The sequence below is a fragment of the Ahaetulla prasina genome, chromosome 6 (genome assembly GCF_028640845.1).
Source record: "Ahaetulla prasina isolate Xishuangbanna chromosome 6, ASM2864084v1, whole genome shotgun sequence".
Classification (NCBI taxonomy): domain Eukaryota; kingdom Metazoa; phylum Chordata; class Lepidosauria; order Squamata; family Colubridae; genus Ahaetulla; species Ahaetulla prasina.
Genome location: NC_080544.1, coordinates 38216226 through 38335131, shown reverse-complemented (window position 1 = coordinate 38335131; position 118906 = coordinate 38216226). Strand labels below are relative to the sequence as shown.

Below are 118906 nucleotides of genomic sequence, written 5' to 3'. Positions count from 1 at the left end.
AGTTAGTTTCTGGTGTTCATTTATTTTAATTCATGAGTTATTACATTTACATTTGATAATGCAATATTAGTATGGCATTTTGGCTGTATTGGAATAAATTGTTTCATTTTGGTCATTAATTGAAAAAGGGGAAAAAACTGAACAAGTCATGATGTTGCATTGATTTATTATTTATTCAAACTTCTGCTGAATTTTAAACCCTCTGTAGAAGTCCTTGGGAGAACAAATGCACAAATAAGATATCCCTAAAATGGGTAATACAAAATAATCCAGTAAAAATAGCAACAGTAGAAATGAAAAAAAAAGAAGAAGAAGAAGAAGAGTGCTAATTGCTAGTAGTTCAGAGAAGATAAATGAGTTTATTTGGCCTGACTTCAGTGATAATAGAGATAATGCCAGTTAATGCAAAGGTGCTGCATAGTTTTAAAATCAGAATGCTTCAGCATTCTGAAATAGAATGCTTCTGTTTCAAATATTCTGTTTCAGAATTTTGCAGTAAGCTTTGTTCCCTTCTCAATTCTTTTCTGTTTGAATCACTCCAGGGGCTCTGGGGCCACAAGAATCCTTTACTATTACATATTTATTTGTTTTATTTATTTATTTATTTTGTCACACAGTATATATAAGCATAAGCATGAAATAACTATACAATATAAAAGCATATATATATTCTTGCCAAAGTTAGTAGAACAAAGTTGGTCACAAAAGTCCAAAAGAAGTAGCAATTACCAATAATTTTTGTTGCTCAATAGATTCAGATAATTCTACCAAAGGTCCCGGTTGTCAAGATTGAACTGCTTTTGACACTTTCAAATCTTATCACTACTCAACTTGCCAAAGAACTGGGGGGGAGAAAGGGTGAGATAGAATGTAAATGCCCCAGGATAGACCATGAAAACTACGATCCCACTAAGGTCACTGATACAGGTGACCAACAAAGAAGTGAGATGTTCTCAAAACAAAAAGATGACTCATAATTGGAAAATGTGAACATCCATGGGTGGAGAGAAGGCAGAGTTATTGTTTAACCATGCAAGGATTGCACAGGAAAAACCAGAGCTGGTTTTGATTCTTCAGTACCGAAATGGTATGTCCAATAAAGTTTTGCTTTTGAGATTCAAAGTTTCTGAGAGTGCTTTTGGGGGGTTCGCTAGTTGGACAATTGACATTAGGACTCTCACTATAATTGAGGAAAATTGTTTAGGGTTTGGTGGTGAAAGCCAACCCATTGAAATGTGCCTTGAATTGATTAAGGAACTATCACTAGTCTTCCATTATGGTAATTAAAATTGGCCTTTTAGCAAACTTATTCTGAATCAGTTGAAATTTCCAAACAGTTCTCACAGGCAGTGCCACACATATCGCACTGTAGACATAGAGAAGAGATATTCCACCTGTCTACAGTGCGATACGTGTGGCACTGCCTGTGAGAACTGTTTGGAAATTTCAACTGATTCAGAATAAGGTGATCTTTCAAGCACTTTAATTCCCAAACTTTTTCATAAGTAAAACCAATACTTTTAGCTAAGGGCCCAAAACAGAACAATCCCATGCACAAATAAATCATTTGTCATCCTATTAATATATTATTGGATAATATTAATGACTCAGCCAATCCAAGCAAATTATTTTGACCAGTTGCTATTTCTAGTTCACTATGAAACAAATAATAAATGAAACAAATGCAGACCTATATATAACATATTGTAACAGTCAAAATGGGAATGTACCAAAACATAATTAAAACAATTTAAAGTTTGCAAAGTTTGCAAAGTCTGCTTCTTCAATAGGCACGTGACCTACAGAAACTAAATTGGACATTGACTGAACAGGAACTTCACCACTGACAATGTTAACTTCACACTGACAATGTTATTTCCATCTAGCTTAAAATGTTTTATTTATTCACTCTCATTTGGTCCATTGATTACACAATGGTTAGAATGCAGTACTGCAGGCTACTTCTGTTGATTGCCCGCTGCCAGGAGTTCGATTCTCACGAGCTCAAGGTTGACTCAGCCTTCCATCTTTCCAAGGTCAGTGAAATGAGAACCCAGTTTATTGGGGGCAACATGCTGACTCTATAAACTGCTTAGAGAGGGCAGTAAAGTGTTGAGAAGTGGTAAATAAGTCTAAGTGCTATTGCTATTGCAACATCCAACAACAGCCCCAGAAAGTTTCAGTTTTACCTCCATAATGTTGGGTGCCAACTATATATTCGTGTTAACAAAAACCAAATCTCCAGATATGTTATTTTAGTGAATTCATGTGGACAGTAAACAGCATTGAGGGTGGGGAACTGGGGAATACAGCAGGTGTTGAATGAGTCGTACACATCTGTGCTTATGCATAATAATTATTTGTATTATATTATTACTACATGTATATTCCCTTTTCAAAGAGGACACATTGTTAATTTGCTGGCCTAGGAAATGGACTGACCATGGCAGTGTAAATGTACTAAGTGACATTCAGTCAATTAATATTTTCAAACCCAACCCAATGTCACAGGGTCATCGTCGTGAGGATAAACTTAAAAACGAGAGTATCGTACCATTATTCTCTTTTGGCATTTTCAGTAGCTCCCCAGAAGCATCAGAAAATACTTTTGTCAGTTGTGGGCCACTAATCCTGAAAGAATGCCAATGCCAATGTTAAAAGTATAGCAAACTGAGTGTGTCATAGTGCATACTGCAGGTCTGGGTTTCTGTGGGAAGAATAAGATGTATACTGAATTCAAAATTCTATATTCTAACACAAATCTTTTTCCAGAAATAGATCTTCTAGAAGAAATTATTTCCAAAGTTCACGAAATCTGGATCAGTACATTCTAGAAGAAAAATGAAACGTTCAGAGAGAAAATCACATATTCTATTAGTGTTTTGCACATTTATAGACCTAACAGGCACCAACTAATCAGCAACAGCGGACTGGGAAGGGGTCAAAGCCATCTAAGGAATAAGTAAACACACAATCTGCTCTCTTTAGCAAGCAGGCCAGTCTTATAAATCCTGATATTTCTTAAATCATCTGAATCATTTGGGTGCTTGACTGCCTGATGATTGTATTTTTACTTGATGCCTTCAGACTGGTGGAAGAACCAGTAGTTAACAAGAGTTATTCTGCTTGCTTACTCTTCTGTGGTGGTCTGATTTTCATATTGCCTATTGGAACAGTTTGACCATCCTTCTTTGGCCAATAGAATACGTAATGACCTTAGCCTATGTGTTACTGAAGATAAACTTCATGTTTTGCCAAGTCCTTATATAATCCAAACAACACATCCACTGACAGCAGAAACAAGGGAAATCACAAGTTTTTCAGCAGTACAATTTTGGGGAGAGAAGATGTGATATCCTGATGATTAAATATGTCTAGAATGTGGGGGGAAAGGTTGTGGAGAAGGGAAAGAGAAACAGAATAGAATATCTTAGAATCTAAAGTTACATTCTACCCTACATTTTGCTCATGTCCTGTTCAGTAGTGAGTTTCAATTTAGTTTGCTATCGGTTCGCTTGTGTGCTCGCATGTGCTACTCAAAATTTCCACTACCGGTTCTCTGAACTGCTCAAAATTTCCGCTACCAATTCTCCAGAACTTGTCAGAATCTGCTGGATTTCACCCTTGGGGAAAACCATTGGTATTTTATTTCACACATTTAAACTTTGAAAAACAGCTGCGAATTTGTTTTTTCTTTATTTTCCCTTTGGGCAGTCCAATTGTTGAATTTTCTTTTTTTAATTTTTTTTTAAATTCCACTTTTATTATTTTCATAAATAATTCTAGGTGTCAAACTTATCCAATACTCCTGCTTCCTCCTATTTTCCTCAAAACAACTCTGTAAAGTGGGCTGGGCTGAAATAGAGTTACTGGCCCACAGTCATCCAGCCAGCTTTTATGCCTAAGGCAGGACTAGAACTCACAGTTTCCTAGTTTCTAGCCTGAACTGCAAGACTCAACTGGCTGTTCCCCCCCCCCCTCCTTTTTTTGGCAAGCAAATTTCCCTTTGTGAGCAAAGTCAAGCAATACTTAGCAATGACTTTTCTTTTACTTTTATTGAATAAGCTCAGTCTTTTAATAACCTGGTCCCAGGTGGGCTCAGCATGAGGATTTCTCCCCAACGTGCATGTCATCACTCCTGGGTTGAGGCAACCTCCAAAGGGGCTGTTGAGCATCCCAGTATCAGCATCCCTCCAACCTGCGTATGTGGTTGGCAGCAGGAAAGAGGGAGGGGGGGGAAAAAGAGAGATCTTGGTAGCCTTGGCAACGCCCAGAGTGAAAGCAAGAATTCACACCCTGCCCAGATTGCTTGAAAAGAATAATGCTGCCTTTTTCTAAGCAAACCATCCAGGGAACAACTGCGTGGTTGCCGAGAGCTTGTTGCTCAGTGCGCAATGCCCTCCTTAAAAGTGGCGTTTTGCTCCCAAAAGGGAGGGCCGACTTTTCAAAGTGAGCTCCTCCGATGACGTGCCTAGAGGCTGATGCCTAGCTGCAGTGTCACTGCAATGGCTGAGGGGCTGGGGCTTGGATGCTTACAATGAGCTCATTTTCCCAGGAGGAAGAAAAGCAAGGATGGGGGCATCACCGGGCTACTGCAACCTTCTTGTGAAAATTCCCTTCTAGCTCCTTCCTTAGTTCACCTGGCCTGGTTCTTCCTTGTAAGACTGTGTTTGCAGGGTGAGCAGATTTTTCTTTTAAAAAAAAACCAAACAGGAAAAAAAAAAGAAAAGAAAATCCTGCACAGTTGATTCTCAGCCCTTTCTCATCTCTCCTCCTTTTCTTCTCTCCTCCTCTCAATGCTTTCTCAGACTGGCTTGCCGAATCACCCTCTCAACTATTTGGAGGATAAAAAATATAGCATCTGGAGCAGTCAGGGATGGAGTGGACCTTTTGAATTGATTTTTCAAAATGACAAAATGAGGTAAATGGCAAAACGTCCCAACCAAAAACCCAAAACCCAACAACTCCAAATTGCAATCTGTCTGCTACAAACAGCCGACAGGTTCTAGGATGAAGCATACCGCAAATGCATGGACTGATACTATCTCCAGGTAAAGCAAACAAGGAAAGCTGGAGCATGCCTGTAAGGTTAGTTTCCATACTGATTTGTGTCTCTCTTTCTTTCGATCTGAGTGGAATTGGTCTCTCGGCACATGTGTTATATAAAACCTTTTCTTGTGTGGGTTTTTTTTTCCAGGCAAGCGGTTGCCAGTCCTGTTTTGCATGTACTGCTAGCAAAATATGTCTATGTAGCAAGTAAAGTAACCTAAAGAGCCCCTATTAAATACAGAAAGCTTCTCTTGCCATTGAAGATAATCAGGATGGTGTGGAACTAGAGAAAATCAGGCCTTTCCAATTCCGTGTTATATGTTATTGCATAAGGCAGCTTTATTCCAATACTTCCGACTTAAGGAGTGGGTTGAGCATAACTGCCTGTGCAAGATGTTGCATATACTTTTTTTCAGATTAGCATCGATGTCATTATCAGCCTCTGGCAGATTCCAGAGATATCCTTTTCCTGGGAACATGACACAGGCAATTCCCTGACACACAGCTGACATTCCATTTATGGCCAATGAAACCCACTGGGATTCATTCCTAGATCAAAGTGGAATTTCTTATTTCACAGCCTCTTCTCAATGAAACCCGCTGGGATCGAATCCTAGATTAAGGTGGAAATTCTTGTTTTATGGCCAGCTTTTCCCTTGTCGCTTATAAATAGCACTTTGACCTATTAAGTGTTGTATCTTTCAAGCGATAGAGCTAAAAATGCTGTGCTTAGTTTATAGGCAGTCACAGGGTAAAAAAATGATGCCTTTTATCTGTGCTACTGTTTTTCTTTAATCTCTGAACATCCAGATGTATGAATTATTCTCTCGGAGAAGACCTGAACTCTGCTGAGCCTAGGTGATGTGTGGAAAGCCATGTGTTTCTGAACCAGGTTCTGCTATGCCTTAAAAAAATATTTGCAGGAACTTTTGTGTGCATGTGAAATAATGCAAAGGGCTGGAAATAAGAGGCAGAACTTACTTCAAAGTTCAATAACTCTCTCGTGCCTGTGTTAAAACAAGAAAGATGATACTAATGAGAAAGGGAAAGGATGGTCCATCTGGAAAAATTAGAAGAGCAATTTCAGAAAGATGCTGATGGTAAAATTCTGGGTATCTATACTTGGTAGCCTTCATTGATATCAATATGATTTACTTATTTCTACATGATAAGGCTGTGATATTTTGGAAAGAAAGAATAGCTGTACAGATCAAACATATAATTATCAAAAGAAAAAATGTTAGCTTTCTTTTTCCACTTAGCTGCAATTTAAGCTTATCTACCTCGAGGGGGAAGCACAATATTGGATTGCACAATATTATCGGAACGATGTTACTTTTGATTTTTTAAAGTTTTCCTTCAATTCTTTGAATTTTTGTTACGTATATTGGTGCTGTACTTCCGTAGATTTACTGTTTACTCAACTCATTACGTTTTGTTGCTTCAAAGAAAATTTGTGGAAGTTTTCAAAACCTTATCTTGGTATTTATGAATAACATTTCCTTAGGGAAATCGAGACATTTATCTTTCAGAAAGACCTAGCAAGAAGCAAATGGATTTTTAACAGCAACAGCACTCACTGAGCCATACTCGAAGTTCCTGCAGTATATAGAGTCCAAAAGCATATTAGCGTGCCATTTTTTAATCTATTCTGGTGGTTGTTTCTTCCTGCAACATGCATGATCAGCCCCTAATAACGGTGAAATAAATACATATGGGTGGTCAGTTAATTTGACCTGTTAGTGCAACACAGATGGCATGGCATGGCATATTGTGTTGTTCAAAAACCATAATGCATAATAGAATGATTTATATAGTACGTTCTTTTAAAAAGCTATTAGAAAATATTGCTTAGAGAACTCACAGTAAAATTACAATGTGCAGCATAGACTTCCACATGATAGATCAATATTATCTAAATGTTGGTGTTCATTGCTTCAGGGGATTACAAATATCAGTGTTCGTTCACTGCATAATATGCCATTTAAGATTATTTCTCCATTCATGCTCATTTGTAAATGCATTCTTTTTGTGTTATGTCCGCTTTTCAGAAAGTTTTGTTGGATGTTATTGAAAATGTACAAAATCTGGCATGCTTTGCTGAAATTCTTCACCTAAATCGCTAATTTTTCTCCTCTCACAAGCGTTACTTTTACTGTTGCAGATATCTATATTTATAACAGAGATACAGAGGTAAAATACAGAGATAAAATTTATTCACTCCATGTGACTAGTGCATTGGGCTGCTGCTAGGCAGCTGCAACTGCCTCATGTTAGTGCAGAGATGTGGAAAATATTTCTCATCTCTCATTTCTCTTCAGATATCTCTGAACTACTATTCCTCAAAATGTTTTTGAACGATTATTCCCTGAATCCTTATCTTTTATGGCCGTGCTATTTGTGTCTGATATGAGTTATATTTCAGCAAAATCTCAAAGACTCATTTTGATTTAGTTGTACTAGAACTTACAGAAGCAGTCGATAAATGCATCTAATTTGGCATATGACATCTCCAAATGGACTTGTCCTGCTACTCATGGTCATTATGTTTTATGTGTTTAATGTAACAGAGACTTTTACTGCTTTATGTTTTATTTCATGTTAGATGGCCTAAAATGCATTTTAATTAACTTGACCTCTGTCATAACTAAAAGAGAACATAAAAATATATTAAAGGAATAATGATGAAAGAGTTTTTGTTCATTTCCTTGGCTTCTCGACTTCTTTAAGAGATATAATTTACTTTTATATATTGGACAAACTATATTTCTTTATATGACTTGGCATAGATATAAGCTCCTTTTAAGGATTTGTAATGTCAGAAATGTTCTTAAATGATATCATTCTTTTCTTTCCATTTTAAATTTTCATTTCCTTGCTTATATTGACTTTTTCTGGAAGATAAGGGCAGATAATGGAAGAAAATTTAAACCCATTTGCCATGCTTTCATAAATTTCTTTTCTTTTATACTTAAACCTCAAATCTTAACCATGCATTGTTGACTTCAACAAACTTTCTTTTCATTAAATATGATTAGGATTGCGCTATTACAATACAATACAATTCTTACTGATTTGGATATAAACATTCTTGAGTTCCAGAGCTTCAAGAAACATGTTATGATGAATGGTTAAGCTTTTGTTGCTGATTATTATAATATATAAATGAATGAGTTCTGGGATGTTGTAGTGCAGGGGTGTCAAACTCAATTTCACTTTGGGCAGCATCAGAGCTGTGGTTGACCTTGGGGGGGCAGGGGGGCATGACCAACTGGGTGGGTGTGGCCAACTGGATGGGTGTGGCCAGTTTGCTGCCACTCCCCAAACTGCTGGCATGTTTCCTCTTCGCACTGGGTAGAACGGGCTGAAGCCACACAAGCCGGCCCCTTACATTTTCTAGGACGAGCACACAGGCTGGATCTGACCACATTGTGGGCCAGATCTGACCAGCAGCACTTGAGTTTGACACTCCTGTTGTAGTGCATTGGCATAGTATATGTGTGGATCCAAGCCATGTGGCCTTTTGTACTGACATATGAAAATTTTGACAATATGCAGATTTTCTACATTTTGTTCAATAACTATCATGTCCAGTTTATCTCATAAATCTTTGATTTCTATTCCATCCCCTAGTGTTGACACATCAATTAACTTTCACACTTTCTTCTTTTCAAAGTTAAATCTTGTGTGTTATGCACCAAGATTTATCTGTCTGAATTTGGAAATCCGACAATATTTTAACCTGCTCATTTTCAACTACTTCAACGCTAAGTTCCCATCAATTTTTCAATACTGGCACATGATAATTTTTAAGATGTTCCAGTTAATTATTTTGTGACTGGGTTTTATCATTGTTTATAGTCAATTTTTGCAATCTTCCTGCCTGAAATGAGTATATGATCTTACTTTTTCTTCTGCTTCTTTACACGATCTGTACTTTGAATCATGTGATTCAATGTTGGCCTTGATTGCATTAGTTCAAATAGCTTGCTCATGAGCAGCCAAAAACATTTCTTAATGTTCCAGTTGTAACCCATTGCTAGATTTTATCTTTATCCACTTTCCCTTCAATCTTTTATAGAAAATGATCATACAATTCTTTTACTTGCCACCATTCTGTTCATGATTTTAATTATATTATTTTGATGTTCATGTAAGTTCTCATTTTTAATTTGCATTATTGCTTGTCCTTGATTGGCTTTTACATAATCAGGCAATACATTATTTTCTTCTTCAACAGTTTGACTTGAAGTACATCTCTGCCTCCATTTCTTCAGGTCAGATATAATCTGTCAATTTCAACTATTGGGATGTAATACTGAATTGCCATTTTTTTTTCTTTTAGTCCAAATTATCTAGTTCAGTTTGGGTCCAGTTAATAATTCAAGCAATGTATCATGTCACTGGTATAGCCCAGACATTGATGGCTTTCATAGTACTTCAACCATTTAATTTTGTCTTTAACAATTTTCTCATTCTTTGGATGTACTCTTTACATTTTTAATTTTTTCATGCTTAATGTTATCCAACTGTAAAATGCTCAGATAATTGTAGTCTTCATCCTTATGGCTCCTGGTGGTTTGACTATCCAATATTTCAATTCCTATACTGTTCATGATTCTGCCCAGATTTATTACTACCGTAGCATACTTCTCTAGATCAAATTCCATTGCTACATCTAAAATGCTAAAAATACTTACAGTGTTTGTCCATTGTTGGATTTCAATGACTGGTTTTCCATAAAGTTTCAGATAATCTATGTAAAGCAAATATGAGATTTTGTTAGTATTTTTTGCTGTTTGATAACCAAGATTTATTTTCTTCAAAATCACTGAAAGTGGATCATAGCAATGACAAATAATAAGGACAATAATGGGTTGCCCTGGAAGATGCCTCTTCTAATGTTGACAAGCCCATATTTTTCATTTCCAACCACCAGTTTTGTCTTCCACTGCTTCATTATTTTTTCCATAAACATTCTAATATTTTTACTGACCAATAAAAATACCAGTTGTTTCCAAACATTTAATGATCAAATTTTGTGGCAATGAATCAACTTTTTATAATCAATCCAGACCTATTATTATGATGTATTTATTATGATATTTTGGCCGTTATATTTCTCCATAAAAAACATATCATTTGGGAGTTGGATCAAATTCCTTACTTTCAATGAGTATGTTCCCAGTGAGTGAACATGTTCTAATATTGAGATAAAGTAAATAATGAATCCTTTTGATCTTTTTTTTATTTTTTTATTTTATTTATTTGTCACAACAATATATATAGGCATCACACAAAAAGATTACACAGTATATAAACATATATATGAGGAAATATAAGGAAGTATAAGCATATATATATATAAGAAGAAAAAGAAAAACAATAGGACAGGAACGGTAGGCACGTTTGTGCTCTTATGCACACCCCTTATGGTCCTCTTCGGAATGGGGTGAGGTCAATAGTAGAAAGTTTTTGGTTAAAGCTTTTGGGATTATGGGAAGAGACCACAGAGTCAGGTAATGTGTTCCAAGCACTGATGATCATCTAAGTTTGTTACAACTGAGATCATCTTGAGATGATCTCAGTTGTAACATGTGCATTTGAAAGCATTTGAGTTCTCACAATTTATAGGTTGGGTCCAGTGGTCAGTTGCTACTTGTTCGTCCCAGATCAGGCAAACCAGTAGTGGTGGTGGTGGCGGGAGGCTCCGCCCATCCGCCCAGACATCTCTGCGCATGTGAACCACAAGCAAACCAGTAGCGACGGGATTTGAAACCCACTACTGGTTGGGTCCCACATTCTCCCCCCCACCCGAAATTCCTTCTTTTCAATTGCTAAGCCTAATACATCCTTTTGTATTATTATTCAGTCACAAATTAAGCCATCTCATTAAAAAAAAGTGAAAATCTCTAGTAATAATCACTCTCTACCAGGGATGAAATGCTACCAATGGTAGCGATCGTGGCTGGTAATTCGGCTATCCAGTAGTGATGGCAGAGCAAAGCTCCACCCACCCGCCTGGGTGTCATTCCTTCCTGGTTTTAGCCAGGAAGTAATGTGTTTTTTACCTTCTGCACAAAACCCAACAAACAAAACCCAAATTTAGGAAGAACAATAAACACTATTCAAGACTTATTTCACCTTGCTGGTCTGTTAGTGGCAAACTTAGAAATAAGTTTGCTTGATGAATACATAATTCAATATAATTCATCTGCTGAAAGCTACTTGGCATATTGGTCATTTATTCATTTGTTAAAATATTTCATAAAATGAAACTTTTTTAAAAATATGATTCATTAAATATGATATCACAACAACTTTAGCTTAATTCTGCTTTATTATGAAGCTAAAAGTTTGTGAAAACTCATAAATAGTATTAATACAACAGCTGCTGCTGCTGGGGATCATTGAGGATTTGAATTCAGCAAGAGATTTTGTCAACGGATGTGGTCCAGTTCATATACAGAGTACTGAAAGAATATTGAAAATTAGGAGTCTGGTTGCACCTTTCTAGACTAACAAACAATATTTAAAGCATCTCCTAATTTTTGGCTTCCATAGACTATGACAGTTCACTTCCTGCATAAAAGAAAAGGACAAAACTAATTAAATTGGAAAGAATAGGCTCGTAATACAGTTGTCTTGGATGCAGAGCTTAGTATTAGACCAGCTATCATTGAATGCTAACAGATGGTCCTTATATTTGAAATGTATTTATTCAATTTATGAAATCAATTTATTAAGAAATTGATTAGGACAGACAAGCCTACCTAAGGCATGTTGACAAAGAGAGAAGCAGGGAGGAATTTTCCTTTTATCACTTAAGCACAGAGATTTATTTAATCCAGATAAGAAACAAATACAGAAATGATAGTTGCTTCTTCTCATCTATCTCCACCATTCACCCTAGTGGTCAAAGGTGTAAAGAGCTGATGCCGTCTTCAACATTTTTATTATGATTATTATTAACTTATTAATTTGTACAATTATATATTTGTTCCAATTAATATACAATTTGTACAATTATATATTTGAAAAGAGCATGACTTTGAATCTTCGCTGTAGCATGTTTAAGCATGCTTTATGTTTCCTTGTTCTTTATGTTTCCTTGTTCTTCTCTAAACCCCAACAAAACTAAAAATTGTCTAATTTTATACACAAAGTACAGAAACAAGATTGAGGAGCGTATTCTTAAAATTCTGATTTTAATTGAATATAGCGATGGCTCTTTGTCTTCTCTATCCTAAATTGGTTTATATTATATTATAACCGTTCACAGACATTTGGTTGAATTGGATGGCTATAGAAATTGAATAAGTGACTGACTGAATGAATAAGTGAATAAGTGAATGAATGAATGAATGAATATAAGTGACTGATTTTTTTAAAAAAATACAATGAATAAGACCTTGAGTAATGTATGCCTATATATTGCCAAAAGGGATACCATGATTTCCCTGAAATGTCATATATTGGATTGTGAGCGTTGACCTAAATGTATAACTTGATATAATTGGAATAGAAAATGCATTATTACATGTGACTAACTTAACTAATGAACTAGCCATCCAGAGGCAGCATCAGAGCACCTCTCCTTTCTTAACAGCTTTCAAAATTATCCATGTTTTCCCCAAAATAAAACCCTGTCTTATTTTTTTTAACCCTGAAATATGCGCTTGGCCTTAGTTTTGGGGAGGTCTTATTATTTTGGGGCATGTGGACGGGGCTCCTCTTGCCATCTTACTTGATTTCCAGCTCTGTCTTCCTAATCCAGAGGAAATGGTGGGGATCGGCTGCGCATGCGTTTAAATATTTTCAGGGAGGGCTTATTTTCAGGGGGGCTTATTTTAGTGCATGCACTCAAAGACCTGATTGGGCTTATTATCCAGGGAGGTCTTATTTTCAGGGAAAGAGGGTATTATTGTTATTGTTGTTATTGGATCAATGAATAATACAATTGGATTAACTCATAAATATAATGATGGCAGCATTATCTAGATTATGAATGTAATTACAAATCAGAAAAATATTTATCAACTACATACAAGATTTGTAGTTCTACTAGGAAATTCACTATGTGTTCACTGCACTAAATTATATAATAATGAAGTTTCTGTTTATTATGATTGTGCACACATTGATAACTATGTGGAATGATTACAGGTCATAAGCACACCAAATGTATCAGAATTAAAACACAGTAAAATAAGAAAATGAACAGAATTCATACGAACCAGATACAGTAGAATAAGAGCAGTGGGGCACACTGAAATCCTACACAATACCCGATCTACATTATCTAACCTAAAATTAACCCAAAATTAACTTGCTATTAATAAAGCATGAATTTAGCAGGCTGCAAATGCAAACTTAGCAATGCCTTGAGTTGTCTTGAGACCTTGGCCTACCTAAAGGAGTTTTACATATGGTCATCCAGGGAATGGCTGAATGGATGTTAAGAGCTGCCTAGGCTTATCTCTACAGCCCAGAAACATATGGCCCAGAGATTCAAAGTTCCTAGACTGAGAGTGACAAATCCTTTTAGCACAGCCATTCTTCTAAAACTTGCACTCAAATGTAGTTGACAACCGGGTGCCAAAGCACAGAAGAGTAAAGGCCCCATGAGGTTTATTAACTATAAGCTGGTTAAGATACGAGACTGCTTTTAAGTGGAACTTGCTGTGTTCCAATTGTATTCCAGCTGCCACTTTCTTATGTTTGGTTTGCTATTGTACAGCCAGCCTCTTTTGACTCAAAATTGCCATTATCTGTTTTTGTCTCAGTAGCAACAGTGCCTTTGGTGCAAAGCCCATTTTCTGAACTCTTGTCTCCCGTTTGATGTTTCTAGGTGGATTGAAGTCTGACTAGCAAGATAAAAAATGTTAAACCTTGGATTGAAGGTTAATTTTTACCCAGTATTGGAAGTTGTTTAGCCATGCCCTTGTCTCAATCATCAGCAGCCCTGCCCCCCAAAAGTAAAACTACATTACGGACAAGCTGATTGGGGAATTCTGGAATTTGAAATCCAACCATGCTAAGGTTGAAAAACATTGATGTAACTGATAACTGGATTTAGCAGAGCCCTATTTAGAAGCTGGCCAACATTTGACCATGCAGTGGAATTGGGATAAACTCTAGGAAATAATTGATTCTGAGCTTCTCAAGACATCCAATGAAATTTGGATAATGTGGGCATTTCACTTCCTGTGTTGTTGCAGCACAGCTCCCAAACTGAAAAACAAAAGGAAAAAAAAACTGTCTGATTAGATTCCTATTAAGTCACCAAAGCAATTTTTTAATAAACCTTTCCAAGTTAACTCATGATTGATTTGCTGTAAATGAACCTTGCAGAAACCAGATAATCCCCCATGGCTCTTCTTATCAAAATAAGTGCGATGATAAAATGAATATGTCATCTATATATAGAAGTACAGCTATTGATATATTTGCCAACTTTGGAGGGTGATGCTCTTCTTTAATACCCCACTATTGCATTAAGGTAATAATTAAATAAAAATTGTTTAATAAAGCCAGAATACACCATTGCTTATTTTCCTGGTTGGTTACCTCTAAAAGATGACTCATAGTATTTCAGCTTCCCTTTAGTTTGGTGTTGCAATGAAGTGCATATAAAAGGGTAAGAAACCATCTATTGGAGGAGAGTCAAACATTATGTTATACATTTCTCCTGGCAATTGATCAATTAACCATGGTGGTGCAGTGGTCAGAATGAAGTACTGCAGGCTAACTCATTGCTCACTCCAGGAGTTCGATTCTGAGTGGCTCAAGGTTGATTCAGCCTTCCATCCATTGGTGGGTTGCCCCCGGTTCGGACCGGTTCTATAGAACTGGTAGTAAAACTGGTGGGAGGCTCCGCCCACTGACTCAAACATCATCCAAAGTGATCTGTGCATGCTCAGCGAGTGCCCGCGCGCGGGCATGATGTGAACCAGTACTAAAGGTAAGTAGAACCCACCCTTGCTTCCATCCTTCCAAGGTCGGTAAAATGAGCACAATATGCTGACTCTGTAAACCGCTTAGAGAGGACTGTAAAATGCTGTGAAGCAGTATACAAGTCTCAGTACTATTGCTACTTGAGACTTCCAAGAAGAATGAGTAGAACTGATTAAGGAGCCTGAGCAAAATGATATCAAAGCCTGATCTAGTAGAGAGTGACCCACTCTGAACCATTTCTGCTCCTTACCTATCAGTTTTGCATCCTCTAGCCATTCCAGAAGTTTCCAATAAATATGTCTAATATAGACCTTACTAATTATATTAAAAGGCACACTTTACTGAATACAGCAGACGTGGCTGCTTTAAAGACACAACTTTGCTACTTTCTTCATTCAGCTACAACTTTTTTGCCTGTATGCCTTCTCCGTTACCAAAGGAGCTTGAGAGTTAAAACAGCTTGTATGAAATCAGTGCTTTAATGAAGAGCAGAGAGATATTGTCCATACTTAAAGTCCAAAATATTTCTTCCAACTTATTTTCAGACCATGAACAGCCCTACTATTTATATCTGTAGAACGTTCACACAAATGATTATATCTTACATAGCAATATTGCTTTGTGTGTTTCATTAATGGACCTTAACCCAGTATAGATTTAAAAGTAAAAAACCTCAAAAATAGAATAGGATTTTCAAATAGGATAAATATGCACATTTGTTTTACATCATTTGAATCCAATTAAGTTATGGAAAGCTGGATAACTTCATGTGAACGTTAATAAAATAAAATGCATTTTCAAATCCAGCGCACACAATTGCTTTGAACAGAAAAAAAAATCTATCCATCTTAATTGTTTTTCTTATTGATCATTCTAAGAGTCTGGAGGTAACTATTGCAAATTGATATTTCTTTCAAGTAGACCCATCAGTGGGAACAGTAGATTCATTTTTCTTGACCAGTTGGGTACAGATAACTCCCAGGCAATCTGATACTGCACAGTTTGGGGTTTTTTGTTATTGTTGTTGTTGTTATATACCCATTTACATACTTTATATTGATTAATGCTTTATATTTCACAGTTTTGGTATAATACTGAATCATAGTAGATTTTCTCTGATCTGTATTTTTGCTCTGATATGTATCTTTGCTAAATTGATACAGTTACAGACACACTTGATATGTAATCTAATGAAAGATTGTCTCTTGGAAGTCAAAATATATAAATATCCAGATTGACAGTTGTTCTGTTAGTTGGTTTTCTGGGGATAAGTGATTGGCACTGTGGTATTAGAAATGTTGAACTAGCTGAACATTTGATTTCACCCAGAAAAGTTCTTCTTATATACTTAGCATTTTTATTATGGGCTCCTCAAGTAGTGGTGCTAATAGTAGTAACACCAGGAAAATAATCATAATAGGTTGGTTTCTGACATTATTATTACCAGCAGTCCATATGAAACAGGTACTTTTAAATGCAAAGGATGCTCAGTTACACACAATTTGGTAATTTGTTAGGATATCTATTTTATATGTGCAGAAGGAAAAAATGGACCATATCACTAGCCCTTGCTAATCTTCTACCCTTCATACTACCCAATATGTATTAGTACTAATTCAAATGTTTGGCTGCAACCAGGGGTGAAATGCTACCGGTTGGCTCTGGTTCAGGTGAACCAGAAGCGGCAGCGGTGCATTTCCAGTGAACTGGTAGCGGCGGCAGCACAAGGCTCTGCCCACCCACCCGGACATCATCTTTTTTTTGGACCCACCTAGACATCAACCTGTTTTTGACCCTCTGCACATGCGCAGAAGGCTTTGCGTATGCTCAGAAGGTTTGAAATCGGACCTGACGATGGCGCGCGCGCACTTCCAAACCAATAGGGAAAGTAAGTAGATTTCACCCCTGGCTGCAACAAACTATGAAATGTATCGTAATAAGTAAGAAAAGTACTGTTGAACCATCCCTTCGCTCCTCTGCAGGCATCCAGATCCCTCCAGCAGATTAGAAGCAGAGCTAAGGCATAAGACTTTTCCGTACAAAATCTCTTATGGTTAGAGCCAAACTCTGTAATATTCCTTTGTGATCATGAGTCCAAAAACTATTGGACTTGAACCCTCAATATTTGGGACCACATCAGGTTGAAAAATGGACTATAAATGCCTGTGTGTGTGTGTGTGTGTGTGTGTGTGTGTTGATTAGCCTATAGGCCATATCAACGTACAGGTTCAAATACATATTACCAATAAAATTCTAAACATACAATTTAAAATGAGAGTATGGTATAAATAGTTATAGAATAAAATACAATAATTTAATACATAAATATGTAAAATAGAATAAAATCACATTAAATTATATTTCTTTATCACCCCTGAAAATCTACCCCAATCAGACCCACATATGCCGATCTCAGTTGGACCATTTTAGTCAGAAATCGTGCTACATTAAATGTCATTTTCAGATTCTGGCCACAAATGAGGTATGTTGTTTTAATATGGGCCTCCCACTGGGCTTAATATGTGGCTCAAGGTACTTATCTCTCACCCCTTTATATAAACAGCAATCAAATAATATGTGAGTCAGATCTTCTACCTCTTCAACTCCACAGAAAAATGTACGTTCATTGTATGGGATAGAATGGAATCTCCCAAATCTGACCCTTGTATCAAGCTATTCAAATCTTGCTCAGGTAAATGTCTCCCTGACATTTGGCAGTTGTAATTTTAAATAGTTGTCCATTTGGAAGGTGGATTTATATTTCCTCAGCTGTTTCAGTGTGGCTATGTCGTTTTGAGCTTCTTCTCTTTTTTTTGGTTTAAATAAAATAAATAAATAAATAAATAAAATACACAGTATTAGTATTTGTATCATTACAATTACCACCAGCAGCATCGTTCTTATGCATATAACAGTTTGTTTAATTATATTAATATGATATATGTAACATCAAAAGTCATTTCTAAATTTAATAACAAAACAAAAAAAGCCCCCAAGTGTTTTGAAAGTTGACAACAGCAAGTTGGTTACACTTTTTCACCTTGACCTTCTTTCACTTAAATTTACATTTGAGCATGAGCTTTAATCTGTGACATGGCTGCATTAAGAATTTAGAAATCAATCTCTATCCAAATTGAATTTGCAATAGTGGCAAATAGTGGCAAATTGAATTTTCTGCATATGTTCCAGTTTTATGGGTGACCCACCATAAAGTCCTCTTTAGGTATCTTTTCAATGAAGACCAACCTATAGTAAGCCATTTGGTGTCATTTTAAAAACTAATTAGTGCATAAGACCAGTTTAAAGGGCAGGTGAAACAAGCATTCGTTCTGCTATTTCTTGGAAGGGAGAGAGAGAATGTACCTGTATGTGTGTGTTTATGCATGCTATGGGTCCTTAATATGTATGTGTATATGAATACATATAGTTAGAACAGAATAGAATTCTTTATTGGCCAAGTGTGATTGGACACACAAGGAATTCGTCTTAGGTGTATATGCTCTCAGTGCACATAAGGAGAATAAAATACATTTATCAAGAATAAAAAGATACAACACTTAGTGATAGTCAAGGTTATTAATCAGCTATCAAATCATACTAGAAAACAAATAAAAACAATATAATTGAAACATGCAAGCAACGTGGTTATAGTAATAAGTGGGAAGAGATAGGTACTAGTCAGGAAGAGAAAAATAATAATAATACAGCCTTAGTAAATTATTTAACAGTGTTGTGGGAATTAGTTGTTAAGCAGAGTGATGGCATTTGGGGAAAAACTGTCCTTGTGTCTAGTTGTTTTGGTGTGCAGTGCCAAAATCTGGCAGTGGTGAAATCTGAACCGGTTTACTACCAGTTCGCTGGTGAGTGCCAAATGTGAGGTGCACATGTGCTCAGTGTACACCAAAAAGAGGCATGGGGTAAGTAGAACAGTGTGCGAGGGGGCTGATCAGCCATGGCACGCAATCTTTTTTTTTACTTTTAAAAGCATTTTTTTTACCTCTTTGGCCGAATAGGCTGTAAAAAAAATGCTTTTAAAAGTAAAAAAAAAGGCTCTGACGATCATGTGGCTCAGCTGGGCATGTGGGTGGGGGGAGGGATTTTTGCTACCAGTTATCCGAACCACCTGCCACCATCGCTACTGGATCGGTCGATCCAGTCCGAACTGGGAGCATTTCACCCCTGCCCTATAGCATCTTTCTGAGGGTAGAAGTTGAAACAATTTATGTCCAGGATCTGAGGGGACTGTAGATATTTTCACGGCCCTCTTTTTGACTCGTGCAGTATACAGATCCTCAATGGAAGGCAGGTTGGTAGCAATTATTTTTTCTGCAGTTCTAATTATCCATTGAAGTCTGTGTCTGTTTTGTTTGGTTGCAGAATGAAACCAAACAGTTATGGATGTGCAGATGACAGACTCCGTAATTCCTCTGTAGAATTCCTCTGTTTTAAATAAACTAAGTAGCTATTTTTTAACAGTACAGCGGTACCTTGGTACTCAACTGCTTGAAACTCATCGAATTTAGTACTCAACGCATTTTGACACATTTTTCTTCCCCAAAGTACACATACTTTGTTTGGTACCCAACGCACAAGCTAGAACTTGTCGGTGTCTGCTGCCTTGTGACTTACTACATTATTCCTTATGGGAAAAAATTGTTTGGTACTCATTGTTTTTCACACCTTACAGAACCAATCAACAATGAGTACTGAAGTCCTACCGTATCTACTTGGGTAGACAAACCACGATCGATACAACTACCTCTAAATGTCCTCCCCATGTCAGGTTTTTGCTTGGATCTCTGAGGATCTGTATGCAATGAAATAGGCATGGATATAATTAGAATGCACCAAGTATGCATTTCATATAGTATATTATGTACAATACAATAAATCTAGACGGTCTTTGCATAACTTTGCATTCTAACTATATCCAGGAACTCTGAGAGCTTTAACTGCTTTCACATTTTTATTCAAATATTCTATGGATGATACTTCTAATTCCTGCAAGAATGATCAATGGAAGCCTTAAAATCAATGCAATTCAATTTAGTGTATTAAAGAATTATGGCTCTTGTACCATATATCTAGGATAACTCTATGCATTACCTAAAAAAGGAGACAAAGGACTATAGAGATCTGCACATCACTATATGCTAAACTCTACAAATTTGCAAATTCAGCAATAAATTACTGCAATAACTGCACACCATATCGTATCAGACAGACCAAGCAAATGAGTTGTGTGCTGTGCATTTGCCAAATTCCAAAGTTTTTTGGGAACTGTGGATCACATGAATGGATATGGATATATGTCAGGACTCAGCCTTTCATTCTTCTAAGGTTGGTTAAATGATGACCGAGCCTGTTGGGGACAATATGCTGACTCTGTAAACCGCTTAGAGAGGGCTGTAAAACACTGTAAAGCAGTATATCAGTCTAAATACTGATACTAAATGCTGTTGCTATTATATCTGCCCACTTGGTATTTTCAACCAGGTCTCTTCAATTAAATGTTGCCATCTTATAGGACCAAGGAAGGATACCTTCTGTGTTGCAGTCCCTGCCCTGTGGAACAGCATCTTCTACAGAAATATTGGAAACATCTATAAGAGTATCTCTCAGAATTTCCTTAAGGCATGGTTCTGCTCAGAGGCTCGGTTTAACACGATATAATTTACTAGTGGGCACTGTTGTATTTTTATTTTTGTTGTTTTTTTAGTATCCTCTGTGTGTGTGTGTGTGTGTGTGTGTGTGTGTGTGTGTGTGCAGCTTCCATGCTTTTCTATAACTACAGAATGAGAGGAGCTGTGGAGGAATCATCTTCGTATACTGAACTCAACTCGAGGGAAGAATAGCAGCCCTAGGCCAAGTCAATTTATAGAATGGAATAAAGAGGAATTAACTACACACACACACACACACACACACACACACACAAACACACACTCACTCACTCACTCACTCACTCCGGTGGTTTCATTGAATTTGAGACTGGGAACATAAGTGAAGCTCTCTGGATCCTCAGGCAAACCTCTCAGATGCCTCTCTGCTGCCTTCGCCTCCAACATTAGTCATTAGAGCTAATGGCTATATTTGAGGAGACCTGTTCTGGTGCCTGGGGCTTGTATATGTAAACCACTCTCAGGAAAGAGACAAGTACTATGTGGTTCAGAGGGCTCTTGCGGGGGTGAAGTGAAAGCAGCAGGCTTGTTTCAATACAGCAAAAACCTGGACAACCATTAGCATTTCTGAATGCTTTTGCATTCAGTAGCTAGTAGCCACCCTAATTGGTTATGGTGAACTGTAACCAATTTCTTTCTGCCATTTCATCCATCATACAGTCTTAAACAAATTCCAGGAAGTTGACAGCAGGATTCATCTTATCTTATTTGGCTTCTTCCATACTCCAAGGAATGTTACCTCTGAAATTTCATTATATATCTCTATCAATCTCCATCTCCATCTCCAACATCTGTCATTATCTCTAGCGCTCTCTCTCTCTCTCTCCCTCCCTCCCTCCCTCCCCATCTCCATCTCTAATCTCTATCATTATCTCTCTATCTCTATCTTTCTCCCTCTCCACCTCTATCATCTGTCATTATCTCTAACTCCATCTTCAACTCCATCATCTCTGTCATTATCTCTATCTCTCTATCTCTCTATTTATCTATCTATCTATCATCTATCTATCTATCATCTAGCTAGCTAGGTAGCTAGCTAAAATTGTAAGCCACCCAGAGTTAGAGAGAGAGAGAGAGAGAGAGAGAGAGAGAGAGAGAGGGAGGGAGGGAACGAGGGAGGGAGAAAGAGAGAGCTATCTCACACATACATACATACACATATATATATATTCTGACACGGAAAAGAAACAGAGATAAGTGCCATGCCCTAAAATCAGACACAACTGACAAGGAAATCTTTACCTTCTTTTACATAACAGATATAAATTAATACAAAACACTTTGTGTAATGTATCTTTAAAAGTTTTGGCGGGAAAATAGCACGTTGCTGATTGGTTGAAGCCTCCGGCTAAACTGTATATAAAGAGAGGTTTTTCCCAGCACTGGCTGCTGGGTTCACCATATAGTAAAGAGCTGTTGTCACTATCCTGGTCTCCTGCCTCGTTATTGCCCGAATCTAACACTGGCGACGAGGATGGGATCTCGAGGCTAAGAGCGCCAGGAAAAGAGCTGAACTCACCAGGAAGATGCGAACCCAGCAAACAAGGGGCGGAAAGCAGCGATGTCCGGCTACACACCGCCAGCGCCATTCGACCCAGCTAAGGAAAAATGGGGGTCATACATGGCTCGTTTCGAGTGTTTCCTCGAGGCGAACGAACTTCAAGGAGTTTCAGACAACAGGAAACGAGCGTATTTCCTGAGCCACTGCGGTCCAGAAGTTTTCGACACCGCAGAATCCCTGGCGGAGCCAACGCCGGTACAGTCGGTACCGTGGCAAACTCTGCAGACTTTATTGAAAGCCCACTATGCACCAACACCGTCCAAGTATGTGCAACGGTTTGAATTCGGGGAGCGCAGACAGCAAGAGGGCGAGTCCATCAGCACATACATGGCCGCCCTGAGGAAAGCCTCAAAACATTGCGAGTACCGAGACTTGGACGAGGCATTGCTGGAGCAACTCATCCGCGGGGTCAGGGACATCCGTTTGCGGAGGCGGCTGCTGTCTAAAAGCAACCTAACGCTGGCAAACGCCCTGGACGAAGCGAGATGTCTACCCAAGCGGCGGAAACCCTACAAAAGCAGGGCGCACCAACGGCTGGTGCGGAATCAACCCCCGGCCACAATGAAGAGGTCCAGGCCGAACCGGAGGGTGAGGAGGAGGAAGGAGTCTTCCACACCGGGAGGCCGGAGAAAGACCAGGGTGACTGCGCGAGTTGCGGAGGGCAACACCAACGACAACAATGCAGATTTAAGGATGCAACTTGTCGGCGGTGCGAAAGGAAGGGGCACCTAGCACAGGTCTGTCGAGCACCCCAACCTTCCCGCCAAAATTCAAACTGACCAATCAGAGCGCGGAACGCGAAGCGGCCCGCGATTGGTCAATTCAAAAAGGCGCGGTTGAATCAGACTGTCGTGAGAGTGGGTCACGCATCAACACGCCTAGAAAAAAAATCTTTACAAAGGCAAAGATTGAGGGGTGCCGTGCCGATTGGAGGTGGACACAGGCTCAGCGATCACGATCATGTCCTGGGACACTCGTGAAAGCCTTACCCGCCATCGCAAAGCGCAAGCTGCAACCACAGAAATTAAAGGTACAAGACTACCAAGGGAATCGCATCCCTGTTCGAGGGTAACGTCCGTCCACGCCGAGTATGGACAATACAAGAAAACTCTGCCCATCACCATAGTCGATGGGACCCTGCCAAGCTTGTTGGGACTGGACTGGTTCCGAGCATTGGGCATGGGAGTGACTGGAATCTTCAGAAACGAAGTCAACCTCAAAGACGCACTCGTGAAAGAATTTGGGGACGTTTTCAGAGACTGCCTGGGCAAGTACACGGGGACCCCTATCTCTTTTAACTTAGACCCCAAGTTGCCCTATCCGTCTAAAGGCTAGGAGGGTCCCGTTAGCCCTTAAGCCCAGGATTGACCGGGAACTGGACAAGCTAGTAAACCAGGGAATTCTAGTGCCAGTTGACCATGCTAAGTGGGAGACCCCTATAGTCACCCCAGTCAAACCGGACGGGTCGGTCCGGATTTGCGCTGACTACAAGGCAACGCTTAACAAAGCGTTGCAAAAGAGTGCTTACCCGTCCGGTGGTACAGCACTTACTGCACTCAATGGGGCAAGGGCAAGTTTTGCCAAGCTAGACTTGGCCCAAGCCTATCAACAGCTGCCCGTAGATAGCAGCACAGCCGAAGCGCAGACAATTGTGACTCACAGAGGGGCTTTTAAGTGTACCCGGTTACAGTTTGGGGTTAGTGTGGCTCCAGGGTTATTTCAGAACCTAATGGAGCGGCTATTGCAGGGCCTACCAGGGGTGGTACCATACTTTGACGATGTATTGGTATCCGCTGAGAATCTAGAGGAATTAGGGTAAGGCTGCGAAAAGTTTTGGGCATTTTCCGGTCTGCCGGTCTCACAGTTAAACTGAACAAATGCCAGATCGGGGTTGAGTCTGTGGAATTCCTGGGCTACCGGATAGACAGGGAAGGATTCACCCACTGAGAGCAAGGTACGGGCCATCAGGAAGGCCCCGGTTCCAAAGAACAAAACGGAGTTACAGGCATTCTTAGGTCTGGTCAACTTCTACGCGGTATTCTTAAGAATAAGGCAACAGTAGCCGAGCCGCTGCATAAATTACTAGCAAAGACGGCTGCATGGTCTTGGGGAAAGGCGGAAGCTAGGGCATTCGAAGGGTAAAGAATCTCCTATCGAGTGATAGCCTCCTTATCCAATACAATGGCACGCTGCCATTAGTGTTAAGCTGCGATGCATCTCCCTATGGGGTGGGGGCTGTGCTCAGCCACAGGTTGCCAAATGGCACAGAAGCCCCTATTGCATACTACTCCCGAACCATGTCATCAACTGAAAGGAATTATAGCCAGCTTGATAAGGAAGCCTTGGCTATAGTCTCAGGAGTAAAGAAATTCCATGAATATGTATTTGGTCGTGATTTTGAAATCATCACGGACCATAGACCTTTGCTAGGTCTGCTGGCAGGCGACCGCCCAACGCCCGTGGCACTTTCGCCCAGACTGACCCGATGGACTATCTTCCTGGCAGCGTATTCTTACAAATTACTACACCGGCCAGGAAAGGAATTAGGGCATGCAGATGCCCTGAGCAGATGCCCGTTACCAGAGACTATCGAAGACCCCACTCCGGGGATACCAGTTTTGCTAATTGACTCTTTGGACTCTGGCCCAGTCACATCCAAAGAGGTGGCTCGGGCTTCGTATAAGGACATTACAATACGAACTGTAATTGGTTGGGTACAAAGAGGTTGGCCCGCTGTGCCGGGCGAGCGTTTTAAAGAGTTTGTAAAAAAACGTGGGGAACTCTCAGCTCAAGGGGGGTGCCTGCTATGGGGGGATCGAGTGGTGATCCCGGAAAAATTAAGGAAAAAGGTATTGGATCTCCTTCACGAAGGCCACCCAGGGATCGTGAGAATGAAGGGTCTAGCGAGAAGCTATGTGTGGTGGCCCTTAATGGACTCAGAAATTGCTGAAAGGGTAGGGAAATGCCAGGCCTGTCAGGAGTCCAGACCGCTACCCCCAATGGCCCCATTCGGGAATGGGAGAGACCCCAGGGCCCTGGTCTAGGATCCATATCGATTTTGCCGGCCCCTTCCACGGCCAAACTTTTCTGGTAGTAGTCAATGCCTACTCCAAATGGCTGGAAATCATTCTCATGAGATCCATGATAGCCAAGGCCGTGATTTCAGTCCTACGGCACCTATTCGTAACCCACGGGTTGCCAGACACGTTAGTCTCCGATAACGGCCCGCAATTCACGGCAACCCAGTTTGAGGGGTACTTGGCAGAGGAGGGCATCCGGCATGTCCTCTCGGCGCCTTTCCACCCTGCGACGAATGGCCTTGCAGAACGTTCCGTTCGGAGCGCAAAAGAAGCATTGTCCAGAATCAGGCCAGGCGACTGGCAAACAAAAATCGATACCTTCCTGGCCGTCCAACACAGAACCCCCTGTGTCACAACTGGCAGAAGCCCGGCAGAGCTATTAATGGGTCGGAAGCTCAGGTGCCCACTAGACCGTTTAAACCCAAACTACACACCAGACGGTTACAAAGGGGTACAGGGTAAAACAAGAGGGATGGCAGTAGGCGACCTAGTGTGGGCACACAACTACAGCGAGGTCCGACCTGGGTAACAGGAAAATCCTAGAGATAACAGGACCAAAATCATATCTAGTAGAGATAGAGGATGGCCGGGTATGGAAGCGCCACATAGACCAAATAAGGAAACGACAACCGTAAATCAGAAACAGACGAAACAGACCCTGACTACCCAACGAATGAATCCACAACTGACTCAAACCCGAGGCAAACGCGAGACTTATCTGGGTTCCAGGAGGTCCAGCGACGCCAACCGGTTCCTCCTGAAGACAGCAGGGACGACTCTGCAAATAATCCAGGGCCGGATGGCCTAGAGGAAGAGCTGAGAGGAACAAACAGTCCCTCCGGTCAGCTCGACTCACTCCCAGAGAATGAATTGCGCAGGTCCGAAAGAGTCAGGAGACGCCCAGGCTACTTGCGTGATTATGTTGAAAAATAAGATGCTAATTTTATGCAAATATTGGTAAAGTGTTTTCTGGGAGGGAAGGAGTGTAATGTATCTTTAAAAGTTTTGGCGGGAAAATAGCACGTTGCTGATTGGTTGAAGCCTCCGGCTAAACTGTATATAAAGAGAGGTTTTTCCCAGCACTGGCTGCTGGGTTCACCATATAGTAAAGAGCTGTTGTCACTATCCTGGTCTCCTGCCTCGTTATTGCCCGAATCTAACACTTTGTATTCATTTACTATTTATTAATTAACAAAACATTCTGCACAAAGATATCACAGTGAACAAAGCACCAAACCGGGATCTGGTGCAAGTAACAGGAAGTATCTGTGACTCATGTTCTCTCTACTGAAGTAAGTTTAATAGAAAGCCAGAAGGGGGCAGGGGAAACAAGGGTCCTCCTAACAACAACCCCCAAATGCCCGGGTCCTCCTGGCTGTGACCATCCTTTTTGCTTTCTTTCACACTGTTGTTTAGCCTGAAGGGAAGGAGACAGAAAACATGGTTGAAATTACCTATCTCCTAAATTCACTTCCTCCCTTTTTTCTAGAGCAGAGGTCTCCAACCTTGGCCACTTTAAGATTTGTGGACTTCAACTTCCAGAGTTCCTCAGCCAGCTTTGCTGGCTAAGGAATTCTGGGAATTGAAGTCCACAAGTCTTAAAGTGACCAAGGTTGGAGACCCCGTTCTAGAGAATCAAAGCCAGATTCACTTAATAATCTTGTTACTAACTAAACTACAGTGATTCATTTAATAACTGTGGCAAGAGTGGTCGTAAAATGGGGCAAAATTCATTTAACAATTGTCACTTAGCAACAGAAATTTTGGGCTCAGTTGTAGTCATAAGTCAAGGATTACATATATTATATTTCTTTGTACTCACCATACACACCGCTTTACCCATTGAAATCTTCCTCCTCTATCCAGTTTCACACCATGCAAATCATATGTAGTACTAAATTGTTGATTTACAGCTCAGTCTTTCCATCAAATATGTGCAAAGATCTTCTCATTGGAAAACACAATACAGTACAAGAAGGAATATTTCGGCACATGAGGTCCATGTTTCCTAGCAACTGCAACCATTCAGATGTAGAGGGCTTTAAATATTCAGGAAAGTATTTTTTCTCTCTCATTATGTTGACAAAATGATCTTTCTATATTTCCTGTGCAGTTTCTTTCTTACTTTTCTTTAAAAAGGAAGGTGGGGAAAGGGAAAAGGAAAAGGAAAGGAAAAGAGGAGGGGAGGGGAGGGGAAGGGGAAGGGGAAGGGGAGGAGAGGAGGAGAGGAAAGGAAAGGAAAGGAAAGGAAAGGAAAGGAAAGGAAAGGAAAGGAAAGGAAAAGAAAGAAGGAAAGGAAAATAATTTTTGGAGGATGGGAATAGGAATAAGCTGATTGCACTCTTTCAAATATCAAGGCTCTTTGGTCTAAGAAATAAGAATATAAGCATTCAAAAAATTTTAAATGTGTTATAGAACCCCTGCAAACAATATCATGGGAATTAGCCTATACTAAAAAAAATTAGTACAAATTTATAGTACTGTGCCTAAAAACATACTTGAAAGTAGAAGCTCTGCCATTAAATAAACTCATTAATTTTCAAAATAATTAAGGCTGTAATTGTATGGACGCTTAGTTGAGGCTGTCCATCACTGAAATAATTGGGATTCTATTTTAAATCAACACACACTGCATTTATTTATTGGACTATGACATTTTAACATTTAAACCTAGACTACGGTGTTGCCAAAGCACTATGTGTTGAATAATCAAACATGCTATTAATACATTTAATCTAAGGTGAGGCATATATCAATTCCAAAAATGCATTTTATACTTCAAAGCTGTCATAGCTAAGCTAAAGAAATTGCATTGCATTTTAAAGAGAATAGCCATAAATTTTCTGGCTTTGGGGAAACAATATTGAAACAGTATTTCAACTTGTCTCTGGCCTGATTGTTTTATGATAGTCATCTGAACAGAATATTTTAAGAGTTATGACAGTGGTTAGAAATTTGTTTTGCTTATTTCCTATTATTTATTCCTAACATTTCTGTTGATCATTCCTTCTTTTTTTCTCCAAGTCAGTATGATTCTAACATAATCCAAACCAGGGGTGGATTCTAAACTTTTTTACTACCGGTTCTGTGGGTGTGGCTTATTTTGTGGATGTGGCTTGATGGTCATGTGACAGTGGGCGTAGCTTGATGGTCATGTGACTGGGTAGGCATGGCCAACTCAATGTCACTCACGTCAAGGGGTGCCTCGCCTGGTCCATCCCTTCCCAGCCATCCCTTGTCACACCCAGCCTCAATGTATCTATAGTTCTGCAAAAGCGTTGTTCACCTTTTTTCAACTTTATTATCTACATATTATAGATGCACTTTCATGGACCACTGAAAGGAGGAAATGGCTCACATGCTTTGCCCAAGAGTGTGATAGGCAACAGGCTTTTAAGGGGCTGCCAGAAAGAAGTGGGGAAGGGGGAGAATGTATTTTCCAAAGCACCAGAAGGCAAAACAAGAAGCAATGGATGGAAACTGAACAAAGAGAGAAGCAACCTAAGGAGAAACTAAGGAGAAACTTCCTGACAGTGAGAACCAATATAGGTTTCAGTCATAATTTCACACATAAAATAGCCATTCGAACAACCAAGAACATAGTCATTCAAAAACATAGAACCATATAAGAATTCCTCCTCTTATACAATTTGTTGTTCAGCTGACCCAGAAAGGAGCTGCTTCTGCAAGTAGCCTTCTCCTTGCAGCAGCTGTGTCAATTTAAAGCGACAGCGTCTTTTTTTCCCCTGTTCTTCTTTGCCAAGAAATCTCCTGGCTGAGAAGCGAGTCCTGATTTTTTCATTCTAGCCGATCAGTTGGGAGGCTTCTTGGCTTCTCAGTTTAAAGCAATGGTGTCTTGGGGTATTTTTCCCTTTTCTTGTCAGGTGAGCCCTGAGTTTTTTCCTTCTAGCCGATCAGCTGGGACTCGAGAGGCAGCAATAGATTGGGGGCGGGGCCAGGCAGAGGTGGCATTTACCAGTTCTCCGAACTACTCAAAATGTTTACTACCGGTTCTTACGAACCGGGAAGAACCAGTAGCAACCCACTACTGATCCAAACCCAATTCTCTGTGGTACTTCCTTGTTCTTTCTATTGTAAAGTCTTAGTCGTCATTGGTCTGTCTCCCTATTTATGCATTTGCTTATTCGCTTATCTTTTAACCTTTTAAACTCATTCAACCATGAATTCATAATGTTATGAACTTAGATTTAAGTTAAGAGGTTTCTGCTTTGATCTCTACATATTTCTCTAGTCTGTAATTACTCTAATGGAGCAAAGTCAATGGGGAATCCAGATTCACTTAACAACCATGTTAGTAACTTAACAAATGCAATGATTCACTTAACAACTGTGACAAGAAAGGTTACAAAATGGGGCAAAATTCACTTAACAAATGTTTCACTTAGCAACAGAAATTATGAGCTCGATTGTGGTAAGTTGAGGGCTACCATATGGATAGATAAGCAAGGAGTTACTAAACAGTTGGTAAATAAGCATTCACCCATCAGCAAACTAGGTGCATTTTTTAAATTCCTAGCTGATATTTTTGTATGGGGAAGGATGAAGGGTGAGCAGTAATGCTCCTTCATGGGCTGATGATGCGATGAGCATTTTCTAGGGATTGCTCACATTAATAACACAACAGAACGACACAGTTCATTTCTGCACTGGGGAGAATCAGTTGGTTCCTAGGAAATTTTGAAGGAAGTATTTTTGCAGTTGTAGCAATGCAACCAAAGAAAGGGGAGGGGGGAACCAAGCCACAATAAGAACAAGAATGAATTTAGTCAGGTCCATTAGCATGCAATGACCGGGCTTCTGATTTCTATCTTTCAAAGAGGCTTCTGGATAATTGCTGCTCAATCTCTACTTAGCTCAATATCCCCACACACACAATCAAAGGACTTTTTCAGTGCCCTGGGCCTATTTTCAAAGTCCTGCAGCTCTAGCTTCTCATCTCTGCCACTCAATCCTGATATGGGTCGTCAAGAAGAAGGGCTGACTTTGAAAAATGCTAATGCTTTGCAGTGGGAGAGACAGGTAGCCTCCAGACAAGCGGGGACTTGAAGCAACACCTGAACACTTTATTTATGTTCTCTTTTATGTGCAGAAGAGACACAGATTGTCTCCTCCTTCACCTCCTCCTTCTCTCCCCTTCATCTTTTTCTTCTTTTTTTCTCCATAAAGGCTTGAAATTTATATTCTTGGCACTGCTTATGCTATGTTACTGATTAGACCGAGAAAGGTAAGGATTTCTAAAAGTCCATTTGCCTGCTACAGGTAGTCATTGATTTATGATCACAATTGAGACCCAAAACTTCTGTTGCTAAGCAAGACAGCTGTTAAGTGAGTTTTGCCCCATTCTACCACCTTTCTTGCCACTGTCGTTAAGTGAATCACTGCAGTTGTTAAGTCAGTAACACTGACCAACTTTCTGGTTTTCCCATTGACTTCAGCTTGTCAGAAGGTCACAAAAGGTGATCACATTTATTTATTTTATTTTATTTATTTATTAATTAAACTTTTATACCGCCCTTCTCCCGAAGGACTCAGGGCGGTGTACAGCCTTCATTTAAAACAATTAATATACATATTAAAATAACAATTAAAAAGCTTATTCAATAAAAGGCCGAAATTAAAACCATCCAATTGACCATATAAATACCCAGTAAAATTACAATTAAAAATTTAAAATTTAAAATTTAGAATTTAAAAATCAGGCCAGTCCCGCTTGGATAAATAAATAAGTTTTCAGTTCCCGGCGAAAGGTCCGAAGGTCAGGCAATTGGCGTAAACCGGGGGGAAGTTCGTTCCAGAGGGTAGGTGCTCCCACAGAGAAGGACCTTCCCCTGGGGGCCGCCAGCCGACACTGCTTGGCGGACAGCACCCTGAGAAGACCCCCTCTGTGAGAGCGTACGGGTTGGTGGGAGGCATGTGGAAACAGCAGGCGGTCCCGTAAATACCCGGGCCCTAAGCCATGGAGCACTTTGAAGGTGGTAACCAAAACCTTGAAGCGCACCCGGAGGACCACAGGTAGCCAGTGCAGACTGCGCAGGAGTGGTGTTACCCAGGAGCAACGTGGTGCTCCCTCAATCACCCGCGCAGCTGCATTCTGGACTAACTGAAGTCTCCGAGTACACTTCAGGGGTAGCCCCATGTAGAGAGCATTGCAATAATCCAGTCGAGAAGTGACGAGAGCATGAGTGACCATGCATAAGGCATCCCGGTCGAGAAAGGGGCGCAACTGGCTGACCAGGCGAACCTGGTAAAAAGCTCTCCTGGAGACGGCCGTCAAGTGATCTTCAAGCGACAGCCATCCATTCAGGAGAACACCCAAGTTGCGCACCCTTTCCGTTGACACTGCAACAGTCATAAATGTGAGTAAATTGCCAAGAATCTGAATTTTGATCACATGATCATGGGGCTGCTGTGGTGGTCATTAAGTGTGAAACATGGTCATAAGTCATTTTTTTCCAATGCTGTTATAACTAAATGAACTGTTGTAAGTTGAGAACTACCTATATAGTTAAAAAACCCAAGGAGTCTTAAATAAGTTAAGCAATTGCTTTTTTAGGACTCATATCCAAAGTATTTATTTAATTTATTTATTTATTTATTTTGTCACAACAGTATATATAAGCATAAGCATGAAAGTAACTATATAATATATAAGCATATATATATATATAAGCATAAGTATGTAATAACTATATTAATTGGATATAATGAAAGAAAACAATAGGACAGGAACGGTAGACATGTTTGTGCTCTTATGCACACCCCTTACGGACCTCTTAGGAATGGGGTGAGGTCAATAGTAGACAGTTTTTGGTTAAAGCTTTGGGGATTTTGAGAAGAGACCACAGAGTCAGGTAGTGCGTTCCAAGCATTAACAACTCTGTTACAGAAGTCATATTTGAAAGAACAATGATAAAATTGAACATGAGGCCTTGGGATGCTATTTCATTGTTCCGGAGTATAGTGCCCATCTCCTGCAATCTTCCACCTAAACTTCCTAACCATAAGAGCAGTTCAGCATTCAGAAGTGGAGTCACAGACAGAATACCATCCTCTAAAGCAGGGGTCTCCAACCTTGGTCCCTTTAAGACTTGTGGACTTCAACTCCCAGAGTTCCTCAGCCAGCTTTGCTGGCTGAGGGACTCTGGGAGTTGAAGTCCACAAGTCTTAAAGGGACCAAGGTTGGAGACCCCTGCTCTAAAGATAGGCTGTCAAAAAAGGCAAGATGCTATTTGCACAATGCAGCCTAAGACTTGCCTCTTTGGGTGTGTTTTCAACATCAATGCACATTCAAAAGTGGCAGAGTTTGTATTGTGCTGCATTGTGCTGCCACAACATCATATTGACTTTTTGAACCCTTCCTTGCTTAAACCAATTGTGCACAGTTGTGCCAGGGGTGAAATCTACTTACCTTCCCTACCAGTTTGGAAGTGCGCACACCTCACTATCATCATGTCCAATTTTTGACCCTCTGAGCATGTGCAAAGCCTTCTGCGCATGCGCAGAGGGTCAAAAATGGGTTACTTCCTGGTTAAAACCAGGAAGTAACGATGTCCGGGCAGGTGGGCGGAGCCTCGCACTGCTGCTGCTACCGGTTCACCGAACCACATACCAATGGCTCTACCGGCTCACACAAGCCAGACAGAACCGGCAGGATTTCACCACTGAATTGTGCCCATTTCTAGGTCAGGGGTTTTGCTCACAGTTTTCATGCCCTAATCATCTCTTGATTGGACTATAAGGCATTCTTCATGAGGCTGCTACTGAAGACTGTCTGGAAGCTTCAGCTGGTGCAATTATGAGCTAGAACTGTGCCTGTGTTACATCTCTGCTCTGAGAATTGCAATAGCTGCCAGTTTGCTTCTGGGTCTAATTCAAGATGCCGGTTTAAAGCCCTTTGAAGCCCTTCATAGCATGTGACTGAGTTATCTGAGGGATCATCTCTCCTCAGTTACATCAGCCTATCCAAGTGTCGGCAAACCTATGGCACACATGCCGGAAGCAGCACACAAAACCATACAGCGAAGAATGCGCTGCCTTGCTGGCTCCTATTCCACATTCCTGTGATACCATGTCAGCTGGCCGTTGCGCACGCGTGAACGGCGGAACCCCGAAGAGCGACGTTCCATCACAAATGCACAGGCCAGCACCTGGCCTTCCAGGTTGACATTGCGTGCATGCACGATGGCCAGCTCTTTGTCGGGTATGCTTCCATGCCGGTATCTGGATGTTCAGGTGGTGGCTCACACATGCGCAATGGACTGCCACTCTTCCGGGTATCGGCGCTCCCATGCACGCGAAGGCCAGCGGGGCCACGCATACATCACAGGATGGTTTCACGTGCCACTTCTGGCATGCAGGCCAGCACATGGGCACGTCAAAGGTTTGCCATCACGGGCTTATCCCATCAGGTCTGGTAGAGAAAACCTGCTGTGGATCTGGGTCCTATCCTCTCGGGATCTCCGCTCCTCTTGGGTGGCTTCCAAAAGGTGGGCCTTCTCTGCCATGGCACCCATTTTATGGAATCCCCATCTTCCCCATCTCAAAGGTAGGTTGGCTCTATCCCTGCTAATGTTCAGAAAGTTCTTCAAGATCTGACTTTGTCATCCCAGGGAACTGATGAAATCTTATGATGGTTCCATCACTGTGGATGATGTTCCATCTCATTTGCAGCTTTATTTGTTTTAATAATGACTATTTAATATTTTTAATAATAATAGTTTGATCTATTTGTTGTTTTAATTCATTGTTGTACGCTGCTAGGAGTTACTTTTCGTAAGATGGAAAGTCATATATATTTCATAAATAAATTTATCAAATTTATATGACTGCCCATCACACAAAAGTGATTTTAATTTGGATTGCTATATAAGCAGCAATCTAAATGTCCTTTCCAACTCAGTGACACAACAGATCCATGATGGCGAACCTGTGACACACATGCCAGAGCCCTCTCTGCGGGCACACAAGCCATTGCCCAGCTCAGCTCCACCCCACATGTGCGCACCCCCACCCCCACAGCCTGTTTTGGGCCTAGCAGGTCTCCCTGCAGCCTCCTGGGACCAAAAACAGGCCATGGCCCATTTTTTGTCCCAGGAGGCTGCAGGGAGGCCTGCTAGGCCCAAAATGGGGCAGGGGGAGTCGTACATGCATGCACAGGGGGTGGGGCACGGGTGGCACTTTTGGCATGCGACAACAAAAAGGCTAGCCATCACTGCAATAGATGGATCTATTTTTGGCTTGTCATAAATTGCTTTTCACTCAGAGTCAAAAAAAAAATATTATACTTTGTGCCAAACTTATTTTGCGCCTAAGTTAGGCCAGGCAAAAAACAAAAGTTGGTTTTGTTTCTGAGACAAATGTTCTTTCTGCCCTTGTCAAGATTCAGCAAAGTAATTGTAATCATTTCAAAGTACACAAGGGTTGAAGGACGTTAGACCTAAGTCTGTATGAACCCACAGGGAGAACTATTCTGTCATTTCTCTTTTCATTTCTGAACATTCACAGTGAAAGGATTGTGTGAGTGACAAAGCCTTTATCAAAAGATTTGAACTTTGTCTGGCAATCAGAAAGTACCGTTCCACGGCTTGCCTTTGAGAAATGTCCCATCAATATATCAGACTATTAGAAGATCCCAACCTGGTTCCTTTCAATTTTCTTGGGTAAACAATTCACATTACCCTCAGGCAACAATTTCCCCAACTCATATACCTGAGTCCATACCATTTCCATTATCACTTCTATAGAATATAAAACGTGTATATTAGACAGGTGGATCAAATATATTCTATTTAAAAAGAGAATGGGGAGATTAGAAGATTCAGGGAAATTTAACAGCATTCCAGTTAAAGTGCCAGTATAATAGATGAAAAACAAATTTTAATACTTTATTAAACCCCTTTCCTTAGTTTTTCTTATTATGACTGGAGATCTACCAAAATAATTTTGCTTATCATTAAAAACAGTAGCCTTCATTCATTATTCAAGATACGTGATATTCAAATAGTCCACACATGCTTGTCGGAAGGTTTGGCCAAATACCTGATCTTTGCATTTTTAAAATAATAATTTCACATTAACAAATAAACATATGTGGTTATCTATGGAGATTCTCATTCCTCCAGATCATGGTTGTCCCAAAGGTGGTTTTTTCAAGAGGCAACTGGACTTCCTTTGTTTTTCCTTGAAGATTTTTTGCTTTTCATCCAAGAAGCTTCTTCAGTTCTTCAGTCAGCACCTTTGGGTCATATGTAGACAGTATACTATTTTTTAATGTTTTTTCTCACCAGGTATGTGAGAATGATATGTTCACATAACACATTGATACAAAACCAAAATAAGCCACCCTATGACTGAATATAATGCGCAAACACAGCCATGTCATCTAAGCTTTTCCAACCACTGATTCCTCCAAATATCTAGAGTTCCACAATTTTCAACCCAGATCATGTTCTGGGAGCTAGGTAACTCCATAGCTCATCTCAAGATCAAAAATCTGGACCAGATTTGAATCATAATATCAAACTATGATTTAATGCTGTGAGATCAAGCCAAGATAAGCCTTTGACTCTCAAACATTCCATAGTTTAACGACCTCAATCATAGCCACGAAAAGATCGTCAGCATCCACAATTTCAATTTCTCCTTTAATCACAATTTAGTATGAACCTCAACTCTGCTGAGTTTGTTGAAACAAAGCAGACTTTAAACTAGGGCTCCTTTTAACTAGCTGTAATTTAGAATAAAGGCATTTGCTGAATTCTTCCAAAAGCTTTTTGAGAAGTGAGGGCCACAGTAAGGATACCCATGGGATTAGTGTGGAAAGAGTACAGATCAGTAGTGGGTTTCACTTACCTTCACTACAGGTTTGGAACTGGGAACGCGCATGCGTGCTCGCTTTGCTCGTGCGTGGCGCTTCTGCGCAAGCACAGAGTGTCCATGATGAGTGTCCATCTGGGTGGGTGGCGGAGCATCCTGCCGCCGCTGCTACTGGTTCGCCCAACCAGGGCGAACCGGTAGAAACCCACCACTGGTCCAGATGTTTTCTGGATAAAGAATTTGGGGAGGATTCTTTAAGATTCTTATTTCCCTATATTAAGTCTAATTTAGAGAGCTACTTTGGTGTAGGACTTAAGGCATCAAGCTAGAAACCAGAAGACTGTGAGTTCTAGTTCTGCTTTAGACACAAAGCTAGCTAGGTGACCTTAGCAAACTGTATGAATCAGGTTAGTTTGTCATGTTTAAATAATAAAGCAAAAGTTCAGTAAAAATTAAAACCCCTTCTAGGTTTGATACCCTGTTTTAACCAGTTTTCTATTTTTGGAATACCCTCAAAGGGGAATAGATGGCTACTTTCAGCTAGTTTACAAACACCCCACTTCCAGGTTTTTTGAGCCTTACTTTCCTCTGCCCATCCAATTTCCTCTTTGTTTCTTTCCTTTTCCAGATCCACAGCATGTTATGTGGGGGAAAAAATGGTAATTTCTAAATGACATTCTGTGTGAATTGTCTTTCCCTGCTCGTTGCTGGATGAAAACCAACATTCCCTGTTTTCATAGCATAGGAAGAGATGGGGGAGAAGCACCCGGCATTGCTTCAGAGATATCGTTCAGCTCTGGATGGTGACAGCCGAACCTCCCCTTAATGCCTTATCGTGTTGGTAAGTTCCATCTGAAAAATAAAATCAGATCTCTTTGCTGAGTCATAGACGCTTCTGAGCTGCATTTTAGAAAGCCAGGAAATGGTTACTGTGAGGTGAGGAGAGTGTCTTCCGAATGTGTTGTGGTGGTTGTTGTGTTCACAGAGTTGTGCAGGTTTTAAAATTGCAATCCCTGCTTTAAATATTAATTCAGTCGGCTCTCTCCTTTCTATTAGCGCTTTATAGAAATTGCAACGCATGCTGTTTCTTTTTCTTTTTTTTAAGGTACAGTCTTTAAGAAATGCTGCTTTCTAAGTCTAACCCCACCCACCCCTACCTCCGTGGGGGGAAAGCAAAGGATGCCCCTGCAACATGACATTTTAGGCACGAGATGCTTGCACATTTACTTGGATGCAGGCTCCACTGTGCAAAGGATTTCAGCCATATTTAATGGCCATCGGAGGCTCTTCTCATCTCACAGTGAACCTGCCTGGTTCGTAGAATGCTTGCTTAAAGAATAAGTTCCACCCAAGAGCAGTAGGGCTTATGCTCAAATAGATACAGAGTCTAGGAATGTACACTTGGTGCATTTTACCATCCAGATGACTTGTGTGTACAAAGTAGCTGGGATGCCTGTGAACAGATAAATCTGCTTAGCAGGGAAGGGCAGATGAGAAGTAATTAGGAGAAATGGGTAGAATATGTTCTATTAATCTGCTTTCAAAAGTCATGGAAAATGGGGCAAAAGCCTATAATCTCAAAAATAAACATTAATTGCTTTTGCAGAATTGAATGTGCATTTTAATGATAAATTTGAACGTGCATTTTTTTTAAAAAAAATCTCCTCTTGAAGGGCTGAAATTATGATCACTCTCATGGGGAAAGATTTATACCCTTTCCACGGTTGTGTTGTCAACTTGTTTGCCTGCCTTTCTAAAAATGGCTTCATTTAGTTCAAGTTTTGGGCCCAAAGGAGATCTGGTACCATATGAATAATGTGCATTAAAAAAAAAAACCTTTGGGGAATGTAGCTGATAAACCAACTTTGAGAAGAACAATTGTCCAAGAGAGAAATGAATTAAATGCTCACGCCATACTTGTACTCAAACTTCCATACTTCCATACTTACTCTTCCATTTTCTCTACTTGACTCATGCGTCCCAACTAGCATGGTGTTAAGGGTAGGACAAGGATGGAGGAGAATTTATCTTCAGCCATAGAAGTTCACTGGATGATTTGGGACCAATTATTGTCTCTGAGTCTAATGTGTTTTCTTGTTGGAAAAAAATGGAGTAGGGAATATTAGTAATGAAATACTTTATGATTGAAAGAGTGCAGAGAAGAGCAACAAAGATGATTAGAGGACTGGAGGCTAAAACATATGAAGAACGGTTGCAGGAACTGGGTATGTCTAGTTTAATAAAAAGAAGGACTAGGGGAGACATGATAGCTGTGTTCCAATATCTCAGGGGTTGCCACAAAGAAGAGGGAGTCGGGCTGTTCTCCAAAGCTGAGGGTAGAACAAGAAGCAATGGGTGGAAACTGATCAAAGAAAGAAGCAACTTAGAACTAAGGAGAAATTTCCTGACAGTTAGAACAATTAATAAGTGGAACGACTTGCCTGCAGAAGTTGTGAATGCTCCAACACTGGAAATTTTTAAGAAAATGTTGGATAACCATCTGACTGAGATGGTGTAGGGTTCCTGCCTAGGCAGGGGGTTGGACTAGAGGGCCTCCAAGGTCCCTTCCAACTCTGTTGTTATGTTATGTTATGTTATGTTAGTTATGTTATGTTATGTTATGTTATGTTATGTTATGTTATGTTATGTTATGTTATGTTATGTTATGTTATGTTATGTTATGTATTTTATTTTATTTTATTTTATTTTATTTTATTTTATTTTATTTTATTGTTCTGTTGATTTTTTGAGGCCACTCAATTTTTTAAAAAAAGGCTCTTGGCAGTTTGCAATATTTCAAATATGTGAAACATTGAAAAAATATGACTTCCTGAACAAAATAACATCAATAACTGTCAGGAATGATTTGACCCACAAATACACTAACCCAAAGTTTGGGAACAGTGCCAGGTTTTCAGGGATTTCCAGAACATTTAGAGAATGGAAGTCATATATATCTCCCATGGGATGCTGTTCTACTGGGGAGGGGCAGTCTCAATCCTACAAGATGACAACATTTAATTGAAGGGTCCTGGAGTGGACCCACTCTGCCTAAAGTGTACCAGACGGGCAGGAACAACTGGTATTTCCTGAGATGACCAAATTTTATGCTCTGAAGGACATTGCAGATGAAGACCAGCACCCAGAAGCTGAATGGTTACCAGTGCAGCTCACACAGCAACAATATCGCATGGACATAGTAAGGAATGCCCACTACTGCCTGCATTGTTTGTATTTTGAACTTCTTATAGCTTCCAAATCATCTTCAAAGGCAACCACATCTAGAGTGACTTTCAGTAATCCAACTATGAGATTGTAGAGCATTGTAACCATCTATATGGCCTCATAAATGAGAAAAGGCCCTCCTGGCCATAGCTGCCACCTGCCCTTCAAACAATAACTGTGAGTCCAAGCTACACACTAATCTTACCAGGGAAAATACAGCCCCATTTAAAACCAAAAAGAAATGTGTCCGAAGAGCCATAGCTAGCCTTGTCAAGATTGAGCTAATCTGTTGCTCCGCATCTAGACCCAACTAGCCTCCAGATACTGGGTCAATTTACTAAATGAATAGCTTTACCTGCCCAATCCTGGTTGTGATGTACAATTAGGTATCATCAGTGTACTGGTACCAAATCCTAAACTGAATGATGACTTCACCCAATAGTTTTATACCATAGATATTAAAAATAGGGAGTAACAGCGTTAAACATTGAAGTACTCTACAAGTGTGGATATAATCTTTTCCCTCCTGGGGAATCAACCACTGGAATCAACCACTGAGGAAGAAGGTGAACCACTGCAGCACAGTGCCCCCCCACTCCCAAGCCTTGAAGTCAGTCCACTCCTCAATGGCCAATGCTCAAAGCTGCTAAGAGGTCAAGAAGCACAAGGATGAATGCCCCCATCCCAGGTCGACCACAGCTTATCCACAAGCATTACCAATGCTGTCTCTGTACTATACCTTGGTCTTAAATTTGGCTGAAACAGATCCAGATCATCAACCTCCTCCAAGTCCTTCTACAACTGCTATCCAGCAAACTTCTCAAACAACCTTCCACACAAGGGGACAGCTTCCTAGAATAGAGGAACCTAGTGATAGCTCCTTAAGAAGAAACCACACTAATGCTAGGAGTGAATGCAGACTCCACTACAACTTTTGTCTTGTTTCTCCAATTCTTGTGTAGAAAATTATCACTAGAGGGATAAATAATTAAAAGATGGAAAAAAACTAAATATTTCCTGGAAATTATTATATTAATATATGAAAAATATCTATGTTCTGCACCTATAGTTTAAATGTCTCTAACATGGGTTGAGTCAATTTTCCACTTACTTTAACTTAAATTGTTCTCAGGCTTTTAAAAGCCTTCATATTAAAATCAGACCCATACAGCTAACTGAGAAGTTAGTTATCCTCCATTGCTCGTACCTTGATGGCAAGGCATTGATTAAAACTGCATGTGAAAATACAACTCTACTCCTAGTTCCAGTAAACTGGAAGGAAGACTCATTGAATTTGGTGGAATATCTGTCTGTCTGTCTGTCTGTCTGTCTGTCTGTCTGTCTGTCTGTCTGTCTATCTATCTATCTATCTATCTATCTATCTATCTATCTATCTATCTATCTATATCTTTTAAACTCCTGTGCTGTCTATCCCATTGATACAGCGACCACAGAAAAAGTTCATCTTTATAGTTAACGACATGCTAGCTAAATATGCCTTTATCAGATAAGTTGAGGTGTGAGGTAGCCAGTGGTGGGTTTCAAATTTTTTTACTACCAGTTCTATTGTGTGGCTTGGTGGGCGTGACATGGCTTGGTGGGCGTGGCTTGCTGGGCATGGCAGGGGAAGGATACTGTAAAATCTCCATTCCCTCCCCAATTCAGGGCAAGGTTACTGCAAAATCCCCATTTCCTCCCGATCAGCTGGGACGCAGGAGGCAGAGAATAGATGGGGTGGGGCCAGTCAGATTTTTTACTATCTGTTCTCTGAACTACTCAAAATTTCCGCTACTGGTTCTCCAGAACTGGTCAGAACCTGCTGAAACCCACCTCTAGAGGTAGCTATTGCCTTCCAGAATATCTTCTAAACAAGATGATGGTAAAGAATTCTTAAATGCTCCTCTGAAGAAAATTTTAGTATGTTATGGGATTCATCACTTTGCCACAGCTATTGTATAGAGCTTCCACTTATCCTAAAAAAATGAACTCTGGAGATACTATAGTTTATAGCTAGAAATGCCCATTGGTATATAGACATTTTGCCTGATATTGTACCCCTCTTCAGGGGTACAGTGGATCATCCCATTGTAACATTCAGGCTGCCTTATTACCATAAATTTATCTAACAAAAGGGAGTTATGAATAAGAGGGTACAGGAAAGTTTTAAAAAGCAGGAGACAGGAAAAATTACTTTAAGGTGGGCGATCACATTAGGATATCTAGACTGAAGTGCAAGTTTGAAGAAGGCTATCAATAAATCTACAGGTGAAATATTTCATCTATTTATTTATTAAACAAACTTATAATGCCACCCAACTCTCACACAGGTGACTCTAGGCGGCTTACAACATTAAAAACCCATAACGGAAAAACCCATAACCTCCCCCACCCTGTGGCAGCATCAACATAATCAAATCAAACTTGATCAGCTTTCTGACCTCCATTTCTGGTGCCCAGGCCTGCTGACAAATTCACATGTTCAGGGCCTTTTAGAAAAGCAGCAGGCAGGGTGGGTGTGTGTGTGTGTGTGTGTGTGTGTGTGTGTGTGTGCAATTGTATCTCAGTGTTTCATAGAAAAGGGGCCACCACTAAGAAGTGGTGCTCTGGGGACAAAGAGTGGTGTATAGATTAAAAGATTACCCCAACAAGCCTGTAAAGAGGTCTCTCGTCCTCCGGGAGCTACAAAAAGTTCCTGTTGAGCAACATTATGACTACAGAATTGAAAAAGTGATCAGAAAAATTCTAACCAAATTAATTGGCTGGCCCGAAGAGTTCAACACTTGTCTTAATGAGGCTGGAATACATGACCTTTAATATGATAGGGTTTTATATCTCTCTTCCCTTATAACACGTTTTTTCTTTTCTTTTTTTTTCTAGTGTCCTCAGAGTACAACTTTAAAATATTTTTTATAAACCAAATGACTGATTCTGTAATGGAAAATGCAGTGCTGTTCATAGGTTACTATCTAGGGGTGTTGCAGTTAAAGTTGATGAAATGTGTGTACACATACATGTGTATGCACATGTCCAGACATATCACAACTCTGACATGTCTGGACATATGCAGGTTCTACCCAGACATGCCTGAACACCCCCCTCCCCTTTTTATAGTCACATGACTGATTTGTGTATGTGCCTAGAACCATGGTTCTGACATTTATAGACATATATTGATAATAAATATCATTGTTGGATACCCACTTCTTTGTTGGTTGCTGTGTGTATTTATGTGAGTATTTTCTTCCCAGTTAAAATTTTCCTGGCTTTGCTGGAGGAAGGTGGAATAAAGCTTTAAAAAGGCCATGCTTCAAAATGTTTATATACATTTGTGTAATCAGCTAAATTTCAAAACATATGTGTGTGGGTGTACTGCGGTGTATGTATTGCAATGGGTATATTTTCAAGCAGGTTTAAAAATGATGTTTCTTTAACTTTTACAAAAGGTAAAGCTGACTATGATTTTCACTTCACTTAGACTTTATTTGAATCCAAATAGGATTAGAGTTGGGATTAGGATTAAATTAATCACTCTGGGGCTCCTGGTTTAATTTTTTTTCTGCTTTTGAAAAAATGATTTCAAAACTACATAGAAATAAAAGCTTTTAGAAAAAGGGGGCAAATCCAGATTGTGGCTGCAATTTAGGGAATTCCTTTTCTTACATTCCAGGAATTGATTTTGTAACTCCACAAAAATTAGGTTATTATTTGTTTCATAATGCACAAAGTAGGGTTTGCTTTCCAATACAGTGATGCTTAGGGTTCTGATAATTAGTCACTTACCCTATTTCCCCAAAAGTTAGACCCAATTGGAAAATAAGTCCTAGCAAAAATCATCCTATGATTTTTCAGGATGCTCGTAATATAAGCCCTACCACCAGAATAAGCCCCAGTTAAGATTGTCAGCCAGATGGGTGCATTTAATACCATATTTCCCCCCAAAATAAGACCTAACCAGAAAAGAAGCCCTATTGTGTCTTTTGGAGCAAAAATTAATATAAGACCCGGTCTTATTTTCGGGGAAACACAGTAGTTTTGGTTTGAATCCACATAGGAGTAAGGGCTAGATTTGGGGTTAACCTAATTGTGTATTCTAGCATTGACTATCACATTTTGGTTAATGGGATGAGGTTCAAGATGTTATGTGCAGTAGACATAGACCCTGTGACTCAATATCATGTAGGAAGTGGTTATACATATCATACATGATTAGGGTCATGACCTGCTGATGCATCATGTTGGGTTTGTTTTGCTTGATGACATCACTAATTAAACAAACAGATAAGTTATCATTAAAATTAGTACACTACTAGTAGTAGTAGTACTACTACTACTACTACTACTACTACGATCTATTATCTTCATCAAATGCAAGTAGTCCTCAAGTTATGACTACAGTTGAGCTCCAAATTTCTGTTGTGAGTTTTGTCCTATTTTATGATCTTTCTGGCCACAGCTGTTAGGTGAATCCCTGCAGTTGTTAAGTTAGTAACACAGCTGTTAGGTGAATCCGGTTTCACCATTGTCTTTGCTTGTCAGAAGGTCACAAAAAGTGATCACATGAGCCTGGGACCCTGCAACTGTCATAAATACAAGTCAGTTGCCAAGCATTTGAATTCTGATCATGTGCCCATGGGGGTGCTGCAATGATCTTAAGTGAGAAAAATTAATATCCCAAACCTGAAATAGTAAGATTATCCTTCTTCTTCTATAGTAGCATTATCATGTGCTCCAGGGCCTTATTTTCTCTCACAAATGTAGCACTGCACAGCAGTTTGTTAAATGTCCACATGATACATTAAACACACATAAACACACATTAGCATAGCAATATCCCTCAAATGAAGGGGATATAGACTGTATGGTAGATAACTGCTAACTTCTTAAGAAACCATTCTTTGACACTCCTCATGATACTTTGTCATCTTGAATGATATTTGCATTCTCTCCAATCGAGACCAAAAACATAATTTGAAAACTATGGCATATTTTGTTAGGTCATCTGGTAAGAGATCATTTGCTATTGCTCACAACAGGGGTTCCATTGTGGTTAATTACTAATACTTTTTTATGGTTCTATATGCATTAGGAAGCTTGGCTTGAGTAATGGGATGGTTTGTGATTGGTTTCTATCAGGATATTTTTGAAAACCACATCAGTTTTTCATTTGATCTGAAGTAGGTTGCTTCCTGGTTTCCAAATGTAATATTTCCTATCTGGTTAAAGACCGGATATAATCCATCATCTCACTAATGGTTAATAATAGATAAAATGGATGTAATGTTTTGATTTAGGGCAATAGCACATCCTGACTGATGAAACTAGCCTGGAGATCAGACATTACATTTTTTTCCCTCTTCTATTTTGAGCTTGTTGTATGTACTTCTTTTTATCACAACAGTGTCATATAATTGATGCTGCATCTGGATGGACTGAATGACTGGTTATGTGCTTTCTTAAGGACTACGAAGTTAAATCTTCTCAAGGATAATTTGTTCCCAATTATACAAAGACTGAAAAGAAAGACCACTTGAATACTACTGACATCGACAAAATCTTTCTCAGTCAATTGCAAAAGGCAGCTTTACTTTGAACAGCTTACATCCTGCAATAATACCACCATCAATCAACATCTCCCTATCTCAGTTCTTCAGGAAAGACTCGTTAGGTGGGTTAAATGACAAATTCAGTTTAAACATCTGACTGACTGTGCAAACAATCAAACTAAAGATAAAATAATCATAAAATAAAAACACAGGTAGTCCTTGATTTTATGACCACAATTGAGCCCTAAATTTCTGTTGCTAAGTGAGACATTTGTTACATGAGGTTTGCTTCATTTTACGACCTTTCTTGCCACAGTTGTTAAATGTATCACTGCAGTTGTTAAATTAGTAACACAGTTGTTAAGTGAATCTGGCTTTCCACACTGACTGTGCTTGTCAGAAGGTTGCAAAAGATGAACGCATGACCCCAAGACACTGCAACCATCATCAATATGAGTCAGTTGCCAATCATCTTAATTTTGATCATGTACCATGGGAATGCTGCCATAGTTGTAAGTGTGAAAAATGGTCCAAAGTCACTTTTTTCAGTGCCGTTGTAACTTCAAACGGGCACTAAACAAATGGTTGTAAGTCGATGACTCCCTGTAAACCAGTTTGCTTTACTGGTTAAGGTACCAGATTAGAAATCGGGAGACCATGAGTTCTAGACCTGCCTTAGACATGAAAGCTGACTGGGTGACTTTTAGGAGGAAGAAGTAGCATTAGGTAGGTTTGCCACTTTGAGTGATTTATAAAAATAATAAAGGTGGAATAAAAATAAACAAAGTTATTGTTTATTATTCCATTATGCATATTACTCCACCAGAATATAAGTTATATTGTCACTAGTGCAACCACCACATTTTTACAGTTCAAAAATACTTAGTGTCTTCCAGTAGACAGAGAAAGTCTTTATGTCAAGGCAACACAGAACATTGCTTATTATGTTTGCAGATCTCCATGCGTACATCAATCGCTTCGAGCGTTGTTTTTATGGATATGTCTTGACAGTTTCTATCTACTTTTAGCGACCTCAGATTCATCTTTATGACGCTGTCATTCTTTGTCCCATTCTTTTGAAATAGCAAAACAATTCATAGCAAAATAATTCACATATTTTATTATATCTGTTTTATAACACAATCAATTTTGTCTAATAATTTCTCTATTTTCAATTTCACCATAAATGTGTATTAAGAAACTTGGGAAGGACAGTTTTTAACAAACATCAAGGGTCCTTTTTTTGCAACAAAAGGATTTTTTGTGTATGGCTATTTTTATATATCCCCTCTTTCCCGGAAAATAAGACATCCCCTGATAATAAGCCCAATTGGGCTTTTGAGCACATGCATTAAAATAAGGCTCCCCCCGAAAATAAGCCCTCCCCAAAAATATTTAAACGCAGAGTTGGAAATCAGGTAAGACCACATCTTGCTCTATGTGCCCCAAAATAATACTTCCCTGAAAATAAGGCCGTGAATATTTCGGAGTTCAAAAAAATATAAGACAGAGTCTTATTTTTGGGAAAACACGGTAACATGCCTATGTATTTTTGTATATAGATAGATAACTTTGCATTTAGAAAGTCCTCAGTTATTAAGACTGATCAGAATAATAAAATATTTATAAGAGATGGCTGGGAAAATAGAAGCTATCTTACACCTTGCTGATTGAAAATGATGAGAACTGTAGTTCTGAAGATTTAGATGACCTCAAGTTATATAAGTCCAGACCAAAATGTTAGGCTATAAATGTAATAATCAGCATGATAATCTCTCTTAATCAATGAATGCAATAATCAGCATGGGGATTTCGCTTTATCCATGACACTAATTGAATGACTATGGGTCATTCTCAGAATCTGTTAATGTCCTTGAACAGAATACTGAACCAATTTATATTTTTATTAAGAGATCTGGATAACATGCATTTGGTTTAAAAATGCATGATAATTAAGAAATGACTGAGAGATAATGGATCTTAATATCCATATACATTACTTATGTGATCTACAGTGCTGACTATTTAAATATATAGCGGTAAATATTTAAATATACCTATGAGGACTTTCTCTGTGTATCCACTCCACAGAATGTCCTTATTTCACTTTCCATTTTTGTCACATATTTTTATTATTATTATTATTATTATTATTATTATTATTATTATTATTATTATTATTATTATTATTATTATTATTATTATTATTATTATTTATTAGATTTCTATACCGCCCTTCTCCCGAAGTACTCAGGGCAGTGTACAGCCAGAATAAAAACCCAAACAATACAATATACAATTAAAACAAAATTAAAAAACTTATTATACAATATATAATATACATATAAAGTTCCATTATGCATAGTAAAGGATATACAGAATATCAACGAAGCATTCACTGGAGTACGGTTAGAACTATGATATTTAATACTAATTTATGGATCTCATGGTTTCAGTTTTATGTGACTGGTGATTCTTCTTTTTGGTTCATAAATTGTTTTTCTTATTTCTTGTAAATGAAATTAAAGGAAGAATTGCCAATAAAGTCTACAGGCTATAAAAGGTAAACCTATCACTTGAATGTGAAACTGTAAATAGATATATAAATTAGTCTCCTTATGTTATAAGGGAAATGGACAAGTTGTACTGTTCCTCATTTACTGGAGACAGTGTCCTTTTTTAGATACATCTTTTTTCCCCCTACATTCTTTTGGGAAGCCTGATTAAACATACTGAGAGAGCATATATGTATACTATCCTGTCCTGGCAAAGGTGTGAGTTATTGAATCACAGTTCTTAATGCTTGTATAATGGCTTTAGATAATGACTGTTTTATGTTTCTACTGTCTGTTTGGATTGTTGTATAGCAGTGATGGCTAACCTTTTTGGCACCAAGTGCCGAAACTGGAATGCACATGCGCACTGGACCACAAAAACCCAGAAGAGAGCAACTGGTCAGTGCACACGCACGCGGCAGCCAGCTGCTCTTCCAGGTTCTATCACATGCATGCACACCGACCAGCTGGTCTGTCGTACAAGCGCACCAGCCAGTTGCTCTCTTCCGGGTTCTGGAGTGTGTATGCGCGCTTGACAGCTGGTCTTCTCAGAACAGCTGGCTGGCATGGATGTGCATGCCAGAACCCAGAAGAGAGCAACTGGCTGGTACGCATGCACGACAGACCAGCTGGCCGGCGCACATGCACATGACAGAACCTAGAAGAGCAGCTGCCCACAGTAAACATACCCAAAGAGAGGGCTCTGCATGTTGTGTCTGCATGCCCTGAGCCGGGCCTCCTGCCAGAAAGTGACTTGGAAAGTGAGGGGGAATGGCCGTCAGGACTTACCTCGGGAGCACCAGCATCCCTAGCTCAATTCCAGGAGCCAGAGGCAGGCCAAGTGGAAGAGATAACGAGGCCTCCGTCCCCTGACTCTTTCCACCCCCAGGCCATGCCTCCAGACCCAGCTGATGGCAGTCAGGCCTGGCTGGATCCTAGGTTTCGTAGGCAGGAGAGGCGGGAACAACAGAAGCAGGGGTGAGGCAGGCCTAGGGAGTGCTGAGTCACGGAGTTACACCCCACAGGATATAAAGGCAGCAAGAGCTGCTGTGCCTCTTCGTAGCAGGCAAATTAACTGCTTAACTAAGAGCTGAAGTACTGTTTGTTCCTGGGTGACTCATCGGCATCGAGGGAGATAACAGAGACACTTAGCAGACGCTCACTAGTTTGCTGCCAGAGCTGATAGTGCCGGCTAATTAAGCTATCGCTCGGACGGAGGCGAGGGGGGGACAGAACACTGCGTGTCACCTCTGGCACGTGTGCCATAAGTTCGCCATCACAGTTGTATAGTATGCCACCCAGAGTCACTTTTCAAAAAGTGGGTAGCCAAATTTATTTATAAAATATTTTCCCATTTTTCTCATAAAATTGTTATTTATAGGTATCTCAACGAAGTGAACATACACAACATTCCTTCTTCCTCCTTTTTTTCCTCACAACAACCCTGTGAGGTGGATTGGCTTTAGAGAGAGTAACTAGCCTAAAGTCACTCAGCTAACTTTCATGCCTAAGGTAGGGCTAGAACTCAGTCTCCAAATTTCTAGCTTGATGCCTTAACCACCAGACCAAATTAGCTCTCCTCTATTATTAATTCTACTATATTACCCCTATAATTCCTACATAAATCATCCTAAAACGTCTGGATTAATCATATACATTTGATTAATAAATAAATAAGATCATGCCTTAAGCAGAAGGAGCTGTGATACCTAGTTTAGCAGTGGATTACTAAGGCAGGATTTGCTATAATTCCATCTCAGGAGCAATGGAAGCCAATCTAGTTAGGGTTTCTCTCTTATATGCCTCATACTCACTATATCACTTTTTCAGCAAGCCAAGCTATATTTTATTAATTTATTGATAAGATTTATAGGTTCTGCCCAACCATTGAGTTCAAAACAATCTTCCATCCTTCACCCTTGCTGTTCCTTAGAAGGGGGCGTGGTTTCTTGGGGAAAACACACAACTGTACGGTGCTATCACTCTTCTTTGCCTCAATTCCCCCTGCAAAATTGAGCATTTTGCACATGATCTTCAACCCCTGATACGAGCCAGCCTTAACAGGAAACATATTCTTCCCTATCTATTCCCGTCCCATCATCTTCCCCTTCTTCTAATATCTCCCTGTCATTGGCAGGTTTAAGGGCTTTTTATTCTGTAAAAACACGTTGTACATTGATTAATATATAAATAGTATTTTTAATAGGAAACATTCTGGCTTAGAGTCTGACATCTGAGCTGCCCACTGTTTTTTTCCCCTAGATTTACCCTGGCCTTTGGCCAAAGTCTTGGCTAGAAAGTTGCTTTCCTGATGTAAATACAGTATTGAAATCTTGTGTACGGTGCCTTAGCACGATACTGACGTGTTTTCTATAATCCAGCTGCGTTTTACATTTCAACAGAAATCATTTATGGAACTAGGAAGTTAAGGGTAATTTTGGCTTACTCTTGATTTGGTAAAAATAAATTCATAAATATCTGTAGTGTCTACTGATGTTGCCTTTGTTTATACTGATTAGTGTTAATTATACTGGCAAAGCTTTTCAATGGAACTGTATTTAAGATAATTGGCTCTTGTCAGATGCTGTTAAAAAGGCAAAATTGAGTTAAATTCAATGGCTATTTTCATAGATAATTATTATTTGCTTGTTGATCTTAAGCATGTTTATCCTGTTCTTCAGATAAAAAGGGTCTCAGAGCACATCACTTGCAAGACAAATAAGTACAAGCCAATTTGGTATGGTGATTAAGATGTTGGCCTAGAAATTCTAGTCCTGCCTTAGGCACGAAAGCCAGCTGAGTGATTTTTGACCAGTCACACTCTCTCAGCCCAACTCATAATAAAACAGAACAGAACAGAATTCTTTATTGGCCAAGTGTGATTGGATACACAAGGAATTTGTCTTTGGTGCATATGCTCTCAGTGTACATAAAAAGACAAGATACACTCGTCAAGAATCACAAAGCACAACACCCAGTGACTGTCATACGCTACAATAAGCAATCAAATCATACTAGTAAACCATCAATATCAATATAAATCGCAAGGATATAAGCAACAAGTTACAGCCATGCAGTCACAAGTGGGAGGAGATGGGCAACAGGAATGATGAGAAGACCAATAGCAATAGTAATGCAGCCTTAGTGAATAGTTTGACAGTTTGAGGGAATTATTTGTTTAGCAGAGTGATGGCATTTGGGAAAAAATGTTCTTGTATCTAGTTGTCTTGGTGGACAGTGCTCTATAGCATCGTTTTGAGGGTAGGAGTTGAAACAATTTATGTCCAGGATGTGAGGGGTCTGTAAATATTTTCACAGCCCTCTTTTTGAAACGTGCAGTATACAGGTCCTCAATGGAAGGCAGGTTGGTAGTAGGGGAAAATAGCACAGGGAGGGATAGTATGTTTGCCACCTTGAGTTCTATATGAAAAAAAAAGATGAAAAGTCTAAATAAAAAAGCAGTGAACAAAAAAACTTTTGCTCAAAAGTTTATAAATCTGAAAGGAATTAAATAAAAGAAAGGGAAGTGAAACCAGAGTTTATGTACCAAGTTTTAAATGGTTCATGTTATTTAATGACAACTCTGAAAGAGGATGAGTATAGTGTATTACTAGTGATAATGATGATGATGATGACAGCAACAACAATAATAACAACAACGATAATGATGATGATACAAAGATAATACCAATAGTAATAGGTGTCTTGGATGCAATCCCAATACAACTGGAGCACCACTTGAACACCATCAGCATTGACAAAATCATCATCAGTCAATTGCAAAAGGCAGCCTTGCTTAGACCAGCTTATATCTTGTGATGATACTTTTAATATTATTGAACAAGAACATCTGCCTATTCCTGGTCCTTGGGAAGGGCTCAGTCAGTAAATAAAACTGCTGAGACCTCAAAGTGACCTACATAATTGTGTCTCTTGCTTTACCCCAAAACAGCAATCCTATGAGATAGGTTACATTGGGAGAGTAACTGCCCCAAATTTGCACCACCTTCATCCAGAGAACTCTGGGATCAAGTCAGACTTGCAACTGGGCTTCCCCTATTCAAATCCTATGTTAACCACTATACTTATTATTTGTTGTTGTTTTTTAGTGGGTCCAATGGAATGTCTCTTCTTCTTAATTCAGTTCCTTCTTAGAACAATTAATCAGTGGAATGACTTGCCTCTAGAAGTTGTGGGTGCTCTGACAGTGGAGGTTTTTAAGAAGAGATTGGACAACAGTTTGTCTGAAATTGTATTAACTGAGCCATTTTCAGAGTATGTTCAGAAGAACAGATAAGTGAAAGCAGTGTGGGAGACTACATACTCTGAAGAGAATATAGAAGCTAAGACTATAACTCTGAGCCATTGCCACATCCACTACCCTGAAAATAGCAGGGTAGTGTTTTTCAACCTTGGACATGAACACCACTCCTTATAGTCAGCAATGACTAGAAGAGTAAAATCCGCAGTGACTCCTTTATCTTTCCTTACCTACTCAGCTTCACTTTCACTTTCATAGAGTATCACAGGGAATATACCGCAACCTGCATAATTCAGATTTTTGTAGGTGTGGATACTTCACAGCAACTGAATATCTTTTCCAAGATTTTCATGGATGCTCTACCAAATGCTAGTCTGTGGCGTATTTCTTGACTGCTTGTTCCATGCTGTTGATGGCTGATCCTAAAAGGCAGAAGCTATCCACTACTTCAATATCTTCACTGTCAATTCTAAAAGATGAATATAACTAATAATATTTTAAAAGTTTTCATTAAATAAAGCCTTCACGTTGTTTTTCATAATGTAAAGATGCTAATTTTTACTTTTAGGGAGTAGCATGTTAAAGAAGTTGGTAGAAAAAGGGATGGGCCGGGAAACATTTGTGAATAAAAACAATTATTACAAAACAATGTGATAACTGTATATTATTAATTGTAATAATTAAAAAACCACTATCCTTCATGCCCCAAAACAAGATAGCTTATTGCTGAATTCCAACAGCAAATAGAGGATAGTTTGGCAAAATAATGGGAAAGAGACCTTGAACAGAAACTACTAATGTTGATTTTCAAATCTTTTTTTTACTGTCACTGATCACAAGAAATTCAGATGATGATGATGATGATGATGATTTAATAGAGCCACCCACTCCAGAAAAAAGTGCAGTGGTCCTTATTCGTAGCTATATATCTTAGGTACATAAAATGACAATGATTTCCTGGTTACTATACTAACTACTATAATTTCATGGAAAGTTCATTATCAATGGTTCGTTGTTCCATTATCGATCCACTTATTAAGATAGATGGTATAATGAGATCTGTTCACATACTCTACGTACATTCATCCTTTTGTGTGTCTCCTCTACCAGCCCAGTGAACACTTCAAAAATTATTAGAAAAACGTATTTTGGACTTCGCAAATGCAACACCTCTCTGCTTTTCATTAAAGCAGGCCAATGTTTTTCAGTTTTCACATGACCCCATTACAGTCAATACAACACTTAGAGCACTAGATCCCTTTCTACAGACAGTTGTAGAAGCCTGAAAAAATGTTGATTGACAACAACAAAGAGTTGGTGTGTGTTTATGCAAAATATGAAGTACTTTCTCTGAATCATTTTCAAAGCATGCATATCCTATTATCTATATAACTTACATTTTTATTATGCAGACAAGGGCTTCACCTGTTTCAGATGTCATAACCAAGTATCTTATTTCTTTCATTTCTACTCTGCTCTCTTCCTCAGGCCATTAGTAGCATCATTTATCCTCACTATTCCCATGTAACAGCCTTGCTGATGCACAACAACTTCCTGATGTCCAAGCCCATTAATCAAATGTGTATAGATTTTCTACTCAGCTGGAGCCAGAGAAATCTAATTTCCAATTCAAATGCCAACAAAGTTGCCAAGTAATTTTTAAGAGAGATGTTTGCGCTACAATAACCACACAAAGGGATTTTATTCATGACAGGAAGCTATTTCAAATGCAGGAAGATCTTATTTTCTTGAATTGATATTGAAGCTTTCTTAGCTTTGTTTAAAATCATAAAGAAAATCTAAAGTTTTTTTTTCTTAAGTAAATTTGAGAGAGAAAATGCACATATATGAAAGTTCACAGAAGAGGGAGATTAACACTGTGGGTGCATTTGTGTCAGTTTCGAGCCTTACCCTGTTATGTGGGTGTGATGTTTTTGAGACTCATTATTCAAAAGAAATGGGCTTCAACTTCCTACCATTTTGATGCACAATTTTGATGCAGTTTTTCATCTTATTTTGATTTTTCATCAGATCACAAGCCTCTTACATGAATGTATTTCCTTGACAGGGAAATGGGTTTTGGGCCATTGCTCTGAATTTTCCAATTATGAGAATAGGATGTTTCAGTTAGGTAGGTGTGCTGAGAAACACAGTTCCAACAAACTATATTTAAATCTCGTCTAATTAGAAATCTTGCATAAAATGGAAGCAGGTTTGCTCTTTCCTTAGAACAGGGCTGTCAAACTTGTGGCCCGCAGTCCGGATGCGTCACATGCTGGCCACGCCCATGCCCAGGGGGAAAAAATCATGATACATGACACATGACACTGCCATAACTATGTGAGTTTGATAGCAGCCATACAAGGGTGCAACATTTAGGAATGCAATCAGATGTTAGTGAAGATAAATTGAAATCTCTAATTTTTAAATGCAATTAACTGAATTGTTGTGCAGCTTTTGCAACTCAGCATGGTAGCCCTAATATTATGCATATAGCATAAGGACACTCTTAAAAGATGTGCATAAACAGAAAGATATCAGCAACACATGTCTTTAAAAGCAAATTCCACTGAGTTCAGTAAACTTTTGCAAATCTGTTATTAACTTAACACCGGAACTAAATCTGAAACAGAAAGATTTACTTGAAAAAAAAAAAACCCAGGGATTTTTCTCACATACTATTCACATTCTTTTTTCTTTAATTCAGTATTATTTTAGCTCAGTGGCCAATTCTAGTTTTGCAGATATGTTAGATTTATAAATCCCAAGATTCCCCCCTTACATGATTAACAGCACCTTCAACGTATTGGAGGATTTCAAATCAAAGAAGACTAGTTTGCAGAATCAGATCTTTTTCATGTGACTTCAAAGATCAAGTGATATTTCACTGGCAAAATAAAGAAACCTCAGTCAACCGCTGTGACATTTGTAGCCAGATATTCTATCAGTTTCTACAGTTTGGCCGTGGCCGATCTTGTTCATGTGATACGAGGCAGCAATACCCATTTCATACTGGCAAAATTCACCAGTGGCCAGATGGCCTTGATTAATCATCTAGGGTACAGACATACACAAACAATTCTCTTTCTTTGCACATAACAAAGAAGGCTTAAAGAAGAGATAAATTATAGAACAGTGTACAATCCAGCACCAACTCTTTCATTGCTTACAACAATGCTTCACCTTGTATAGAGACAGAAAAACTATGTGTCCTCTGTCAGAAAGTTGCTTTCAGAATAATTTCCATTTCGTTCCTTTATTATCATTAGTATTATTTTGTGTACTCCAAAGAGCTGTTAACGTTCCTCTGTAAAATTGGATCACATATTTTGGGACAATGTTTCCTTGCATCATCATTCCCAAATTATTTAATTTGAGGTTCTTCTTCTCTTCTAATTCTGAATTTATATATTGAGTTTGGCAGTTGGGAAATTTTAATGAGCGCTAGTATTTAATCCTTCCTGTCTTCTAGAGCTTAGTTTGAATGGTGAATGTGGATTAATATTATAGTAGTATTAATTCCAACACACAGGCAAACATGATAATTTTTCAATTAATGTTGATATTTCTGTTTTTTTAATTTCCTGATACGAGTAAAGTAAAAGGTAACATCATAATACCCTAATAATAAGAATGTGAAAATATCTCTTCCACCTTTTCCCCATCTTCTTATTAATCAATCTTACAGTCTTATAATCTTTGAAATGGTATCTCTGGAGGCCGTGTAATTATATTCATTACACTTTGATTGGAGAAAAGATCCTATATCTCAGAGGAGAAATCCATCATGAGATTTTGTTTTGTTTTGTTCTACTCTTGCTGTTTTTTTTCTCTTTTTCTTTTCTTGCTAGCCTCCAAGAATGGGTTTTTCAGGCAGTGAGAAATTCTGACAACTTAAAAGGAATCATGATCAGATTTCATATAGAAAAAGAACTCATTTGAAATTCTACTCAGCATTAGTAGACCTAAGAAGCATTACTGATTTCCCTGCCTCTCTATCACATCTCCATGGAAGAGGCCAGCATAATTTTTCCATACTATGAGCCAGTGGTGAAATTTAATTTTTTTTACTACCGGTTTTGTGGGCGTGGTTTGATGGGCGTGGCTTGGTGGGTGTGACAGGGGAAGGATACTACAAAATCTCCATTCCCTCCCCACTCCTGGGGAAAGGAAATCGCAAAATCCACATTCCTACCCCAGTCTGGGGCCAGCCAGAGATGGTATTTGCCGGTTCTCTGAACTACTCAAAATTTCCACTACCAGTTCATCAGAACCTGTCAGAACCTGCTGAATTTCACCCCTGCTATGAGCTATTTCCTTCCCCAAGGTTTTAGAGTCAGGAAGCTGACTCTAGATTATGATATAAAAGTAGTCCCTGATTTACAACAGTTCATTTAATGGCTGTTCAAAATTGCAATGGCGCTGAGTAAAGTGACTTATGACCGTTTTTCACACTTAAGACCATTGCTGCATCTCCATGGTCACATGAACAAAATTCTAATGCTAGGCAACTGGTTCATATTAATGATGGCTGTAGGGTCCCAGGATCCCCTTCTGCAACCTTCTGAAAAGCAAAGTCAATGGGGAAGCCAGATTCACTTAACAACCATGTTCCTAGCTAAACAACTGCCATGATTCACTTAACGAAAGTGGCAATAAAGTTTGTATAATGGGGCAAAATTCACTTAACAGATGTCTCATTTAGCAATAGAAATTTTGGGCTCAATTGTGGTCATAAGTCGAGGACTACCTGTAATACGAGCAATTTGCAGACAGAGTTGATCAGACCAGACCAGGGGTGGTATTCACTTATCTTCACTACTGGTTCGCAAATGTGAGCACACATGCACTTTGCTCACGCACGTCACCTACACACATGCGCAGAACCTTCCGCGCATATGCAGAGGATCAAAAACAGGACATGATGATGTCCAGGTGAATGGGCAGAGCCTCCCGCAGCCGCCGCTACTGGTTCGCCTGAATTGAATAGAACCAGCTGAATACCACCACTGAACCGGTCTCAACATGAACTTGAGAGATTTGGTATGTCAAAGGAGCATAACCTCAGCAATCAATTAACATAGTTGTTGTTGTTTTATTCCTTTCAGATGATAGATCTTGATGCTGTGGATTGGGTATCTGAGGAAATGAGTATCACAAGCTGTGTAGTTGACCTCTTGATGCTGATTAAATCAAACACCTTTTTGACCCCATGGCTAAGGAGGATAAATACTGCCTCTTTTTAGAAAGGATGTTTTTCTCAAGGGAAATCCCAAAGGAGGTGATAATAGGATCTTTACTGAGGAAGACTTCCCTTGACCTGAGCGACCTTTAGAATTTTATGCCTGCCTCAGGTATTTCATTTTTGGGATCGAGGTGATTGAGTAAGTCGTAGCCTCATAGCTCTAGACGCATCAGATTGATAGTGATTTTCTTATTTCCTCTGTACTTTCAACCTGAAAACGGCTTTGAAACTGTTTTAGTTGGATGATCTGTGTTGAAAACCAGGGGTGGGAAATATAACCATTTTAATTCTCCTGGACCTCTTACTTCTGGATTACCTGGTGGAACTACGCCTGTCACTATTTCAAAATGGCTTTGATATTTCTTGTCAGACCATGTGAATAAGCTTATGGACTCCAATCTCCGAGATTCCGTCACCTACTTTCAGCTTTCCATTGTGAATGCTTCTCCTTAAACATTTATGAAGAAGCCATATTATGATAACCTTTTCAGCAGAGATATGCAACATGTTGAGGGTTGATAACAGCATGTCAGGTTTTGGGAATATGTGGGTGACTCCTAATGGTTGTGGGAAAGGGGAATACTCAGAGTGAGAAACAAATATATCCAGAGAAAAGCTGGTCTCTTTAAAATCCTGCTCCTCCCTGTTCCCTTGCTTCCTCTTCCATCGTATTCAGCCTTAAGTTATTAACATTTAATTTCAACCTATCAAAATTCATTAGGACAAATGGCGGTAAACATTAAAATGTCAAATAAAAATCTATCTTAATCCTTGGGATAGTGCAGCATTACAGATTTGCTTGGTTAAAACAGTAGAAAGAAAATACATGAAGACTTTAATCAAATTCTTAATGTTTTTATGAATCACCCTAATCTTGCATTAACAAAACAATTGTTAATGGCAGTATTTTCTTCTTCTTTTCCTTTCTAAAAGCTTAATTCAAAAGTTATTTTTCCTATAGGTTTCTTTTCTGCCCTTTAGTCAGGCATATTATTTTATGACTGTTCAGAAAAGCCAATTGACTTACTAGAAAATGTCATTATACAATTCAAATGTTTTCAGCTCAAAAATATCTCCTAAACAACTTTTTTTTCATTATGTACTGCCAGAAATGAAATCCATTTTACTCGCCTCTTTAAAAAATAATACTTTAACCAATTTCAATTTACATGTTTCCAAGCCAACTATTCTTAAGGGGTCTTTGGTGCTCTCAGAGCTTGCTTGTTTTCTTGGAGATGTTTCGTTACTCTAACTAGGTAACATCATTAGCCCTGATTAACAGCTAGCACTGATGATGTAATCTAGTTAAATTAATGAAATGTCTGCAAGAAAACAACCAAGCTCAGAGAGCACCAGGACCCCTCATTTCAACCCTGAGCTACAAATGTTTTCATTTATTTGCAACTGTTTATGGGAAGAAATATCCATCTGGTTCAATTCCAAGCTGGGAGAAAGGCACTGGAGACAAAATGGAGACTAGAGGCTGATTGGAAAGAGGGTTTAATGATGAACAGAACCACCAAGCACATGGGATTTTGGGTAACTGACCACATGGAGTTGAGAGTGGGAGGTATTTATACCTTCTTTTGGGCTTTGCACTTGAACTTCCTGTTCCTATGCAAGAACATGTATTCTATTAGCTGTTGTCAGACTCTCATGGGACCATGAACAAATCCTAGGAGTTTGTCTGAGCTAAGTTTGGCTTAATTTTCTGAGGGTGATGCAATGAAGAGGTGTTGAACAATTCCTATTGGGGGTGAGGGCTAATCCTACCTTTGTTGGATCTTGGGTGAGGATATTTGCTTATGAATAGAGCTATCTATCTCTTTCTCTTTTAAGTGCTGACATCTGCTGTGGGCTATTAAGGAAGGTGGGGGCTACTTTCTCCCTCCAGGAAAATATAATATTCTGCCTTTTTAATATTTCCTAAAATTTTTCATTCTTCTAGGAGAGGGGTAGGTGCTAAGTTTCTACATGTTCTTAAACTTTTTAATATAGGAAACCATTGCATTATTGTCATTGTAGAAAAATGTTACAGGTTTCTTTCTTTTTTAAAAAAAAAAATCCAGATGGTTTGTGCAAGCTGTCTGAAACTGTTCATTAGAGCATTCCTGAAAGCAGATTTTTAAAACAAAGATTGTGTGGTTACAGATGGTCCTCGACTTACAACCGTTTGTTTAGTGACCATTTGAAGTTACAACGGCACTGAAAAAAATGATTTATGACCTTTTTTCACACTTGCGATCGTTGCAGCGTTTCCCATAGTCATGTGATCAAAATTTGGATGCTTGGCAACAGGCATGTATTTATGCCCGTTGCAGTGTCCCAGAATAACCGGATCACCTTCTGCAACCTTCTGACATGCAAAGTCATTGGGGAAGCCAGGTTTACTTGCCAACCATGTGACCTGCTTAACAACTGCATTGATTCACTTAACAACTGGGGCAAGAAAGGTCAAAAAATGGAGCAAAACAATTATCTTGCTGAGCATCAGAAAAATTGGCCTCAATTGTGGTCGTAAGTCAAGGGCTACGTCTATTCACTAGGGATGTACAGAAACCACTTCGTCTTATGCAGGTGCCTAACTTGGAGCTCCAGAAATGGCCAGATAGAAACCTGATTACAGGTGATCCTCAACTTACGACCCTAACTGAGCCCAAAATTTCTGTTGTTAAGTGAAACATTTGTTAAGTGAATTTTGCCCCATTTTACGACCTTGCTTGCTACAAGTGAATCACTGATAAGTTAGTAACCTGTTTGTTAAGCGAATCTGGTTTCTCCATTGACTTTGTTTGTCAAAAGGTTGCAAAAGGTGATCATCTTTTTGGGACCCAGCAACGGTCATAAGTATGAACCAGTTGCCAAGCATCTGAATTTTGATCACATGGATATGGGGGACGTTACAAGGGTCGTAACTGTGAAAAATTGTCATAAGTCACTTTTTTCAGTGCTGTTGTAACTTTGAACAGTCACTAAATGAACTGTTGTAAGCTGAGGACTATCTCTACTTCATATGTTGTGCAGGCAAAAAATAAAAAATAAACAATGAAGCTACATTTTTTTATATTCTAATGTAGGAATTCTTTTTTTAAAAAAAGTTATATAACATTTGAGGGGAATGTACAGCTTTAAAAAGAATGCCAAATTTCATAGAAATTAGTGTAGGGTTTTTGGAACAATGCTGCTTCGTAATATAATTATGTCTTATTAATGAAATAATTAAGTGGAACAACTAAGAAGGAAGGGGGAAAAAATACACACACAGACACAGCCCAAATCCATTCATTGCAATTTCACTGACGATCATGGAAGATAATTTGCTAAGGAAGAAGCAAATTTCATTATACAACTGTTAATCTGATATTAATATTGTGATATATTTTTTCTATTTGTATTTTGATTCTTTCTTCATGCTTGCTTTTGCATGCATTGAAGTTAAAGGATCATCCAAACCTTAAAACCGATCTTAAAAACTCTGTCTATAGAAGATTTGGGTGGATGCTGGGATTTCTATGTTTGGTCAATTGTTGAATGATAGCAATGAGTTTTTAAGCATTTAAAGGGTAAATATCATTTGTCTTTTGCCACCCACTGGCAATATTTATAACTACATTTATTGAGATTTCAGTTTGGGGCTGTGGGACATTTGTCTTCAGGAACACCTAAATCAGATATTATTATCAAACCTTGTGGGCTAAAAATCCCAGACTTAATCTTTATGAGTACTTTTGTTTATAAATCAATTTGATGTACAAATTTTAAAGACTGAAATAAGGGATTAAAGATCCTTGTTTTGTCAAAAAATTCAACAAATCTTAGTTTTTACCTTTTTAAACAACAATAACTCTTTTGACCAGTACAGTATGTCCAAGTTCAGACATCAAGATAAACTGTGTATAATCTGAAATAGAAGAGAAAAATTCAGAGTTTTTTCAGCAGAGCCAGAGAACAAAGAGGGAGAAAAGTATGAAAGTTTAAGATCTCTTTTCTCCTCCTTCTCCTCCTCTCCCCCCACCCCGAATTTCTAACTATGTATATGAGAATACTTTTGTTGCATCCTGAGCTCAAATCACTATGAGAGACTCAGAATAAAATGGCTTTGTAGATTATAAAAAACATGTGATGACAGATTTCAATATTATACTGGTATTGTATTGGAACCTAATTTATTATAAATTAAGGTTCTTTGGATCTGAAGAGATAATGTGTGATAGCACCCACTAGCAATTCCTGAAATCCAACACATATTTTATCAGAGGACAGCCATGACGGGCAGCTGAATTCTCCCAGAAAAGTAAAACTTTATAAGGAGTTTTTGGTGGCTGCTTCATAAACTCTTATGCTTGCTCCGAACCACTCTTTTCTCCCTTTGGATCTGAAGCTCTGAACAGCCCTAGTATAAATCATACAGAAGTTGAGTTTACTAAAAATGACAAACAAAATCACCTGGCTTTGGATGACCCTCTTCTAAAACCCAGAGAAATCCCCCATTCCAAATTCCTGAAAATTCCCCCAATAATAGTCTTTAGCCATAACCTTTTAATACTTGCAAAACAGTGGTGGGATTCAATTTTTTTTACTCTGGTTCTGTGGGCGTGGCTTGGTGGGCATGGCAGGGGAAGGATACTGTAAAATCTCCATTCCCACCCCACTCCAGGGGAAGGATACTATAAAACCTTCATTACCTCCCCACTCCAGGGGAAGGTTACTGCAAAATCCCCATTTCCTTCCGATCAGCTGGGACTCGGGAGGCAGATAGTAGAACCAGTCAGAGGTGGTATTTGCCGGTTCTCTGAACTACTCAAAATTTCTGCTACCGGTTCTCCAGAACTGGTCAGAACCTGTTGAATACCATCTCTATTGCAAAAACTTTGTTGGGAGGCCACCTGGCATTTCTGATAAATACCATAGTGCGGATGTTTGATCCCTCTCTGAGTGTGGTCTTTCCCCTCAATCCTTTTTGTCCCTTTAATCTCAGTACATGCTAGTAACAGCCTTTCTTGGATTCACCACGATGGTTATAAGCCACGGTGGCACAGTGATTAGAATGCAGAACCGCAGGATACTTCTGCTGACTACCTGCAATTTGGCAGATCTCATCTCATCAGGCTCCATGGCTCCATCCTTCCGAGTTGGGTAAAATGAGGACCCAGATTGTTGGGGGCAATATGCTGACCCTGTAAACCGCTTAGAGAGGGCTGTAAAAGCACTGTGAAGCGCTGTTTAAGTCTAAGTGCTATTGCTAAGTGCTATTGCTATTTCTCTTTATTCAGGAAACTGAAACTATGTCGTGGAAAAGAATCAAGGACTAGATGAGAACGGAAGGTTCTTTCTGCCTGGGCTTTTACCCCTCTCGCCAGACCGTCTCACGATGTCAAAGAAGGGGGCCAGTTTTCGAGCTAAAGGAGAAAAACCGGATGCTTTAGCTGCCTTGCAAGCTGCTAATGAAGAGCTCAGGGCAAAGCTCACAGATATTCAAATTGAACTTCAGCAAGAAAAGAGTAAGGTAATGCATCTTTCCCACTTAATTTTTCTGAGAAAAATTAAAATTGTCCAGCCACTTACTTCTTGCTCTCATAAGTAACCTCTGTGTGTGAAAAATAATATAAGATAACCTTTATTGTCACCTCTTTTTTTTGTGAACACACTGGCACACATTTAAAAATGAAATTTTGATGCCCACTGTCAAAAGAGACCTCATACCCATACATGAACATACACATACCAGGGATAAAATACTCCCGGTTCAGACTGGATCACCCAATCTGGTAGCAATGGCGGCGGGTGGTTCGGAGAACCGGTAGCAAAAATCCCTGCCCGCCCCCCATTTTTTCGGTGGAAAAAATGCTTTTAAAAGTAAAAAAAAAGCCTCTGATGATCGTGCGGCTCAGCTTGAATCGTCAGAACCCTTTAAAAGCATTTTTTCTACAACCTATTTGGCCGAAGAAGTTGTAAAAAAAGGTTCTGGCAATCAGGCAACACAGCTGGGATCATCAGAACCCTTTAAGCTTTTTTTCCTCTGGTGATCCCAGCTGAGTTGCCTGATCATCACAGGCTTTTAAAGGCATTTTTTTACAACCACTTCAGCCAAAGAGATTGTAGAAAAAATGCTTTTAAAAGTTAAAAAAAAAACTGGCCACGCCCACCCAGTCACATTACCTCCCACCAAGCCATGCCCACAGAACCGGTAGTAACAAATTTTACATTTCACCCCTGACACATACCACATACAACATACTACACACATACACATACGCATACACACACATATCCTGTTTCCCCAAAATAAAACTTATCCAAAAAATAAGCCCTAGCATGTTTTTATGCATGTGCCTAATATAAGCCCTATCCACAAAATAAGCCCTACTTAAGTGCCTGCACAACTAGCCGGCTAGTCATTCCATCTGGTTGCTCGCTGTGGCGCCAACATGAACTGAGGCAAGGGGGGTTGAAGCTGCCCCGCATGGACCCCACTGGCTTGCCTTAGGGCTCCCACAGCCAGGTCATCCATGGCCCGACAACTGTTTTGTGGCCATGGCACTGGTGCGTTGCTTAGCCTCCTGCTCCAGTGTGGCTGTGAGCAAACAGAAGAAGTGGGCCAGTAGCTATGTGGAATCCTGCTGGATGGGGCTCCTGAGCCGCTACCACGATATATATAAGCCTCCTCCCAGAAGGTAACAAAACCGGTCATGGAGAGGATGTGTAGCATCCATGACAATACTGCAGACTCTTATCAAGCAGTGCTTAGATGCCATGTCCTGGATAGGAGGAAGTGAACTTCCAGTAATTTTTTCTGGGGTCCTCACCACTCTCTGCAGAGCCTTCCTGTCCGAACCAGTAATACTGCCAAACCAAACAATAATACAATACGAACAGGATGCTTTCAATCGTCCTTCTATACAAAGCGGTAAGGACAGGTGACGGAAGATGTGCTCTTCTCATACAATGCAGAAAATGAGGCGCTGCTATGCCTGCTTCACCACTGTTGAGTGACCAAGCTCAGCTGCTAGTAAGCTGCACACCCAGAAACTTGATAATACTATACTAATATTAATCTTCTCATCATTCCCATCACTCATCTTCTTCTACTTATGACTATATGACTGTAACTTTGTTTCTTGTATCCTTATGATTTATATTGATTGTTTCCTGATTGCTTATTTGTACCCTATGACTATCATTAAGTGTTGTACCTTATGATTCTTGATGAACGATTCTTTTTTTTTATGTACACAGAGAGCATATGCATCAAGACAAATTCCTTGTGTGTCCAATCATACTTGGCCAATAAAAAATTCTCTATGCTTCTCTTCTCTTCTCTTCTCTTCTCTTCTCTTCTCTTCTCTTCTCTTCTCTTCTCTTCTCTTCTCTTCTCTTCTCTTCTACTAACCACCTCCACAGTTGGATTGTTAATACAGAGAGGTGTATGGCTATGTTTGCCTTTTCAGAAATCAACAATGGTTTCTTTTGTTTTTCCTATATTTAAAACCAGGCTGTTTTTATTATACCAGTTCATCAAACCCTTTATCTCGTCCTGGTAATCTCCCTCATTATCATCCTGAATAAAGCCCACCAAATAGATGTTGTTTTGTAATAGGAGATAGCATAAGAATCCAATTGCAGAAAGATGTGGTGAACTTTAAACAAAGTCTTAGTCTTCAATATTACTCTGGAGGAATGAAATCTGAAGATTGCTTTGGAGCCATTCTTTATAGAATGTGCATTTTGATCAATTATTCAGCGCATTCTCTAATTGGTCCCCTTTGGAGGCAAAACCAGCTGCATTGTCAGCATGTACTGTACATCAAGGAGTAGAACTGCCAGGATGGTCTTGGGAAGGGGAGGCATTGAGGTAAATCCATTCGCAGAACACACCTGATTTGCTAATTTGGCAATTTCTATAGGGGAAAAAAAACCAAGCTATGGTTATGGTGCAGGGTGAAGCTTGAAGTATGTGTTTGCTTTTAGAATAGTCATCCAAAGCTGAAGATGTATTTTGGCAAATACTTGTTTTCTGTGCAAACTGGGTTGTGTCACAGCTTCTAGATTTGGAAGTAATAACCACACAGTATGACCCACTAGAGTCGGGAACAACTAGCACATATGTGCGAGGGGAACCTTTATCTTAAACCTTTATGACCCCACTCCAAGCTTTATTCTAGGTGAGAATGAGAAAATAACATAATAACACGAAGCAGCGATGAAAGAATATTCAAGAATGCTGAAATATAACATAACCCAAGAAGGAAATCAAAGAATATTCAGGAATAATGAAGAGTACACCTTGTCAAAGAAAGAAAGACATTAAGTCCTTGTTGCCAGTGAGAGAACCTCAGGAGAATACAGTAGATGGGCTCCTTGCAAGCTAGCACACATGTATCGCCCTCTCAGTTAGGTCTGCATTGAAGTTCCATCTCGTGATAATTTGGACTAGTTTACATAGGCTCTGAAGAACCATTACTCACACCCCTTTTTGATGGCCTCCTGTAGCTAGAGTTTGTCAAGAACCAGACCATCTTATCTTGTGTTTGGAATACTTTGCCTGATTAGATGAGGCCATCAAGATTAAAGAGCATTTGTTTATATCATGCAGGAGTGAAATCATCTCATGGTTCAGTATTTGTTTATGTATGGTGTGTAATGAGAATTTCAGAGTTAAGGAACATCTGTTTCCCATGGATTGTTGTTGGCACTACAATTCAGAAACCTTGGCACTTGGCACTTCCCAAGGTTTCTGGATTGGCACTACAAGACTTGTATAAAACCAGAACAGCACTATGGATAAGGACCCCACAACAGTATTATTAATGTGGAAGCTTTTTCTCTTCCATTGATTAGAATAGGATTAATATCACTACCATCCATGGAAAATGGGCTCCTTGGATTTGATCTTGAACTCTATCAAAAGTTCATAGTACCATTTTATTCCCTGCTCTATTTTTCCCTGTAGCTTCCTGTTCTTTAATTGGAACAAAGTTAAAATGTTGAGCATGGAAAGTGAATGTCTCTTTCATTTCAGTATCATTGCCCAAGCCACCTACTAAATTCTTCAGAATTTAGTTTTCTGCCTCATTTCATACACTCATACAAAAATAGAGCAAGGATAAGATAATTCCTCACTACTCTTTGACCATCTTGTCCATTCAGCTCCCCAACTGCTGGACTGGTTGAATATAAAGTAAAACAAATTCTTATTCTTATAAATATCTGTACATGTATGTGTGAGTTCATGCATACATGTAGCACTACATTGATTGGGTTAACAAGTGTCATCTAAATATGTAGGATGACATTTTCCAGAATTTTTTGAAATTGTACTCCAATCCATCTAGAGCTGTGATGGCGAACCTATGGCATGCGTGGCCAAAGTAGAATGCGAAGACATGTCACCTGACATGCACAGCCTTGCCTGCTGGTCTTCTGGGTTTCTGGCATGCATGCGCACGTGATGATCAGCTGTCCTTCATGCACGAAAACCAGTGCACGCATGTGTATCAGCCAGCAGATTGTTGGGTGCACATGCACGCAAGAACCCAGAAGTTCGGCTTTTCAGGAGCGCCATCCCTTTGCGCGCGCAGCAGTGCCAGAAACTGGCCTGTGCATGTGTGCCAGCCAGCTGATTGCATGCACCTTAGAACCCGGAAGTTTGGTTTTTCCGGAGCTTGGCCCTGACAAGCCTGCACATGCACAATGTTTCCACGCAACCTGAAAAGTGTTGCTGAAAAGGTTCGCCATCACTGATCTAGAGCAAAGGTGTCAAACTCATGTCACCACAGTGGTGTCATGTGATGTATTGGGACCTTTTTCCCCTTCGCTAAACTGGGCAGGGCAGCATGTGACGAATCCAGCCTGCGGCCGTGAGTTTGACATCCCTGATCTAGAAGATACTGTATGTGATCAAGAAAAGCCACTATTAGTTACTATCTTTAAATTTACCTTAAAAATGAATCCTAAATATTTTAGTGAAGAACATACTTGAGCATACTTGAATAACCCAATTCAGATTTAAGAATTACATACTAGATACTACATTCTGAGGAAAGAGCCCTGTAGAATTAAAAGCATTTAGGTGCTTTGCAATTCACATATATTATCCCACTATTTCCCACTATTCCTGTGCAAGTTCATCTTAAAATTTAAAGCATTATCCTGTCCAGTTGTAACAGTTATATAAATTAAATAAAAGCTATTTTAGATTACAGTATTGATTGTATTGGGCATTGCTATAACTGGCGATATAATCAGCTTGCATAGCAAACCAGCTTGTCACTAATGAAAAATAAGCCATCTGTTAGGGTTAGGCATATCTTGCATGTTGTTAATGCCAGCTGCAGACAAGCAATTATAGACCAGTGTTCTGCAATTATGTATCTCTTCCAATTAGGAGTTTTAATGGGGCTCCAAATTCTTGTACAAATTATATTTTGAATAACTCAGCAACAGGGATGGGCTTCAAAAATTTTAGCAAGGGGTTCTCTGCTCAGTTGCTGGATGGGTGTGGTCATGATGGGGAATCAGCTGGTTATGGGATCTTTCAGGAAGTCCAGAAGATATACCCAGTCCTGTTATACACTGCTACATTGATTTGGAATTTTACCATATATAGAATTCACATAAAATTTATTTTCTCTGATTGCTTCCTATTGGAGCAGAGGTCTGCAACCTTGGCAACTTAAAGCCTGGTGGACTTCAACTCCCAGAATTCCACAGCCAGCTTGGCTTTGCTGGCTTTGCTGGCTGGGGAATTCTGGGAGTTGAAATCCACCAGGCTTCAAGTTGCCAAGGTTGCAGACCCTGCATTGGAGGAATTCCCTACAGGAAAAAAAAAATTAGGAGGCTCTGATGTCAGAAACTCTGAAAAAGGACTTGGGGTGGCCCACCTACACAAGTTTCCTTTGATCTTTTGTGAACTGAGGGATTATCAACCTGCCAATTGAATCATAAGCATTTTCAATAGTACATGGAATAATGCATATAATTCTGTGGTAAGGCACTGTTTTAATACACTGAAGGTCCTTTCCTTGTCTTTTAGGCCAGCAAATTGGAGAGGGAGAAAAACCAAGAAGCAAGGCAGATTAAAGAACACGAACAGCATAAAAACACAGTCATTGTAACGGAACTCAAAGCTAAACTCCATGAAGAAAAAATGAAAGAGCTCCAGGGTGTTCGCGAAGGACTTTTAAGACAGCATGAGGCTGAGCTTCTTAGAGTTATCAAAATTAAAGATAATGAAATTCAAAGACTCCAAACCTTACTTAACGCTGTACGAGATGGAACACCTGACAAGGTTAAGACGGTGCTCTACTCTGAAGCAAAAGAAGAGGCCAAGAAAGGATTTGAAGCGGAGAAAATTAAAATGCAGCAGGAAATTCTGGAACTGAAGGGGGCTAAGAAACAAGTGGAGGAAGCTTTATCAGTAGTCGTTCAAGCTGACAAAATAAAAGCAGCAGAGATACGGAGCGTTTATCACCTACATCAAGAAGAAATCACCCGAATAAAGAGAGATTGTGACCGGGAAATCCGCAGGCTGGTATGCAGTTTTCCATCATTTTGATGATTTTAATAAGAGGAAGTAAATGTTCTTTCCATGTTGTTTACACTAACAATAATTCAATGTAGATGGCCATTTAATAAGGGGATGTGAATGTTGTTTCCATGTTGTTCATACTAAAAATAATTTAATATAGATGGCCAAGCATCCTCCTTTTGGACTGCTAATCTAGATAGATCCTTCAGATCTTTTATCCAACACTAATGAAAAGCTCATTAAATGTGGTTATCTCTGCAATGGATGCTCTGTGACCTTTTGTCACAAGCTGTCGCTGGCTGAAAGATTTGATCCTGGTTATCAATTGCATTGTTGCCATGTCATCTGCTCCAAATTATAATTAATTCCATCTGGAGTATGAGCTTCACACAAAAATGAGTTTGTATTCTGCAGAAGTTGGGGTTCCTTTCTAACTTTCCAAACTTGAAAAACAGGCATGCGATATTAGTGTAAGGATTTCTTTTGCACTTTTTGTATTGTGTATTGATTACGTAAATGATGACATTTCTTTTTCAGGCTTTTGGATGTGCAGATTTTAAATTTACCTGCGTAAATTATTAGTTGCTTTACTGTTCTTATCATGGAGTAATAGAAGCGAAGTGTCTGAATTATATAGTAGGGAAAGTGTTTCAACTCTGGCTTGGGCACATTTGCTCTATTGTCAGAGGCTTCTAAAAAGAGCAGTGCAGATGGTACATAGATCTGGAAATAAAATATTATTTTATAAGGCATTAAAAACTTTTTAATGCCTGCTGAAATCTATTATATCTATTTCTATCTTTGGAATTTTGTATTCTATTACCAAGTGAGTTGATTAAGTTGGCAAAACCACAGAGTGGTCTCTAGATCCAATGTTTAAGTTAAGTATATTCACTTCAAGAATTTCAAAATCATTTCACAAGTAAAAGAAATAATTCTCATGGAATTCAGTGACACTTACTAAATATAGCATTGTTTGATGGTGGCCACTGAATTCAAGCTGTGTGGTTTCCTATGTGATATTTTATAAAACTATAAAGTACTTACATAGAGCATGTAGCTAGACATGTTTTTATGCAGCTAAATCCACATCTGTGAGTTCTTTCTGTTATTCTGCACTTTTAAATTGCACAATGCTTTCCATATAGAAAAATAAGTAACTTATAATTACTTTTCCTTTCTTTCAATTTCCAGACTAACATATTTGCATATATAAATATAAATTATATAAATTTGCATAAATCATTCAGAAGTACTTTTGAAAAGTTTAAAATGATATCTTTGGATAATGTGTGTGTGATGTTTTGTGTTTATTTTTCTTTCCTCCCCAACAGGTGTTTGATTTTCCGATTTTGGTATTGAAGTTGTTAAAAATATTTAACCATAAGATTCAAAGTGATGATATCCTCTATTTTAGGAAACAATTTTAATGCACTAGCTAGGATAAAATAGTATAGGTTCTATAAAGCAGGAGTCTCCAACCTTGGCCACTTTAAGAGTTGTGGACTTCAACTCCCAGAATTCCTCAGCCAGCTAAGCTAAGCTGGCTGAGGAATTCTTGGAATTGAAGTCCACAACTCTTAAAGTGGCCAAGATTGGAGACCCCTGCTATAAAGGAAGTTTATAAAGGAATAACATTGACCATTGGAAATCAAATCAAATCCAGTTTGTAAAATGCAAAAGCAAAAGGAAAAACTATTACCGGTGTACTGTTTCTATCTTTCATAGTTATTTTCTGCATCAACGTATTCTTTAGCATGAATTTAGGCAGCCTGAAATGTAGTAAAAGCAATGTACAAGGAAGGAATAAGCTATGCTCAGTCCCATTACTGTTTTTTCACTTCTTCTCTTCATAATCATTATTACCAGGTTGAAGTAGGGAGGATGTCGAAGAAATTTCCACAATACATCTTGATAACATCATATCCTGCAATCTACATTGTGAAGCGTGAAACTATGACAATGAAAGTTTTCTACTTCAGAACTTTACATGCTATTAATATGCTAATTCTGTTTCAATTGATATTTCCTGCCTTAGAATGTTTGAAGAAGGCTATTTAAAACTGTAGCTGTATCTTTCAAGATAGCAGAAACATGTATTGATCAATATTGCTATGTCGTTTTGATGGATTGTAGCTGCTGGGATGTAAAGTCAGTAGGAACATCTCCTCAGCAATGATTAATGATGTTCTCCTCAGCACCAAAGGAGCAGAAATAGTTTCTGTGTCATCAGAATAATTTATCCAATTTCTATACTGCCCATCACATTTGCATGACATTAAGCAGTTTACAAATAAAAATAATCCATAATTTGTACTTGAAATGCTTTATTTTGTTGAGTTAGGTAAAATGAAAGTCTCAATTGTGTGAGGTTCAGCTCCTGACGAGTATAAGAGCACATGCTGTTTTCTTGGAAGTGGCACGGAAGTATTTTGCCCTTGTCTTTTTTCAAAAAGATGTTTTTTCCAACTTTAGTATACTTCTCTAGGAACTGCTGGAAGTCTCCCATCAAAGTTTTTTATTATTATTATTATTAACATTTCATTAATATGGATTTCTGCCAAAAAGACAGATCAGAGACAATATGAGGATAATTCTGGATACCCTGAAATACTATGAGGCACATCCCGAAAAGCAAATGGCTTTGATATTTCTTGATGCTGAGAAAGCTTTTGATAACGTGAATTGGTGATTTATGTTACTACAATTGGAACAGATGGGCTTTGATAGAAAGTTTATTCAGGAAGTTATATATTATAAACAAACAGCGAAAGTAATGATAAATGGAGAATTGACAGGATCGATCCAAATAAAAAAGGAACAAGACAAGGTTGCCCACTGTCATCTCTGTTGTTTGTATTAACACTAGAAGTGTTAAACAGAAATATTAGAGAAGAAGAAGGAATAAAAGGCATGAAAATTCAAAAGGAAGAATACAAATTACAAGCATTTGCAGATGACCTGGTTTTTATACTTGAAAATCCATTAGAATCAATAACTATATTGATAGATAAGATAGGAGAATACGGAAAAGTCACAGGACTGAAAATAAATAACAATAAAATGCAGATTTTGACAAAAAAACCATCAAAGTATTATGTCCAAAAAGCCTTGCTTGGCTTTTCAAGATTAATCAGAGTTGGTTAAGTGTTTTCACCTGATATAGAGAAGAGTTAGCACTGTGACCAATATGATAACCTCCTAGTTTGGGTATGGGACACTGTGTCCCTAAATTATCTCTTTTTCCCCAAATATTTCATCTTTTCCTAATCAAACTCTTTTTTGTAACTTTAGATCTGGCATTGATTTAATAAAGTAATTGTTTTTAAAAATGGCTCCATGTGCAAAGATTGTACAATTACATAACTAATTACTATATAGGTTTCAGGACAAGTATGAAATCAGATAAGTTTGGAAATTCTAAAGTGAGACTTTAGCTCTTATTATACAGTGTTATTGAATTTGTCCCATGTAACAGTCTTTTGCCTTGTAGTGGAATAAAACACATATATTTTTAGTGGCTTACAATTGTTTAAGCCCCAAAGTTTCATGTAGAAAGTATCTCTATCAGGAAAAACATAATTCTTTAATCTCAGAGCTACCAGTTGTATGATGGTTTCCTGTCAAGGATTTTAATAGATGTCAATTCAGAAACTTTATATAGTTTAATGTTTTGTTGAAATCTCTCTTCTCCAAAGTTTTTTTTTTCTAATTAAAAAAATTAGTTTTATTTTTGTGTTCTGAACCTACTTGAGAATTTCTTTTGAACTTCTCTTTAGAAGTAGCAGAAACAGAAAACGTGTTTTGTTTTGAACATGAAACAAGCATTTTGTGATATGTGGGGATGACCTTGGGAGACAGGAGTAAGAGGTGCAACCTAAAAGTGGTCGTGCAAAAGGTATCTCAGCCCAGAGAAACAAAAAGGGAGTAGGAAGAGTTTCAAAAATACCCACCCTGTTTTTCTGGAAAATAAGGGAGGGAACAAATACTTTCAAACTTGCAAGATTCAGTTTCTGTAGCCTTTCAGTAAAGTTTTATCCTTCTTTTCTGGTCCACTTCAAAAAGTTGACAGTGTCGGTTTGCTAAATCCTTCTGGGAGGGTGGCAGTTCAGCAGAACACAGTCTAAAACAGGGGTATCAAACTCAAGGCTCGCAGGCTGGATCCCGCCCACAGGGTGCTTAGATGGCCCATGAGGCCACCCTGGAAACAGTGAAGGACCGGCTTCTGCCAGAGAAAATGGAGCTTGGGGCAGCCGAGCTCCGTTTTCACTGGCAGAGGGCTGCAGGAGGCCGTCGCAGCTGAAAATGGAACATGGGAGCACATTTTTGCTGGCAGAGTGCTCAGGCCACCACAGGCACTCCCAACATGAGTGACATCAAGTTGGCCATGCCCACCCTGGCCACACATACCCTTCCCCCTGAGGTCAAACACAACCCTGATGCGGCCCTCAATGAAATTGAGCTTGACAACCCTCCCCTAGAATATTTTGGATATCTTGAATTTTAGTGGAGTTTAAAAGATATATGAAGCCAAACTGAATGCCGCTACCTCCTCCTCCTCCTCCTCCTGCTGTTGCTGCTGTCTGCCCATCAGTCTTCCCAGTGCCTCCCTTTCCCAAACTTCCAATAGGGAAGATTAAAGGGCTCAGACTGGAAGACTGATTAGTTATGCTATGTTTGAAGTTGAGGCAGCTAAGGAGTGGGGGAGAATGTGAAGAGGGAAAGTGAGTTGGTTGGATATGTAGCAGGAATGGTGCAGTGTGAAGCAGGTTGGATCAGATGACTTCTAAAGTCTTTTCAGCTCTATGATTCTACGATATTGGGCAATTAATGGCAATTGCAAAAAAAAAGCTCCTTGGTATTTTTCCCCACTGAGACATCTCTGCTCAAAAGTACAAGTTTCATATGAATGTTTTGTGTATGAAATATCTTGCGCCCATCTGCCTCTTTGCAGTGATGCAGCTTACTCTTTTGTCAGAAATGGTGGAGGTTCTCCTGCTAACTTTGCTCCTTTCTTTAGAGAGACTTCCCTAATTCAGAAACTTCTCTGATGGCCCATCCTTCCCAATCTGAAAATAGCCCAATGGGAAGCAGCATTCCTCAACACCAGGGGTGAAATGCTACCAGATCGGACGTAGCAATCACGACTGATAGTTCAGAGATCTGGTAGCAATGGTGGAGCAAAGCTCCGCCTATGCACCTGGGTGTCATTACTTCCTGGTTGTATTTTTTACCTTCTGCACATGTGCAGAAGGTCTGCGCGTGCATGTGACGCGCAGCGCATGCACTCCCAAGCCAGTAAGGAAGGTAAGCAGATTTCACCCCTGCTCAACACCATCTGCTATGGTAGTTAACTGAAGCCCAAGAAGGCATAAAATCTGTTCACATCTGTTACCCTTGGTCACCTTGTAACTAGAGAAGTGCAAAACCTCTGCATTCAGGGGAATTTCACCAATACATTCTTCTGAAAAAAAAAATTCAAAGATAATTTTCTTTAAGCAAATTGCACAAGAACTGATAGGGAAAATTGGGGCCTCTGGTGGCTCAACAGACTAAGTAGTCTGTTATTAACACAGCTGCTTGCAATTACTGCAAGTTCAAGTCCCACCCAGGCCCAAGGTTGACTCAGCCTTCCATCCTTTATAAGGTAGCTAAAATGAGGACTCAGATTGTTGGGGGCAATAAAAAGCTGACTTTGTATATAATATACAAATGGATGAAGACTATTGCTTAACACAATGTAAACCGCCCTGAGTCTTCAGAGAAGGGCGGGATATAAATTCAAATTAAAAAGAAAAAATGATTCCGTCTCATCAGTTTTTTGTGGATTTAGATATTCCCATTAGACAAATTTAGGAAAATGGTAAAGGCCAACAGGTCACATGAGAAAAGTGTTACAGCTAACATTCCCCTGGAGAAATGCAACCTATTAGATTTACTAATCAGGCCAGTGGGTGTCATTTCATGTTTATATTAATGACCCAATTCAGTCATAAATCTTGGATTGCTTGCATTTATAAAAATTGTACAGAGAAGAAAGTTTGATTGTATGTTGATATATATTTTTGCATTTTAGATTAATGCCAAAGAAAAAAAAAGCAAATCGTATGATGCAGTAATTATTTGCAATGTTTTCTCTTTCTCATGTTATCCAGACACCACATATTAATCAGCTTGCTACTGAATTATTATAGATTTAATTCATTAAATCATAAAATATATGATTGAACAGTATATTAAACAAATAGAGAATCAACAGGAATTTTCTATTTTTAACTATAATTGATCAAAATGGTTTTTCCCCCGGCTGGATTTAGCTGAACTTAAAACTATTTCTTTACACACTATTTTGTACCAAATATGTTCTTTTGCAATGAATATATACTTTTTGATCATACTTTAATGCAGTGGTCAAATATGTGTAATGCTTTATCAAAGCTCTTGAGCTCATTCTAGTTTGCATATTCTGGATAAAAGTTCCTACTGTGCATAATACATTTGGGGGGAAAATACAAAAGAAATTATAACTTTGAAGATATTTCCTCTTCAATTAATAGCACATACAGTCATATCACATGCATCATCGTATTTCTTTTGCTTCTTTCATTCACACACCTAGACACAAATTAGGAATTGATCAAAGCAAAAAAATAAAAACAAAAAAATACACAGACACTTTGTTTTGATCTTCACAAGAGATCCATTTATTTTCAGTTATTTACTGCAAATATCAAGTGAAGTATTAGATAAGTCTACATAATGAATTGTATTTCTGATTTGTCACACAATATTTTTTATTTATTATTTTATAGGCCACTGCTGAAGCCAACCCTACTGTCTCCTTAATTTCCTTTTTCCTGATCAGAAGCAGCATTAGATTGATTTGCCATTATTCTAGGCCACGAGGTCAAAAATTTAAAGAGCAGAATTCACCTATGTCCGCATGGGAATCTGCCATGCAAGGAAACCACCAGAAGGAATTTTTGAAATGACAGGTTTGATTGAACTGTGCAATTTGAGTCCCATATGATTAAACTTTATCGGGAGCATGGGAAGATTGTATGATACCATTTGGTGCTTCATATCAGGAGGAAAAAATTGATGTGTCAGGTAACCCCAAAACATTTAACACGAGACTGTAACTTATTTCAAACATCTTAATGAGGAATGGGGCTATCACATCAGATTCACATACCTATGAATGGTTATTATAACATCCATACAATGCTAAGGTCAGGGTTTAGGGAACATTGGGTACAATCCCTCAATGCTGCCACAAACCTAGAATATTACCACCCATCCTCTTTCATACAGACATACAAACTTGCATGGGAACTTGGGTCACAAAGAACCCACAAACTAAGATACTTTTCCAGATGTGCAGCTCTGACTTTAAATTGTAATATAGCCCAATTACCAAGGTGAATCTACACTGGTAGACTGATATTTATTAGTTATAATATACAACATGGAAAAATAATCTAAAGGCAAAAACCCACAGAGAGACCATAACAACAGAAAATGTTTACATGATTTCTTATGACTTTCATAGGCGTGCTTAGAAAAAGGGGAAAAAATGTAATTCAGTGTTGAAATAATAGAAAATACTTGTAGCTCGGGTTTTAGATTTTGGCAATGGTTTGGTCTCCGAGCTTGCCATTTAGTTCCCAAACCTCTCATTACAGGCTAGGTAACATTATCAGCAGGTCTTTCACAGAAGTGTCTTGTCCTCTTCAGCTTATATAAGTCTTGTGTGCCAGTGTGGTCAGTTGGTTACATCAGGTTTAACATGTCAAAAGACCCCAGTTCCACCTTCATCAGCATTTCCAAAAGATTTCAAGCCACTGTTACAAAATTAGAATTATTTGAGGGCTCTTTCAATAAGTAGACGGCTAAATAAATCAATTATTACTTGAGTATCATCTCATGTAGTAAGATGCCTTCTAAATGACATAATGCCATGTTTTCCCAACCTGATCACTTCCAAATAGATGGACTACGGCAATGGTGGTGAACCTTTTACTCACTGAGTACCGAATAGGCATGCGCTTTGTGTGCTTTGCGCGCGCACAGTTATCTGCGCTAACATGCGGCTCCATCCCATGTGCTGTTTGTGCAGCTGCACCATCTGTGCATGTGCATGGCTTTCATATGCGCTCTGCGTGTACAATCTCACCATCTGTGCATGCATGCGGCCTTTATGCAGGTCCCCCGTGCACTGTATGTGCAATCGCACCATCTGTGCATGTGGTAGTTTTCATATGCACAATGCATGCGTGCGAACACCATCTACACAAGTACTCTTGCATGCCTGCATAAACGTGCCCACATGCACAGGAGAGCTCCAAAGACCAGCTGGGTCCCCTGAATTGTGCACATGCGCACCAAAGGCCCGAACACCAGTTGAGGCGTGCACGCATGCACAGCTGGAAGTGAGTTGGGTGGTAGCTTGTGTGCCCAGAAAGATGGCTCTGCATGCCACCTCAGGTAGGTCATCATGGGACTACAGCTTCTATCATCTCAAATGAGGGATAGACATCTTGACTAACACGGTTATTTATTTTCTACTGTCTCAGAATTGTAGTTATTCTAAAATAATAAAAGGGGTGACATGATAGCAGTGTTCCAATATCTCAGGTACTGCCACAAAGAAGAGGGAGTCAGGCTATTCTCCAAAGCACCTGAGGACAGGACAAGAAGCAATGGGTGGAAACTAATCAAGAAGAGAAACAACCTAGAACTTAGGAGAAATTTCCTGACAATTAGAATAATCAGTGGAACAACTTGCCTCTAGAAGTTGTGAATGCTCCAACACTGGAAGTTTTTAAGAAGAGATTGGATAACTATTTGTCTGAAGTGGTGTAGGATTTCCTGCCTAAGCAGGGGGTTGGACTAGAAGACCTACAAGGTCCCTTCCAACTCTGTTATTCTGTTCTGTTCTTTATTAATAACCAACTAAAATATATGATAAGGTCTTTGAAAGACAAACTTCTGATGCTACATCCCTGATATACTCCATTAGAATTTTTCCTGCAGAAAATGAGGAAGCTATATATTAGTCAATGACCGGAGATGGGTTTTCTAATAGCTGTGTCCAGGAAAGATTTGTTCTGTACAGAGATGTTTCACATTAAAAATATGGCCTTTTCTTTTCTGCAGCTTATGCTGGTATATGCTATTAACAATGCTAATGAAGACCATCGTGCTATAAGCAACTGACACAGCATTACAAATTATGTGTTGGTGTTAATGCAGACTGATAAATAATAGCCACGGCTCTGAAAGCCAGCTGAATTTTTTAAAAAAAACAGTAATGAAGATGGCAGAGACTGGAGTGAGAAAAAGAGACAAGAGGGGAAAAAACCCCATATTTCATAGCACAATATTTCCATAATTGGCAGCAGTAGAGCTCGCAAGCTGTTTATTAATTAAAATGCAGTCTTGGTAGAGGCAACCTGCTAAATGCAAAGTGGAAGTAGCCATGCTGTTAAGCAAGGCATTTCCTTAAAGATGATTGGTTATTACTCTCATGTATATTCATTGCGTCTGTTTCCCAAGTAGGCCTTTTTGCTGAAAGTAGGTGGTAAAAATCCTAAGCAAGGCGAGACATGGAGAGCATTGCTTTCTGAAGCGATGAATGAAAGGTGTGGGATAGTTTTGGGGGGAGACACACCTGAACGCTGATGCAGCCCTCCCAGTGAGTTGTTGGTTTTGGTTTTTTTAATCATACGTTTTCTTTGTCTTGCAACTAGTATGGAGCAAATATGTTGCAAGAAAGTGTTTGCTTGAATGTGTTTTTTTGTATTGGTGTGAATATCTTTGTGTCATTTTTCTAATGTGTTCTCTATATCATCTAACTTTTTAGATTTGTGCTGTCATTGTTTTAATAATTCTTTCAATAGTCATCCTATAATAACCATAAAAATGTGACTTGTGTTGTTTTGCTGTGGTTCTTTTTAAATGCACAAAATCTACAATCCTTTTTTTTTCAGAAATAAAAATATTAATAAGCAATGTCATTGACTGAACCTTTTTGTTTTTTGTTTTATTTTTGGAAATGCATTTCTATTAAAGGGGAAGGCATGTTGAGATGAATGGAAATTTAGCAGTTTTCTACTTTATTTTTTTTAAAAAACCCGCTCCTTTATAGCTATGATAGAGCTTTTTAATGCATTTAATGGGAAATGACAAAAGGCAGAGCTTATAGTAGGGCAACCTAAATGTACATTTGTATGTGTGTGGGTAGTATTTTAGTGTGGTCTAAAAAATGTATGTTTGGGGGAGTAGTGCAATTACAGTTTAGTTACATTACAGATGTGGAAATAAATTATCCTTCCCTATTCTTTTGTGTACAGTATTTCCTGTGAATGTGTTGACTGAATGATGTTTTATGGCTGATGTTTTCTCTAGGGTGATGTAATGGTATGTGGGAATGAACTGGGGAGATGGGGAAGAAATATTGCCTAGGGAACAGTCTGATAAGAGTGTCTGTAGCCAGAGCCACATAATGGATGGAGAGACTCAGAAGACAGTGTTCTCAGGCTGTAAAGGAGATAATGGGATATTTGTACATTCAGACTTGAAAGATTCTGTTAATGTAACCTTACCATAAACTAGAATTAGGTCATTTCATTGTGTTTTGTGTTTGTACTACCTGGGAAGGCTGACAGGTATCTTTAAATAAAATCACGAAGGGGAAACAAAGACAGGATAGCTTAGAGGTGCTTTATAGTGTGTGCGTGCAATTTCTACCACTATTACCATTATCCCCCGCCCCCCCCAAAAAATCTGCCAAAGACCCCTTTTTTTTAAAAAAAAAATCATGTTTTGTTTGCATTTCACCTGTACAGCATGTTACACATGAAGGGAAAAGGAACTAGCAGAAAACTGAAATTTGTCTAAGTAGAAATTTCCATGTTGAATGCCTTCCCAACATTCAGGATGAATTGGTCTTACATCTTGACTCATTAATCAGTGCTTTTCCATCAACAGATACAGTTTGCATGGGCTTCACCAGCATTCATAAACATATCAAATTGTCTTTACTCTGTTCAAGCCAACTTAATTTGTTTTAAATTTAACTTTTGCTGCCTCTTTAGTTTGTAATCCCTTGTATCCAAAGCTAGAAAAACTAGATTTGGAGGCTGCTCTTAACTAATTAGTCCTAGGAAAAAAAATACCATGTATAGTTGAGTCACTATTTTGAAGCCCACAGTTGGCTGCCTTAGTTCAATTTCAAATTTTTCCAGTATCTACTATAGACACCAGACTATATAAACTACAGTATCTTTTAGGAGAAAGTTCTGTTTTGCTATCCAGAGAATAGGGCAAGATTCTGCTGGGGTTAAGATACTGACAAGTAAAAATAGCTTTATATTAGAATTTATGAGAACCTTGAAAAACTTCCAAAAGGGCTGGAATCTGTTGGATATTTTGTAGCTTTTGAAATTCTGTATCAAGTATGGGATTGTATTAGATCAAGGAATATAAACTGAACATATGCCTCCAAAGCCTAGACAGAATTCATTCAGAAGTCTCAATTTTTATGTTTAATGTGATAGAAAATAAACCATTAAATGTGACTAAAATATTACTGTATCTGCATTAAATTTTAGTAACTTACTTAATTTCACATAAGTAAGCAAAATGATGTTTTTGCTCTAGTCCTGCCTCCTTTTTTTAGAATTCCTCCCAGCATACCACTCAAGAGCCAACTTTGTTCTTTGACCCCTAAATTGCTGCTTTCCTCAAAGTAATCAATGCTTAAGATTTCTTTTTTTTTAATTTGAATTTATATCCCGCGCTTCTCCAAAGACTCAGGGCGGCACTGTGTTAAACAATAGTCTTCATCCATTTGTATATTATATACAAAGTCAACTTTATTGCCCCCAACAATCTGGGTCCTCATTTTATCTACCTTATAAAGGATGGAAGGCTGAGTCAACCTTGGGCCTGGTGGGACTTGAACGTGCAGTAATTGCAAGCAGCTGTGTTAATAATAATGTGTTAATTGCAAGCAGCTGTGTTAATAGACAGACTTAGTCTGCTGAGCCACCAGAGGCCTCTTATTATTATTATTCTAACTTTTGGTATCAGCCTTCCTAAATTACAACAGATACATAATCCACATTAGTGTCCAGCGACACTCAGATTGGTGACGATTTTCAGAATTGGCCTCAATACAACAGGAAGACACCAGGATGGGTAATACTATTTATACAGAAAAAAATAAGGGACATAGTTAAAATTTATTGTGAATTCAGAATGAACTTTAACTCATGCTTCAGATTTTTGTTTCTGCCATCCTTAGGTAGTAAAACAAATTTGAATTCCTCCACAGAAGTGGAAATGTTTACCTTAAATGTAGGTTCTCTACATGTATATAGTAAATGTATTTATTTTCTAGGTATATTTGTGGTCTTTTGGGACCTATTTTTAAAAGTGTAAAAATAAATGAATATGGTTGCAAAGATCATTAGCCAGCATATCGGACCATTATACTAAATGTCATTACATGGCTTCTTAAGATAAACAAAGTTCTTTCAATCCTTGCAACTCTAAATTTCCTAAGTACAGTAAGACCCTGAATACTGAGGAACATTTTTTTTATATAATCACTGGCTGCCAAATAACTATAATTGAAAAGTTGGCTTAAACAGCAACACGGGTCTTAGTACTTTGGTGAATTTGAATTCTGCAGCATTTTGTGAACTATATTAACAATAATATCATGTGTTTTGGGTTGTAATGTAGTTGATTTTCTGCATAATCAGCAATAAATGAATCATTTTCTATTTTTAAGCAAATGAAAGGGGAAAAAACCTTTGAGTTATCAGAAAATATCTTTCTGAATGAGCCTTCAAAAATAGCCCATTCATTCACTGCTGTTATCCATTCTGTATTTTTGTAATACAAAAGGCAGGAGCTAAACCAAAGATTGCTGAAACTTTCTGAATATAGTCTTCTCCTCTCAGTAATAAACTCAACTTCTAATAAAGAAACTTCTCTTTAAAGCATAAATTATTTTCCTTACTTCGCAGATTCCAAATGGAAAGCATTGTATATATATATATTACTATAGGTCACACAGTCAGCCAGATATTGATGATGATGGTGGTGGTGGTAATGATGATGATGATGATGATGATGATGATGATTTACAGTACAATGAGAAATCATACTTTCCAGTTCTTAAGCTAATGTTGGCCTTCGTATGTATCAATTCTTCCCAAGAACCTAGCATGTCATAATGTGCAGACATAGTATATGTGCAGATTCAAGCCATGTGGCCTTTTGTAATTGACACATGAAAATTATGTAAATGCACAAAGTGCATATTCAAGATTTTTTGGGTATGACACTGGATGTGACAATAATCATAGGGACCCCAACAGCAGGTTTATGCCATAATTTTTCAATTTTGGTTTTTCAGATCTTAACACTTTGTGATCTCCAGTTCTTGGTCTTCTTTCTACTTTCTCCTGGAATTGCCTCATCAATTATCTATACTTTCTTTTCAACCACAGTTAAATTTGGTGTGTTATGAGCCCAAACTTTATCCGTTCCTATTCAGAAATCCCCAAATCTGCTCCTTCTTGACTACTCTTTCAACTATATGTTACCACATGTTTCATTACTGTACTGTGTTTCATTACTGGCATATGATCATTTTTTACAGATGGTCCAATGAATCAGTTTGGGGACTGTGTTATGATGATGATATGATGATGATGAATTATACCTCTGTCAAAAGACTTTTATTGCAGCATTCCCAAACCTGGTTCTGCTTACCAATAATATGGGTTTGAAAGCTATAGAACTGAATCCAGTGTTTGTTCACCGCTTTCTGTAATCTAACATATTCCCCAAAGCTGGGATGCTGCCAGTTTCCATGGCAACTGAAGAACTGTACTGTATGTGATTGTATTTTATTCTCCTTGTAGATGGAGGAGATCAAATTTAAAGACAGAGCAGTCTACGTGCTGGAAAAAGAGTTAGGGGTTCAAGCTGGGCATACTCAGAGACTTCAACTCCAAAAGGAGGCTTTAGATGAACAGCTGTCCCAGCTCAGAGAGGCTGACCGGCATCTGAGTAGCCCCAAGCGGGAAGTTCCTCATCCAAGTGGTGCAGGAGACACTTCAGATCACTCAGGAAGTCCTGTAAGCACTTTCTAGTAGTTTTCCCTAAAACCACAAATTGTGCCAAAATCTTGATGAGTGACTGCCCAGATCAGCAAAGTTGGTTTTGATTTGTTTGCTTGCTTGCTTGCAGCTCAGATGTAGTCAACTGACATCCTGAGTTTCTGGTTTGCTTTTATTTTGCCAAAAACTACTTGCCTTTTTTTAAGCAACTGTACCTTACCTTGAATGTGTGCCTAATTTGACATTGTGAGACTCACAACGCAAACTTATAAGTTAACCTATTAATAGCTGTCTGCTAGTTTTCATGGAGGCCTTCAAATATATGTGAAAAAGGAACATGACGGCAAAATGTTGTCCTAAGTCTCATGACTAACCCTGATGGATTGATTGTGCTTTTCATGTTAGTCAATGTTCTAGACTCTAGAAAATAAATGAGGTACCAACTAATATGCTTTTTCTTCCATACTCTGCAATTTCTTACACCATTCAGTTTAAATTCACCTTTTATCTTGGCTTTTGACGTAACTATGCCACCTCTTCCAGCTTCTGTGTTAATTTGCTAACTACAGATTTTTCCGTCACATTTGTTAAACTTTTCTTTGTTGAATCTCATCAAGGTGTCCTTTGTATTGCTGCTTAATTTGACCTATAGATCTTTTTTTCAAAAACATAAACATAGATATTGTCTCCCCTTTGTTCAAAGCCTCTCCTGCACCTGTTGAATGAAGAATCCTAGCCCTGTTGAGTTTCTTTGGTGCTTAAATGCTCATGTTTGCTTGAAGTAAATTTTCCAATTAAAGTAAATTAAAATTGCTACTAAATAGGAAAACAGGAAGGAAATTGTTATTATAACTAAATTGCTTTTTGCTCAAAATAAAAGAAATTGCCTAGTCTTATAGTTATCTTTAAGTGATTCAGGTCAGTGCTCTATTAAATTCACAGTTCCATGGGAGCCAAATGGATACAGTGGTTTGTTGTACACGCTTAATACACATTATATGTCAGTTTTAATCAATACATTATCCTAGGAAAAATATACATGGCTCATCTAAAGTTCTCAATTCAACAGTGGCATAAATATGAAACACTGCAGTAATTCTCAATCATTTATTTCACATTCCAAAACAACACTTTTGAGTCTGTGTTTATTTACACATTTTGTTTTCATTTGCCTCTTCTCTTGCATAATAGTTTCTTTCTTAATTTCTGTTAGTGTCATCTTTTAGTATTAAGGTGCAGATTTTTAGAATTAGTAATGGATGGAATCTGAAAAGGAAGAAGATGGGAATTGGTAGAAAGTTCTAAAAAGTGTTTCCTTGTTAAACAGTTATTTGCAGTTGTTTTTTGTTTTAGGAACAGCAGTTGGACGAAAGGGATGCTCGGCGTTTCCAACTTAAAATAGCCGAATTAAGCGCCATCATCAGGAAACTCGAAGATCGGAATGCATTATTGTCAGAAGAACGAAATGAACTTGTAAGAAATCATGTGCTTTTTTTTTTTTTAATAAACCCTATTTGGCTAACTATAGCTCTGGTAGAAGAGCCAAGTTAGTCTCTTGTCTCTGGAAGTCAAAATTAGGACGATTCAGGTAGCATCTTTTAAGATTAGCGCATTTTATGAAAAGGTATAGGTTTTTTTGTGCTTCTGTGTTTTAATAAAATTTGTTAGTCTGAAAAGATGCTTCCATGCTTCTGGTTTCTTTTGACTAAGTTAATGAAGGGGTTAATATACTGCGGAAGAACAACAAGGTGACCATTGACCAAGTGCCCTAACCCCAGGAAGGGTAAATTTAAACAGACGCAGTCATTCCTAGGATTAAAATAACTCCACTAAATCAGTTGGGTAGTAGGGAAAAAAGTCTATCCCAGTTAAGATGTTTTAGATACTTTGTCATCTAAGAAAAAGAGATGAAGAGAAAATGCCTGAAAAAGCAAGCCTATGCATATTATGGACTATGCTTCTGCCATCTCTGAGCATTTCCATGTTGATAGTAGATGACTTATAGAAGGACTGGGATGGGATGTGAAAATATGACTCTTCAGATCTTGCTTAATCTCTCAATGGACTTTTATACCATCACTCATAAGGCCATTGGGTGAGGCCACTAATGAGGGGCATTAATACACAGCTGAATCAATTGCATGGAGTTCGGCTTTCTCATGAAGATGTGGCTTGTAATTTGGGAATCACAGCTAGACTCTCAGCTCCTGTTTGGAGAACAGGTGGCAATGATAGCTAAGAGGCCTTTGTACTGATTCATCTTGTGCACCAATTGTAGATTTTCCTGTGACTCACACCTTGTTCACTTCCTGGAAACTGCATTTGGCCCAGAATGCAGCAGCTTGTGCATTTATAGACATTAGTATTTGTCCCTATGAATTAGATTTGCTAATAAATATTTACATTTATTTACATAAATTCAATTAGATATTTATTTAAATAAATATTTCATTTAAAACATTTAAATATCCCATTAGGCAAGGCAAGGCTACCAGATTCTATGCTGGATCTGATCTGGATGCCATCATTCATCCTTTGATACCTAAATTGGTATTTTTTTAAAATAGAAATTATCTTCTAATCTATAGTTGATCGCTTCTTTAGTATAATATATTCTATTTGTATCATTCATTTAGGTATACATGAGTCAATCATGAGTTGCCAGTTGCCTGTAAAAAGAGGCTAAAAATGAACTTTTGCAATGAATTGACACTTGAATTAATTTAACCAATTATTCACTCAGACAGAGTTATTTAATGGTCAAAAAACCATATTTGGTAATGGCAAGTTCATACTTATTTTATAAAGCAATTTCAAATTTGGGAGTGGGTGGACACAGGAAACAGAATAACAGAGTTGGAAGGGACCTTAAAGGTCTTCTAGCTCAACTCCCTGCTCAAGCAGAAAACGCTATTTGATTTCAGACAAATGATTGTCCAATCTCTTCTTAAAAACCTCCAGTGTTGGAGCATTCAGAATTTCTGAAGGCAAGTCATTCTACTGATTAATTGTTCTCCCTGTCAGGAAAGTTCCCCTTAGGTTGCTTCTTTCCTTCATTAGTTTCCATCCATTGCTTCTTGTTCTGCCTTCAGGTGTTTGGAGAATAGCTTGACTCCCTCTTCTTTGTGGCAGCCCCTTGGATATTGAAACATTGCTATCATGTCACCCCTAGTCCTTCTTTTCATTAAACTGGACATACCCAATTCCTGCAACTGTTCTTCATATAGTTTTAATCATCCAGCAGAGGAGAGGAATAATGATGTTGTTGAGGTAGAATCTCGATTGCTGTGGTTTGTTTCACTGACTTTTTCAATGTGCAGCCACAACTTAGAGCTAGTTAAATACATTTACATCCAGCCAACCATTCCTTAATGCAACTCTCTTCAAACTGACAAATTACACAGATGACATTTTCTTCCTGTATCTGAATAAAATTCCATTTAAAGGCTAGTTAATGGCATCTGTGGGGGTAAGGTTTATTTTTCATAGAGCTAATGCAATAAACCATAGTGGCATATGAACGGGGGAGACAGAATACATTTATAGCAGTCATTAAAACAGAAGAACTGTAGTTAGATCTGGGACTACGTTGTGGGATTTATTTAGTAGAGGAGGCAGCTGCAAAGCTTTCTCTCAGTTCCTTAATGAAATTTTAGCCGTGCAACTGAATATTTTTGCCAACATATTTCATTCCAAAAATAGCAGGAGAACATCTTTCAAATGCTAATATTGGAATTCCTGTATCACCCAAATTGATAATTAAGTGTGTAGATCATAGATTGTTTTGCATATAATTATGAGTTCCATCTCAGGAAGCAAGCATTTGTGTAAAATAGGTTGTGCAAACAACCTCTGCTTCTCCAAACACCTAGAGGAAGGAAGGAAGGAAGGAAGGAAGGAAGGAAGGAAGGAAGGAAGGAAGGAAGGAAGGCTACAATTAAACATTTTGGGATTATTTCAACATATCCTTTCATTGATTGTATGCTTTGAAAAACTGGAAACATAAACCTAAATGTGTACATTTGAATCTGCTAGTATTATTAGGTTTGAAAACAGTATAAGGCAGCTTTTCTGCGGATATGCTACTCAAATAAACTATGCAATTTCCAGAGAGGATGGTATCTGCAGAAGTGCAACACGTCTGGTGGGAAATAGATGAGGAAAGGCTGATGGGAGCTGGCATCATGATTGTAATCTAACTGCTAATGATTCAGTGGTCACTTCTGTTGTAATTTTTAGAATATTTCTGTTAAAAAAAAAAGTCAAAAGGGTATAGAAGCTTTTGCCTATGAATCCATATGTTCATGTATACCTAGCTGGTAATACAATAATCTAATGTTTGCCACACATACAACCTGAAAGAAATGTTATATGCAAATCTACCCTTGCTTGATCATTGTTTTCAGTGAATTTGCCACAGAGCAATAGAGGAGACTTGGAAAGGGATATTATTTCCTCAGTCCAAATTGTTTGCAACTATCTCTAGCTAACCAGCAGGGCACAAAATAGGATTTTAATATCCTTTAGGGATGTATGTAGTATTTTAATCAATAACACTCTTCAATCCAATTACAAATCACCTGAAATGTCTCTGAAACAGAGACATTTAATATCAATGAAAAGACCATATGGAGTAAAAAACCTAGAGAAAATCCAGATAAGCTAAAAAAAAATTATATGAGTTGACTCAAACCATTATAATCTTCCATAGGACCATGAGGAAAATGAAAAAGCTTGGTGAAATATCAATAATTGTCATCCAAAGCAGTTTTTTCCCAACCTAACTTCCTCCAGATGAACTTAGATTGAAACGCCCAATTCCTGGTAGCTATAATAATGCAGAGTGCCAGGCTGAGGAAGGTAGAGCTAACGAGTCACAGAAAGAAATGTAAGCAGACCTCTGTTGAAAAGGACAAATTGCATTTCCGATGGCAAAGGGATGTAGAACAAGAGTGGGCAAACAAAGGGATGTAGAACAAGAATAGAAAGTGGGAAAGAAACATCTTCAAGGAAAAACAAAGTCCAGTTGCCATTTGAAAAAGCACATTTAGGACTCAAATAGAAGAACAGCTTAATTCCAAACTCTTCCACATGTTAAAAAAATTGTGGTTGTTTTGGAACAGCTTCCCACCTGAGATCTGAGGGATATCCTTTTCAGAGAGCTGTGAAGACCTGGCTTTTCCCCCAAGAATCAATTGGGCTGTGGTGGTGGCTGAGCTGTAAGGATTTTGGTTTGGCACCTGGAAGAATTGCTATTTGTTTTTAACCATATTTTAATGCATTGTTGTGAGCCATATAGAGTCATTATATGAGATAGGCTGCAATACAGGTCTTTAAATAAAATTAAGTCACTTTATATATGCAATAGCATCCCTTATAAATGCATTGGATACTGTACGGCAGCCACACTTACACAACTATGTAAATATTTTTTGTTTCTCTACTTTTCAGCTGAAACGTGTAAGAGAAGCTGAGAGCCAGTACAAACCACTGCTTGACAAAAATAAACGTCTAAGTAGGAAAAATGAAGACTTATCCCACTCCTTACGTCGTATGGAAAACAAACTCAAATTTGTAACACAAGAGAACTTAGAAATGGTAAGTTCTTGTACAAACGAATATGAGGTCACTCAGTTCATTAGCGGTAGGTTCTGAGTTTTAAATTAAAAAAACTTTGAGCAAAATATTATTGCTATCTAAAATTTTGCTGGCAATCTGAACTCAAACCAATTCAAAACTTCAGTTTTGATAGTTTTTAAATGTAAAAATTGAGGTGAACACTATTCAGAAATGAATCTGACCACATTTCATCCTACTCAGTTTGATTAAAATGAATTCTGGGGAGAAGGTGACTAGAACAAAAAGGAAAAGAGCAAAAACAAATGAAATTCTTCAGTGTTTCAAGGTTTGTTTTATAAAAGTGTATAATATGTCACTCATTGCGCTGACACATTTAATTAAGGACACACGAACTTTGCAGTAACTTACTGGGGCCAATTTAAAATAGTGGAAATCATGTGCAGTCAAGCTTTACCAGGTAGATAAATAAATTCCTATAATAAATAAGTATTCTAGCAATTTCTCGGTGTTTGTTCTGTTCCTTTTAGAGACAAAGAGTGAGGACAATAAGAAGACCAAGTTCTTTAAATGATCTTGATCAAAATCAAGATGAAAGGGAAGTTGACTTTTTGCGGTTACAGATCATGGAGCAGCAGAATATCATAGATGAGCTTTCAAAGGTAGCAAAAATTTTTTGTCTTCTTGGCATGACATTGGCTAGACTGCCTTCTTCTGTGTGGGATAAAAATAGGACCTTAACTTAATGTGCACAGTATAAGATGATCATTATTAAGCATTGCTAAGCAGAAAGTTGAAAATCTTTCATTCAATAATTCATGTAATATCTAGACCAGTGGTTCTCAACCTTTATAGTGCTGCTACCCCTTTAATACAATTCCCCACGATGTGGTGACCCCTTTAATACAATTCCCCATGATGTGGCGACCCCAACCATAAAATTATTTTCGTTTTGAATTTATCGTGCCTGAAGCCGTATTGGCTAGCGATCTGAACTGCTTGCAATTGCCTTGAGGACGGAGGCATTAAAGCGGAGACTCCTCCCCTATTAAGTTTATCGCGCCTGAAGCCAGATTAGGCTAGTGATTGGAGTGATTGCAGCTGGCTTGAGAGGGAGACATCAGAGCAAAGATTTCTCTCTTTTTTAATTCATCGTGCCTGAAGCCAAATTTGGCTAGCAATTTGAAGAGCCTGCAGCTGGCTTGTGGAGTCAACCATTGGAGCGCGATTCTTCAACTCGCAAGTATACTTCCCATATTTCCAATGGTCTTAGGCGACTCCTGGCAAATTGTCATTCGACCCCCAACGGGGTCCCGACCCACAGGTTGAGAACCGCTAATCTAGACTGATGGACAAGATAAAATTTCTGAGCTATATAATTATATTAATTATAACTATATAATTAATTTATGCTAAATGTGATCGTTGTTTTCACTTGGCAAAAATCTGCCTTTCAGATTCAGTAATAAAAAAAGTTCTACTGTATTTCACTTCACACTGTAAAAGTAAAGGGCATGATAAAAAAAAATGAGCACTTAATTCATGTTTCTACATTTGGGATTCATACAGTGAGATAAAAATTACTTTCCTTCTTTGTGGCATCATAGTACACAACTTGCACTAGAGTTAGAACAAGATTTTTTCTAAAATTTGGAGGGTGTGTAGTCAATTGCCTCACCAATCTCTTGTTTTGTTTGAGTTCCATTAAAATGAAATTAACAATGTATCAGTGCATTACTCTGTCCTACCCAATCTGATGTTGCCCAGATATGTTTGATCACAATTCCTTAAATACTGGGTACAAGAAGTCAGGGGAACTGTGGTCTAACATGCCAAGAATTTATCTGTTATCTGAATGAAAGTTTCACAAATTTCTTCAAAGAAAATAATGGCCTGGTAAAAGCTATGGAACTTTAGGATTAGAGTTCTTTAAGGGGCGTGCATAAGAGCACAAACGTGCCTACCGTTCCTGTCCTATTGTTTTTCTTTTTCTTCTTCTTATATATATATATATATATATATATGCTTATTCCTCCTATTATTTACTCATATATATGTTTATATAAAAAGATTGTATAATCTTTTTTTGTATGATACTTATATATATTGTTGTGACAAAATAAATAAATAAAATAAATAAATAAATAAATAAATCCAGAGTTACTATTGGGTAAGGGGGAAAAAACCCTTCTGCTAAACCTTAGATATTTCGGTATTTTGGATTCCCAGCTAGCATTGTTGCTGATCATCCAGACAGGTCTAAATATCTAATTAATAATTTAAAAGTAGTTTCTAAGGCCAATTGCACAATAACTATGTGCCAAAAGTGTGTGGATGAAAATGAAATGAGGATATTCAAAATCTTTATTACCATCATACACCTTAACTTTTTCTTTTAATTCTTTTAAACTAGACTCTAGAAACTGCCGGTTATGTGAAGAGTGTAATAGTAAGTAACATTCTCATTTGATTTTGATTTTCATATATGCTTCTCTGTGTTCTTTCTGGGACTATTTAGTTATAGATATTTAATGATATTACATATTAATAGCAAAATAATTTATTTTAATTACTAACACAGATACAAGCCACAGAATTTCCTCTAAGGTGGTAGAAAATTAAGAGTAAACCAAGGACAAATCATGTTCCTAAAGTCTGATGATCACATTTTTCACTTCAGGGGTTTTTGTTTGGTTTTGCTATATTCTGATTTGCACCATGAATTATCCATACAATTTGATTGCCAAACTCATTCCTCATTTCACACCTTCTATAAACATGTTTCATATGCAGAGCTCAAGCTATTGTTTGTTCTTTTCTCTTGGACAGGAGCGTGACAAGCTTTTAAGATACAAGAAACAAAGGAAGAAATTTGCAAAATTTCCCAAGGTAAGCGAATAATGTAAAAAAAAAAAGCTTATTTGGGGGCAAGTATTATGAAAGATTCGATGGAACAGTGAAAGACACCATTTGGTTGAACATTTGGATTCCCACAGATTTAACCAGAAGCTTTTGAGAAATTTATAAACAGAATGAGAATGTAGATCTTTCCCCACTATTAATTCACAGCTTCACCTGCCCTTCAAAACTACTTTAATTCAATCTAAACATGAAGATGTTTATTAAAATAGCATCACCAAAGTCACTCCAGTCATGAATTCAGGTTCAGCTCTAATATAAAATTATGCAGACAAAAGCCATTAAGAATGTCAAAAAAATTACTTATTCCAATATTTAAATTAATTCAAGTTGTGCCTTCTCCAAAATCTTCTAAATAAAATTTACAGAGAGGCAGATACTTTAACTTAAATTTTAAAAGCTCAGTTGAAAGATGTGAAGACAAATTGCTTTTCAGAGCAGAATATTCAAAATCTCTCCATTACCCATTAAAAAATTACTTTTTGAATTAAAATGTTACTGATTGTGGTTCACATGCAGGTGAGTGAATAGAAAAGTGATGCATTCTGCATATGAATCTGTCAATCTTTATTCCAGAACATCTGGCAGCAGCTACTTGGAAGGTGGAAGAGCTCAGCAAACCTTTGCTGTTTCCTCAATATTTCTTCCTAAAGTTCAGAAGCTTAAACATCTCCTAATAGTGAATCACAACAAAGTGAATTCCAAGAATTTCTACTTGCTTTCTTATCTTGACTCTTGACTAAAATAAGCATTTTCTTCTTTGCTCATTCGGAGTTGCTTTTAATGAAAATCAAGTAGGGATATTTCCCTCCTCCATGAGTTCAATAGCTTCAACTCTTTAGAATACCAGAAAATTGGGGTTTTCTTGGTAAACCAAAATATAGTTTCATACATTTTTAGTCAATATCTGAAAGGATGCCAAATTGTTTTGAAGTTATCTTTTTAAAGACAATTTAAGTCCTTCCGTAGAACTTTTTCATCCCTACAAGTCCCTAAATTGATTATTTTGCAAAACCTTCCATTCTGACTCCCTCCTTCCTCCACCCATTCCTTCTTACTTTATATCCCCTCCTTTTCTCCCTTTTTTAAAGCTATTCTTCCTAAACCTCTTTATCATTGTGAAGGTCCATATAAAGATTTTCTTCCAGCTCATACTCTTTTTATGCATTGAGGGAATACTCCTAGATGATAGCGCCAATTTTTTATCCCACGATAGATTAAATATCAGGTTTGCTCTCATTTGTGATGATTCTACACTGAAATTATAGAAGATTTATGCTGGCTCAACAGCAGCTTCGGTATTCATTAATGATTAGGACACTATGAATTGTACTTGATGGATAATCATTACTTATTCTGCTGCCCCGTTTATATGGCAGATCTGATAAACTACTATATAATGAGAAAAGTGCTGAGAGTCATAAATAGCACTGCATCATGGAAGAAGGAAAGTATTCCTTATGTCAGTTATGCTTAACATCTTTGCAACTTTGGCTTGTTTGTACTTACACATTGTCATTTGGTCAGAAGCCAGTGGTGGAAACATTTTTTGGGTACGATGAAGAAGCATCTCTTGAATCTGATGGCTCTTCAATCTCATATCAAACGGATCGAACAGATCAAACTCCCTGCACGCCAGATGATGACCTGGAAGAGGTAATTTGTGATATGTATAATGTTCAAGCAAGAGTTTATGCTTAAAGAGATATTTTATGGAATATAATTAAATGTATTCTTATTTTGGTAGTAATAATATAAACTTTGCAGGGAGATCATTGATCAACAAGATCAACAAGGTCTCTTCTAGAGCTAACTTCAAAATGGAGAATATTTTAAGCCATACATGAAAGACTTATCTTATATTTAGAGTGAGGCACAGTGACTTAGTGGCTTACTGGCACTGGGGATGGTCTCAGCTCCAATGGTTTGAACCCTAGCCCTGCGTAGCAGGGTGAGCTCCTGTAACTCACCTCACCTATCAGTTCAAAAGCATGTTTTATGCAGATAGATAGATACGATAGATAGATAGATAGATAGATAGATAGATAGATAGATAGATAGATAGATAGATAGATGGATGCCCCTTCGGCAGGTAGATGGGTTGGTGCTCTGTGCAAGCAGTCAGTTTTCTAACAGCTTGCAATTCCCGTTTTCAAGGCAGCTCCAGGAAGGGAAGAGGCCTTGGGTGACACTGCAAAAACAGCCACTTACCTTTCTCTCTTGGCAAGCCAAACTACTACTCTGCAATAGCATGGTGGTCTCCTGGCTACTGTAACAAGGAATAATAATAAATTAAAGTGGTATCTAAATTTAAATATTGTGCAATCAAGTCATTATTTAAATTAGGGACCACATAGATAATTAGCTCCACATATCTGTTATGTTGGACTCTGGTCCAAGAAAAATCCTTGGTAGACTTTAAGCCAGGGGTGAAATGCTCCCGGATCAGACCAGATCGCATGTTCCGATAGCAATTGTGACCAGTGGTTTGGTGATCTGGTAGTGATGGTAGAGCAAAGCTCCACCCACCCACCCAGGTGTCATTACTTCCTGGTTTTAACCAGGAAGTAATGTGTTTTTTACTTCCTGTATATGCACAGAAGGTTTTGTGCATGCGCAGAAGGTCTGCGCATGCATGTGATGCGTGCGCGCGTGTTCTTCCTGACTGGTAAGGAAAGTAAGTAGATTTCACCCCTGCTTTAAGCTGCTGTTACAAGTTGATCACATAATTTGGAGACTAGCATAGATATTGCATTAGAAATATTTTAGTTAATCCATTAATAAATACATAACATTTTATAATTCAAATTGTTATTTCATAAAAGAGGTTGTACTGTTCATAAAATAGATTGATGAATGCTAATGTTCTGATTTGTCAGGATAATTGCATCTCCAGTTCAGTTTTGCATTCCTTCTCACACACTAGGGTATGGCAAAAGAGGAAACGGAATTAAGATTCAGGCAACTGACAATGGAATATCAAGCTTTACAGAGAGCATATGCACTGTTGCAAGAACAAGTTGGAGGAACGTTGGATGCTGAGCGAGAAGTTAAGGTCTAAATGGCTTATATTACATGAAAGTAAAAACTTGTGATCGTATCATGTTGTTACTGAGCTCTTTACAATTTTTTCAGTTTCCCTCCCCTTCATATCGTTGCTTTAGAGCAGGTGTGTTCAACTTTGCCAATTTTAAGACTTGTGAATTTTAACTCCCAGAATTCCCCAGCCAGCCAAGTCTTAAAGTTGCCAAGGTTGGACATTCCTGGTTTAGAGGGACCTATTTAAAAAGATATGCAGAGAATGGGGTATTAAAGATGTACCACATGATTTTATGCTTTATTGGGAACCACCCAGTGGTTTGCTATAAACTGGGCAGCTATGTAAATATTTTAACTGAACAAACTAATAAATAAATAGTGGCTGGGAATGTATGTGAAATTATGGGAATGCTTGACATTTAATAAAATTTTTGTGCTTCTCCCATCAATAAATTAAAAATTACACTTATTAAGAAATCCCTTGATTATTGCATTGTAGCCCACATATTTCCACCAGCAAAACCAGAGCATCTAAATCATGCCTTTCTGCCTCTTTTTCTTTTTCTTTTTTCTTTTCCTGGCATACTACATTTTCTTGTTGATTTAAATTTGGAATAAAATTATGATTTTCTGTATAAAGATGAAGGAAATTACTGAAGATTTACATGCAGGCACACACCAAAGAAGTCCTCATTAGCTTGAAAAGAATGCTTAAAGGAAAACCCTTGACATTAAAATCTATGGAAATTCTAATCCATGTCCTTGAACATTAAATGCTTTTTAATTAATTAATTAAATATTAAAAATAATAAATACATTTCAGAAAAATATATTCCAAACTGAATAATCTGAGCATGTTGGTTTCTGTTTTCTCTTCCTTGTGGATCACCTTTTTCAGAAAAATAACTTGTCCAGATTTCTGACAATTTATGAACATGAAATAAATGTTTTTCTCTCTTTTTTCATTTTTATTCCCGTTACTAAAAGAGTTGTTGTGCACGGAAGTGGGGATGAAGCTTTTCTAGGCATTCCACTTTCCTGCAAACTAAGCTTCTTTTCCAAAGTAGATATATCTACCCAAACTATATAGTGTGTAAGTGAAACAATTGTCCATGGCAAGGAACTGTTTCTTTCAAATATCATTTCTGAACTGTTGACTTGTCTAAATATTAAGGCTACACAGTGAGCCAAATTAGTGATAAGGTAATCAGATAACTGGAGGAGAACATTCCCATATTAGTTTCCTAAAACCAAATTCTTTCTGTCTTCATTCATTCTTTCCACTCTCCACTTATTTATGTTAAGATGTGAAAATATGTACCAAACATCACTGAAATATCCCATATCATCTGATATATTCCTAGGCACTGATCTTGAAATCTGATTGTTTGTTTAAACATACACCACACACACACACACACACACACACACACACACACACACACACACACATTTAATTAAACATTAAATGAAATTGACATAAGGTGGAAATAACTGATCAAGTCATCCCTAGTTAGGAAATAAATACACCTAACCATGTTTTACTTTTAACAAATTTCCTGAATGAAATTGGAATTCAGTGGCATTATAGACTTAAATGCTAGAAAATAAAGAAGTAAGTGAAGGATGGTTAGTAAAGTTGCATAGGCACATAATTTTTCACCTTTTTGTAATCAATTTCCTATGGTTACTGACAGGTTATTAATCATGTTATTAATATGTAATGTTAAACATTAAAAACATAATCAAATTTAATCATCTGAAAGACACAGATGATACAGGATGATGGACATGAAAATGTGCCCTTGCAGTATGAGGAATTGGTATAAGAGAGCTATGGCTGTCTTTAGCCTGTATCGATTCCAATTTTATATCGCTCCATGCAAACATGTGTTAGGGATAAAATAAATGTATAATTAGCACTTCAAATTATTTGAATGTGTGACTAGATGTTTGAGTGTCTGCAAGTATTTGCTTAGGCCATTCAACGTGGTAAGAAGACTGCATTGTAATTTAGCATAGCAGCAATCAGAGTAAGTTTGACATTTTTTCAATCCCATCCTACAGACTCGTGAGCAGCTTCAGGCAGAAATCCAGAGATCCCAAGCTCAAATAGAGGATCTAGAAAAGGCACTTGCTGAACAAGGACAGGTAATATATACATTGGGAAAAATGTTTTGTGTTAATTCACAATACAGATTTATTAAAAATTGTCACTATAAGATAACTAGAAATAGATTCACATGGAAGCATGATCAAAAGTACTCCAATGTGAAAGAGTTTTCCAAAAAATTAATCCATTGAATTGAAAATGGTTCCAAACATTGTACTTTTGATGAAGCAGGCTTGTTTTGGGGCTGAACCATGTCTGTAGTCTTTTATCCCTTTTCCATTTCACAGAATTAATTTCTGTGAAATCAGTGAATGATCTAGATCAGGGATCTCCAACCTTGGCAACTTTAAGCCTGGAGGACTTCAACTTTGCTGGCTGGGGGATTCTGGGAGTTGAAGTCCTCCAGGCTTAAAGTTGCCAAGGTTGGAGACCCTTGATCTAGAGGGAGAGTGGATTTAATTCTAAATTAATTTTCCTGATCATTCCTTTCATGGAACTAGTTTGGTAATGAAATGACTTCAAGAAAACAGGCAAGCTCAGAGAGCACTAAGGCACCCACAGTTTAACCCTGAGCTACAAATATTCTCTTGTACTATTTCACTCAGTTCAACTTTTTCTTAGTGTCTGAAAATCCATATTTTCTCTCTCTTTAAGTTAAAATAATTTTCTAACTTTAGATTTTTTTTCTAGCACCAAACCATTTTCTTTCATATGTTAATGATTACTTTTCTCTTTCTCTGAATGAATTGTACTATTGATCTTTAATGCCCATAATTCCAATGATTGTTTATGTGGAGATAGCTTACTGAGCTGAAGATTCCCATTGTCTATGAGATCAAGCCAATTAATTCCCATTTCAATGAGAAATAACTACTCCCCAAGCTAGCAAAAAAAACTGAGACACATAAAATACAGGACATGAATACACTGTGTATACCTTAACCCTAAATTAAAAGATTTCTCTTAAAAGCTCATACAAGAACAAAAGACAATGACAGTCATGGGAACTGCAATGTAAGCACATCCAGATGAATATCAGGGGAAGGGTAACTTAGTAGGCACCAAAATTGTTTCTAGTATGATTTAGCCTGGATTTTTGTACTTCCGATTCTTCTGAAGGCTCCTATCTTTATAAACTGGGAATGTAATTCATTGAAGAAGACACCTCAAAATTGTACATAAAACTCTTCAGGAGGATGTATTTCATTTCAATATTCTTCAAAACACAGATTATCAGCTGTTGAAAAGTCAGAATGTATTTTTATCTAGAAACTACTGAAGACAAATTTCAGCTGTGCTTTCCTTGTTTCTTATGCATGTATATACTCTCTTCAAATGTTTTGCCTTTTTAAAAGATTTGTGGTGTTTCCCTATCTTTTTTTATAACACTGTTTTGTTTTTTTAAGGACATGAAGTGGATTGAAGAAAAGCAGGCTTTATACAAAAGAAACCAAGAGCTTGTGGAAAAGGTACCTTCTGTTTTCATAGGGAATTTAAAAATAAGTGTGAATAAAAATTTAGAAAAATCTGAAGGCAAAAGAGTACAATGAAACATACATATTTGGTAACATCCTCTGTCATCAAAACAGAATATTATTCAAGTCCAAATTTAAAGAAGAATTGTCACCAAACAAAAGTGGTTGTTTTTTGTAGACATCTTTATTTCAATTTCAATTCTGAAAATTAAAATAAGAAAGACGTAAACTATAACATTTGACTTTCAATTTTTGTTTAGAATGACAACACATTTAGCCTTTCCAGTTTTCACAGATCACATGCTTTAGCTCTGAAATTCTGATTTAAAATTTCTTAGTATTATTACTTACATATAGAAGTATGAGGTTGAGCAATGGTGGTTTGATAAAGCATAATCCTGAGTTAATGCTTACAGCAAAATTAGAGCTTATATTTAGCTTCCATAATCCATTCTATTCTCACTCTGCAGTTAAAACAAGTTGTTGACAAAAAAATTTAAAAAGGGAAAATCCTTCTGCTTTTCTAGATAAAACAAATGGAAATAGAAGAAGCTCGGCTAAAGCATGATGTTCAGGATGCTAAAGATCAAAATGAACTGTTGGAATTTAGAATATTAGAACTTGAGGTAAGTAAGTACTAGACGTTTTGAGCTCATATTTCCAAGTTTTGTCATGTGTTCTGCATTCACTATGGCCCATGGAACATCATTACAGTATAATCTAGGAAGCTCTGCCAGAATAGCTTCAACATAAGACACAATTACATTAATTACATGGTTTCATATATTGGGTAAATTCATATACTGGTCTTCAGCGTATTCTGATTTGCCAAGTGCAGTTTGTATCACACTTCAGGGTCCACCCCTCTTCCTTCTGTTGGCTCATAATTTTAGACAAAAAAATTGGTTTGCTAGCATTGGCATGTTTAAACAACTATTTATCAAGGCAATCCTATAGCAGAGTGACAAGCTGTGTTAAGTGGAAGCAAATACTGTTGAGGTGATCAGTGTAAGCCTGATTCCATTAGATTTAGCTTGCATGCGCCTTATTAAATTATATAGCTATTCTTCAACCTGGTGATCTTCAGGTGGTTCAGACTACAACTCCCATCATCCTGCACCTTTGCTTTAGATTAGACTAATTTTGCTTTTTAACCGAACAACCAGTAAATGTGCAACCTTCTATATCAGGGGTGTCAAACTGAAATCATCACATAACGTCACATAACGTATCGGGACTTTTTTCCTCTTCGCTAAACCAGGTGGGGGCATGGACAGCGCGAGACGCATCCAGCCCACGAGCTGGGAATTTGGCAGCCCTGTTCCATATGATATACCTAAGCAGTTCTAAATGTAAATAAATACAAGTAGTCCTTGACTCACAACCGCAATGGAGCCCAAAATTTATGTTGCTAAATGAGATATTTGTTAAGTGAGTTTTGCCCCATTTATAACTTTTCTTGCCACAGTTGTTAAGTGAATCAGTGTAGTTGTTAAGTTAGTAAGCCGGTTGTTAAGTGAATCTGGCTTCCCCATTGACTTTGCTCGACAAAAGTTCACAAAAGATCATCACATGATCCCAGGACACCGCAACCATCAAAAATATGAACCAGTTGCCAAGCATCTGAATTCTGATCACGTCAAAATTATTAACAACTGCAGTGATTCATTTAACAACAGTGGCAAGAAAGGTCATAAAATGGAGCAAAACTCACTTAACAAATGTTCCGTTTAGCAACAGAAATTTTCACCTCAATTGTGGCTGTAGGTTGAGGGCTACCTGTACTAGCTGACAGGAATTTGTACCCATCTGCTAAATAAATGACAGATTTATATCTAGTACCTACCTCTGTAAATCGTACTTTCTCTTTGGTAAGATTGAAGATTGTCCCAGAAATCAGAAATGATGTCATCTGGTGGTTCATGAGTTCACCATTTTGTCTGGTTTGTCTTCATGTGTCTTTCTTAGGGTTTCAGCCCAAAGTCCATAATCCAGTATTTATTTATTTTTTATTTTTTTATTTGTCATAACAGCATAATAAGCATAAGCATGAAGTAACTATACAACATATACGTATATATATGAGTGTAAGCATGTAATAACTATATAAATTGGATATAATGAAAGGAAACAGTAGGACAGGAACAGTAGGCACGTTTGTGCTCTTATGCACGCCCCTTACAGACCTCTTAGGAATGGGGTGAGGTCAATAGTAGACAGTTTTTGGTTAAAGCTTTGGTGACTTTGAGAAGAGACCACAGAGTCAAGTAGTATATTCCAAGCATTAACAACTCTGTTACTGAAGTCATATTTTCTGCAATCAAGATTGGAGCGGTTAACATTACGTTTAAATCTATTGTTTGCTCTTGTATTGTTGTGATTGAAGCTGAAGTAGTCTTCAACAGGAAGGACATTGCAATAGATGGTTCTATGAGTTAAACACAGGTCCTGTCGGAGGAGTTCTAAGTTTTCTAAACCCAGGATTTCAAGTCTGGTGGCATAAGGTATTTTGTTGTATTCAGAGGAGTGGAGAACTCTTCTTGTAAAATATTTCTGGACACGTTCAATTGTATTGATGTCTGAAATGTGGTATGGGTTCCAGACAGGCAAGCTATATTCAAGAATTGGTCTAGCAAATGTTTTGTAAGTTCTGGTTAGTAGTGTAGTGTTTCCGGAGAAGAAGCTATGTAAGATTAGGTTTACAACTCTTAATGCCTTTTTTGCGATGTAGTTGCAGTGGGCTTTGGCACTTAGGTCATTGGATATGAAGACTCCAAGGTCTTTGACAGGGTGGGGGTCATCTGTAAGATAATGTCCGTCGAGTTTGTATTTAGTGTTTAGATTCTTTTTTCCAATGTGTAAGACAGAGCATTTGCTGGTTGAGATTTGGAGTTGCCAGGTTTTAGACCATTCTGACACAAAGTCAAGCTTTTACACTGAAAGTGTAGAGGAAAACCTAAGCTTAATTGGTGCTCACTGGTGTGACATTATCTATTTTGGGTAATGAAACATCTGCAAAAAAACAACCCAGCTCAGAGGACACCAAGGACCCTTCATGTCAACTCTGAGCTACAATATTCTCCTTTATTAAACCTAAACTTCTCAGACTTTGTATTCCAAGCATATTGGAAACATAAATATGGTATTATTTATTTGGAGGAAAATTTTAATCTTTTTCAGAGAGCCACTAATTGTCAAGCGCATTTTTGTGATGCTTTGTGATAGCACTTTAATGTTCTGACAATTTCCCTCTGGCCAGGGGGAAGGGGCTAAAAATAGCAACTTGCACTGGCCTGCCCTATTCTTTATTCACTCCTCATCAAGTTTGCTTTTTGTGATGAGGAAAAAGAAAGAAAAGCAGCATCAAGATAACCAGCCACAATGAAGGGATGCAGCAAAGTCTCCTAGAGCTGAAGGCAAAACGCCATCTTCCCCTAAGGTGGAGAAGAAAAACTCCAAGAATCGTAAGGGGAAAATCCCCTCAGAAACCCTTTTTTTGGCATTTCTTCAGGAGCAGCAGCGGAGCTCATGAATTTCTGCAACTCAAAGAGTCCAAAACTAATCCTTTAAAAAAGTTTCTAATTTATCAACTTATATATTTGATTTTTTTTTGGTAGCTTACATTGGAAAATTAACTAATGAAATTGTATTGTGGGCTAAGCGGATGATTAAGCCACACCTTTTTCCCCCCCACAAATAATTTGATTGTAGGAGAGAGAAAGAAGATCACCAGCAATTAATTTTCATCACATTCCTTTTACGGAAGGGAAAAGTCCCCTCCAAGTCTATTGTGAGGCAGAAGGAGTAACAGTAAGTAGTGCTTTTGTTGCTAGTTTTAATCCTTGTTTCTCGCTTGGTGTAATATCGTGCTCTTTTCACATGCTGCTCCCTATCTATTTCTCTCCCGTTAGGATATACTAGTAGCAGAGCTGATGAAAAAACTGGATATTTTAGGGGATAACGCCGTAAGTGTATGTTCCTTTAATTAATTGTGCATGTTTCAGTGAATGTGTTTCGTTCTTTTGTTCAAGCTGCATTAAATGCCCCTGTAATTGCTTTTATTTGTTATAATTAAGTAACATTTTGACATGGAGAAGTCCTTGTTTCAGACCAATACTTACTCATAGAGAAGTATTTATAGAGAATGTCAATAATATAAGTCAGGGTTGGATAGAATAGACCCAGGTCATATCCAATTTCCCAGTCCGCCCCTCCCCAGAGACCTCCCTGAAATGGACAGAGCAAAAATGTTTAGATTCGAGTTTAGGGGAGGATTAAAATATTTTTCTCTGGTTGAAGTAGCTAAGGGTTGAAATCAAAGCATTATATAAGCATTAATCCTGATATCATCCACTTGTGTGATACCATTATACCATTATACTGCCCCCCAATCTATTATTTTATAGAATAAGGCAGAAGTTGGCAACAAATAATCTGAAGGCCACTATCGCCTCTCCCAATATCCTATCAGAAACACTCAAAGTGGAGAAAGTTTATTTTGGGAGTGTGTGTGTGTGTGTGTGTGTGTGTGTGTGTCACAATGATGACCATGATTATGATGCCACTGGGTGTATGTTGTATCTTTCAGGCAAGGTAAAACATGGAAAATAATTTCCAGACACAATAAATTTACGTATGCCTGGTCTAAGGTATTTCACAAGCTAACTTAATATTGTAATATGGGGATTGGATATCCTTTACTAGTGTTTTGCTAGTGTTTTACTATTCTTTGCTATTTTTAAAAAACCTGTGTGTGTGTGTGTGTGTGTGTGTGTGTGTGTGTTAGAACATACCACAGCTTGAGACAAGCATGACTGGAATAAAATAATTTTTGTTTATGTTAGGATGGTCTATAAAATCCAATGCCCGTAGGCTTCATCTAGAGCCCCCTCAACATTTATTTTTATTTTATTTTATTTTATTTTATTTTATTTTATTTTATTTTATTAAAAAATTTACTGCTTATAGTACCATTTAATTTTCCCAATATGTCAGGGCAACATCTAATTGGAAGTAAAGAAAAGCAGGATAGCCTTTTCCTTCATTTAAGAGAAGTTATGTTTGTCTGAGCCTTAATCATATACCCTTCCCTTTCCAGATGTTTTAAAAATGTATTTAAATAATTTATAGGGCTGCCCAAGGCAGGCCTGGTAGCTTACAGGAAACTATCAAGACAAAAACAAAAAAATGAGCCATAAAAGTAGGAAATAGGCAAATTGGCACACATTCACAACCTGTCTTGTTATGAATTTATGAATCCCAGCCCCAAACCTGGTGGGAATAATCCTGTTTTTAAATGTTGGGAGTAAGGGGACACCATTCCAAACTGCAGTTTTTTTGTTTTGCTGAAATTAATCCAGGCATCAGCAGTTTTGAGATTTACACTGATGAGAGGGAAGCAGAGTGGATCGTAAATTAGGTTTCTCATTTCTTCCCACTGATTAACTTGCAAATACTGAGGCTTTTGTGGGCAGATGTTCAATGCAACCAATAGGTAATTATTTTCAGAAAAGAGGATTGGAGAACTCCAGATCTTTTGTGAAGTCGGGCGGGGGAGGAGGAAGATAAAGTGCAAATGGGCTTCTTATAAACAAATAAAAAGGCTGTTTTTCAGGATACCTCCAAATCACTTCAGGGGGCAACATGGACTTGTTCCATATATTGCTTCACAGATGCGATTTACTGTTGCTGGTCCAGATTTCTCAGTTCTAATATCTGAAAGTGAATAAATCTAAATTAATAACAAATGTTATTTATTTACCTCATGTTTCTTTTAATTTTTATTGAAAATTCATAATTGATACTTCAGTAATGGAGTAAGCCAATAGTAGGTAGTCCTTGACTCACAACCACAGTTGAGTTAAAAAAAATATGTTGCTAAGTGAGAAATTTGTTAAGAATAGAATAGAATAGAATTTTTTATTGGCCAAGTGTGATTGGACACACAAGGAATTTGTCTTGGTGCATATGCTCTCAGTGTACATAAAAGAAAAGATACCTTCATCAAGGTACAACACTTACAACACTTAATGATAGTCATAGGGTAAAAATTTAACACTTAATGATACAACTCTTAATGATAGTCATAGGCTATAAATAAGCTTAAGTAATAAGTTAATAATAAGTTAAGTGAAATTTGCTCCATTTTACAATCTTTCTTGCCACATTTGTTAAGTGACTCACTGCAGTTGTTACATTAGTAAGTGAATGTGGCTTCCCCATTAATTAATAACCCCATTAATTGACAGAAAGCCACAAAAGCTGATCACGTGACCCCGGGTGCTGCAACCGTCATAAATATGAACCAGTTGTTGAGTATCTGAATGTAAATCATGTGACCATGGGGATACTGCAAAGATTGTAAATGGGAAAAATGGCCATAAGTCACTTTTTAAAGTGCTGTGGTAACTATGAACAGTCTCTAAACGAACTGCAGTAAGTGGAGGACTACCTGTATTTGTCAGGAATGGATTGTAGAGATAACTCTTTTCAACACCTCCTGATTGTGGAATGTTATCTTGAAATTATAATCAAGTAATATAATCAAGAAAGTATAATCAGGAAAATATAATCAAGTACTACTTTTGATTTATAGTTTTAAGAAATGTTTAAATATTCAGGGCAGGAGCACCTGGAAACGGGAAAACAATGCGGAGATGTATGTTGTGATAATACTTTTATTCTGCTCTTAATTTAGAACTTAACGAATGACGAGCAAGTTGTAGTCATACAAGCAAGGACAGTTTTGACACTGGCAGAAAAGGTAATGGGGATATTGTTTCTTTTGCTGAGAGGGATTCAGTGTCCAGTTATTATTAGCATAACTTATTCTCTGGTGCAACACTATTGAATATTGATTTATAAAAGTAGAGCAAATGTAACAGATTTGACATCCTCCTTAACCTTGCCAAAAACATATCTAAGACTGGTTCTACAAATTTCTTTTATCATTGCCTGGAAATGATCTTGCCATGTCCCCAGTATAACTGGTCACTAGTATAACTAGTAGGATGGCTCTCAACTTTGCATCAAACAGAAAAAAAATCTGTCTGGATCAGGGCTGTCAAACTCGCAGGCCACAAGTTTAGGGAGGGGGAGTCAAGATAGGTCACACGACGCTGCCGTGATGACGCGAGTTTGAGACCCCTGGTCTGGGTGTTTGGTTGTTGGGATGTTGGGGTGGAATAACCAAAGTGGATTAATAGTAACTAAAGCAGTAAATACCATTTCCAATCAAATTCCTTATAAATATCTATAGCTATTAAACTAGTATGAATGGGATAAGCAACAAAATGAAGCAGAGTGATATGTTCATAGCTAGTATCTTTAAAATAATTCAGGATGCTAAGCCCATCCCTAATTTTCTATTCTCTCTTATATTTTTTAAAATCAATAGTTTTTAAGAATATTTGTTTGCTGATCAGTGACCAGTTTTTCACCTAAATATTTTTCTTTACTTTTGTAAAATGGCAGTGCCTTAGATTTGGGTTCAGAAATATCATACTTAGGCTGACAATAAAGTTATGTAGGCATTATGTTCAGCTTCTCTATATGAAGCATTGAGGCCAAAGGTCAGATTATCTTTGCTAAATCACAATGCTGAAATAGGGTTATTATAACTGAACTGTCAAACTTAGAGATATTGAGCATACTGAGGTATTTTGCTATAAACTCAATAGTCAGAGTTATGCAGTGAAGCCTGGTCTCTTGTCTGATATGCTCAATGTTTGTCAACCTTGGAAACCTTAAGCTGTGTGAACTTCATCTCCCAGCATGCTGGCAGAGGAATTCTGGGAGTTGAAGTCCATACATGACTTCTCTGAGCTTGGTTGTTTTCTTGCAGGTGTTTCGTTACCCCACACCTTTCTAGCACTGATTTAGTGCACTGATTACCTAGTTTGGATAATGAAATGTCTACAAGAAAACAACCAGGCTCAGAGAACACCAAGGACCCCTAATTTCAACCCTGAGCTACAAATATTCTCCTTTATTGAAGTGCATACTGCTTAAAGTTGCCAAGGTCAACAAAGCCTAGATATGCCTATCCAAATCTGATTTTTCTTCATTTCTCTGCAGTGGTTACAACAGATAGAAGTTACAGAATCAGCACTCCAACAAAAGATGATAGACTTAGAAAATGAAAAGGTACAGATTCATCAAACAATGAAAATCAATGATTACATATTGTGCTCCCTGAGAAAATCAGTATAACCCAAATTTCCTTGCTTTTAGGACCTATTTAGTAAACAAAAGGGGTATCTGGATGATGAGTTGGATTACAGGAAACAGTCTTTAGATCAAGCACACAAGGTAGGTATGAAAGTCTATGGACAAAATTTACTTTGGTTCATTTTCCCCAAGCTGGGGAATTCTGGGAGGTGAAGTTTCCATATCTTAAAGTTGCCAAGGTTGAGAAACACTGCCTTAAAGGTCAAATGATTCTGAGAGCCTTTCTTTAAGTCTTTGAGTCACATAGCTTGAAAGGCTTTTTACCGCAGAGAAGTGGATTCAGTCAGAGATGGGTTTTAGCAGGTTCTGACCAGTTCTGGAGAACTGGTAGCGGAAATTTTGAGTAGTTCAGAGAACCGGTAAATACCATCTCTGACTGGCCACGCCCCCATCTATTCTCTGCCTCCCGAGTCCCAGCTGATCAGGAGGAAATGGGGATTTTGCAATAACATTCTCCTGGATTGGGGTGGAAATGGAAATTTTACAGTATCCTTCCCCTGCCACCAAGCCACACCCACCAAGCCATGCCATGCCATGTCCACCAAGCCACACCCACAAACCGGTAGTAAAAAGTTTTGAAACCCACTACTTGATTTTAAAAGATTCACTAATTAAAGTGAACCTGCATTACATTTGGGATTTCGCATGCACAGATTTAATTTCCCGGAACTCTATAGGAGATGAATCCAGATTGGTTTTGTGTTGAGATACATTATAGTATGGGCCAATCATTACACATGTTTTTGATTTTTTTTGTGTGTAATTTGATTATAGAAAAATCAGTTTGGATTAGGGTAGGTAGAAAGAGGCTCTCTCCTTTTTCAACCTCAAGGGAAAAATCTTGGATGCAATTCCTGAGGTATCTGTTGATATTTTTTTCTCTGTGAAACTAGCAGTAGATTCTGAAAGACAGGATTTGATCAGGACTACAGCTCAGGTAGGAATGGTAGGTTTTCCCACCTCATCTATGCCATGGACTCTTAGCAAACTATTCTTATGGTAGCAAAGTATAGTAAAGTATATTTAATTTATATAAAATTATATAATGGGGCATAAAACTGTAGAAGAATGGTTCAGATGAATCAGATTAAAATAACTGGGACTCAGTCAAAATATTGGCAAGATTTCTGTCACTATGAGCTGGAAAAAGCCACAATTTAATGACATGTGGCCATAGTGGATTAATACTTTGTGCTCTCTTAAGCTTGCTTGCCCACTTTCTCTCTCACTCAATTTTAATTTTTAATCTGTTGAGAATTTGTTGTTATGCGCCACTCAGCACCTAATCATAGATCACAGATTACAAAATGGAGTGTGAAATTTAAAGTCCCCTAGAGACTTTAAATACTAGTAATTCATATGGAATGGCTTGTTGTATTATCATAGGCAAACCCATGCTGTGTTTAGCATTCCCTTTGAAACATTGCAGTGATATGGAAATATCTCAATTTTTGCCTAAAGGTAAAGGTAAAGGTTCCCCTTGCACATACATGCTAGTCGTTCCTGACTCTAGGGGGTGGTGTTCATCTTCATTACAAAGCCGAAGAGCCAGCGCTATCCGAAGACATCTCCGTGGTCATGTGCTGGCATGATTCAATGCCAAAGGCGCACGGAACGCTGTTACCTTCCCACCAAAGGTGGTCCCTATTTTTTCAACTTGCATTTTTTACGTGCTTTCGAACTGCTAGGTTGGCAGAAGCTGGGACACGTAACGGGAGCTCACCCCGTTACACGGCAGCACTAGGAATTCAAACCGCTGGACTGCTGACCTTTCGATCGACAAGCTCAGCATCCTAGCCCCTGAGCCACCGCGTCCCTAATTTTTGCCTAGCTCATCAATAAAAGTTTTCTGTGCTATTTCTGGATTTGGAGACAAGGTGTTCATTCTGCAATCTTTTTATTTTTATGGTTGGTAATACAGTTTATACTGGAATTGGCATTTATATCCATCCATTGAATATTCTCCAAAGATGATGATCATTATCATCATCACCATCATGATTTGTTCACAACAATGTGAACATTATTATTATTGATTCTGACTATGAGAGAGATTCTTTGTATGTTTTATTCATATTGAACATGCATGCAGAATGATTGCCCTTAGCAGAAAAAAAAATGATTTAAAAAGAGAAATGGTTAAAAGGGATATGATGGGCTACTTCAACAGCATTAGCTGCATTTTTAAATACAGCAAATATACTGTAATGCTTGTTCAATAATATTTCATCATTTTGCAAAGGGCATTGGGCAGGGATGGTTGCACAGTATGGTAAAAAAAAAGAGAAGAAGTTCAAATGGCAGCTGCTGTGATATAATCCATGTTCTGCCTGGCCACGAGTGATCTACCTCTACACCAGAAGTCAGCAATCTTTTTGATCAGCAGACATAGTCATATTATATGCACAGTGTTGTGGTCATCAAACCATCAAAATATTAAATGCCAAATCTAATGAGATCATGTGAGAGAGAATAGAAATATTATGAGATGTAGGAGTCACGTAAGTCTTTAGGCTACATAATCCTATGTGTAGTTGGGAGTGAATTTGTGGGTGCCATCTGGTGGTGCCATCAATAAGCAATATATTTCTCTACATTCTTCTACATTTATGTTTGGAAAAGGGACCGGAAGTTGGGTGATTTGAGTAATGACTTCAAAATGATTCCTTTTTTAAGATCCTGAAATATAGAGTGACTGAGTCATCTAAAAAAGCTCTGTTGGTTGTGATTGAGCTTTAAATTGATGAGCTCTGTAAGAATAAATTTAGTACAACATTAAAGATGGAGGCAAGAGAAGAGGTCAGCTGCCATGTTTATTGAGACAATAATATTCTGGCTGACCCATCTTGTTTACAGTGAAAAACAAAGAACAATGGAACTACCCCCATCTTGTTTACAGTGAAAGACAAGGAGCAATGAAGCAAATGGTCACATAATATATTAAACCACCATCATCACCCAAACTTAATGGGGATAAAGTAACTTAATTTTTCATTTATTTAGCACATTTTGGAATTGGAAGCCATGCTCTATGATGCTCTACAGCAGGAAGCAGGAGCCAAAATGTCAGAAATACTGTCAGAGGAAGAGAGAGAGAAGTTGAAAAATGCTGTGGAACAATGGAAACGGCAGGTTATGAGTGAACTCCGAGAAAGGGACTCCCAGATTCTCCGAGAAAGGATGGAGCATATTCAACATGCACAACAGGTATGGTGAAATAAGATATTGTGCCACTAAGAATGCCTCCTGCAAGAAGTTCAATGACTCTCACTTGCGTTTTGTTTATGCCATTAATAATTTTCAGGAATGAAGGTGAATATATGTGTCCCAGGATAATATTTCAGGATCCAGGTTGATCACTGGGACCAGAGGTTTAGTTTTCCGAGCTTTCACAGGAGGAAGCTAACTACCAAATTACAAGGACACAAGCGAGCGGTCAGACAAGGAGAGCCAAACTCATTGGTAACTTCACATTGCAACGAACAAGGACATACATTCAATTTTGCAGCTACTAAAATTGTTGGACGAACAGGCACAAAAACAGCCAGGGAAGTGATAGAAGCCCTTCACAAGTCAACTGGAGTGCTGATTTACCACCAGCTTATCAAATACTTAGGAGGTGAGAGCTTGGCAGCACAAGAAAACAACAGCCAAAGACTTAATAGCCAGCCATCACCATCCCAATCAATAATTACAAAGCCTCAAATAATGGGCACCATATAAACAGAATATCCCAAAGCACACACTCTGCTACAGAAAAGTTCCCTGAGGATGAATTCAAGCATGAGTCTGAAACCTCAGAAGAATAAACCTCTGGTCCCGGTGACTGACCCAGATTGGAACCTGCATTAATTATTTTACTTTAAATTTATTTATAAATGTATATGTCACCCATATCCCCAATACAGCAACTCTGTGTGGCTTACAAAACAGAAAAAGCTAAACAGAACAGCAATTAAAAATGTAAAAGCCACGTATATTAAAATTGATTTAAATTTGATTTAAAAAGCTCATTTAAGGAAGTGGCTGCAGCAGCAACAAGCAGCCATAGAGACACCAGATGTCCTCCGGCACATCAGTCCATTTTGCATAGCGTGTTTCCCTGAAAATAAGAAAGGTCTTATTTTCTTTTGAACCCTGAAATAAGGGCTTGGCCTTATTATTGTGGGGTCTTATTATTTTGGGGGTGCAGGAGGCAGTGAGAGTGGGACTGGATGTCCCGTCACCACTGTCACCTCACCTCCCTGTTCTTTGCGCCAGCCGAGCAGCTGGCCGGTGGTACCCTGACATGTCCCACCACTGCCACCTCGTGGAGCAGGACTCTGCAAGGCTTGTTGTGATGTTGCACACATGAACTGCAGCACCACCGCAAGCTTCATCAACGTGGCAGCGTTGCCGTTCATGCATGCAACAGCACAAGCCTTGCAGAGTCTTGCTTCACAAGGCGTGGCAGCACGACGAGTCTCACAAAGACTCATTTCGGTTGGGCCTCAAGACATAAACCCCGGCTGGAAGCTGCTGGAAGAGGAGAAGAGGTCGGTCGGACCAGCCACCTGCTGCTATGTCTTCTGGCAGCTGGGGCAGAAAGACAGCGAAGGGTGAAAGGAGCCACAGCCCTGCATGGCGCTGGCACCATATAGTGGGAAGTGCACTCCCAGAGCAGCCACTGCCAGAAGACTCTCTGCCCTGGCTCCTGGAAGACTTAGCAGCAGGTGGCTGGCCCGATCGGCCTCTTATTGCTCAGTCAGTGAGTGGCGCTCTGCCTGGCCATTGGGGGGGTTGTCCACTGGGTGGACACTACGTGGCTGCTCTCTTGCAAGGGGGGTGGGAGTTTGCAGGCAAGGGGGATGGATGGATGGATGGATGGGAAGCGGGCAAGCGCCAAGAACACTGGAGAGAGATAGAACAGAGAGGCAGCTCCCGATCAGCTCAGCTGATCCGCGGGTCACAATTAAGGGGCCCAGCTGCCATTAGCTGACTGGGAAAGGGAAGGGCTGCCTCCTGTCCTGGCCACGCCCACCCCTTTACTAGGGCTTATTTTGGGGGGGAGTATATTTATGCCCACCCCAAAAATCAGGCGTGGCCTTATTTTCAGGACATGTCGTATTTTCAGGGAAACATGGTAGTCACAACTTTTTCACAACTTTAATGGTTGCAGACCTTGTAATGGTCACAGTGGAAAAACATTTGCAAACAGACGGCTATAAAGCATGAGGTTAGTCTTGTAGAGTATAATTAAGTAGGGATCTCATTTTATGAAGTTACCAATTGTATCTGTGCAAAGGAAAGTTGTTATGTGACTTACTGTATTAACTGTGAACATATCATGGCTCATAATATGTTCCCTTCTCTCCATGAAAGCATAGCATACCAAAGAGTCAAAAGTGGGCTTAAATGAAAGTCTAAAAAATGTAGTATTCATACATAATTCTAATTTTCACAGAAAATTAAAGAGCTAGAAGAAAGAATTGAAGCTCAAAAAAGACAAATAAAGGAATTGGAAGAAAAGGTACGGTTAAAACACTGAAAAGCTCGAATGATGAGATGAAGCTATATTCAAAAAAAGTTTTACAGATAGTCCTAGACTTACAACAGTTCATTTAGTGGCCGTTTGAAGTTAGAACAGCACTGAAAAAGATGTTTTATGACCGTTTTTCACACTTATTACCGTTGCAGCATCCCCATGGTCACATGATCAAAATTCAGACACTTGGCAACTGGCATGTATTTATGACGGTTGCGTTGTCCAAGGGTCATGTGATCACCTTTTGAGACCTTCTGACAAGCATAGTCAATGGGAAGCCAGATTCACCATGTTACTAACTTAACAATCTTAGTGATTGACTCAACAACTGTGGCAAGAAAGTAAAATGAGACAAAATTCACTTAACAACTGTCTCATTTAACAACAGAAATTTTGGGCTCAGTGGTGATCATAAGTCGAGGACTACCTGTATATGACAAGATGCTGGGTTTGAGAAATCTTCTTGAATCCAAGAGATTCTTACCATAAACTTAACTAGACAGAATTTGCCTTGGGTGTCCAACATGACTGTATTTTGTTTAGATTACGTATCTTTTGTGCAAAGCACCTGCCAGCGGCTCTTTAAAGCAAGATCATATCCTACATAAAGATGCAATAAACCGTGATGGCGAACCTATGGCACGTGTGCCGGAAGTGGCACGCAGAGCCCTCTCTTGGACACGCCAGCCGTCTCCCGTTGCTCTTCCAGGTTCCGGCTGGTCTTTGCGCACACGGGAAACTGGAAGAGTAGCTCCCTGGCATGCATACGCATGCCAGGGAGCTGAGCATATGGTTTCTGGCACACACATGCGCACCAACCAGCTGGTCTTCATGCACGCATGCACGCCGGAAACCAGAACTGCTCTTCCGGTTTCTGGCACTCCCATGCATGCGTGCCAGAGAGCTGCTCTTCTGGTTTCCAGTGCTCCCAAGCGCACACATGCTCCTGTTTCAGCAACACTGCTATAACTGAACTCCTCCACATCCTCTTAGCAATAATATAGTCAATTTGATTTCTATATATTCCATCAGGTAATATCCATGTAAAGATGCATTATTTTGGTTACTTTAAGATAGTGTTAGCTATGAAAAAATCATTGGTGTGACCTCTCTTACTTCATTTAAATTTCCTAAACTATATAAAGGTAAAGATAAAGGTTCCCCTAGCACATACGTGTTAGTCCAATTGCATTTTCTTCTTTTTTGGCATTTCAATCACTAATAGTGCATCTTGTTTCTATGCTCTGTCAATTTAAAATTGGACTTATGATCTTCTGTATCAGTGGTTGGAGCATAAATTTGAATGTTCATCATTCAAATCCATCACATGGATTTTATTGGGGTTTATTTTATATTTTGTATTGTATTTTAAATTTAGGCCATATTGAATAAGTTTTTTAAATAGTGTTTTTATTGTAATATATTGTATTATTTTATCTGCCTGTTCACCACCCTGAGTCCTTCGGGAGAAGGGCGGTATAAAAATTATATTATTATTATTATTATTATTATTATTATTATTATTATTATTATTATTATTATTATTATTATTATTATTATTATTATTATTATATCCATGAAGTGTAATTGATATTATAGGTATACTTCAACTTACGACCGTAATTGAGCCCAAAATTTTTATTGTTAAATGAAACATTTGTTAAGTGAGTTTTGCCCCACTTTGCAACTTTGCTTGTCACAGTTGTTAAATGAATCACTGCAGTCGGTAAATTAGTAACCCGGTTGTTAAGTGAATTTGGCTTCCCCATTGACTCTGCTTGTCAGAAGGTCGCAAAAGAGGATCACATGACCTTGGAATGTTGTACCTGTCGCAAATGTGAGATAGTTACCAAGCATCTACATTTTGATCATGTGACCTTGGGAATGTTGCAACAGTTGTAAATGTGAAAAATGGACATAAGTCACTTTTTTCAGTGACGTAATTTTGAACAGTCACTAAATGAACTGCTATAAGTCGAGGACCATCTGTATTTGATCATTTATTTCATTGTAACCGAGTAATGTTTTTTTTATGCTCTTCCTAACTATAAAAACAACACCATTTCTTCTATGTTTTTCATGGCCCAGTGAAAACAATGTAATCACTTGCAGATATTGGACACAATATTTTAAAAATACATGCAATGTTAAAATGCAAAGGATAACATGAAGGAAGAATATTATTGGGGGTGGGGGGGTTTGCATTTGATTTGCAAGCCATTTGCAGGTCTCTTCTAAACTAACTTTCTGCAGCAAAGTACAATAATCCCCCGTCTTTCTTTTCTGTCCCTGTTCAGAATAGAACAAAACGCAGATTGCTGTTCTAGTTTGTTTTTATGTTCCTAAAAATAATGAGAAAACTAGAATTCTTGTGTGTTTTCGGCATTACAGCTTCCTAGAGTCATAAAATTAAGAATTGTATAAGTAAATGTAACAGTCTATGAAGCATCATCTAGAAAAGATTTTTTTAAAGAAAAGGAATGTCACATTTGGTTCTTTTGAATAAGTTCATTAGCTAATAAATTTTGTTTAGAAAAGGTACAACTGAATAGAGGAAGCCTGAAACTCTGTCCTTTCTTCACCAAAAATAAGTCCCATAAAAATAAACAAACTTCATTTAAAACCAGGGGTGAAATCCAGCAGGTTCTCACAGGTTCTGGAGAACCAGTAGCGGAAATTTTGAGCAATTCAGAGAACTGGCGAATATCACCTCTGGCTGGCCCCAGAGTGGGGTGGGAATAGAGATTTTGCAATATCCTTCCCCCAGGAGTGGGGTGGGAGTGGAGATTTTGCAGTATCCTTCCCCTACCACGCCACCAAGCCATGCCACGCCCACCAAGCCACACCCACAGAACCGATAGTAAAAAAAAATGGATTTCACCACTGTTTAAAACCATATGTATGGTTTTAATATCTGATTCCAAATATCTGATTCCAATAAACATAATGATTTTTCTTACTGGTTGAATGGTTCATGGAAGTGAATGAAATGGCAGCAGTTCAGGTTTTGTATATGTAGATAAAACAATGGGATGCACTAGTAGACCATTATTTTTGCAAGAAATTAGAGGACCACAAACTCCCAGAATTCCTTGCCAAATTTATAAGTATACGGTCTCTTCCTTGAGCAGGGGGGTTGGACTAGAAGACCTCCACAGTCCCTTCCAACTCTGTTCTTCTGTTTTTCTGCTAAATTTCTATCCTATCAGTGAGCCCTGGGGGATTATGTGCTGGAAATGGATAGGGACAAAGCAAAAGTAACTGGGAATCTGAGCCATCCTGCATTCTCTGTCTTCCTTATATGTTGTGTTCATGCCAACAGACGTGACATCTATTAGAGGGCAGATTAATTTGGAAAGTGTCCTATCCCAGCACACTTCACACCTTTGTACAGACTATGGCCCCTTATTCTAGACTCCTTGCTTGCTTCTTACTAGGTGTGCTTTAAAATCTTTCTCTCTCTTTTTTTTCTTTCCATTTTCCTCTCCTCCCTTTTTTTAGTTTTTATTTTTGTTTTTATTTTTTTCTCTAGCTTTCATTCTTTGGTCATAGTGTATCCATCCAGCTACAAGAGGTAAGCATCCCCCTTCCTTATTCTCTCTGCATTCCTTTCATTGAGCCTAGTGATTTCTTATGACCCACACAGCTGCATAGGTGGCTTGGGATACAATCAAGGCTTAGCTGAAAAGCAGGTTAAAAAAAAAGACAAGATGGCAGATGCCAAGGCAATGCATATAAAAAAATAGACAATGTTTTGACTGCACTGTTGCAGCCACCATCAATTTTCCTTCTAATTTCTTATAAGTTTGGTTTGGGGGTGGGGAGAGAATTGTTTTCTGCAGCTTTTCTCAAACCAAGTATTTGTGCACCCTAAATGCGGGTACCTGTAATAGCAATATATTAAAACGTTTATACATTTCTTAGTTAAAGTATAGAAACTATAAAGTATAATAGCATGTTACAAACACACTTAAAGTCATGCTTTGAAGTCATTTTTTTTATTTCCAATATCCGTCTCCTGCAGTTTTCACAAGCGGCTTGCCACATCCTTCTCTTGAGAGAGGGACTAACCTAGCATAACTGTATTTTGCCTAACATAGGACTAGAATTTATAATATCCTGGTTTCTACACCGGTGCCTTAACCACTAAATCAAACTAAATTGATTCTACATATAGGTTCTTACAGATTATAATATAATCCGGCTAATCACTAATAATTTATGATTACAATTGATATTTGTAAGTATTAAAATTATTTCTTCATGTTTTAGCAGGATTTGATATAGTGGTGAAGTCATTTTTTGGAAGAAAGCATTACACAGAAAGGGTTTAGATAGCCTCCTCTCTCATTTCCCCCCCATTACTTCTCTGGATATAGCAATAGCAATAGCAATAGCACTTAGACTTATATATCGCTTCACAGTGCTTTTACAGCCCTCTCTAAGTGGTTTACAGAGTCTGCATATTGCCCCCATCAATCTGGTTTCTCATTTTACCGACCTTGTAAGGATAGAAAGCTGAGTCAACTTTGAGCCGGTAAGAATCGAACTGCCAAACTGATGGCAGCCAGCAGTCAGCAGAAGTAGCCTGCAGTACTGCATTCTAACCACTGCGCCACCACAGCTCCTATTTAGTCTGAACTTATTTAAACTTTCATTATTAGTCATTTAAAAATGAATGGTTTATCAAGTTAACAACAAGCATGGACCTTGTGCAACCCAAAACTCAGCAGGTGTCAAAGTTTGTTTGTATGTTTTTGGAAAGGAGAACAGGGAAGTGCCTTCAGGTCTGGGACCTTGCCTGGCATGTCTGTAGCTGGGCCTTATCCAGAGAAGGTTGGCTGCAACTGCAAGGCTGGAAAAAGACTGCCTGCCTGCTACCAGTGGAAAGGACATCTCCCTCCAGGAAAGCTGACTCAGTCCATGTGTCTCAAAGTGACTCTCACTCCTGCACTTTAGCTGAGCTGGCAAAACCAGTATGAGCTTTCTTGCAAATTGCAAGCCTGGAGTATTAGAGTACCTAAATTTGTTGTTGTTGTTTTGAGGTACTTAACTATGTGTGCACCCAGCCTTTTATGGTGTATGTGTGTGGGTTAGTGCACACATATGCACATTAGATGGAACATAAGCCACCCCTTTGGGGGTTTTCACTAACTTATCTTACAGGCCCGAAAGTAAATTGATGTGGAGTTATTTTATGAAAAGGCAAATAGATATTATCTGTCTTCATTAAGGATTGAAATCAAGATTCCTTATAAAAATGGGAAATGCTACAATCTTATGCATAATGACTTGGGAATAAGTTTATTTTATGAAAATGAGATCTTCTGAGTAAGCATGCATAGAATACCTAATATAATTCTTATCAACAATAACCTTTTGTGAATGTATGTGTGCCTTCAAATCAGTCTTGATTTCTGGGAACTGCCTAGAACATCTTCCTTCAATTTTCTTGGCAAGATTTTGGAAGTGGAATGGCATTGTCTCTTTCTGGGTGCTGTGATCAAATGACTGGCCCAAGGTCATCCAGTTTGGCTTCCTGCTAGAACTCACAGCCTCCTCGTTTCTAATCTTAACCATTACAGCCAATTGGCTCTCATTCTCTTTCATATAGAACAAAATTACATATTATCACCTATGTTTTCTAGTTTTCTTCTGACTGAATACTTTATTCGCCTCACAAAGTAAGTTCAGGGTTTGTGTCCACCACAAACCAGCCCGCAATAATCTCTGTGCTACAGCCATCCCACACAATAGCAGAGAGATATTACAACTGAGCTTGGAGTCAGAAATGATTGGCTCATGTTGTTCCCACAGTCATGTATGGAATTCCATTTTTGGCCATTGTAATACTCAACCTCTACACCTATCCAGACACACCCATTCATGTGTGCACACAACACATTCACATGGAGCTTACCAAAATATGTATGCGTCCATGGCTGAAAATATTTCTTTCTAGATAAGACTTAGAAGTTCTTTAGCAAGATCATCCATCACCATAAAATTCTCAGGAGAGAGTGATTGAGAAGAATCAAGAGTTCTATATGTCCATCCCTCTCCTATGTTTTAATACTAACATCTAAAAAAGTAAGAGAATATGAGAAAAGAAATTCAAGTTCAGGTATCTGTGTCTGTAGAAAGAGAGCCTTTATTTCAAGGGCCCAGAGGCATGCAAGCAGGATGGGTGGTAGAGAAATTTGATTAATAAAATAAAAATAAAGCTCCTCTCTTAAATAACTTTAGCTTCTTCTTCTGTGTTGTGTTTTCTTTTTTCAGCCCAGAGAGAAGATTAGAAATGTTTATCTTTTAGGACAATGTAACCTTGTATATAACAAAGAAATTGGAGAAAAGCCGATTTCATTACAAGAAAGTGGACTGCAGTTTATTTTGACACTGAAGATTGAAGTTCTAAACTTTTGACCATTTTTATAAAGAAGAACTTGCGTGAATTTTATTTTGAAGTTAAGCCTGATCTTCAGACAAGTATAGCTCTCTAACTTTTTATGAACTAGTATTAAAACTGTTAAAGAAGAAAGCCAAAAAAAGAAAGAAAGAAAAAAAATCATAGTAATTAACTGGCTTCTCTGAAGGAAGCCTCATCTGTGCTACCCGAAACAACTTCAGCTTTACATGAAAAGCAGTAAATTTGTTCAGATGAAGTGAAAATATTTTAGTTCCCTGCTAAGCAGGCAGTAAACTGCTTCTGTAAAGAAGTGAACTCATCCTGTTTTGTAATTCAGTCCTTGTACTGTTATTTGTAAATGCTTAAATACATGTCTTGAAAGAAGATTGGAAACAGTTCCAGGCTAATCATTGGTGAAACTATGAATGAATGAATGGGAATAATGTTTCATTCATGAAAGTGAGGAATTAGTTGCAGTTAAATTGCGTCTTTCCATAGTATGTATTAAATTGACTTGTTTGCTAACCATGAGGAACATTGAGACAAAAAAGTTTGGAAATTTCCCAAACTTCCACTCCATTCTGAAATTTCAGTGAAGCTTGTCTACAGCATGGCCAGGATAACATAAAAGGCACAATACTTAAAATTTAATGCACTTCGATTCCTGGATGAAGGGAAGCCAGTGTTATCAGCGTAAAGGAGAACCAAAGCAAAAGCTAATTGAAAAAGGAAACAAAATTATTTAAAACTATTAAAACTGTAATGGAAACTTGAGAAAATGTGAGAAATATATTAAGAAAGCACAAGCAGCAGATGGAAATGGATCTCTTGCATTAAATGGTTTGAGAAGAGTTGCTTGTAAATTAAGAAGCAGAGAAACTGACCGCACATAACAAAATAGTTGAGCAAGCAGTAAATAAAGATTATACAGGGATATATAAGAGACAAACATATATATCTATC

The 118906-nt window shown here is 38.3% G+C and overlaps 1 protein-coding gene across 19 annotated transcripts; it reads left to right on the top strand.

Moving 5' to 3' along the window:
- Nucleotides 1–62364: 62364 nt before the first annotated feature.
- JAKMIP3 (Janus kinase and microtubule interacting protein 3) lies at nt 62365–115089 on the top strand. 19 transcript variants are annotated; one of them, XM_058188180.1, is made up of 21 exons: nt 62365–62499; nt 68026–68523; nt 84015–84134; nt 88113–88259; nt 88769–88900; nt 90652–90687; nt 91068–91127; nt 92685–92813; nt 93108; nt 94172–94212; nt 96264–96347; nt 97716–97778; nt 98312–98410; nt 101496–101594; nt 101696–101755; nt 104482–104547; nt 105861–105929; nt 106017–106094; nt 109017–109220; nt 111457–111522; nt 115039–115089. In XM_058188180.1, the coding sequence occupies exons 1-21, from the start codon at nt 62365–62367 to the stop codon at nt 115087–115089; spliced, it is 2238 nt and encodes a 745-aa protein (XP_058044163.1). The 19 variants fall into 19 exon arrangements, with proteins under 19 accessions (XP_058044163.1, XP_058044151.1, XP_058044150.1 ...); XM_058188168.1 differs by lacking the exon at nt 93108 and adding an exon at nt 82464–82679 and having other exon boundaries at nt 84024–84134; nt 94084–94212; nt 101696–101749; XM_058188167.1 differs by lacking the exon at nt 93108 and adding an exon at nt 82464–82679 and having other exon boundaries at nt 84021–84134; nt 94084–94206.
- The last annotated feature ends 3817 nt before the right edge of the window (nt 115090–118906 follow it).

Bases quoted from the DNA above. Each gene is read 5' to 3' on its own strand.
- JAKMIP3 (XM_058188161.1), top strand. From the start codon at position 62,365: ATGTCAAAGAAGGGGGCCAGTTTTCGAGCTAAAGGAGAAAAACCGGAT. The intron at 62,500-68,025 runs GTAATGCATCTT...CTTGTCTTTTAG, and splicing joins TTCAGCAAGAAAAGAGTAAG to GCCAGCAAATTGGAGAGGGA. The intron at 82,680-84,014 runs GTAAGCACTTTC...TTTTTGTTTTAG, and splicing joins CAGATCACTCAGGAAGTCCT to GAACAGCAGTTGGACGAAAG.